This window comes from Cucurbita pepo, chromosome LG04 (assembly GCF_002806865.2).
Source record: "Cucurbita pepo subsp. pepo cultivar mu-cu-16 chromosome LG04, ASM280686v2, whole genome shotgun sequence".
Lineage (NCBI taxonomy): Eukaryota > Viridiplantae > Streptophyta > Magnoliopsida > Cucurbitales > Cucurbitaceae > Cucurbita > Cucurbita pepo.
This window is the reverse complement of record NC_036641.1, coordinates 10,999-136,600: the sequence shown is the minus strand read 5'-3', so window position 1 is coordinate 136,600 and position 125,602 is coordinate 10,999. Positions and strand designations below refer to the sequence as shown.

Genomic DNA, 125,602 nt, shown 5'->3' with positions numbered 1-125,602 from the left:
TTTTAAAGATGTTTTCGAAACACGTAAGTCCATGGCTGTGTTTTTAAGTTAAAGGTTATGTTTTATGGAATTTAAATGAAGTTTTCCGCATTCAATGTTTATGGTATGTATACAGTAGCGACCTTAAATTAAGTAGAAAATTTGGGTCGTTACAAGGTCCACCAACCATAGTAAACAAATAACAGTAGTGGAACGATGCTTAACAATCTCAATTCGTCTCTCGGAAGCAATAAACACAAATAGATTAACGCTAAGCCATCATCAAGGCACCATAAATACACACAATGATCAAATTGACTATAAGTGTACTTGTGCTCCACCCTGAAGTGATCAAACTTCTTGAAATGTTGGCAAAGAGATTGCTTTAACCCAGACAAAGATTTCTTCCATCTGCATACCAAATATTGTTGCCCAACTACTCGAAAACCAACTAGCTATGCCATATATATTTCTTCTTCCAAATATCCATGCAAGAAAGTAGTTTTAACGTTGAGATCTGCAAGCTCAAGATTAAATTGAACAACTAAAACCATCAAAATCCAAATGGAAGATAGCTTTATGCGCATAGCCTTTAGCCACAAGTCGACCGTATAACGTATGTTAGAAGAGTCTTCCTTTTGTGCATATACCCATTTACAACCAATCTATTTTATTAATTTATTGGCAAAAAAAAAAAAAATAATATTTTTGTGAGACCGGGATATACGCATGAGATCATGAACACGTTTTATGTAAAAGTACTCACAATTACCATCTTAAAATAGTCTAATCAATGACTTGGACCCATCCATTCTTCTCTTCATTTAGAACGATCATTTGTATCACAAAGAAATTCAGTATAATGACTCATACCCAAGTTTTGGATCAGGATTCGAAATTCGGATTCAACCTCTGATGGCCTTGACATTCTTCAGCGACATGGTCACGTTACTAAAAACTATGTCTACATACTAATAAGAGTCATCGAAAAAAGGGGCACCAACTTGTTGGTATATGTAGTAACTTTCAATTCTTTATCATCCGATCCTCAAGATCACTTTCATTCGAATATAGTTCTAATTCATTCATATACCTCTTTGTTATTCGGGTGTTAAAAATTAAAGCATTAGCTTTTGTGACTCGGGAATCCATTAAAAGAGAATCCCATATTGTATAGTTCTTTAATTCTCTAATCATATTTGAGCATTTCTTGAGAAACTTCACTGATTTTTGTATAAAAATTCCTTTATTCCTCTCCCAATCCGTCACGGAGTTTTCTTTCATTACTCTTTCACAAGCAAGTCTCTTTCAAAAAAGGGGACAAATACAACAACAAAAATTCGACAACTTTTCATATTTTTTGTCGGAGTCCACTGTCTATTCATATGTTCTAAGTTAACTTTGATTCCTTCAATAATTTTATGAATTCAAATCAACTTTAACTTTTGAGTCACTATTTACATCTTCCAAGCAATCATAAGAGTCGGGAATGAGTCACTATTTTCGAGTTGTCTTATCCATGGATGATGGTCAAGCTAGCACTCACCATGTTGTTCCCACTTGATAGAGATAAATCTTTGAGGTTGTGTCGCAGCATCGAATACCAGTTCGCGTTGCGTAGGCTAAGCTAGCTATCCAAGGCTGTGAATAACAAAAACCCTTCGCCTAGAGTTTAGAGTAAAGCCCGTGGTCTCTTATTAGGTTAAGGATGTGATGAGGGCGTACAAGTGAGTTGTTTACTGTATATATATTTATATACTCACCCTTTTTCTTTGTCAGGAGTTCGTAGGCTACTGGTTGAGGTAGAGAAGCATTTGAGAGCTATGCAGTCATAGAGGGGCTCGTTCCAGAGTGTTAGTATGTCTTTGTATTTGAGTCTTTTGTATTTTATTTTGTAATTGTATCCCAAACCCATTTTTCCCATTTGTAATAAATTTGACATCGAGACTGTGCGACGTGCATATGATAGATTCGCATTTAATTTAGTAGTATAAGTTAGAATAGGTTGAATTGTATTTTCGGTTAGTAGACCTTATAGGTTGGATTTCATTTTCATTTAGTAGTATAGGTTAGTATAAGTTGAATTGTATTTCCATTTAGTCGTATATAGGTCAGTACATGAAGTTTCATTATGTATTGTTTTCGTTTATTTATTTTCTTTATATTAGTTTTATTCCAAAGTAATAAATGAAACATGCAAAATTTAATGTCGACGTTATTATATGTACCATAACGACCTTAGGTAGAAAATTTAGGGTCATTACAAATTATCTCATTCATAACTTGACTAACTCAAATCCCAACAACTTACATCTAACTTGACCAACTCGAACCCCAAAACACGAGATTGCATGGGACTTACACAATTGACGAAACGAAGGGTTACAGAACAAGACTTACTTGAAATATAAATATAAATATTTCCCGTATCTTTATCAACCTCCATATTTTATTCTCGACAATACTAATATTCGTTCTATCTTTTAATTTTAAAAATACAAGCTTTGATAGCAATATAGGGTATCTAATGCTTGTTTTTTGCTATGTTCTTGAAGGATATATGCTTTGTATTTAATTGTTTCCCTAATAAATGAGATATGCTCTATTATTGGTTCATAATCATTATTACCCTTAAACTATGGTTCAAAAAGCAATGTGAAACACTTTATTATACTTCAAGGATTCTTTTTTATTTAGTCGAGGCATAGTGACTTGACTCGAATAATATAAAAATCTTCCCCACGATCTTATAGAAAAACAAAAATAATTTTGTATTTAATCTTTCAGGGTTAGTAAGCGTTTAACGTTTACTATGTCATAATCTAGTCAATTTCCCATATAAGGTTTAGAAAATTTGACGATTTTTATACCGCTTAATCCATTGTTTTGTTCGAGAGTTAGGATTGGTCGTATTCTTGAATTTAGAATGAAAAGAGGAGTCATGCTTCCTCGAGATGCTCACAACGTTAGTTAGTGCTTCTATGGCTGAGATTGAGATTTTTTTTTCTTCGAAACTAGAAGACGAGAAAGGGTTTTGTGTAACTTGTTTTCTAGCCTCACTCGTAGCTCGTAGAATAGATCATTCATACTTCCATTGGGAATAGACACTTTTGCCTCGGATGAAATAACATCCGCTTGCATTGAGTCTCCATTGTGTAGCTTAAAATAAAATTATCCAAAATATTTTCGGATCTTGGACTCGAGGTGTAACGACCCAGATCCACCGCTAGCAGATATTATCCTCTTTGGGTTTTTTCTTTCGGGCTTGCCTTCAAGGCTTTAACACGCATCTGCTAGGGGAAGGTTTCACACCCTTATAAATGGTGGTTTGTTCTCCTCCCCAACCAATGTGGGACATCACGATCCACCCCCCTTCGAGGCCAAGCAATGTGAAACTATGGTTTTCTAAGCATCACGATGTCCCACATTGGTGGGGGAGGAGAACAAACCATCATTTATAAGGGTGTGGAAACCTTCCACTAGTAGACGCGTTTTAAAGCCTTGAGGGGAAGCCTGAAAGAGAAAGCTCAAAGAGGACAATGTCTACTAGCGGTGGATCTGGGCCGTTACACGAGGCGTTAAAATTAAAGTGTTTCAGAGAGCTTCCTTGACAATCAAAGTATTGTTATGACACCAGAGTAAAGGTATATGAATAAACTAATACCGTATTCTATGTCTAATATCTTATATTCTTTGTTTGAAATAAATCCATTGATATCATTCTTGTTCCTTTTGAAATGCTCTAATATCATATAATTTCTTGGAGCACCATATTCGTGGGAAAATCTTCCCATTGACAATTGCCTCCATTTCATATAAATAATTTAAAATATATTCTCTTTAATTTCTCAAGGACGTAAGAGTTTTTTTAATATTTATCACATATGGTTATGTGTGTATATATATATATATATATATATATGTATGTACACACATACAATCATATATATTTATTTATTTATACGTTGTTATTTGAAGATGTATTTTCAATATTCTCCGAATTCTCTATGATTGTACATACTAGAAGTCATATTTTTCATAGCATTCTCTCTCTTGTTCTTCATGTTCTTCATGTTCTTCATTTAGATGAAGCGTGCGAGTTCTGCGATCCTAACAATTGATACCAGAGCTAGAAGACAGATCAATGTCGAGAAGTTTGATGAATTTGATTTTAGTTTGTGAAATATGAAAATTAAATATTATTTCTATTAGAAAAAATTTCATGAACCTTGTTTGGGGTGAAGTTGGATTCTTTATCCAAGATTTGTGGGAATTAATTTTGAATATGAAATTAAACATTGAGTTTGATGTTATCTTTACCCATGTCATGAGATATTGTTGTTGTGATGAGTAGTTACTCAGGGAGAAACTGAAGTTTGATGAAATTTGAGATGTAATTCTCAACGAGAATATTTAGAAACGAAAAATTGGGAATTCATTGGACAGGCTCCAGTGTTGACGGAAGGGAAAGANCTTGAAGGATATATGCTTTGTATTTAATTGTTTCCCTAATAAATGAGATATGCTCTATTATTGGTTCATAATCATTATTACCCTTAAACTATGGTTCAAAAAGCAATGTGAAACACTTTATTATACTTCAAGGATTCTTTTTTATTTAGTCGAGGCATAGTGACTTGACTCGAATAATATAAAAATCTTCCCCACGATCTTATAGAAAAACAAAAATAATTTTGTATTTAATCTTTCAGGGTTAGTAAGCGTTTAACGTTTACTATGTCATAATCTAGTCAATTTCCCATATAAGGTTTAGAAAATTTGACGATTTTTATACCGCTTAATCCATTGTTTTGTTCGAGAGTTAGGATTGGTCGTATTCTTGAATTTAGAATGAAAAGAGGAGTCATGCTTCCTCGAGATGCTCACAACGTTAGTTAGTGCTTCTATGGCTGAGATTGAGATTTTTTTTTCTTCGAAACTAGAAGACGAGAAAGGGTTTTGTGTAACTTGTTTTCTAGCCTCACTCGTAGCTCGTAGAATAGATCATTCATACTTCCATTGGGAATAGACACTTTTGCCTCGGATGAAATAACATCCGCTTGCATTGAGTCTCCATTGTGTAGCTTAAAATAAAATTATCCAAAATATTTTCGGATCTTGGACTCGAGGTGTAACGACCCAGATCCACCGCTAGCAGATATTATCCTCTTTGGGTTTTTTCTTTCGGGCTTGCCTTCAAGGCTTTAACACGCATCTGCTAGGGGAAGGTTTCACACCCTTATAAATGGTGGTTTGTTCTCCTCCCCAACCAATGTGGGACATCACGATCCACCCCCCTTCGAGGCCAAGCAATGTGAAACTATGGTTTTCTAAGCATCACGATGTCCCACATTGGTGGGGGAGGAGAACAAACCATCATTTATAAGGGTGTGGAAACCTTCCACTAGTAGACGCGTTTTAAAGCCTTGAGGGGAAGCCTGAAAGAGAAAGCTCAAAGAGGACAATGTCTACTAGCGGTGGATCTGGGCCGTTACACGAGGCGTTAAAATTAAAGTGTTTCAGAGAGCTTCCTTGACAATCAAAGTATTGTTATGACACCAGAGTAAAGGTATATGAATAAACTAATACCGTATTCTATGTCTAATATCTTATATTCTTTGTTTGAAATAAATCCATTGATATCATTCTTGTTCCTTTTGAAATGCTCTAATATCATATAATTTCTTGGAGCACCATATTCGTGGGAAAATCTTCCCATTGACAATTGCCTCCATTTCATATAAATAATTTAAAATATATTCTCTTTAATTTCTCAAGGACGTAAGAGTTTTTTTAATATTTATCACATATGGTTATGTGTGTATATATATATATATATATATATATGTATGTACACACATACAATCATATATATTTATTTATTTATACGTTGTTATTTGAAGATGTATTTTCAATATTCTCCGAATTCTCTATGATTGTACATACTAGAAGTCATATTTTTCATAGCATTCTCTCTCTTGTTCTTCATGTTCTTCATGTTCTTCATTTAGATGAAGCGTGCGAGTTCTGCGATCCTAACAATTGATACCAGAGCTAGAAGACAGATCAATGTCGAGAAGTTTGATGAATTTGATTTTAGTTTGTGAAATATGAAAATTAAATATTATTTCTATTAGAAAAAATTTCATGAACCTTGTTTGGGGTGAAGTTGGATTCTTTATCCAAGATTTGTGGGAATTAATTTTGAATATGAAATTAAACATTGAGTTTGATGTTATCTTTACCCATGTCATGAGATATTGTTGTTGTGATGAGTAGTTACTCAGGGAGAAACTGAAGTTTGATGAAATTTGAGATGTAATTCTCAACGAGAATATTTAGAAACGAAAAATTGGGAATTCATTGGACAGGCTCCAGTGTTGACGGAAGGGAAAGAATAAATCGAAGAGCTGAAACAAATATTGTAAAAAAAAAAATAAAAAAAAATCGGAGAAAATCTCTAAACAGACCCAATGTAACGTGTTGGAATTGTGGAAAAATAGGACGCTTTCACACAAATTATACAAACCAAAGAAGCAGTAGAATCATTATCAATCACAAATCTTGAGACGATAATAATTCTATAAATTCCATAGAAGATTCTAGGGATGATCTAATCTACAAAACTCGAATGAATCTTGAATTTTGGATTCAAGTGCATTTTTTCATTCATCTCGAAACAAGAAATTGTTTCGAAATTTCAAATATAAAAATTTCGAAAAGGTGTATCTTGGCAACCACAAAGTCTTGAAGATGGAAGGAAAGAAGAATATTTGCATATATACTCTAGTAGTAAATCAGTGGACACGGAAGTATGTTACATATATTCCTAGTCTAAAAAAGAATTTGATCTTTATTAGTCTATTCGACCACCGGTTATGCAACAGGGATTGAAAAGAGTTTGTGGAACATTGTGAATGGTGATAGGACGTGACATAAAATCTTGAACCTTATACACCACTCGAGGGAGTATAAACATGGATACTATTATTGAGAGTGCTTCTAGTTCAAGTATATGACACATTGGAATTAGACATATGAACGTTAAAGAAAGAAGATACTAATTGTAAAAGGAATTTTAGAAAGTTTGGAATATGTTAATACGAGTCTCTCTGAGAGCTGTTTTTTGAGTTAACAAAAACTTGTTAGACTCGTAAAGGTTTCTAGATAATCGAAGAAAGTATGATTGAAAATGGTTTATATAGATGTTTAGGATACCATCTCCAATTTCGTCACTTGGTGGATCCAAGTTTTACGTCACTTTCATTGATGATTTCAGTAGAAATGTATGAATTTATTTCTTAAAACACAAGTCATATGTGTTTGCCACTTTTGAAAAGCTGAAGCTGAAAATCAGATCGGTTTGAAGATTAAATGTCTAATGTCTAACAATCGAGGAGAGTGACAAATGTGGATTAAAAGCATTTTGGGCAATCGAGGGAATCAGATTAGTGAGCATAAGGACCCTACTATGTGCATGACATGACTAATTGCATGGCCTTGAGCTCTGCTTTTCAGTCCACACAGAGTTGGATGTGTGGTATTTCCCTCTCACACGATGCACATGGACCCACCAGACAGGCTCGTATTCGTACTATGTGGGCCTATTTCGTTGAACTAATGCACGTTCATGCCATTGGACATCACAGAGGGAAAGAGCTCACATGATATCATGGAGAACATAAACATCGTAACGTACGCATCTGTACTAATCATAACCGGGAATATCCCCATACACATAGCACACATTAATGCAAGAAGTTTCCATNGTCCCACATTGGTGGGGGAGGAGAACAAACCATCATTTATAAGGGTGTGGAAACCTTCCACTAGTAGACGCGTTTTAAAGCCTTGAGGGGAAGCCTGAAAGAGAAAGCTCAAAGAGGACAATGTCTACTAGCGGTGGATCTGGGCCGTTACACGAGGCGTTAAAATTAAAGTGTTTCAGAGAGCTTCCTTGACAATCAAAGTATTGTTATGACACCAGAGTAAAGGTATATGAATAAACTAATACCGTATTCTATGTCTAATATCTTATATTCTTTGTTTGAAATAAATCCATTGATATCATTCTTGTTCCTTTTGAAATGCTCTAATATCATATAATTTCTTGGAGCACCATATTCGTGGGAAAATCTTCCCATTGACAATTGCCTCCATTTCATATAAATAATTTAAAATATATTCTCTTTAATTTCTCAAGGACGTAAGAGTTTTTTTAATATTTATCACATATGGTTATGTGTGTATATATATATATATATATATATATGTATGTACACACATACAATCATATATATTTATTTATTTATACGTTGTTATTTGAAGATGTATTTTCAATATTCTCCGAATTCTCTATGATTGTACATACTAGAAGTCATATTTTTCATAGCATTCTCTCTCTTGTTCTTCATGTTCTTCATGTTCTTCATTTAGATGAAGCGTGCGAGTTCTGCGATCCTAACAATTGATACCAGAGCTAGAAGACAGATCAATGTCGAGAAGTTTGATGAATTTGATTTTAGTTTGTGAAATATGAAAATTAAATATTATTTCTATTAGAAAAAATTTCATGAACCTTGTTTGGGGTGAAGTTGGATTCTTTATCCAAGATTTGTGGGAATTAATTTTGAATATGAAATTAAACATTGAGTTTGATGTTATCTTTACCCATGTCATGAGATATTGTTGTTGTGATGAGTAGTTACTCAGGGAGAAACTGAAGTTTGATGAAATTTGAGATGTAATTCTCAACGAGAATATTTAGAAACGAAAAATTGGGAATTCATTGGACAGGCTCCAGTGTTGACGGAAGGGAAAGAATAAATCGAAGAGCTGAAACAAATATTGTAAAAAAAAAAATAAAAAAAAATCGGAGAAAATCTCTAAACAGACCCAATGTAACGTGTTGGAATTGTGGAAAAATAGGACGCTTTCACACAAATTATACAAACCAAAGAAGCAGTAGAATCATTATCAATCACAAATCTTGAGACGATAATAATTCTATAAATTCCATAGAAGATTCTAGGGATGATCTAATCTACAAAACTCGAATGAATCTTGAATTTTGGATTCAAGTGCATTTTTTCATTCATCTCGAAACAAGAAATTGTTTCGAAATTTCAAATATAAAAATTTCGAAAAGGTGTATCTTGGCAACCACAAAGTCTTGAAGATGGAAGGAAAGAAGAATATTTGCATATATACTCTAGTAGTAAATCAGTGGACACGGAAGTATGTTACATATATTCCTAGTCTAAAAAAGAATTTGATCTTTATTAGTCTATTCGACCACCGGTTATGCAACAGGGATTGAAAAGAGTTTGTGGAACATTGTGAATGGTGATAGGACGTGACATAAAATCTTGAACCTTATACACCACTCGAGGGAGTATAAACATGGATACTATTATTGAGAGTGCTTCTAGTTCAAGTATATGACACATTGGAATTAGACATATGAACGTTAAAGAAAGAAGATACTAATTGTAAAAGGAATTTTAGAAAGTTTGGAATATGTTAATACGAGTCTCTCTGAGAGCTGTTTTTTGAGTTAACAAAAACTTGTTAGACTCGTAAAGGTTTCTAGATAATCGAAGAAAGTATGATTGAAAATGGTTTATATAGATGTTTAGGATACCATCTCCAATTTCGTCACTTGGTGGATCCAAGTTTTACGTCACTTTCATTGATGATTTCAGTAGAAATGTATGAATTTATTTCTTAAAACACAAGTCATATGTGTTTGCCACTTTTGAAAAGCTGAAGCTGAAAATCAGATCGGTTTGAAGATTAAATGTCTAATGTCTAACAATCGAGGAGAGTGACAAATGTGGATTAAAAGCATTTTGGGCAATCGAGGGAATCAGATTAGTGAGCATAAGGACCCTACTATGTGCATGACATGACTAATTGCATGGCCTTGAGCTCTGCTTTTCAGTCCACACAGAGTTGGATGTGTGGTATTTCCCTCTCACACGATGCACATGGACCCACCAGACAGGCTCGTATTCGTACTATGTGGGCCTATTTCGTTGAACTAATGCACGTTCATGCCATTGGACATCACAGAGGGAAAGAGCTCACATGATATCATGGAGAACATAAACATCGTAACGTACGCATCTGTACTAATCATAACCGGGAATATCCCCATACACATAGCACACATTAATGCAAGAAGTTTCCATAACCTAAATTCATGACATATGTTTAAGATACAAATCTTACCTCCTTTCATTCGTTAGCATTTAAATTATACATGCATAATACTTATCTCATCTTTTATAATTAGCTACATGGTTTCTAGGGCTATTCGTCATATATCATTGATAACATATTATACAAAACCTGGCATAATTATTTCATAGTATAACTTATAACCTGATATAATTATATCATAGCATAACTTATAACATGACATTAGATAACATAGCGTTATGTCAACATAACCTAACATAACATAGCTCCATGACATAGCATAAACATATCGTAAGCGTAAGATAATACATGTCATACAATCATAGAATATGACACATGTAGGGTCACAAGACATGCATCGTTCATACAACAATCAAACATCCAACTAAGCCAACAGTATGATGACTTACCTGGATAACTTAAGCTATTATCGTTAATTTATCCTTAGAGCTAGACTGATCCTATCTCTTAAAGTCCAAGTTAGAACAGGTTGAGTGGCTTAATCTACCTAATGCTCATACTTAAACTCCCTAATTTTAGCTTAGACACCTTAAATTACCCACGATTCTTCGAGGAAACCTCCAACGAAAAATAGACATTATTCCTTCTTTTCTCTCGATCGATCATAACGGCTACCTACATTCTACGAAATTGTGCACCACAAATAGGAGCTAATAAAGAGACCTGCAGTCCCATAGAAAGACATTACAATCCGTGTGGAAAAAAAAAAAATTTGTTGAGATGGAAATAAAGATATCAAGTCCCTACCAAGATAACTTGAAGTTCTAACCAACAAAAACCCTAATGAACCTAAAAAATGGATAAAGGCCAAGTAGAAATTGCTGATTTTTCGAGATAACGTTGAAGTCATCTTAAATGCCTTTGAGAATATCAAAATCGACTATGGGAGGGTTAAAATGGTAGGAAACAAATCCCGAGGCTTTAAAAGGTCAAAGTCGAGCCAAATAAGTTTGCCCAACTCCACTGTAGTTGAGGTTAGTCGAGAAGCAAGCCATGCACATGTGGATGGCTTCAGGTCGACTAGAGTGTTTCGAGTAGGTTAGGGCATGTTGAGTCGAGGTGCGAGTATGGTTGGGTCACGAGTCAATTTGAGTATGGTTGGGTAGGGTCGATTATAGACCTCCGATCGTGGGTTGTGCCGGTATTAGGCTGCAGGCTTGGACCGCGGTTGAGTCATCGATCTAGAAGTGTTAAGGATGTGGGTCGTGAGACCGACAATGAATAAGTAAAAGAGCTAGCTTGAACAAACAAAAAAAAATATTCATTTCAATAAACGTGGAGACAGTTTATTAGTTCTTAATAGGTTGATTCCAAAGAATCAAATAAAGTTAAAAAGTTGATATTACACCACCAATGGATATGAATCGAGTCTCATATTCTTTTTTTGTTTTCTTCAAAATAGATTCCCTTATTCATATTCTTTGAGGACACCCAAAAGCACTTCAAATATCGAACAAGACAAATCCAAATGATCGTGGGAAGCGTGAAGCCTCAGATCTTTTGGTAGTTTCTTACCATACAAATTCATTTCGATTTTTGTTTTTGCTTCTTCATGTTCTTCTATTGTTTCTCTCCTCAAAAGCATATGATAAATGAGTATTTTTGTGTCTTTTTTTTCGATAATATATTGAGAAAAAACTATAAATTTCATTTACAGCTCAATCCAAATCGTGGGTTTCATCCGTTTCGTCGATATCTAAGGTGAGTAAAATTTTTATGTTTTTGTGAGTGACGTAGTTAGTAGATTTGAACCTCCAACTTTTTGGGAGATAATTAATCCAATTGTTTTTTTTGTCCATCTCTTTGACAACATAGTTGGTGAAGATGGTGAGTAGAAAGGTGGACTTACGATCCGACACGGTGACGAAACCGACTGATTCGATGCGAGCTGCAATGGCGATCGCGGAGGTTGATGACGATGTGTTGGGGTACGACCCGATAGCCTTGCAGTTGGAAGAAGAGATGGCAAAGTTGACGGGGAAAGAGGCAGCTTTATTTGTTCCATCAGGTACAATGGGGAATCTCATAAGTGTTCTTGTACATTGTGACATTAGAGGGAGTGAAGTGATTCTTGGAGACAATTCCCATATCCACATATTGGAAAATGGAGGCATTGCTACCATTGGAGGAGTTCATCCAAGAACAGTCAAGAACAATGATGATGGAACAATAGATATTGATTTGATCGAAGCTGCCATTAGAAATCCTAAGGGAGAGCTGTTCTTTCCAACAACAAGGCTTATCTGTTTGGAGAATACTCATGCCAAGTAAGGATGCTAAACTTTTAAGATTAAATTATAGGTTTGGTTTTTTTTAAAAATATCTACCGCTGGTAAATTTGTCTGTTTTGGCTCGTTATGTATCATTGTCAGTTTCGCGGTTTTAAAACATGTCTACTAGGGAGAGAGTTTAGCCCTACTCCGACTAGTGCCTCGTACCATCCAGTGACTGACTCTGATACCATTTCTAACTGTCCAAGCCCAATGTTAGCAGATATTGTCTGCTTTGACTGTTACAAATGGTACTAGAGTCAGTCACTGGACGGTGCGAGACATTGGTTGGAGTAGGGCACCCTCCCCTAGTAGATGTGTTTTAGAATCGTGAGGCTAACAGCTATATGTAGCAGGGCAAAAACGGACAATATCTGTTAGTAGTGAGCTTGAGCTATTACAATATATTATTTAGAACTATATACATATAGAAAATTAAGATGGTAGTGTTACGGTTTGTTTAGACCATAATTTTTTACCCATTTGTCACCATTTTAATTAGGTTAATGATGCTATTAAACGAGGACACGTACGCTCTCTGATTTTATGCATGATTCATAGCGTTACTTTTCATCTTATTTTACGGAAAAAAAAATCTTTAAAGGTATTTTCCGGAACAAATTCAAAATTTATTTGCATAACTTAAACGTACCCAAAAGTTTAAGGGTATTTTAAACTGTTTAGCCAACTTTTAATTGGTTCGGATGAATGAAAATGCAGTTCTGGTGGCAAATGCCTTCCCGTGGAATATATTGATGAAGTTGGAGAGTTAGCTAAGAAACATGGCCTTAAACTTCACATTGACGGAGCTCGTATTTTCAATGCTTCGATTGTAAGTATTCTATAATTATATATATAAACAATGTCCTTGATGCCCCTATAGAATATTCGTATAAAAGTAATTTTTTTTTTTTAATAAAAAGTTAACCTTACAAAAGAGAATTTTAAACATTATTTCCAGGCACTTGGTGTTTCAGTTGATCGATTGGTACAAACGGCTGACTCAGTATCAGTAAGTTCAAGTGTATCGTGTTCTAAATTTTAATATAGGAACAAATTCAACCATCGTAATACATTATTATATCTCACGACTTTTATTTTTAACTCATTAGGTATGTCTATCGAAAGGTTTGGGTGCACCTGTTGGGTCAGTTATCGTTGGCTCCCAAAGCTTCATTGCCAAGGTAACGTTTTGAATTTATAGTCATTGATGGTTTTGATTTTTTCGATTTTTTTAATAACCATTTTTTAATTTTAAAAAGTTAAGAAAAGTGTACCGAAATTAAAATAAAAATTTGAGAAGTTAAATACAATAAAGTTAGAGAAATGGAAATAAAAATATTTAAAGAGAGAATATTAAATAAACTTAACAAAATGTATTAGTCAAAGAAAAAAAAAGTTAGGTTGAAAAAAATAAATTAAATTAAGATCTTTCTTCAAATAAAAAATAATTTGAATTAACATTTTTTTTATAAATAAAACTTGATTAGATAAATTATTCGAAAGTAACTTTTTACAGCATTGGAGCAAATGAAGGTACATGAATGAACTAAGACAATATTGAAAGGAAAACGATCTTGAGAATATGATACTTTAGAAATTATTAAAAGAATTGAAAATTACTAATTATACCAACAACGTGCACTTCTTTTTCGGTGGTTCAATCATAGAAACTCCAAATTTAAGTATATTTTGCTTTGAACAATTTTATATTGAGTGACGTACTAAAATTTTTCTAAGAAATATGTAAGTGGGGACAAAACATGCTGAAATGACCAATTTTTTTAGAAAGTGACCCATTCAAAGAATTTTACTGAATAGTTTTGAAACGACATGTTCAGAGAATTTTCTTTAAAAGTACGTGAGTGATGACAAAATATCCTAAAATGGCTCATGTTATCTGTCGGGTCTATTGATGATCAAATCTAGATTAGAAAAACGTATAATTTAGAAAGTATTTCTTGTTTGATATCGATGGTTGAGCGTATAATATTAGGCTAAAAGGGTAAGAAAAACATTGGGAGGAGGAATGAGGCAGATAGGCATCCTTTGTGCAGCTGCGCTTATTGCTATCAAAGACAATGTCCCAAAACTTGCCACTGATCATCACAATGCCAAGCTCCTAGCTAGTAACATTATATGCTCTTCTTCATTCTTTTCAATTATTTACCTTTCTTTGTTCTCTTATATCTCGTCTCGTCTCCTGGGGTTAATATTATATAGGTGGATTGAACCAAATCAACGGAGTGAAGGTGGATCCAAAATCAGTTGAAACAAACATTGTGAGTATCTTTCGATAAAATTAGTATGATATCACGCAACATTATTATCATCAAACATTTTTAAAATCGGATTAAATTGATTTGTGTGATATGATATTAGATATTCTTTGAGATGGAAGAAGATAGCAAAATTTCAGTGGAAACATTGTGTAAAAGCTTGGAAGAACGTGGGATTTTTATGATGCTAGACGGCAAAACAAGGTGTATCCTAAAATCCTAACCCTTTGATCTTTTTATGTTCTTATATTCTTTAATACTCAATTTTCAGTTTAGGATAGCTTTTGTTGAACATTTGCATATGCCCTTTGGAGGAGCATATAAGTGGTGGGGTTTAGAACAATTGCAAAAAGTGTTTGTAATACTTTTTTGCTTTTGGTTGGGAAACACTCCAAATTACTTTTTAAAAAGCATAGAATTTAGAACAAACTTATAAAAAAAATACCAAACATACCCTTTTAGGGACGTCTATGGAGTGGGGCGGAGATGAGGAACTGTCTTTACCGTCTATTTTATACCAAACATACCCTTTTAGGGACGTCTATGGAGTGGGGCGGAGATGAGGAACTGTCTTTACCGTCTATTTTAATCTCTATTCGTGCGAAGTTTAACATGTTTTTTTTTNGCCCCATCCATCACCCATTAATTGTGAAATTACATGTGGAGTTGTTGTTTTTTTGTAAATTTTTTAATATAATTTTACTTGAAAGTGAGATCCCATATTGATTGAGAGAAGAACGAAACATTATTTATAAAGGTGTGGAAACCTCTCTCTACAAACACATCTTAAAAACCTTAGGAGAAACTCGAAAGGAGAAACATTTTTTTATAAGAGTGTGGAAACCTCTCTCGAGTAGACTCATCTTAGAAACTTTGAGGGAAAGCCTGAAAGGGAAAGCTTCTTGTGGTGTGTTGGGCTTTGAAATAGGTGGATTGTGAGATCCCTTATCGGTCGGGGAAGAAAACGGAGCATTCTTTGTAAGAGTGTTGGGGAAGAGGATAGAGCATTCTTTGTAAGGGTGTTCGGAGGAGAACGGAGCATCCTTTGTAAGGGAGTGAAAACCACTATTCAGTAGACGCGTTTTAAAAACCTTAAGAGGGAGCCTTAGGAAAATCTATAAATTCTATAAGATAATTGTGAGATCCCACATCAATAGGAGAGAGTAAGGAGTGCCATCGAAGACACCGGGCCCTGATGGGGTGGATTGTGAGATCCCACATTTGTTGGGAGGAGAACGAAACATTCTTTACAGTGTGAAAACCTATCTCTAGAAGACGCGTTTTAAAAACTTTGAGAGGAAGCCCAGAAAAGGACGTTGGGCCATGAATGAGGTGGATTGGGAGATCGCACGTTGGTTGGGGAGAAGAACAAAACATTTTTTTACAAAAGTGCCTAAGACGCATTTTAATGAGGGATTATGCCCGAAAGGAGCACGTGTGATGTATGCCTAAAATCTTTGCTACAATCCCCAAGTTTTATTATATTAATCCAAGACCAAAGTAATATTGACAAAATATAGCTCGAGCCATGTAGTTTGTCTCTAAAGTCGCTTAACTTATAGTTACTATTAGGTCTGAATCTTTACCTTATATATTTATAACATAATGTTTTTAAATAAATATATTCAATTCTTTTTTTTTTATTTATATATTAAAAAAATTAAACTTTACTTGCAGGGCTCGAATGGTTCTCCACCATCAAATCTCGACGAGTGACGTGGAGTATACTTTATCTTGTTTTCAGGTGACCATTATCGACTCATTCTTTAAATATTCTAATTATATTTCTCAAACTGTTTAATATCGTGAATTATGTAGTGACAATTTATACTGATAATTACATTTTCGTTCATAATTTTTAAAGAAATCATCTGTTCATAGAACGATTTCGAGAATGAGTTTTCACACCTTTGCCAATTCTTTGGGTTTTGCAGCAAACTCTGAGTGGAATAGCAGCGGTAGATGGCAACTAATCAAGAACTTATGAAGCAATGTTGCTGCTTAATCCTTGTATGCTCAATATATGTATATGCATGTGGGAAATAATGTGCCTATTGTTGGTGTGTAGAACACTTCTAATCCCTACATATCATTCCAATAAATATGGTCTCTCTTGTAAAACTGAATTGGTATCATCACATCGATTGGAGAGGGGAACGAGTGCCTAAGGACGCTAGGCCTCGAAGGAAGATGAATTATAAGATCCTATATCGATTGGAGAGGGGAACGAGTCTCAGCGAGGACGCTAAGCTCTGAAGGAGGGTGAATTGTGAGATCCCACATCAGTTGGAGAGAGAAACGAAACATTCTTTATAAGGGTGTGGAAATCTCTCCCTAGCATATGCGCTTTAAAAATCTTGAGGGGAAACCCGAAAGAGAACAATATTTGCTAGCGGAGGACTTGGGCTCTTAGCAATAAGTATAAGAAGTGACTCGTGTGTTATCTTTTCCTTGTGGTGGGATCAGATCTTAGATTGTCGGATCAAATTTTTCCATTGGGTTTTGAAACCGAGTAGGGCTCAGACTTTGTTAAATAATACTTGTAGGGATCACTAGAACGCGTAAGCATGCGAGCATATCTTGTCTTAGGCAATTAGGATATGCATGTTTAAGACTCTAGAATAGCTATTTGGATGAGAATGCTATATGTGTTAAGAAAAATTACCAAAATGTCCCTAGGATGAGAATTTACAATGCACGGTGATTTCTATGTTTTCCACGGTGTTAGAATGGAGGATAGGATATTGCGATCTGTGCTCTATACGATCGATAGGAATCTCTGCTCTAACAAAGCATGCATGTGTGAACCATGTTAAGACTAGGACGCTAGAGGTAAGGTGATATTTATGTTGACTGAGGACAATACGTTTCTAATAAACCTAGTACATCAGGATCAAGAGTGAGAGTAATCAGAGATTGGATTAGCCCAGAGGAGTTGATCCCGAGCATCACGAGAACACGAGATGAGATTTATATCGCACAGATGACCTAAGAACTTAAGAGACCTCCACGACAAGGATGACTTAAAAAGCCTAACAGGCTTATTAGTAGTAAGAATAATGTTATCACGACCTATTATGTATGCAGAGAAATCAAGGCTGATGTCGCAGTTTCGTAAACTAATCTTGAGGAGAGACTTCGAACCACATGGGTAGCTAGCTCTTCTATTGCATGTAGAAACGAGTCAAGATTAACACCACGATTCTGTAAACCGATCCTGAAGGGGGATTTGGGACTACACAGGTAGTTATTTTAAGTTGAATGTTTCTATTGCGCATAGAAATGAGTCAAGGCTAACATCACAATTCCATAAATCGGTCTTGGAAATAGACTTAGGGCTACACATGTAGTTATCTTAATATGAGTGTCTCTATTGCATGCAGAAATGAGTAAAGGCTAACGTTGCAATTTCGTAAATCAATCCTAAAAAGAGACTTGAGACTACGTAAGTAGATGTTAGGGTGAGTACTTCTATTCCGTGTAGAAACCGGTCAAAGATTGAGGCCACGATTCCGTAAACCGGTCCTAAAGAGGGCCTTGGGACAACACTGGTAGTTGACTTAAAGATGGTTGTTTCTAGAACTTTGAAACCTACATAGAAGCTCATATAGATGTACGATTAGACCCGAACTTTCTTGAGCCTAGAGAAAAGCTCGTGAAAACCTATTAGGGATTGAATGCCATGAAAACCTACAAGTAGATTGTTTACTGAGTATTTTTATACTTACCACTTTCCCTTATTTTTTCTTTCGAGGTGGGAAGTGTTCAAAAGTTGCGTAGTCACGTAGTGGATTGTTTCGTTCTCCGTCTATTTTTAGTGTTAAAAGTTTAAATAGTGTCCATCCAATAAATAAACCGAAATCTTTTAATATTTAAGTGCATGCTTATCTATATAACTTTTCGATAAAATTTTAAAAATAAATATGTCACATTTAACTTTACCCTTATTTGATTGGAAGTTAGTATAAAGTATATAATACGTGATGCACTCATAATGCCCTTAAAAGCCAAACTTTATTGATCCTTATCCTTAGCAATTAACATGTCATATATAAGTATTATACATTAATCTATAATTATTTAACAATAATCTCGAATAATTATGCATAGTATTTCTTTTCTGAAAAGGTTGAATGCATGTACGGTTCGCATACTCGTGCATGGACCCATTAGATGGGCTCGTATACGTACCCTCTAAGCCAGATTATGGGTTAGCGCACTGTATATGTAATCCGTTTACATGACATATGATATACAACATGCATGAGGTCTTGCATTAAAGATCATAATTTAGTGAAACGATACTCATAATACCTCCGGAAGATATTAAAAGAAAAAAAAAAAAAAGAAGAAAATTTGAAATTGTTATGTGGAAAAAGTGGAGCAGCCAGCAAAGTTGGATCAGCTTTTCTCAATATTAGTGTAATATATATTATAATTAAAAATCCCACCCAAATTCCAACACCAAAAGGGCTATTAGTTTCAAACCTTACCTTCAATTTCCTCCAGCTTTGTGGGTGTTTCCTAGGATCAAATACTGGTCGTGTAATTTCCTTATCCAAAAGGTTAGAACAACAAAACCTTCATTTTTTTGTTATGTTTTCTTCCCGACTTGTTGTCTCTATTATCGTTTTGTTGTTAGTTGATGATTGCTCGTCGTTTTACCTGTTATTTTGTATGTAGGCATGTTTCGTTATGCAGCTCGATCATATTGATTTTCTCGTGTTTAAATTCAATAGGTTTCCCCTTTTTATTTTTTCTTTGTTTTTGAAGTTCGCTAGCGTTTTTGCCTTGCTAAGTGCGAGGTTGAAGCGTTATAGGACTAAAGCTTATACTTTCGTGTTCGTGATTGTTTTTATTTGGGTTTTTTTTTCTTTTCATTTCTATTTTTTAAGGTATAAATTTTGGAAAAAAAAAAAAAAAGTTTTCAAGGAACTTTTGCTAGCATCATTTTTTTTTTCAAGGAATTAGTAAAAACATATTTAGTGGACTTATTTTTTGAAAAATATAATTTTTTTTTTTTGAAAAGAAGTTCACTAGTAAGATAACAAGATCATAGCGGTGGTGTACTTGAGCTCTTACAAATGGTATCATAGCTAGTTACTAGACGGTGCGAGACACTAATCGGAGTATGATTAGACCCTCTCCATAGTAGACGCATTTTAAAACAGGGAAGCTGATAATATGTAACGGTCTAAGTGGACAATGTCTATTAAGAATGAAACTTTTTTTGAAATTTCATCCTTTTCAAGTATTTAACTTTTTAATTAAAATACAAAAGTAAAAACAAAATTATAAAAAAGTTTTCATGAGAAAACAAAAGAACCAAATGGTTATCGAAAGAAATTTAAATGTTCGAACTCTATGATGATATAGTTGACGAAGATGGTGAAAAGAAATGTGGATTTACGATCTGACACTGTCACGAAGCCAACCGAAGCAATGCGAGCTGCAATGGCGATTGCGGAGGTAGACGACGATGTGTTGGGCAATGATCCTTTAGCCCTCAAATTAGAAACAGAGATGGCAAAGTTGATGGGGAAAGAGGCAGCTCTATTTGTTCCATCAGGCACAATGGGGAATCTCATAAGTGTTCTTGTACATTGTGACATTAGAGGGAGTGAAGTGATTCTTGGAGACAATTCCCATATCCATGTCTATGAAAATGGAGGCATTGCTACCATTGGAGGAGTCCATTCAAGAACAGTCAAGAACAAAGATGATGGAACAATGGACATTGATTTGATCGAAGCTGCCATTAGAAATCCTGAGGGAGAGCTGTTCTTCCCAACAACAAGGCTCATTTGTTTAGAGAATACACATGCCAAGTAAGAAAAGTGAAAACTTTGATGAGTATCATTTTTTGGTTGAAAGAAAAGTCGATGATTACGAGTGAAAACTTTGATTACGATGCAGTTCTGGTGGCAAATGTCTTCCCGTAGAATATATTGATAAGGTTGGAGAGTTAGCTAAGAAACATGATCTCAAACTTCATATTGATGGAGCTCGTATTTTCAACGCTTCAATTGTGAGTATTTCCTNAAAAAAAAAAAAAAAAGAAAGTTGATGAGCCTTTCTTGAGTTCGAGTATATAATAATTTAGTAATCTATAGATTTGATCTTTGACCCCTTTTTTCTTACATAGTTACGAGATTTTTCAAATGTTATTTTTAGGCACTTGGTGTTTCAGTTGATCGATTGGTACAAGCGGCTGACTCAGTATCAGTAAGTTTAAGTGTAATGTGCTTTAAACTTTGACGTAGGGAGAAAATTCAACTATAACGATACATCATTTCGTCTCATAACTTTTATTTTTGACTCGTTAGGTGTGTCTATCAAAAGGTTTAGGTGCACCTGTTGGGTCAGTTATTGTTGGCTCCAAAAGCTTCGTTGTCAAGGTATTGTTTTGAATTTTTAGTCACTAATGTCAACAGAAGTCACTTTAAATGACCAAATCGTTCATATGTGGTCAAAATTTTTACAAAGGATCTAAGTAAAAGAACTATTTGCTTACATTAAAAGCATTCATATTGAAATAACTCGTGTTGGTTAAATCATACTCAAAGGACCCATATTGAATTTTCCTAAAAAAATACGTGAGTAATGACAAATCATGTTCAAATGACTCAGGTTTGTTTGCAGGGATAGTCTTTATAAGTAACCTAACAATGTCGTAGGACAATATCAGGGCCATAAATGTTGAATCTCAATTCTAAATCCTAATCTAAATTCTGGGCATGGATCGTTACAAGTAATTAATAAGAAAATTTTATAATTTAGAAAGTATTTCTCGTTTGATAATGGTGGTTGAAATGGTCGAGTATTAGGCTAAAACGGTACGAAAAACATTGGGAGGAGGAATGAGGCAGATAGGCATCCTTTGTGCAGCTGCGCTTGTTGCTATCAAGGACAATGTCCCAAAACTTGCAACTGATCATCACAATGCCAAACTCCTAGCTAGTAACATTACATGCTCTTCTTCATTCTTTTCAATTATTCATCTTTTTCTTTTCGTCTTATATCTGGTGGAGTTAATATTATACAGGTGGATTGAACCAAATCAACGGATTAATGGTGGATCCAAAATCAGTTGAAACAAACATCGTGAGTATTTTTATCAAAATTTTATAATTTCTTTGGTTTAGATTTCTTTAAAGAACCTGTCGGAGTATCAACACGAGCATGCCATAAACAATTATTTATTTCTTTATTATTATAAATACCATAATTACATATAAACCTATAATCTCTTAGATAATTAGAGATTAATTTAACGTACAATAACCTACACTTAAATGGAGCGGAAATGGGAGAGCTTGTTAGCTAAACGTGATCGAAGATGAGATTATATTTTTTGTTTGATCTCCCACCCAGTTTCACACCCCGCCTAGCTCTCATTTAACTTCATGTTATTTAATGAAATTTGTAGTAATTGTTTTTGTTGTATGATTAGATATTTCTTGAGATCGAACAAGACTCCAAAATCTCAGTAGAGTCACTGTGTAAGAACTTGGAAGAACATGGAATTCTTTTGATGCAAGAAAGTTCATCAAGGTCTCCTCTAAAACTTCAAACATTTAGTTACAAAATATTTAATTCAATCTTTTATTTATAAAAAAAATTCAAAACCAAAACTTTTGCAGGATTAGAATTGTTGTTCATCATCAAATATCAGCAAGTGATGTTAATTACACCATAAATTGCATTAAGGTGATGATCAAGATTTAATAGTTTAATGATTCTTGTTTAAACTTAATTATATGTCACTAATACACTCTTCACTTGGGACTTTTGCAGCAATTTGTTTGTGGGTATCCACTTCAAAATGGCTACTAATCACACAAAGCTCTCTATCTATTTATGTGGAATTTGCTATCAATTATGAAGCAATAAAATGTTGCTTTTCAATCTTCATGCTCATATCATTTGCTATTGTAAACAACTTATGGCACATTTCTAATCCCCATATTAATTATAAAGTTTGTTCTCCGATCTAAACTACGAATTCTTTTTCAGGTCCAAAATTTAAACCGTACTACACATTATGCTTCAAAATTAGGTTAAACCGGTCACCATGTCATAAGTTATAATATAATAAACTCATTGACATATCAATGATTCAATGAATAAAAGTATGAATGGTAAAAAATGGCACAAAATAAAACAAGAAAAACCTGAGAAGAAGAAAAAAGGGCGAAGATATTGGTTACGAGAGCCAACATACTTCGGGTAAGATAGCTATGAAAGTAAATGGAAACGTTAATGAAGGAACGCTCTAGAGAAGGAAAAATCAATAAAGCGTTGCTCAATTAGGCAAGGCTCGAGTATTTGCATCTACATCTCACTCTTTCAAATTTTGTATGGTTCAAGTAGAATGCAACTCGAATGTGCTTGCAACCTACCATAGTGAACACGTACCACCATAAATCGAGTTCAACACCTATTCAACCATTTTCTAAGTACTTTGAGGTAAATAAAGAACACAATTCTAATGACTTCAAACGTTTTTGTCCTATATCTATGTATAATAATCCTTCTTGTAGATTAATTTTATGAAAATGTGTGATCAACCAATCTTTTTACTTTTTACAGTGTCGAATCTTATGCTAAGCTAAACGATCAAATTAAGTCTTGAAGAATCGTCTTGAAAACATCAATCTCCAAACCTTTGTTCTCAATTACAAGTTTGTAGAGATGAAAACAAAACTATAAGAGAGCAAAACTATACAATCACCTTCAAATTGTGCAAATATCAAGAATAATGTTCTAAACTAAACTAAAATTGCATCACATTCCAGCCTAACCACAGCCAAAGAACATAAAATGGGGATTATTTTCCAACACCAAACCGAAGCCAATAATGCACCATATTTAGAGAAACAACTGAGAGCCTTTTCAGCAGAAATCCTTCAAAGTTTAAATTTGTTCTTACCTGAAACAAGGGCATCAGAAATTGTAGTTCATCTCCTTGCAAGAGTGAAGAGAGCAGCTAGCTGAAGCCTTCTAGTGCTCAATCTTCATAGCAACACTGCCAGCATCTGTTTCTAACTTCTGGCTGAGGATAATTTTGGAGAATGCACCATGACAGAACGAATTATATCAAGATATCAAACTGTCCTCAAAAAACCACGAACATCAATAAGGAAGTTGTGTAAATTTTTCCTAAATCTCTGGGAATTTATACGATCAAGCACAGAAGAAAGCTGGTTTGCACTGGTCAGAGTATGCAAGGCATTTGCAATCCTCGACTTGAATGTTGGATTATCCTGCCTCTCTATTAACTGTGTGGCTAATTTCTGACAAAAAACAATTATTGATTTAACTAAGAGCGTGGCAGAGGAGATCATAAAAGCAGAAACTGATAAATGCCTCTATAAATGGCCTATCCAGCTTCCATATCCACAGATTTGGCCAAATGTTCAAAGCAACCATATGTTAAATCACATATCATAGCCAAAAGAAAAATCAACAGATACTTCAAAGTTCATAGAATGGTATGGGACAACTTTATTAATGCAGATTACCTGGTATATTCCTTGATCACATAGAATTAGAGGAAAGAGAGCGTCGGCTGCATTCCCCACCAGGTCAGGGCTGGTACAACATAGAACAGAATAAAATGTCAGCCTGTGTTCTTTAAATGTGATGGAAGCTTGTATATTGAGAAACTCAGTTTTTTGTAAAACGATTATTATAAGTAAATCTAACATAATCCATCCGCTTAAGCTTTTATTTAATTTGGTATCAGGCTGGAGGTTTTATATTCAATCCCCTCTAATGTCATTTTCTCTCCCGTATGTATACTCTATATTATATATATATATAATATGTGTTGAAAATATATTTATACTAAACTGGGCGGGACGAGAAATATAATTCCGTTCCAGCCCCATTTATCTAACTGAGAAAAAATGTTCCCCACTCCCTCCTCCATTCCTTGTCTAAACGGAGAATCCCCTCCTCGTTCGGGGCGGGTCCGGGTAAAATGGACATTTCTATCTGAACTATACTCGCGGCAACTTGCCAGAGAGATTGCAAAGAAACATGATGGAGAGAGGATTCGAGGGCTTCAATGCGGGAGAAAAGAGAGGAGATGGTAGTATGGTGGACGACTTGGGGAAGTTTTTGCTCACAAAAGCACTTTTGACTTTTGGGGATTGGGGTGTTGAAATTGGTAATGCAATTGAAATTTCTGGGTACGAAGACTTGGGTACTGAGAATAGTGCTGAAATTGGGCAGATTGAAGGATTTGAAAAACAAGAGCTTGAAGAAGAGGGTCAGAGGGAGACAGCAGCTGCGGAGAGGGGTGGTGGGTTTGAAAGCAGGGAGTCGCGAAATCGCCACCGTAGCAACAGGTGGGGGGAAGATGGTTCCGGAGGAGATGGGTTTGATGAGGATAGTGATGAGAGGCCTTATAACTCAACAAATATGATCAGAAAAATGTCTTCAAGATTACATTTAATCACATGAATAATAGGCAAGTTGAGGTGTCTGTTTACCTGTAATCCTCAAAAAGAAGCAACTGCAGAAGAGACTTGAGGAATCCGCTCAGAACACCTTCCTGCACAGCTTCACCTACGTCCTTTCTCGTAATCACTTGAGAGTCCAATCCAAGATTACCCGCAGCGATTTCCTTTAAGTGGTATGAAGCAAGCGATTTCAGAGCCTTGAGACACATATCAACAACTTCTATGTCCTGCCAAATCGGGGAAAGAGTGAGAGAATGAAATATGAACAAGCACTTGAAAATTCAAGAACGTTATGGTGCTAGATTTTGCTCCAACAATTTGTGACATTGAATTTGAGTCCAAACAATAAGAAAATGAAGTTAATTATCTTTTGTCCAACATTTTGTGGTGCTACAATGTACTCCAACTATTGGTGACACTGAATCCAAACAATAGAAAAATGAAAATGAAGTTCATTATCTTTTCCCAGCATTTGCTCACACCGACTCCAATCGAATAACATTCTGGCTAGTACGCAATGGAAGTCTCATTCAGATCATTTTCATTAGTATAACTCTATTTGATTGATTGATGTTAATATCAAAGCTTCTCACGCTATCAAGGTTTCGATGTACGTTCAAGTCCATCAACCGAACACCAACAATATAAGTTCATGTCTTATCTGGAAATCATTGCCAAACATTCATGTACCTGATGATGGAGACCAAAGTCCAGAGTCCTAAGAACTTGAGCAAAAGCTTCATGATTCAGTTTTGCAACAGTTTCAGGATAAACCTCAAGCAAATGCGACAACAAAGAGAAGTACTGCAGAGGAGCAGAGTATAACATCATCCTTATGCACAATGGTGTAGATTGTCGTTATTTCAACAGAATAAGAAGAACTTACATCCCGGCAAAGCTTTGGGTATTTCAACAAATCCAAAGATATCAAAGGACTAATTATGTGGAGACCGAAGTACACGACCTGCAAAAACAGGTGTTGAAAACACGGTACAAGCCTATTATTAATGTATTGATCTGACTCACAGGCTGCAAATCAACTTACCTGAGAAATATCTGGTGCTGGCACGTCCGAATTATCAGATGAAAAATCAACCTACAATAACCAATTTCTGATTGTCAACAAAATCATAACAGATGTAACATAGAATCTACCACAGAAATTTCTTACCAGATCTTTTGAACAAAGATTTGAAAGAAGTTGAAGAAGTGCACGCAAATCCTTGTACTTCTCATTTTTTGCCTCATTAAGTAAGCTGTTTGAAAGGCTTACTGATATCTGTTTACATAAGGTTGAAATATGTAGTATAAGGATCAGCCACTGCTATAATATATGGAAGATGGAAGGATAATAAAGATCTAGAAGCAATGTGACCTTTATGATCATGGAAGGATTATAAAGATCTAGAAGCAATTTGATCGTTATCTCCAAAGATCAAAATGAGTCTTTATTGGTTGTCAATCCACAAGGCTCTTCAACCTTGAAGAACAATTAAAGTCTAGACATGATAATTCTTTATTCATGTGTTTTTTCTAATACAAAAAAAACTAACTAAATCCCTAAATAACAATTCAAAAAAATAAATCTAACTAAATCCTTAAATAATATGTAATAATACATAAAAATATATGTAACTAAATCTCTAGATATTAGGTAACATAATTAATGTTAGGTTTTGCACAGATATAATTAAGGTTATTCATTCAACACTCCCTTCAAGCTGCGGAATAGATATCATCCATTCCCAGCTTGGATGTGAACTCACGAAACATTGAGCTGTGAAGTTTTTTTGTTCGTACAGCATTGAACTGTGAGGGCACATAACTAATGCAGACTATCCCTTTCTCAAATATCTCCTTAATAAAATGTCAATCAATCAATTTCAATATGATTTGACATATCATGTTGGATAGGATTATGTGCAATATTGATTGCATGACTTCGCTGACACGGCTTCAACGTCAAGGCACGACTTCAACAGTACAGACAGTACGACTTAAATGGTGGCTGTGAAGACTCCCAATAAATTTAGTTTAAGTGAAAGATCGGTAACTATGAAAGCTATGCCAATTAATCAGACTTCTCAAAATTGAATGGCTCTAATACCATGTTATAAGTGTAAACTATCTTGCTCACATTTTTCTTAATTTTCAAAGAGGTACACATGTTTTGGAAGTAGAAACATCTTCTGCAAAAGGCCTTGGAAGTAGAAACATCAAAACATCATCACCAACCGAATTGGCCATAGGGTAGGTGATAGAGAAAACACATCGGTCGACTCATGGATTGAAAACACCGTGCTAGCTCTGTGATATCCACTTTTGTAAAGGCTCTCTCATAGCAAAAAAAGCAACGATTAAAGAAACGTGGAATGTTGTCAACAAATTCTAGGACTTGAAACTTGGTAGGAATTTAAAGAATAATGAAGCAACAAAATGGGCCGAATTAAGACTTTACCTTGCCCTAGTGGTATTGACAAACAAAGCAGACTCACTGACTTGGCTCCCTAGCACTGACGAGTCTTCTCGAACATGGGAAAAAAAGAAGTAATAAATCTCACACTAGCCATGTGATGTCCCACATTGGTTGGGGAGGAGAACAAACCACCATTTATAAGGGTGTGGAAACCTTCCCCTAGCAGACGCGTTTTAAAGCTTTGAGGGGAAGCCCGAAAGGGAAAGCCCAAAGAGGACAATATCTGCTAACGGTGGATCTGGGTCGTTACAAATGGTATCAGAGCCAGACACCGGACGATGTGCCAACCTTCTCGCTGTTCCCCGAAGAAGGGTAGACACGAGGCGATGTGCCAGTAAGGACGCTGGGCCCCAAAGGGGGGTGGATTTGGGGGTGGTCCCACATCGATTGGAGGAAGGAAAGAGTGCCAGCGAGGACGCTGGACCCCGAAGGGGGGTGGATTGTGATGTCCCACATGGTTGGGGAGGAGAACAAACCACCATTTATAAGGGGTGGAAACCTTCCCCTAGCAGACGCGTTTTAAAGCTTTGAGGGGAAGCCCGAAAGGGAAAGCCCAAAGAGGACAATATCTGCTAACGGTGGATCTGGGTCATTACAAGCAAAGACAATATGTGAAGGACATTACCCTAGAAAGGTGAAATTCTTCATTTGGGAAATAGCGCACAAAGTCATTAGCACAATGAAAATCTTCAACAAAAAAATAAATAAATAATAATAATAATGTCTTATATTACTCTTTCTCCAAATTGGTGTCCATTATACAAGAAAGGAAACAAATAACAAAGCCACTTATTTATGCAAGGCACATATGCTCAGAATTTTTGGACAACGATTCTCAATATATTTGGATGGCATCTCACATTTCCTAGGGAGGTAAATGATCTATTGGACATGACCTTAACGTACTAATCTTTCAAGAATGCAAAAGCTCTACTATGGAAAAACTTCATCATGACTTTCTTTTGAAATATGTGGAAATAAAGAAATAAAAAAATATTTGCGGAAAAGACACAAAATTATACAAAACTCTTCAATAATGTTGTTTATCAAGCTATATCTGGGTGTAAATCATCTAATATTTTTACTTCCTATAGTTATGCATTCCTTCCCTTTTGTGAACATGAGGGATATTACATCCCTTTTGAAAATTGTGATCATCAATCAAATTGCCTCTTAAAAAACTTCATATTACAAAGTCAAATAAAGTAGCAACTTACTTTGCCAATATTATGTGACGAATACAGCTGGAGCAAACGCATGCAAAAATCAACAACAGTCGCTGTTTCTTGAGCTTCTAAGTAACTAATTTGTCCATCCACCCAGTGAACCACAAATTTCAGTAGCATATAAACAACTGCCGCCTAATAAAACATAATTCATCAGTATATATAAAATCAACACAAAAATCTTTTCAAGGACTCACAAAATAAATAAATAAATGAATAGTATTATCACAAAATAAGCAAAAAGTTCAAAAAAATCTAAATTATTTGACTAAACTGACTATTCAAATTTTCACCACTTATCTAAAATCATTTAACCGGCCACATATAAGTTCAAGAAAACAATTTGAGAACAAATTTAGGATGAAAATGGAACACCTTTCTAAATTTTAGAGGGAAAAAACTATTTTCAAACGGTAGCTCAATAAACCCCTTAACTTCTAAAACTAGAGAATTCAGCAGTGTTTATGCATGCATGAAACCAATATAGATGCACAAATTTGTGTACCTCATCCTTGTAAACTGCAAGAAGAACCAAAACAGGGTTCATGACAGAAAATCCCAACTCATAAATTGCTCTCTGAGTACGGGGTTCTGAAGCACAAGCAGCTCCACGAAGCCGCTCCAACAAAAAACTTATCTGCAAATATAATGTATAATGTTAATGGAGAACTGTTCTTCTCCATCATTAGTCCCATCAAAACTTTAGGAAGAAGAATTCCAAAGTTCTTTGACCAAAAGTTTACCAGTATCCTTTTTTCATAAGAGACTGGAAACTTCCCATACAAAGGACACTAATATTAGAAAAAACTTACCATCATCATAACATCAGGTTGTTGAGCAATACTTGCTAAGTCCTTCCTGCTAGCCATTTCAACAAGATGTGTTGTTGTATGGCCCATAAGATCCCTCACATACCTTATAAAATTTAAATCATGATCATGGGAAGGATCTAAATGAAGAACAAAGCAAATGAGAAAATAGCAAATGATTACAGTGCTCACTGATTTGATGATTCTATATTTCTCACCCCAGAAGCCGAACGCACTAATGTTTGAGCAAGTGAACGCTGAAGAAAAAAGTTAATGACTACCTATTCAAGTGGGAAAGCAACGGTAAGCTGGACTGTCAAAGCATACAAAGCCATATTACCTGGTGAGTGGAATCCAACAAGAACAATTTTTTTTCATTATCAAAAGCATTTGTTAAATTACGCCAGGAATCCTGTAGAATAAACAACATAGACCTCTTAGAAAATAATTTTAAGTTGCATACTGTATCAACAGCTTGAATAGAAAGGGTTTAAATGTCAACTTACAAAATTGATAATTGGACAAAAGATTGCATTGATGAGTCACAGAATAAACTTAAAAAATTTATAATTGGACAAAAGATTGCATTGATGCGATCAATCGATATAGAGTGAAATGCTCTTTCAAAAAGGCTATCAAAATCTGCTATTATGAGATTTCCAAAGAAATTACAGCGAAGTTGCAATTATGTTGCTTATTAAAACAAAGGGAAATCAAAATTTACCCTCTGCAGGTACACCCAATGACTCAACCTTTAATTTAACTAAGAAAACTTATTTTTCTTTTTCGAGGTCCACCTTACAACGTCAAAGCATTATTGTTTCTTTAATAGTATGAGAATTACCCCTACTCAAGCCCTAAGCTTCATTATCACTAGTTGGCAATTTATCTAAATAGTTGAGACCATCAAGGACTCTAACATGGTCAATCATCTTCCCCGAGTCTTGATCCTAAAAGACGCAATGAGTTTCAAGGAAAGTAACATGTCAGTTAGCATCCTTAGAAATTTTACTAACAGGAACAAGATAAGCTAATTTAGGGACGTGGAGGACAGATTGATTGTACTCTTCTCACCTTGCTGGGTATTCCTCCAATTTGAAAGCTTCTCATGGATTTTCCAACAGGTCTCACGTGTGTGTTGGGGTTTATTACAGTAGTCATAACATAATCGAGGTTTGGTGAGCTAAGTAGAAGCCTTATTTGGAGTAGCCTGAACCACCATAGTAGAGGTCTCAATTGTACTAATAGGTTTCTTGCCAAGCATAACAATGTAGTAACTTTCTTCTTTGCAAACTTCAAAATAAACTTCATTAATGGATAGGAGAGGATTCTTACCAAGTTCTCTACTTCTAACCTCATTGAAGTCACCATTGAGGACAACAAGAAACTTGTAGATATGGTCGTCCTCCACAACTTTCTTATAGTGAGTTTGATCTTTAGTAGACTCCCATTCATTAGTATCAAATAAATCTAGGTCTTGCCAATTTTTTTCAGGGAGTGAACGTATTTGGTAACTGTATCTCCTCCTTGACAATGTTTCTCAATTTGAGATTCAGCTCAAACACTTGCGATTGATTGCCCAAGTTGAAATGCATCTCATTCACATTGTCCAATAATTTCTTTACAGTTAAGTAAGGCATATAGTTGCAATTTATCCGCTCAACCATAGAGTTGGCCCACCCATCATAGCGTGGAATACTCAGCACCCCAAGTAGCGCAAACAAAGGATTGTCCTTATTAGGAATTTTTTCTCGTACTCGTTCTACCCTTTTCTACAATTATACATTTGAATACTTTGGGACCAAATATGAAAATTATCCTCATTAAGTTGGACAGTGATAATTTAGATGTGTGTCAAGGACCTTAGTCACCAATGGCTTGTCTTCAAATATATTGTTTATTCAAAGAGAGAACAATCGAACAGACACAAGTGGCTGAATGAACAACACAAATCTTGGATAGAAACGACCAGCAAAGATGTTAAAGTCAACAAGTTTTCTAGTTGGGGTCACAAATTGTGAGATCCTACTTCGATTCGAGAGAGGAACGAGTGCCAGCGAGGACGCTGGGCCCTAAAGGGGGTGGGTTGTGAGATCTCACATCGGTTGGAGAGGGGAACGAAGCATTCTTTATAAGGGTGTGGGAACCTCTCCCTAGCAGACGCATTTTAAAGTCCTTGAGGAGAAGCCCGAAAGAGGAAGCCCCCCAAAGAGGACAATATCTACTAGTGGTGGGCTTGGGCCGTTACAAATGGTATCAGAGCTAGACATCGGGCGGTGTGCTAGGGAGGACGCTGAGCCCCGAAGGGGGTGGACACTAGGAGGTGTGCCAGCGAGAATACTGGGCTAAAGGGGGGTGGATTGTGAAATCTCACTTCGATTTGAGCGAGGAACGAGTGCCAGCGATGACGCTAGGCCCCCAAGGGGTGGATTGTGAGATCTCACATCGGTTGGAAGGGGGAACGAAGCATTCTTTATAAGGGTGTGGAAACCTCTCCCTAGCAGACGCGTTTCAAAATTGTTGAAGAGAAGCCCAAAAAGGAAAGCACAAAGAGAATAATATCTGCTAGCGATGGATTTGGGTTGTTACACAAATCTTCGAAGGGTGCAAGGATTTTTAGTCACACACAAGTATTTGTGAAGTCGCGTGGTTGCTTGGATCTGAGGCAGACAGTGGTTGCAGTTGAAACAATAATTAGGGTTAAGGTAAGGGTTGAATATTTATAAGGCTTTAATGTCTAATCTAATATTATGTCAGATATCAATAATAATATGATTAGAATACTTGCCTATTTCTCATCATCACAATGGCTACAAGAGACCTATCTTAAGTAGGAGAAAACCCTAAAACATAAGAGGAAAAACGTACACACATTATTACATTATAACTACAACAAATAAATAGTGTTAAGGAAAATATCAAAAACATATCCCAAAGTTGTCAGCACTTTAGTAAAAAGCTTCATTTCAGGTTCAAAGATTAAGAATACATGAAAGAAACATTTATGAACTTTCATGAATTATTAAGACCATCTAACTCACCAGTGAAACAAGATGATTGCAAATATGTTTCTGACGAACAAGTGCACGAAGCAGTTGGTTACATGTGAGTGCCTGTTACATTCCAGATTATTACACTACGAACATTCTAAACAATAAATGCAAAGCAATATACGTATTTAATAACTAAAGTTATGTATTCTAGCCCCTCTGATCAACAGAAAGCAGCATTATGCAACATGCTTAACTAAGAAAATAGATTAGATTTGAGAATGACACGCTAGTATGCTTGCTTACAATCTTTCATTCAAAATTATATGATCACTATTCACTGTGATTTCTTCATTTCTCTTTTCAAGTGGAGATATTTGTCTAAACAGCAAATAGCATTTACTGTGGTCATTCCCTTTTTCACCAAAGTTTGACCATTTATGGGATTTCAGATCACCGTTGTTCAGAGGTTGAATATTTTCAAGATGTTGGATGAGGTCATTCTGAGTCACCTTTACAGGAGACGGGGTCAGATTCTTTAACAAATGTTGATTCTTCAACAGTTATCTGGTTTATTTATTTGGAAAGAAATGAGAAGAGACTTTCCACACTATTTAAATGCTTCTTCACAAGCCAACTGAAGAGCATTAGCCTTGCATATTTATCTTGGTATACATGTCTTTGTATGCATCTCTTAATATCTGTTCACGACTATAGGTTGCTGTTATGATTACTTGTCTTGGTATACATTTTGTTGTTAATCAAACTTATCTAGGTATACATGTTTTAATGTCTTCTTATGACTGAAGAGCCCTGCCTTCATATATCATCTCAATACAACACTAATTCAAGATTTTATGCTTGCCTAGTTTGTCTTGTCACAAACCATTGTTAAAAGAATTTTGGAAGACATATTCAGGACAGGGATTCAGAACTTGGTTTGATGATCATCAAGAATGTAACCAAAATCTACTTCAAAAATCTCCTCAAGAGGTAATATTTAAAAATAAATACAATAAGAATTACCACTTATGATGAAATGTTCAATAAAATTTTAGCAGCATTGAAAATTGAAAAGGAAATCCATACATGCAAGTCTTTTTCCCCAGGATATGACAAAAGTGTAGTTGCTGATATGCAAATAATAACGTCAAGTATAGGTATTCCTTGGCCATGTTCTCCAAAAAAGCTGTAACAGACTTTCCTGGTATGCTGTGTCTGGAAATGATCATGTTCTTTACCATAATTGCAGTTGCTAGTGATGATTTCTTCGGGGTGAAGTAAATATGTTGATGACCATCTTGATAGAAACCATACAACTGACTGCACCAATACATTGGCTCAAATAAACGAACTGATACAGCATAAAGCTATTAGAAGTAGAAATAACAGTTATTTGTGTTTAACAATTAGCTTGTGAGGGCCTCTTTTTGGTTTTCTTATGATAAAAAGAAATAACAGTGAACAAACTCTTGAATAGTAGAGCTAGATCCATAAATAGTCTTCTGGACCATATCTTTTTTTATTGGGTTCACATGGCAAAAATTTATGCTCCCTCGAGACCTTACAGCCTATCTTTACACACCTGTTCTTACTCTAGTATTTCTAAGTGGTAGTTTTGAGAGGATTTATAGCTTGGTGTATTATACTTGTACAACACGGTAAGTTCAGTTGGGAGTGTCATATAAACAAAATAAAAAGTGAAGAGATATAGAATGAAGCACTATTATGGCAAAAACAAAGAACTCTACCTCCATAAGTCGAGGGCTGAAAATTGATGCCCTAGTTTGGTGGTCCAAACATTGCTCACAAAACCTAATGACTAAGCTGTACGAGAAGACTTTGCATTAGTTTCATTTTATAAGAAATGGAGTTGTTGCCAATCTAAGTGCAATGATCAAATAGTTAATATATTATGCATCTATTGAATCTCCACCCCATTGAACTATTAAAAGAAAAGGAAAGTCACTAATGAACATAGTATGAACCAAAGTGTAACAAATACAGATAAATAAAGAACATAGACTAATTAAATCGATCCAACTACATTAAAACTTAAACCACCCCCAACATTAAATTGTCAATATTTTGATCTCACAAAGAAAAGCAATGGTAAATTCAACTTCTCCATAATTCTATCATTCCTCTTTCAACCATAATTTTTCAAAAGGAATTCGAAACCTCTACAGCTTGTGTACTTCACAATCTTCCTTTAGTTGGACAATTTTTAGATTCAGCACATGCTACTTTCCCACCATAACTAGAACTCTACTTTCTTCCATCCTTGTCTCAAATTTGACAAATAAACGTATTAACCTTTTTCCCGGTGCCTTCTTTACACCAAGTTTTGGAATCAAAGCACCCAAGAATTTGGGCCTGGAAAACCCACCTAAAGTTCTTTCCTTAAATCGACTACTGAATACTTGCTATCACTGGAAGGTTTATTAGGAGAACCACGATCAAATGTGGCGAAATTCAAAGAAAGATCGGCATGATGGCACAACAATTGGAAAAATTTACGTTGGAACAACAAATTTTCCAACAAAACAGATATCAAGAAAATGGATTGAAGAAAGAAACAGAGATAAGCAGCCTAATCTTCAAAAAAGAATGGCAATTCAACCAAGGAACCCAAACTTTTTCCACAGTGGATCAAAGGAGTGGATATTACCGGATATGATGAATATAACCTTTTTTATGCAACTCCATCCCGTCTACAGCATCTATAATCCTCAATTAGCTTCATTAGCTAGTCAAGAATTTTCCTACTAAGAATAAAAGCACCTTGAGAACTAGAGATTGTCGAAAGGATAACCCTTTTTAATCTATCTGCCAACACCTCCACCATGATCTTATACACGCCTGTAACTAGACTAATAGGCTTGAAGTCTTTCACCCTATTCGCCCTTTCCTTTTTAGGGATGAGACAAACAAAGGTCTCATTCAAAGAACTGTTCAAGATATCCTCTCATAGAACTCCCTGAAAACCTCATCAAAACTGTCCTTCATACCATCCCAATTATCCTGAAGAAAGGCTATAGAACAACCTTCGAGACCAGGGTACTTTTTCTATCAAACTTAAAAACCATCTTTCTGATTTATTCCAAAGAAAGGGGAGAATCGAACTCAACTTTACCGGACACCAATCTAAACCTCACTTGAACTCACAAGTGTAGCCATCATCATATGATTATAAGCATACTTAATATGTAGGATCATTTTGGCTCCAACCTCTCTAGTTCCATTCAACAACCCCATTTTCACCCACGTAGAAGAAACTATACTAACTGAGCCAATCGGGAGAAAGTGTTTCCATTAGATTAAAGAAATCTTCTTTCCACCATAAACATTGAGAAGTTACAAGTTACCAATCTCCTATAACAAGTCTAACAAGGCAGAACCGCCCAAATAAAGATCAATCTTTCTATGAATTTACATAACAAGGTAAACTCCCATACATAATAACAATGCTGACTAACGCCTATTTACAAGAAGGCATTCCACCCAAAAATAATTTTCCATTGTTTTCCTTGTAGCACCTCAGCAAAATACCCCAGAGAACTTTAAACAGAACCACAATAAGTATACTTATTGCAAAAGTAATATAAGCTTCTACCACAGGTTTAAAAATAATAACAATAGCAACAGTAGAACAAATACTTACCTAGATAGTGAAACAACAGGATGCTTCTCTGCTTCCATCACATCACTAAACTGAGACTGTATAGCATTTGGAACCTGTGTTTAGGGTGGCATAAACAAGTTAATCTTCCAGCTTGAACCAGTATTTGTATCATATATAAAATAAGAATAGGAAATGCAAGTACCAAATTAAAAATAAGGAAACAGCTTATTCTATTACAACAGTAACCTCCAAAGAAATTATCAAAACATAAGGAAATGAATTCACTTATAATTCTCCAATCCTTCAATTTTCTCGTTGATTAGTGATGGCATCATTAAATGAATAATGATAAATAGAAATTAAAAGAAACAGAAATCCAATAGTGCTAATATCAAAGTGAATCGAAAAGAATAACTGTCTATTCTCTCAAAATCAATACAAAGGGTCTTTCTTATACACATGATTACCATTTAAATTACAGCTAATAAATATAATTAAGGAAAATATTAAAGTTGTAATGCCCGAGCTTCACGTTAGGGTAAAATTGTAAGTTTTGCTCTCAATTATTGGACTATTTTAATTAATCTTTGGAATTGAAGTCCAATTGACTTTGATGCGATCAATTTAGGTTGAGTGGACACGTTGGACTCATCGAATTGAGGTCGAGGGGAAATTTATACCATGGTTGGATGATGATTAGGAATTTTGACTTGGTCAAAGATTCGGTCAAGGTTAAGGTTTTTTTAAAAAATGAAAAGGGGGAAACACACTAAACAAGCATCTTCGTAAGGTTTCCTCCTGCCATCAACTCAATCCTTGGTTGTCGCTTGCCTTCTTCTCATAGTCGCATCATCATCTGATCGCCTTTGCAGCAACGTCGTCACAACCCGCTTTGCAGACCAACTGTCAAAGCATTCCAGTCACGTTATTTGTCAGACATTCTCAACTTCCTGACGTGACATCAATTGCCACTGCTACTCCAGTAGCCCAGACGTGGATCTTCCTCTCCTCCGTTGTCACCTAATCAGCATTTCACCATCAACTCAGTACCTGACGTTCTCTGGTTTGTTTTTTCCTCTTTCTTTTTTTCCTTTCTTTCATTTTTCTCTAATTTTTCAGTTCATCCCTCATCAATTTTGTTTTCTCCCTTGGGTCTACCCTATCCAGCGAGCAAGCTACGCCACATCACTCCATCAACCGTCGTATGGATTGGCAATATGTATAAATAAAAAAATAGAATTAAAAAAAACAACACAATTAGCTTTTTCTCTCTCATGGCTAATTTTTTCCTCATTTGTGATTTGCTTCTCCTTCATTCCGGTTGAACTTTAACACAGTAACCATTTCCTTGTCAAGTCCAACAACTTCGGGGTGTGACCCTCACGTTGCGACAACACGAGTGCCATGATGCGACTGAGGAGGACAGTGCATCATTTAACCCACCACACAGAGTGGACATTGAAGAGAAAGACGAGACATAAGCAAGATAAGGGCCACAAGTAGACACGAGTGCCAAACATAGGCTTGTTGAAGGGTAAGGTAGGGCCCGGACCTTCACCTCGAAAGTCGGGGTTCCGAAGGGAATTTGGGCATGCGATTTTTTAGTCAAGTCCGTCCATATGAAATATGAATGCTCGCCAAATTTGGTCAACACTGTATGACCATTCACCAAAATGACGTCTACCTGAGGAGGATTGAAAATGCTTCAAAATGTACTATAATTGGGAGCCATGGTATCAGCTCTCCACCATCCCTGCCTTGTGGTCTAAGCGAGCTACCCTGTGGTACATGTATGTATCACAGTGAGGGTGAGCGTTTTGAGACAAGTGTCTTAGGCAACTTCCTTTGAAATGGGTCTTTCAAAGATAGTACTGGGCAGCATGCACGGGTGTGCCGGTATTGTGCCCAAGCCCATGTGTCGGAGGTTAGATCATACATCTACTATCCGGTACGGAGTCCGTAAATGACATGGCATGGGCACGAGATGGCCCATACATGTAGTAACGGCTTAATGTTTAAGTTTATAATTTATGATTTGAGGTTTTCATGGGATCTCAATTAAACATTTGAAATGTCTTGGAATTTTCTATCTTATAGATGCTCAATTGACTAAGTTCTAAAAATAAAAAATTTATGACATACATGTAGTGATCGCTTAGTCTTGATTTAGAAGATGGGTCTTACAAAAGCAAAAACCAACATATAGTTATCACAACATACCCAAGATAACCAAACCTGAAAATTGAAAAGTGAATAACTCCCTTCTTTAATACTTAAAGCTAAACATCTCAAAATAATAAAGATAGGGAATAGCGAAGTACATAAAATGGGGTTCTATGGTAAATATTACGAGGATTACTAACGAATTTCCAATGTAGATCGAGGCAAAAAGAGAAACCATGCAACTAGCATAATAATTAGCCTGAAAAGAGCTTACCGATGGTGTTTCCCCCTCCACTTCATCAGCTAGCACGTGCCCAATTATTAACAGAAGTGAGTAAATTTCTTCCAGTGTTTCAGTTAGATCCATGGTGCCCCTGCCCTACAAACACCATGAACAAAAGTATATAAATCTTCATGCCGTGCAGGCAGTAATAATAGAAGTAAAGAACAAAATAATTAGTTAAGAAATAAGGCTTGTTTTCACAGACGTGGAGGATACCTAAAGAGCTGAATATTTATGGGAGTGAAATAATAGAACTAGAATCACATATAGAATTTCAATAAAATCATTCATCTTCGAGTAGAGCCTCTAACAAGCTCCCTTGGAAAGATATATAGATTGGTACTAAGTTCACCCCGTTTGGAATATTCTTTTCACGGGCATTTAAATGTGTCAGATTGAGAGAGCATTACTAACTATATCAGTTTAAATGAAGATGCTAAACACATGCAGCCAAAGGAAGAGTATACCCAAAAGCAGAAGGGAGACCGACAGGTTAATTAATAGAAGCATCAAGAGCTCAGATAGGTTGATAAATCTTGAAAGTAAACACCTTCCAAATAACTATTTCTTTTGTTCTAATAGGCATTAAGAGTTTATTCTAAGCTTGATCAGGCACTTGGACACTTTTTGTTACTGAGCTATACTGGCTCCAATTTTGGGGATTGTGACCTGTACAACTAGACAACATGTGGCTGCTAAGGTTCTTTAAAAAAAATAAAAATAAACATACATACACATCAAGTATTTACCTAAAAATTGCAATTTTAAAGATGAGAACCTTTTGAATCGTCATTGTACTTCGTCTAATATATATCAATTAGTTTACGCTATAGACTTTATCAGTTACTGACTCTAATGCTTGGGATGATTGTGGCCCTTGAGCTAGATGGGTCAAATGATTGATGAACTCGAACTACTAATCAGATTCAGATTAAATCTAGCAATGTCTAATCCTTTTTTTTTTTTTTTCCACCTTTAAAATGTGAAATCAAATAACAAAATCCCATTATGTCTGATAAGAAGAAGGTGACATCATAGAATGATCCATAAAGATATCCTTGATGCTTGAAAAGGGGAACCTGATTAAGCTTGGAGAGACGCTCTGTAAACAGTCCTATGAGGAAGGGAACTGTGACATTTATTGCTGCCCTTGCAATAAGAGCATAAGCACTTAATCTTTCATCCATGGCTGTAGAATCAAGAAAATACAAATAAGAACTAAAATTATAACAGCTAGACTGTTAAAATTGACAACACTGTTCGGAAAACTAGTTTGCTATAATTCTCTCTTACCAGAAACAGAAGCTTGAAAATATTCAGATTCGACACTGTCATCCAATGCTGAGGCAGATGCGGCTGCAACCTCATCACCATTAGCTAATAATATAAACTATTTTAAAGAAAGGATTTCTCAAACATAGTGGGAAAACTTAACTACCTTTTAGCTCTGACTCCACAATCAGAGCAAACAGGTTAGCAGCAGCGCTGATACCTTCATGTGGAAGCAATGAATTCTGACCAGACCTCTCTATTGGCTGAAGAGAGAAAAGGAAAAGATATCTAAATTTTGGCTACTAATTGCAATCATTAGTTCCAAAATTATTACACAATCTCAGAAATATATAAAATATACAGATAAATGTTTGTCCAATTAAAAACTGCAACTATTCTTCAACTAACTGCAAGCAATAGTGTTTCTGGAAGCCATCAATAAATAAGACCTTTTAGAGGCAAAAAGATAGAGACAACAGTACGTAGACATCTAAAAACTATGACATGAGAATCTAAAGCAACATTTTTAAAGAAGAAACTTTATTCAAGGGAGCATAACTACATTGTTCTCCATAAAGAATAAACTTTAATTAATTACACGATAATTTATTAAACAGTGTTAGCTACATACTACGAGAAGGGCAGCCCAGGAGTCTAGTAATATATCACGGGCTTGCCAACTCCATGTCTCCTCATCACTGTTATGGGTCATAAGAACCTTTACAACTTCACCCATCAAACTAGATAATAGTTGAAGCGTGCCAAATGGCCTGAATATCAATAGAAAAGAATCCAATCAAATTTGATAAACCATATATATTAATATAAATTAAAAAAATGGAAGAATAACCACGCATGACTATAAATGAATTACTGTATCATAATGAGGGTTCCTTTACTCACCTGATTGATTTAAGTAGTTTGTCAAACGCAAAGGGAGTTGTTACAGTTGCGATGGACAGCAATGCACGACAGCCATCAAGCATCTCACTTAACCAAAGAAAAAGATAGTGTACATCAGAAAAGGAAAGTGCATTTAACACTGAAGGATAATCAAGAAATCTGGAGTGCAAGTTAACCTTTCGCATTTTCCACTTTCAATTGCTCTAGAAACAGCATCAGGAGGATTGATCCACTGTATTATCCCCAAAAGAAGCTGTAATAGATGATTTTCATGCATCTGCCCATTATCTGATCATTAAACAACTTTCTTACTAAAACAGGAACTTTTTATCAACAAGAATACTTAGTCAATAAAAGATAAAAAGATAAAAACAAAAAAAAAAGTCAAATAAAACATAATTTTTTAACAGGAATAAAATTTTAATTACAAACAGAGGACATACAACATATAGGAGAGATAAAGATATCCCCACCAAATCCCGCGATTACAAAAAAAAAGATTCCCGAGGGTCAAATCATAAAAACAGTATTTTCAAAGCATGAGGTACACTCCAAGGACAAATGTACCTTGATTGCCTCAAGATGCAGGCTTAAAAAGCCAGCCTGAGCGGAGAGGGGTGCAATTTTTATATATAATATATAGTGTTGCAAGTATAAATGATCTTGCAATTTTCCATATCAACTTTTAGAGAGGCACATGTGCCTTTTGTGATACAAAAAGGTTAAATGAATCCCTAAACACTATGTAACAATACATATAAATTAGGGAGGTTAACTACTTCCCTCATTTAATAGGATTACACAAATATCTCTTAACTAGGCTATGAATTACACAATTATTCCTTAAATCAAGGTCATTCCTTCAACATTCCCCCTCAAGCTGAGGAATAGATATCATCCATTCCCAACTTGAATACTAACTCATGAAGCATTGAGCTGTGAAGTCCTTTCGTTAATATATCTGCTACATGAAGTTGTGAGGGTACATAACTAATGCATACTATCCACTTCTCTAATTTCTCCTTGATAAAATGTCGATCAATATTGTAAGAAAATTTTGTGTAAACCCATTACATAAGAGAAGTGGCCTCCCTAATTTATCAGTATGGTTATCTAGTAACTAAGAATTTATTTAGATTTATTGTTACCTAATATCTAGAGATTTAGTTAGTTTTTTTACACTATAAAATACACATGTACCTCTCTCAAAAGAAATATAAAAAATAGCAAGATAATTTAGATTTGTAATATATGGTACAGAAGCATTTTCTACTTTAAAAATTGGATTAATACCAAACCGTAATCCAATCGGTGAAACCTTCTTAGCTACCGATCATCCTCTGTGATCAAATTTCATTTGAAGCATTCATAGTTGTCGCCATCGTAACCAAGTTTCATTCAACAATGCTTTCATCATATTACCGCTGAGTAAGATCTTCAAGCAGAAGACTACAGAACTTATGCAATAGCTTTCAAGTCCTCTCCCAGAAACACAACGCAAGTCCGGCAACAGAGAGCAACGCAATAGCTTTCAAATCCTGTTGTCTTTCCTCAATAGCAAGCCAAAGACCAGCAACAGCAATACTCTCCCATTTTAATCCCAATTAAGCCCAACAACAGCAATACTATTTCAACGCGATAGCTACCCCAGCAAGACAAGCCCAACAGTTAATCCCAGCAACAAATCCATTTAATTTCTCCTCTGGTATAAGCCAAGCCCATCCCATTTAATTTCTCCTTCCAGCAATTAAGCCCAGCAACGAACCCATCTGATTTCTCCCCTTCCAGCAAGTCCATTCCACAGGCCCAGCAACGCTCGTCTTTACCATCCATTCCACAAGTCCAATCACAACAACTGTTTCAAGTCCAGCAAGACCATTCCGCTTTCACAGAAACATTTTTTTGCTCGTCCATCCCGCAAGTCCAGCTAGCCCACTGTTTCCATCTACTATTTTACTGTAGCCTAGCACGAAGCAAGGAAGGATTCTGTTGTAATCGACTTGGATAAGTTTTCTTTACGACTAAAGTTCCCTCCAAACTAAGACCCACAAGTTCATCATGTCAGGAGAACCGAAATCTTATCACTAGTAAAGGAGGTTCCTATGGACCAAAAGATGGGTAACCTTTTCAACTCATTCAATTGTCATACCGACTCAACAAAGAAACCTTTATCAAATGGTCTCAAATTGAGTAGATGTACCTTAAGGAAAAGAAAACTCTGACACCTTATTGAACTAGGACCAGCAAAGATAGATCATGGATTTAATGTATGGGACGAGGAAGACTCCATGATAATATCATGGCTATGGGACTCTACTGAGTCATCCATCAATAATACATGAATGTTTTTACAGAATACATAAACTATATGGGACTTCATTCATCGCACTTACTCCAAGGCTAGGCATGTTACACAGATCTATGAAATCAAAATAATGACTAGAGCCATGAAAGCAAGGAAGAAAAACTATTATTGAATATGTCATAGTCTTGCAAACATTGTGCCAAGAACTTCAGGTATTCAAGATGAGTTGCATTGCATGCATAATACTGAAGAAATTTATAGAAGCAGATCATGTGTTGTCTATGATTTTTGGTAGGTCCAACCATGAGTTTGACCAAGTTCGTTTACAAAACATCGAAAAAGGGGAAACACCATCCCTAGAAGTAACAATTTTCTTTTTTCAAGCAGAAGAGAGTAGACGGTGCCTTATTCTTGACAAACAACCCAGTTTAGATGCATTGGCTTTAGCTGTAGAGAAAGACAGAAACAACAGAAGAGACAACCATGACAAAAAAGACTATTCCTATGACACGAGTTATATTGTGAGTCTAAATTCATTTGTTATACCTAACTATTAAAAGAATTCTGTAAACTCTAGCCTTAATTATTATAAAAGGCATATGTATCTGTCTAAATTAAGTAAATTAAGTGTAAATTAAGTAAAAATGTCAGCAAGATAATTTGCGCTAAGCAACATGGTATCAAAGCCCTTCTATTTTGGAATGTAGGTTTGATCGGCTAGCCTTCATAGCTACAAATCTTCTATATTGACCAAATTTATTCAAGTCCTTCGTAACAACCGATTTTCCACCTTAACCAAATTTATCCGGAGCTTTCATAGCTACCAATTCTCCACCTTGACCAAATTTATTCAGAGTCTTCATAGCTATAGATCTTCCACCTTGACCAAATCTATTTGAAGTCTTCATAGCTACCGTTAAAGTCATACAATTGAAATCGTGCCTTGACATTGAAGTCATGTTGTCGAAGTCATGCAATCAATATTGCTCATAATCCTCTCCAACATGATATGACAAAGCATATTCAAATTGATCGACATTTTATCAAGGAGAAATGGGAGGATAGGATAGTTTACATTAATTATGTGTCCTCATAGCTCAATGTTTCATTAGTCAATATCAAAGTTGAGAATGGATAATATCTATTACGCAACTGGGGGAGTGTTGAAGGAATTGTATAAACCAATGCCTTAATTATATCTAATTTATTACCTAATATATAAGGATTTGTTATCTAATATCTAGGAATTTAGTNTTTTTTTTTTTTTTTTTTTTTTTTTTTTTTTTTTTTTTTTTTTTTTTTTTTTTTTTTTTTTTTTTTGTATTGTTACCTAGTATCTGGGATTTAGTTAATCTTTATGTATCATAAAAGGCATATGTAGCTTTCTGAAAATTAAGAAGAAATGTGAGTAAGATAATATACACATGCATTAAAACGATTTCTAAATCTTTATCAAAAAGAGAATTGCAAGATGCTATGAGAGAAGAAATGCATGCTTTAGAAAACAATAACACGTGAAAAGTTGTGGATCGGCCAAAAGGAAAAAATATAAATGGGTGTTGGTGGCTTTTCATAGTTTAGTATAAGGTCAATGGAACGTAGGAAAAAAATATGGCAAGGTTAGTAGCCAAGGGATACACTCAAACTTACGATACAAAATACCGAGAGACATTCGCCCTAGTTGCGAAGATGAACACCATAAGAACATTATTATCTTTGGCCGCCAACTGAATTTGGCAACTCTCACAATATGATGTGAGAATGCATTCTTTTACGGCGATCTAGATGAAGAAATCTACCTAAGCATTCCTCCGGGATTTGAAAGCTCAAGAAGAGAAATATGCAACTTGAAAAAAGCCTTATATGGACTAAAACAATGGAGAGCTTAAGAAGAGAAATATGCAACTTGAAAAAAACCTTATATGGAATAAAATAATCACCACAAGCTTGGTTTAGAAGATTCACAAGGTAATGAAAGATGGGTATAAGCAAAGTCGAGAAGATCAAACTCTCCTTATCAAGCACTCAGAATATCAAGAAGCATAGGTAGATGAGATCATAGTCACTGGAGATGATGATGAAGAAGAAAAACTTGAATTTTGAAGGAAATAGATGAAAGATTTTTAGATCAAAGAATTTGAAGGATAAAGTACTTTCTAAATATTGAAGTAGCGCACTCAGCTCGGATCCACATCAAAAATTGGGAGAGTCAAAAAAAGACATGCGGAGAATAGAGAAATACAATAGAGACTATAGGGGGGGCTAATATATCTAACTCACACTCGACCAGATCTAGTCAGCGAGTGTAAATAGTCAATTCATGCATGATCTGCAAGAGTCGCACCTTCAAGCAATATAGAGTGTTACAGTACCTAAAAGGAACTTCAGAAAAAGAACTTTTTGTTCAAATGGAACAATTTCCTTGTATTAGAAGCTTCTATCAATATTGACTATGTTGGATCAGTAAGGGATAGAAGATCTACTATTGTACTTCTCTTGGAAGTAATTTGGCAACATGGAGGAGTAAAATGCAAAATGTGGGTTCTTATGGTGGAAGATAATTTTTGATGACTTATAGATTAAGGGAGAATGTCCAATAGAGTTGTACTGCGACAACAAATCAGCTATCAATATTTCACATAGTCGTATCCCGCATGATAGGACAAAGCATATTGAAATTGATCATTATTTTATCAAGGAGAAATTAGTGAAGAGGATAATATGCATTAGTTATGTCCTTCAAGGCTCCAACAAGCAAATATCCTAACAAAAGGACTTCACAGCTCAATGTTTCATGAGATAGTACCCAAGTTGGGAATGAATGATATCTATTCCTCAGCTTGAGGGGAGTAATTTATATGTTTTGTTATTTAGTATTTAGGAATTTACTTAGATTTATAGTTACCTAGTACCTAAGGATTTAGTTAGCATTTTTGTATTACAAACAGCACATCTACTTTCTTTAAATTAATAAAAAAAAGGAGTTAGTAGGATAATTTACACTTTCAACACATATAGACAAAAAGAATATGCAAAGAATGTCAACAATAAAAAGACCTAAACATGTGGAAACTTATGATATAGATACGCAAGGAGGCAGTTTTTACCAGAGTGAAATATTGTCCCTGCCAAGGAGCAAAATTGTACAATCAGCTTTCGAGCAGATACAGCTATAGGGCAGTCAAGCCAAAAGGCTTGACATGAAAACTTCTGTCGAAGTGCCGCATATAGATTCAAAAGCCATGAAATATGGCCACTTGAAATCAAAACGTCACGCCAAGCAGGACCAGGCTACAAGCACCAAAGAAGAGAATGAAGAGCTGTGAAAAATGATACAGCACAAAGCAATAGTTGTGCCACTGACACCTTTACAAAAATATTTTATGCTAGAAAAACCTAAATAAAAGAACAATGATTAACTTCAATCCAACAAATTTGGTGTCATGTCAAACACCTATTTCAACATAGCTATGATTATTACTGGTCGAACTTCTCAGCAGAACATCTGATGGATGCTTCCACACCGAAGCCAAGCCACTTTCATTGATGGCGATCTTATTATAAACTGCTCCTTGGTTGCCAAAGAGCACTAATGAACATAAAGGCAATAAGAATAACGTTCCTGGGTTTCAAATTGATTGAAAAGGACTTTGATCACATGAGTTGGGATTTTCTAGTTCTTTTCGGATTCTTGAACCTTATATTGGCTCTTTGAATTTTTATTCTTTAGTTAGCTTCTGCATTATTTTGTATTTTCTTTTTTTCTATTTTTCTATAGCGACTCTTTGTAGAGTGAAACTTCTAATTAGTTTGCATTCTACTTTTATTAATATTATCATAAATGTTTCTTTCTCAAAAAAAAAAAAAAAAAGTTGGGATTTTCTACATTATGATCTGATGTCGATGTACTTTGAGTCAAATAGAGGTGTTGGATTCATAAGAGCCCAAAAAGTTCAAAATTTCTAGTTTTTGTCACTATTCTAAAAGGATGTCAAGAGGAATTAGAAATAAGATAAACTTCCTCCTTCCATATTTAAACTGAACAGTTAAGTTGAGAGAACGGTTCATTGGGAAGGATGAAATTTTTTTAAATCAATTGGGACAATAAAGATGTTTGGATAGAACTTTATTCCTTGCTCTTTTCTATCCAAAAATGTTTTGTTTAGATGTGATTTTCTTTCTCCCTTTACATATCCTAGAGGGGTCTTCTTCATTTTTGTTCTTTTCTTTCGATAGTGTGTATTATTCTTTTCTAATAGAATTTCTTATTCAATTCTCATGTAAATACTTCGTCTACAAATGTCCCTTTGATCTCTTTTCTTAAAAATTCCACTTTCATCTCTCAAATACGTTATTCTTGATTATCCATAAACATGACTATACAGAACCAGAAGCAGAAATTTGGTCACCTGCACCAAGTTGTACTCAGATCTCTTGGTTGCATCACCATGATCCTTGACTCCAGCAAAGTAAAAGCTAATATTGGCCTTAGCACCAACCGCATTACGGAAATCCCAGTTCAAGATTTGAAACATCAGACGTAGAGCAGCCGTACAAACTTTAACTTCTGGAACCTCAGTCTGAGAATCAATTATCACGGTGGTAACACTTACGGCAGCATCTATTGCCCAACAGTAGAACGTCTATCATTCAAGTCAAACAAAGAGATAACGGTTGCTAGAATGTCAGATAACGAACAAAAGACATGCATGGCAGAACCAAACATTTAAAAAGTCATATTAATTTAAACGCGGCTTCCAAACAAAAAAAGAAGTAAAATGACTACAAGAACCTTCAGGTAGTTCTGCTCCAACGACCTCCTGCACTGCTCATGGAACTCCCTTGGAAGGCCCATAGCACTTGATGTAGAGGGTGAAAATTCTGATACCTGTTAAAGAGGAAAATAATCAACATTATAAGGCTAAATCAGGACAAAACATTATAAAGCTAGTGTAGGAAAATAATCCTTCCATCAATAAGGACCCCTTTAATAATGAGTTTCCAAATTTGGGTTTCCATTTTTTAAAATTAAGCTTGTGAATGATAATTTCTTTCTTTAGTCTTCCACCTTCTTTTCAAGTACCTTGAAATCAAGGAAAAAGTAAAAAGGGGAAATTTTAGGCTAGGTTCTTCAAAACCAAAAATGGATTCTTTAAAACTTTTTTATAGTTTTAAAATTTAGGCTAGTATTTTCGAAGTAAATTAGAAAAGGGAAAAACTATACCAGCATAATTTTTAAAAAGAAAATAATCATTGACAAAAGGGCCTAAAATGATTTAAGAAAAATATTTCTTACCAATGACTCCAGAAAGTTGACTCCACAAAATTGAACATCAATACCATGAACACCATGGATAGACTGATTTACCTGTAAGGGAAAAACAATTCGTTATTAGACTGATTTACCTGTAAGGGAAAAACAATTCGTTATTAGACTGATTTACCTGTAAGGGAAAAACAATTCGTTATGCCATAAAGAATAGTGGTTTTCAAATTCAAAACCAAGATAAAAACTTTCAGAGGAACTAGCTGGGTGTAAATTATTATAAATGAAAAGTTATTGTATACAAGGGGGCAATTCACTATTTACAGAGAATTGGAAACCAAACTAATTCTAATTCTAACCAACCAAGAAATTGACCAAGATATCTAATTAGTCACTGATCCTACTGCATCGCAATACTTAGAGACCAACCAAGAAATTGACCAAGATATCTAATTAGTCACTGATCCTACTGCATCGCAATACTTAGAGACCAACCAAGAAAATTGTTTATTGAATTAAGTGGTGGTAGTTTGGACACAATGATTGGTAAGTAAGAATGGATGTAGACATCGAGATATTAACAGCATAAAACTGGCGAACAACAAGACATGACCCACCGCCTAAAGCAACACAGATCTAACAGCAAGAAGCAGCAAAAATATTCAACAAATAAATTTAGAGTGTCGAGCTAGATCTGACAAACAGAGATGGAATAAAAGCCGAAGACAGCATTCAAATAAATAAGGTCGAGGTCGAACAAAGATGATGAACAACAAGGCCAGACAAAGAAAACATGAGCACCAAAAAAAATCAAATAAGCACAAACAATACCCTTTGGACTACAGGCACAAACACAAATGTCTGGGAAACAAATACACAATCAATCCATAAAAAAAGTTGCTTCTTGTTCAAAAAATTATTACACAACTAATATGGAACTTTGATGAATACAGCACATATTTAATAAAAAAAATAAAATATCCAACGCTGAGCCATAAAAAAAGATAAAGAATAAAATATTTACAAGATTAACACGGACATTATACCTGAATGAAGAAAGACTCTTTCTCAGAGGCTTCAAAATCGAGCCTACACATTAATATCTCAACATTAGTGATGATTTGAATCACTTCACTTGAAAACTTGAACTTCTCGGAGAGTACCAAGTTGGCTGCATCTCCAAGTTTCTTTAAAATAGTAGAATAATAATTTTTTAAAAAATAAAACACAAAATTATCATTGGTGGATGAAAAGGAACAAAATGTTCTAGAGGTACGAACTCCTATATGGTATGGAAGGGGAGGAAAAAACATAGGAAGGAAGAATTCTAAAAATGGGGGTCCAATTCAAAAAAGGGAATAAAAAAGCATCATGTCAAGTCTTGCAGCTAATAGAGAAAAAGTTGGCTAGTGGGCATCAGTTAGATGTTAGAACTCAGCTAAGCTCAATTCACTATGTATCCCTGTACTTTGAAGGTCCATAATGTACTTTCAAGGCCTTGTTATGGAGAAGGTGCAGAAATGTCTAGGTTCAAAAAGAAAGTCTCAAGAATGGGTAGATGATTGACCCTTTTTCCAACAAACGATCGCATCAAAAGGAACGCAGAAGGGAAATGAGATACCGCCAGAAGGCATGAGTACAAAGAGAATTCTCATAAGGTCAAGATCTATTTCAGCAAAAGTGGAAGAGTTGATGAAGGCTTATTCACGCATGTGGTGGTACGCAGGGGAGGAAAGGCAATCTCCAAGCCAAGAAAAATACAAAAACCTCTTCCAGTTGCAGAGTTGAAGATTCTATTGCTTCTTTCTATCCAAAGAAGCCAAAATGAAGCCCTCACTAGTTGCAGCCACAAAATCTTCTTTTACTTGATGAAAGGAAGTCCCTCCAGCAAACATAAAGTAAGATGGAAACATCATAAAGGATTGCCACCCAGAAGAGACAAGAAGATGGGCAGCTGGGAAGCAAAGAAGCAAGAGCAGAAGAGATGACCTTGGGATTCCATGTTGCTACAACCCATGATGCACCAGCTTCATCCTTGCAAATCAAGAGATAAAGGATGGCAATCCGTAAGTTTTCTGGTCTAGACTAGCATTATTCATGAATGGCCGACTGTTTGTTGCAAATATTGGTCTTTTAAAGTGAAGAGTAAGATATGAGTCAGTGCTATTATTGCAACATGTTGAGTTCTTTGGAAGGAATCATAGGATCTCATTTGTATTATGATACAATAATGCATCTAGTTGTGTTTAGGTCGTGCCATATGGTTAATTGCATTCTATTAAACGGCATGTCCAAGAAATGTGAATCCAAATTTTGTAGGAAACAGAAATATGAGAAAACTTACCAGCCTCTTTTCATCAATTGAGCAGCCACAGCAGAAACCTTTGCTTGAACATATCGCTCTGGTGAGCTTGCATGTTGCATAACATAGCACAGACAAAAACTGCATGTTGAATGCAACATATTTACCCCCAAAATGGTTGATTAAAAGAAGATAAAAGGAATTTCTTATAACTCATGCACAAAATCAAATAGTTGGATGAATTTTTAGGGACAAAACATGAACCCATTATATATATATATATATATAAGAAATGAAACTTTTCATTGAAAAACTTAAAAGAGATTAATGCCCAAAAGATATTGAGTTGAAAAGAACAAGAGATAAAAGAAACCAAGAAACAATTACAAGCGAACAATAAAAGCATGTCAAATAAAACAAATATCTTGAAATGAAAAAATCAACAAAAGGTTTGGAGATAGAGTGACAAGGAATCAACCCAAAGGAAAAGCTCTAATATCAAATGATAAGGAATTAACCCAAGAGAAAGATACCAAATGTAAGGAATCAACTCAAGGGAAAGCTCTAATACCAAATGATAAGGAATCAACCCAAGGAAAGCTCTAATACCAAATTATAAGGAATCACTACAAGAGAAGTAAGATTTAGATTATCTTATTGATCAAATATCTCAAGACAAGAACACTTGTTTGAGATTCGAATCACTCCACAAGCAAGATCGAACATATCAAGCTTGAATGATTCTAAACATGCAACCTAAACTACATATAATTGCAAATAAACTTAGCCCTTGACTAAGAAAAGGTAAGAACACCTAGTCCTAATGATAAATAATCATTCCAAGGGAAAGTAAAATTCAAATTACCTTGTTGATCAAATATCTCAAGGCAAGAACACCTCATTGAGATTTGAATCACTCCACAAGCAAGATCGATCATGTCAAGCTTGAATGATTCTAAACATGCAAACTAAACTACATAGAATTGCAAAGAAACTTAGCCCTTGGCTAAAGGAAAGCACAAATGCTCCTTTTACAACATTTCCCAAGTCTCTTTTACAAAGATAACATACATGGCTTTATATAGCTTCAAAATGAAAACTCTTAACCTTCCCTGGGGCATTTCAAGAGTTGTAACCTTCATACTTTATGACCATAATTAGCCACTATGTAAATGTAACCTTACAATAAATAAGAACTTAAAGTACAATAAAGAAACACCATCACTCTAAATTATCATTCACCCAAGAACAAATGAGGTTTGTGGCATGAATTGCAACATCTTGTGATAATTTGAACAACATTTTCTTCACATCTTCCTTGAAGTTTATGTGCATGATTGATGCATTGGTTCTATCAGAGAGCACCAAGATGAAGTCTTTAAACACGATGATTCGAAACAATCAGACCATGGGAAAAGCTTGTCTTTAAAAATTCTCTAGTTTCTCTCCATCCATAAATCTAATAATAAAGCTTTGATCCCAAGCTAATGAATGAAGGACCAATAATAAATTAAAAACATTTTTCTTCAAGACATTTGAAAACATCCACTCCACGTTGAATATGGAAAAGAACTTGAACCAACAATTCATAGAATAAACATATCCAAAGAAAATGTTTTCATCTCCAGCTTCAAGCCATTGCAATTTACTTTTCTGGATCAAGCTTCTTTCCTCAATCATCTTGCCACAAAATCTCCATTTATCATAAAAAGAAAGGCAGGTGGAGGAGGAACTCCTTGATCATCTCCCTATAACATTATGTCTGGCACACTAAAAACCAAACACCTCATAGAAATATCTAGATTTGAATGGAATAAAATATTGGCATTCCAATAAAACAATTGTAGGATAGATAGCCTTCCTATATAGGAGAAAGGTGCAATATATAAAAGGAAATGATCATAACAAGAATAATATAATATCATTACATATGTACAACCAACACTCCACCTCAAGCTGATTTAAATATATTTTCCATGGTCAGCTTGTCAATCATTCTATCGAATTGTACTTTTGTTAATCCTTTAGTCAACACATCAGCAGTTTGTTCTATACTAAGCTGATTTAAATATATTTTCCAGGGACCTTCCGCAGATACCCACATTCTATCACACCCATTGACACATTTTGATTCCTTTTTAGCCCAGAAAAAGGAGTGCAGTATATCACAGCTTCCTTGGTTTCCTTTTGAAGGGATTCCCCCTTGTTTTTTTTTTTTTTTAATTTTATGATAGTGAAGTATCCAAATCAGCTTACATGCAACTCAACTTATCTCACGGGACAACTATTTTATCCATAAATCTTAATAACCTAGGGAGACGGTCACAATAAGGTTTAAGCTCATCCATAATTGACTCAACGCCAACCCGAGGTGGTTGACTCCCACCTTTTTTTGGTCAAATGATGACAGCTCATGATAGCCCCGCCAAATTTCATTAGCGGGTTGATTCCACAAACTCCTCTCAAATTCAACGAACATTGAGAAGGATTTTAAGCCCCACAAAGGACATCCTCAAATATACAAATGGAGACTCTTCAAACAAACTGACAAAATGAGCATCCTACCTTTTACTGAGCAAGTTCCTTCCCAAATCTTTGAACACAAATTAAAATCTAAAAGTCCATCTTCATCATTCAATTTAACTAGAAATCCAACTGAGAAACGACCATTTCAAAAACTAGTCAAAACCAACAAACTCAGCTCATTCTCCTCCTCTTCCTTCAATAGCTCAATATTTTGCTCTTAAATCCCACACCTCCCAACTGTTCTGCATTTATCTACCACCAAGTACCCCAAAATATTGCCAAAATAGCACAAGTAATTAACAAATCCTTTTACCCTTCGTGTGGACCTAACATTTTTACAAACATATTGCACTACGGAAACAAGCAGTGGAAGAGTATATTAATTCATAAAAGTAAAAATGACCTAATTAAAGTTCTCTTGACATCAGCAGTAAGAAAGCTCCACTCTCTAATAGCAGCATCTCTAATTGCAGCAGCAGCCTGAAATCGTGCATTAGCCACCTGAGAATTTTCTGGATAAAACATGAACGGCATAAATCAGCACAAAAACCAGAAAGGTCATTTTTCACACCATAACAAGAAAGGTTCTTGAATCTATAATTTCTCATAGTGCTTTGATGAACATGCAAAGACACAAAAAGAAATAAAATAGAGGGAGGGAGGGAGATCATAAAAAGAGCAAACATATAAACATGGTCAAGTCAAATATACTTTTTTATGCAAAACCATAAAGAATTGAAAAAATATCCTTTAAAGAAAGGATTCTTTTTGTTGATAAATAATAATAATCACCACTATAATTTACTTGGAAAGTTGATTGCATCTCTAATACTCCAAATGTGTACTTGATAAACCAAGAGGTGCTCGTATATAATAGTTCATTAATTAATCCTTCCAACTGGAAGGGACCACCAGATATTGCATAACTCACTGCCAGGAAGCTACCAAATTTTATACATTAGACTTAACTTATTTTCCGAAACTAACCATTATAGAAGATAGTTTATAAACACCAATTCTAAAATATTTCATATCTATCCCTTCTCTATGCAGCAGCAAGATGCTATCTTCAAAATACTAGGTGGTCAAAAGTTTCAAACGGAATAGCCTAGTGCTATCAGGTATTTGCCAGCTTTTTGAGATTATGGTGCCTATTGTAGTCATGGTAATACGGGTTCTTTTTGGTAAAATTAGAGATCTTTTGGCCAAGGGTTTGGGAAGCCTAGGTTTGTATAACCTTGAGTTAACGAAGCTCAGTCTGTGTTTTAATCGTGTAGAAGAATAGAATAAATTTCTCAAAACTTGTATTTTTTTTAGCCCTATACACTAAGTTTGATTTGTAAAATTTAGCGTAAAAGTTAAGTAGTTCATAGGATTGGAAAACCTTTGGATTTATAGTAATTCAAAATTCTTCAGCAAATCAACTTACCAAGAATGAATTGGCATGTTTGATATGGATGAGGCGATTGCCGAAGTGATAGAATAGTTGCCTCAGCTGCAGATGGATTGATGTGCATCTAAGAGAAAATATGCATGAAAATTGTGTTCCCAAGATAATGTATTGTGTAAACATTCTAACAAAAAAAAAAAAACTTAGAGAATAGCGATAGTGTGGCCATTAATGCATGGTCACAAGGAACATTATAAGTATCACTTTGGAACAAATATAAAATCAAACCAGGTTAAGTCAGTTCAGGACTAAAAAGTGCAGCAAAAGCTTTTCAGAAATGATCGCCCCTTCTGAAATGATCATAAGCTTTCACGCACAAGATTCAAATTATATGAAAATTTCCTACTGGCTATCAAAGGAATTAAAGACTCAATTTTGGCTAAGAACTGTTAAAACAGAGCTACAGTAGCCTGATGCATATTCATAGAGACATCAAAAGCACCGTTTTGGAATTTATAGAATAGCAAACAGGTTAAAGCAATTGAAAAGCCCATAATAAGCTTTTCTGAAACCATCAAAAGTTTTCAAGACATTCATTTGAACAGTAAGGAAATTTCTATGTTACAACCAAAATAATTCAATACTATTTTGGCTAAATAACCGTTGATTCAGCAATGTTAACATATGGAATAATACCAATATTGATCAGATACAAAGAAGTGCAGTTTTTCCTCATTCACCCAGCTATGATTGAATCTAGAATTCATATAAACCAAACCATCAACGCTAGGGCAGGTGGGTTTACTTCAAAAGGTTTTAACTTCCCTTTACAGTTACAAGAGGTTTCATCTAATCAAATCTTCTACGAATAGTCAAATGGTTATAAAATCCCTCTTTTATTTATTCATTACCCAAATCTAATCATTTTCGGAGCTACCAAAGACAGTAGTCAGAATGAGTAGAACCTGAATGGAACTGCAGGCAAGCTCAATGGCTTGCATAGTGGCCTGAAGTTGACCCAAGGTTGGCGGCCCATTGACATCTGGAAAACCTTGCATCTTCTACAGTGGATTCAATACCGAAGGACCTCTGGTTAGAGGTCCGGATTAAAGTTTTGTTGTGATACTCAGTGAATTCGGAGAAATGATTGTTCAAAGACAGAAGAACGGATTGAAGAGAGAAACGGCGGCCGAGAAAAGTTGAGATTAATAGCGAAATCTCTTTGAATTTGACTCAAAGATTGAAAGAGATTGGCAGTACAAGAACATGTGAAGAAGCGACGTGTGGGGTTTTAGGAGAACACGGCAAATTATTTGGTTTTTGAGAAAGATCTGCACAAGATTTAAATACAATTTGGTGATTAAATCATTGCTTCAAATATTCCGTAAAATATATTTAATTCCCCATAAAATTATTTAAAATACCATAAATAATTTTTTATTTTTTTCCTTTCATTTACATTTATGGTAAAAAGTAAGAAAATAAATAAACTTCCTCGATGTCACCAGACAACTAATGCATTCCACTTATTGAACGTCATATGGTCAATCTACGACTCTTAGATATCATAGATGGGTAGTCTCGTAGTTCTTACGGGTGGAGTCGATGGGTGGTTGGTTCTTGGATTTTCCTTCCTTTTGTTTCATTTCGCTCAAAGGGTTGAAGGATCTCGTGCGTAAAGTTGTCTGCAGGGTCGATGTGATCTTCTTCCCCGTTGATCCTAGATCAATTTCACGAGTTTAAGAAGAAATAATTAGCTCATCAAAAGACTTTGTAACCGTTGGCACGTCATAAAAATACCTCTTTTTACATGTTCTCCTTGATTCGAGAGCGAGCTCACTTTTTTTTATAGAAACATTGTAACAGCTCAAGCCCACCGCTAACAGAAAAGGGTTGATTGGGGGGTCCCGCATCGATTGGAGAAGGGAACAAGTGTCAGGGAGTACGCTCGGCTTTGAAGGGGGTGAATTGTGAGATCCCACATTAATTGGGGAGGAGACGAAACATTTTTTTATAAGAGTGTGGAAATCTCTCCCTAGTAGACGCGTTTTAAAACCGTGATGCTAACAGTGATACGTAATGGGTCAAAGCAAACAATATATACTAACAGTGGGGTTGAGCAATTACAAACATCCTTACATTGTATAGAAGGGACATCCAACAAGAGACACGACATAGAATAGAACATTCTCTATTGTGGTCTCCAATTAGTTGATCTTAGTATGTTTGTTGCAACTGAATTTCGTATAGTGACACCCTTTGGTTTACCACTCCTCGAGCAAGGAGCAAAAGAACATAAATCGAACCCGATATCATTAATAGCCTTCACTCGTTATCTCATCATCTTCCCGACATTTCTAATTTATTTCTATTAAGATACTCGAGATCCCACGTCTCTTGACAAAATCCAAAATATACATACTCGAGTCAATCATAGATGAGAACCCAGAAAACTCTCGTGGAAATGCTTATGTTTTACGTTACGAAACTAAGAAATTTATGTCAACCGAGATTATGGGCACTGCACATGGGCCATCACTGTTTGAAAGAGCAATCTATTCCTTCTCTCGATAATCAACATAGCTAAATCATGCTACCGAGGCCTCGAGATGGTTGTATAAAAGAAAACGAGAGTGCCAGTTTCTAATTCAAACAAACCTACCTATCAATAAAATAGTTTTTTTTAATAGAAATATATTTAAAAATAAGTGGCAAAAATAGAATAATTTGAAACAAATTTGAAAACTACCATAATTTCTAGATCTACATTTTATTTTATTTTTTTTTAATGAAAATCATAATCAAACAAAGGTCATGAAATTAAAATATGAATATAAAATTAGGTAATTGAGAGAATAAATAAATAAATAAATAAATAAATAAATAAATAATAAAAATATAAGAAGAGGCAACGACATGAGTCCGGCCACCGCTAATTGAACCTAATCATCGGTGGAAGTAAGACTCGTTTACGATGATGGCGGATTGAGGAAAGGATTATCATCATAATCACAATCATTCGAACTCCCATTTCTCACAAACCCCTCTTCTCTTTTAATTCCAATTCTCGAAGCTCACCCACTTTCGCTCTTCGCGTGATCTTCCTCTTCTAATTGGCGCCACGATCCTTTCTCTCTTTGTTTGATTCCATCGCCCCCAATTCCGTCCTCATAAACAGCGGCGGATTCTTTCTCTTTTTCAAGTCTTGGAGCGACGCCAAGGACTTGAGACAAACTCGCCATTCAACCCCTGCGAGGTGTTTCCAGGTACTAATTGCTTTCTTGTTTCGTGTATCTTTTTGGGGGGCGAGGGGGCGGGGGGATTGGTTTTTTCTCTAGGGATACGTTTGGTTGTGGAGATAGTAGAATCTGTGTCTGGTTTAGTTGTGCTTTTGATTCTGTGGAAGGTGGTGAAAAATGGGGGAAATTAAATGTGTTGATGTTGTTTTTGAGTGGAGATTTTGATTTTCTTGCTTATGGGTACTTCGAAATTTGGCAATGTGGGTTTTGGGGTTGAGAGAATGGTTTTGAATTTTGGAAAGCTGTTTTTCCCTTTCAATTATTGATGTTGTTACTTTACAGATTTTACTCGACTGCTTCACCATGCTGTAATGGAGCTTCACACCAGGATGTTTAAGTTTATGTGCACTTTAATATTTGAGCTCTTAGAATCGTGGAGATTCTATGGCTATGAATGACTTCCCCTGTGAATTAAATAGGACTATGGATTGTGAAAAAGGCATACTTGTAAGGCTTTTAGCATAAAATTGGATAGTAATCTTGAGAAGGAAAACGAATGGAGGACTTTTCTAAATATGCCCATAGTCCTGCTCATTTAGCAGTTGCACGTCGGGACTACGTTGCTCTGAGATTCATTATCTCCACACTACCACGACTGGCCAAGGCAGGTGAGGTCAATACTGAAGCGGAATCCATCGCAGCAGAGCTACAAGCTGATGCTGTGTCTGCTGTTATTGATCGACGTGATGTCCCAGGACGTGAGACTCCTCTTCACCTTGCAGTACGTCTTTGCGACCCAATTTCTGCTGATATTTTGATGGCAGCTGGAGCAGATTGGAGTCTTCAGAATGAGTATGGTTGGAGTGCTCTTCAAGAGGCAGTTTGCAATAGAGATGATTCAATAGCTATGATTATTGCACGGCACTATCAGCCTCTAGCTTGGGCAAAGTGGTGTCGTAGGCTTCCGCGTATTGTTGCCTCTGCTGCTCGTATGCGTGATTTTTATATGGAAATGACTTTTCATTTTGAGAGCTCTGTAATTCCATTTATTGGCCGAATTGCTCCATCAGATACATACAGGATTTGGAAGCGTGGTTCCAATCTCCGTGCAGATATGACCCTTGCTGGTTTTGATGGTTTTCGAATTCAACGTTCTGACCAGACGTTTCTCTTTCTTGGAGAGGGCTACTCTTCTGATGATAACGTCGTTACGTTACCACCTGGCTCTTTGATTGTTCTTACCCACAAAGAGAAGGAAATTACAAATGCTTTGGAAGGAGCTGGTGCACAACCAACTGATGCAGAAGTTGCTCATGAAGTGGATTTAATGTCAAGGACAAATATGTATAGACCAGGCATTGATGTAACCCAAGCTGAGTTGGTTCCTCATGTAAATTGGCGACGACAAGAAAGGATTGAGGTGGTTGGAAATTGGAAAGCAAAAATATACGACATGCTTCATGTAACGGTGAGTGTGAAATCAAGGCGAGTTCCTGGTGCTATGACTGATGAAGAGCTATTTGCTGCAGAAGATGAAGATAGATTAGCCCGTGACGAATATGATGACGTATTAACAGTTGAGGAGAGAAAGCAGTTGGATTCAGCACTTCTTATGGGGAACTCCGATACCCATCTCGAGTATGAGGAACAAGGGGTTATTGACAGTCAGGAAAATGGATCAGTGGGTTCCTGTGACAATTTTGAATCCAATGGTATTGTTAAGGAGAAGAAGAGTTGGTTTGGTTGGAGCAAGAAAAATTCAAGGAGTAACAGTGTTGAGCTAGATGATTCGAAGATGAAGAAATTCTCAAAGTCGGCCCCAGAAGGTAGCAATCATAAAGTCGTCGAGCCTCCAAATTCTTCTGAAGATATGGGGGATAAGACCAAGAAGGGAAAAGATAAGAGTAGCAAGAAAAAGAAGAAGAAAGGAGCCACTAGTGAGTTAAAAAATGAGAGTGAATACAAAAAGAATTTGAGGCCAGTCTTATGGTTAACACAAGATTTCCCTTTGAAAACTGATGAGCTCCTGCCTTTGCTTGACATCCTTGCTAACAAGGTGAAGGCTATTAGGAGATTAAGGGAACTTTTGACTACCAAGTTGCCTATTGGCACCTTTCCTGTGAAGGTAATCCTATTAACTAGACGCTTATCTGATTTTCCTAATACTAACTTGTTCTTATGTTCCTCTTTGTTTAGTGAACTCTTACATTGGTGCTATTTATTTCGTTTCTTCAACGATGTTACATCGGCTAATTTTCATATCCTGTTCAATTGGACTAGTTGTTATTTGTTTCTTTTAGTTAAAAAACGCGGAAGATCATATGATATAGCTTTTTTCTTTTATTATCCTCTCTCTTTCCCTTTGGAAATGAGAGGTTACAAACGACGAAAAAGAACAATGAGCGAAATATAGCCTCAATTGTTTCACATAGAGAGAAATATACCGCCAACAGATCGAAACCTCATACTTTTGGGAAAAGGTGTTGTTTGAAAGCATTCAATGGGGATGTTTTGATAGCCAAAGGAAAAGGAAAAAACAAAGCATGGTTCATCATTCTGTTGTTTGTTTTGTATTGCACGTCTGTGTGCAGTGTCGCTTTTTGTTCGACTACTGGGTCGGAAAGGAATGAAAGGATTTTGAGGAACAGTATGAGGTTTTGAAGATGTTTGGTAAAGATTCTTATTCTTATCGTTGGTAAAAAAAATGTTATCATTTGTATTCTAGATGGAAAGATCTGTAATTTTTGGGGTATGTGATCTGTTTATCTCTCTTATCTTTAATTTGCAAAGAGGGGTCAACAGAAGCCTGAATTCGAAACTGAGGACAAAACAAATATTAATTAGATTTATGTATATCTTGGTTGATTCAATCCAGTGCATTTGATTTTTAAATGATGAGATTATTTTTGGCATTCAGGTCGCCATCCCTATTGTCCCGACAATCAGGGTGCTCGTTACTTTCACGAAGTTTGAAGAGCTTCAGCCAGCGGAAGAGTTTGCAACACCTCCTTCCAGTCCAGACCATTTCCCGGATGCTAAAGTTAAGGAATCAGACGGGTCTTCTTCATCATGGATCACGTGGATGAGAGGAAGTCGTGGTGCGCAATCAAGTGATGGCGACGGTCATAAGGACGAAGCCGATCCCTTCCATATACCCCCAGACTATACATGGGTTGATGCGAACGAGAAGCGACGGCGGATGAAGGCAAAGAAAGTCAAGAGTAAAAAGCATCGAAAACATGCGGCGGCTGCCAAAGGTGGAAGTACGGCAACTCAGGTGTGTGAGGATATGTAAGAATAATTACATTACAATTGCAGTATTCTGATTGAGTTTCTTAAGCAATATGATGGCACAAATGCTGTTTATATGCATCTGAACATATTATTCCTTCTTTCAACTCAATATGTAGTGTATGCTGAAAACTTGCAATGTTTTGTCAAGTTTTCTTGATTAAGGTTGCTGCCTTCGTTTCTTTCTACCTTTCATCATCTTCCTTCTGTTCATACATTTACACTTTAATGTCTACTCGAATAGGGTACCCTTCCAAAATTGACTTCATTCCCCCCCCGCGCGTAGGAAATGGTGTTTTCATTGTAACTACATTGTTTCCTCGATCATCTAAGCACTTATTATTAATAATGGCTCAAGTCCTCAGCCAGCATATATTGTTTCTTTTGGGCTTTCTCTTCTGGACTTTCTCTCAAAGTTTTAAAACGTGTCAATTAGGGAGAGGTTTCCACACCCTTATAAGTTATGTTTTGTTCTCCCCTCCAACCGATGTGGGATCTCACACTTAGCCTATCCCGGATCAAATGGGTGTGGAGGAAATAAACAACAGGTTTGAACCAAGTCGATGTCGGTTTGGTTTCAAGGTAGGGTCAAACCCGATCCAAACCGAACTTCACAAAAAGGGGTTATTCATTAAGATTGGATGTGAATCTCATTCCTTGGAGTTCTTTTCGACCCATCAACCAAAAAAACCATAGTGGTTCGTTCGTGGGACAATTGTTTGGTGGTAATCTCTTGCAAGACCGAAGGGTTTGGGAGTTATTCTTGTTGTTCTTGCCATACATTGTCATTTGATCCAATAGCATTTTGAAAGGATTATAAAAGAAAGTAGGACTCGTGAGTGAAAAGTTAAGTCTTAAAATATTGCTTCTAAGAAAGAAGCAATGCCATTAGATTATTGCATAAAATGGAGAGTTTAAGCCATTCATCTTATACACAATTTGTTGGAAGAGCTCCCAAGTTCAATTGGCAAATGGCTTCCTTAACAAAGCAAGAAGCCAATTGTTTTCAATTGCACTGCAAAGGATTGGAAATACCCTCTCGTAGTCTCCTTAAGCTTTTACAGCGCCATCATTGAACATCTATCTCGACTCCTCGACACACTGCTATAAACCTGTTGCATCTGATTTGGATCGTTTTGCGTCTGGGGAAGAGATATCATCACTTGATAGTATTGCTTCGCTTTCGTGTGCCTTTTGTTTCCTACTTGCAGCAGACAAACCATCTTCATCAGCATTGTCCGTGCTCGTACCAGCTGCCACACGACCTTGTTCTGAATTTTCGGGTTGGTCGTCAGCAAGGGGCATATTCTCTAGGATTGATGAGGAGGTCTTCAGCTTGGTTTCCATCTTTCTTTGTTGCTCGAACATCTCCCGTAGATACTTACCTTGTTCTTCGATCCGTAGCTGCAAATTCCTTTGAATCTGTATTAAGTCATAGAGATGGTCATCTCTAAGTCATTTATTATTTTGATTCGCCTTCATTGACCACTAGGTTAACGTATAATAGTTGAATATAGAATAGTTATGGCGCTCATATAGATAAATAGTGTTGTCGTTCTTATCATCTATCGAAAGAGGGCGAAGAAATGAGTTAATGTGACCAAATTATCAGCCATATCAAGCTAGTACAAGGCTAAAGCATAGTTCCACAATCCATGAAAATTTAGCTCAAGCTACTCTTTTATTTGATAAAAATATAAAGGAACCTTCAGAAACAAACAAAATACACACCTCAAGTTGTTCATGGAGCCGCTTCTGGACATCCATTTGCAGACGCAAGGCTTCAGTTATCCCCATGCTCCTATTTTTTTGATCGATGTAAAGAACAAAAAAAGTTCAACACTAAGCCCACCCTAAAAAATATGAATGTGATAATCACACCGTTTCTCAAAATGGAGATATTGATCTCTTTCAGCTTTTCTTTTTGGGCTTCCCCTCAAGGTTTTAAAACGCGTTTGTCGGGGAGAGTTTTCCACACCCTTACAAGGAATGCTCTGTTCCCCTCTCCAACCAACATGCGATCTCACAATCCACCACCCTTGGGGCCCAATGTCCTCGCTGGTACACAGCCCAGTAACTAGCTCTGATACCATCTGTAACAGCTCAAGCCTACCGCTAGCAAATATTGCTGTCTTTGGGTTTTCCCTTCTAGGATTCCCCTCAAGGTTTTAAAACGCGTCTGTCAGGGAGAGGTTTCCACACCCTTACAAGGAATGCTTTGTTCCCCTCTCCAACCAACATGTGATCTCACAATCCACCATCTTTGGAGGCCCAGTGTCCTCGCTGGCACACAGCCCAGTAATTGGCTCTGATACCATCTATAACAGCCCAAGCCTACTGCTAGCAAATATTGCCGTTTTTGGGTTTTCTCTTAAGTTTCCACACCCTTATAAGAAATGTTTCGTTCCCCTCTCCAACTAACGTGGATCACACAAAATGTTTCAAATTTATGATTTAACTCCTCCCTCCCAAAGTCAAAGACACCCACACATTGGCAAAATATTAAGGCAAAAGACAACTTACGTTTTCAAGTCAAGAGATTTCATTTCCTCAATACGATTCAATTTTTTCCCCGAAGATCCTGAACAGAAAAATTAATTCAGCCACCTCTCAGACTGTTTTTTCATTGAAAGCCATCAGAAAAGGGGATAAAAATAGATTCAAAAGAGGTGCCAAAAGATAGCAAATGGCAGTAAGACTAAAGCTAAACCTTGATATTGACATGGTGCCAAAAGATAGTAATGATGTTCCAGATGATGATAAACAAAGTAACAAAGTAAACACAAAAGCATAAGGGGAACAGTCACCGCTACCTTCTGATGACTCCGGTTTATATCTGGCGGTTCTATATTTCTGGCATTTGAATGAAAATAAATACATTATAAATAAGCATGCCAAGTGAAATCAAGAATGGAAAAATTGCAGAGTACCTGTAGGTGGCTCTTCACATGATAAATGGTGAGACCTTCAACATTCATGAGCTTTAAAACACCCTTAGGAGTGGCATCTGTTAAAGAGAAGTAATTGCAGCTTTTCAGGCATTCTAAAACAACAGTAAGAACATATTAGACAAATTAATATACTTTCGCCGCCGCCAAGTTTATCGACAGCTTCTACAAATGACTCGTGAAGCTCCGGTGTCCATCGCATCCGAGGTCGGGTTGATGACATTGAGAGAGAATTAGAAACAGAATGAAACTCTGCCGTAGGTACAGAGTCTACTTGATTCGTTTGGTTCTGTGGAGCATGGAAATGAGCTGATGATGATTTTAGCACCTGCATCTCAAAAAGTTCAATTATTCTAGCATCCATAACTACAGTGGTTCTGTACTTTAACTAGAGACCAAGTTTGTCTAAGACACTTCGACGACTCGATAGAACTATACATCAGATTTTCACCTCATACGACTCTTAATTCAATTCTTTTAAAGTCATTCATCATTTTCTCCATTTAAGAATATCCGCCCCTCTTCCATTATGTCTCAAAGAATGACCCGAACCAATTTAGTTTATTTTCATTGATAAAGAATCAGCCCAAGAAAAAGCTTTGATACCAAATGATAAGGAATCACTACAAGGGAAGTAAGATTCAGACTACCTTATTGATCGAATATCTCAAGTCAATAACACTTGTTTGAGATTCGAATCACTCCACATGTTAGATCAATCATGTCTAGTTTGATTGATTCTACCTGCAACCTAAACTATATAGAATTGCAAAGAAGCACAAATGCTCGTTTTTCTACATTTTCCAAGTCTACTTTACAAAGATAACATACACGGCTTTTTATAGTCTCAAAATGAAAACTCTTAACCTTCCATGAGGCGTTCCAAGCGTTGTAACTTTCATACTTCATGACTATTGTTAGCCACTATCTATATTTTATGGCCANAAAAAAAAAAAAAAAAAAAACACCATAACTCTATTGAAGCCTTTGTTGCATAAATGAAGCTTGATTTAACGTGACGTTAATATTGCATGACTGAGATGCCTTAGTTCATATGAATCTGAACTATCCCGAAGCCATTTTGACTAACTTATTTTCCCTCTCTTTCTTTTTGAAGAAATTCACTATGTTGAGCAAACACACCCACAAAGTGCAATGCAATTCAGAGGAGGACAATTGAGCACAAAAAGATCTTAATGTTTCATGAAAGAATGAACTAACCTCTACTTTAGCATCTCCAGCGTTAGCATCAGAAAAAATCTCACTCCAATTTGGCTCCATGGTATCATCAACAGAAATGAACTGATCAGCCCAATCAGGCCAATCATTCCTCTTCGCTCGGTCATCCGACATTAGTACACCGGCCAAGCTTTGCGCTTCAACGTTCTGGTCAGCAGCATTCTCAGAAAAATCAAGCAAATCCTGAAGAGCATCAGTACTCCAAGATGAACTGTTTTCATTCAAGTCATTAGTAACCATTGTGGACTGTTCTTCTGAATGGGAAGAACCATGAAGAAGCAACAAAGATCCATCATCATCAGACCGAGAAACGAACGACGAAAACTGGACATTTCTCTCTCGAGACAACGGTTGCATCAATGGAAAATCGTTTCGAAATCCAGAGGAAGATGAAAACAAATGTCCAACAGTGCCACTGTTAGAAACTAATGGAGGAACCTGCCTGGGAATTGGATGTCTCATGGCTTCACTTTCTGGGGAAACCTGAAAAGAAACAGGCAATTTGGGATACTTCTCTTCAAATGGCTTCGGAAGAACTTGATACGATGATGACATAACTTTGGAAGCAACCCTCTTCCAATCACTCTGTAGTATACAAAAACATATCCAAATCACAATATTACAGAGTTCATACAGTCATAGAAAGCTCGTTCAATATCTCCAGAATTCAAAACAAAGATACAAAGAACACAAAACAAATAGAAAACTAATAGAAAACGAAATCAACCAACAAAATTTCAGCCCAGAGTTTGAATGAACAAGAAGAACAGTCCCAAATCACAAAACCATAAAAGGGGCAAACCAGAATCACTTACCCCAGAGCTCGAAACAGTCCCAAATCGCAAGAACTCTTAGAAATCGAAACGGAAATCCGATGCGAAGAGGCAATAGGGTTCCGATGCACCCGATGGCTTTGTCGTTTTGACGTCAACGAAATTACCGACGAACTCTTCTCTCAGAAAGAAACGTATAGAACTGTCTCTCTCTGTTGATCACTAGCATGATGAACAATTCACAAATCCAATTTCGACCGTCTGATCTTCTCCAGGTGTTGATTCAACACAGGCGATTCCTCGAGCAACGTCCCGATGCACAGAAATGATTGGGCAAAACGAATTTCCAAAAATGAAAATCGGCCAATGATACACCTCAAGTTGGCGTAATTCGATTGAACAGCCATAAATTAAAAAAATGGAAAGTGGGTGTCAGTCTTTTCTCTCTCTATTCGAACAAATTTGCATGAATTCTTGAAATCGAATGCCCTAACATTCTCCACTGGCGCTTTCAGTTTCCCTTTTGCTCAATTGGGTCATTGTGAATGTGGGCTGTGATACAGATAACACAAAGCCACAATTAGTTCACAATGTCCTCTGTGCTCTCTAAACGGACCTCTTCTTCTTTCCATGGTGATGAACACATCTTCGGTCGCCCATTACCGTTCTTACTCTCTTTTTGGAAAAAAAAATTCCGCTTTTAATATGAACTTCTCATGTTATTACATTTTTTTGCTTCCATTTATTAATTTCACCAAATGGATCTTACTTAAATATTGCAATTTCCAACTCTTTATTCAATATTTCCTAATTTACCAATAAACATTACCATAACTTCATGAATTTATTTTTTATTAGTACATAAATTAATCATTGAATAAATGGGTCCAAACTCGAAAATTTTATGATTTTATAATTTATTTAAAGCATATGAAAGTTTTTTTTTTTTTAATGACTTGAGTGTTGTATAAATGACACGTGATATGTGTAATCACTCGAAAGGGGTAAGATTTGGGTTAACTTGTTGATTGAATATTCCAAGGCAAGAACATTGTTTGAGATTCGAATCACAAGGAAGATCGATCATGTCTAGCTTGAATGATTCTTGTTGATCAAATATCTCAACGCAAAAATACTTGTTTAAGATTCGAATTACTCCACAAGCAAGATTGATCGAGCTTGAATGATTCTAGATGCAACCTAAACTATATAGAATTGCAAACAAACTTAGTCATGGGCTAAAGAAAGCACAAATGCTCTTTTCACTATATTTTCCAAGTCTACTCACACGTACAACATACATGACTTTGTATAGCCTCAAAATGAAACTATTAAAGGCATAAGAGTGGTAATATTCATAGTTTATAATGTCTTAAATAAAATGTCTTAAAATACATTCATGAAATACAATAACTCTAAATTACTCTAAATTGTAATCCACAAAAAATTTATAACAATGAAACTTCATTCTTCGTAGCATGAATTGAAATATCTTTTGATAATTTCAACAACATTTTGTTCGCATCTTCATTGAAATATATTGTATGATTGATGTTTCTTGGTTCATATCACGTACCTTGTGGCCTATCTACGTGTCCTTCCGAGTATGTAATGATATATTATGTTATGGACGTATGTGATGCATGTACTTCCAGCATCTATGTTATGATACTATATTTATAAACATAAATAAACGTAAACGTTGAGGAAAATAAAATAAACGTCTAGGAAATTTCTAGAGTACATAAATGTAAGATACGAAAAATAAAACAGAGACAATGACTTTGAAGTTGGATATGTATGTCGTCACAACAAATAATTTGCCTGCACACAGTTAGGTAATTGTCCTATGTTCTTGTGCATATAAAAAGGTTCCATAATTCTTGGAAATACGGTTCACAGATAACACAACTCAATCGATGCATACAATATCTATTCGTTATAAAAATAAACATGGTCATCCACTATTAACCCCTTGATCGCTGATTGGATCCATTGACTATTGATTGAGTTGGTGCCGAAATCGAGGGTGTGGCATGTGTACATATGGAAGCCGAGCCACACACATTGTCTAGGCTAACGTTAGAGTTGAGTTGGGTTGAGAGGGAAAGTAGGCTTGGATTTGGTATGGGTTGGATTGGGTTGGGTTGAGCTGGCCTTTCAATTTGTAATACAGGTTGGGTTGAACATGTGTCATCATAGGAATTAGCAGGAACATGTGTATAGCCCCGATAAAGAACAATGTGCAGGTGGTGAAATTTTAAGATATTTTATCTTTGGTGTTGCTTATTGGCTCGTCATCGGCACGGAGCTAATCATAACATACATACAATTCATACTCATCCAAAAAGCTCTTCCGAAGTCTTTAACATGCATTTTCTAACAACACAATCATTTTTTTATCCATAATATTCGGGTTATATCAATAAAAAACGCTAATATAATAATTGTCTCTACATCGTGTAGACCCTCCTCAAAATTTATTTGAAACAGACGATTTAAAATGAATTAGACATTAAAATTCAAAGCATTAATTAATATAAGTTTGCATGTGCATGTGTAAAATAATGTTTATCGAAAGAAATTCAACCAAAGATTATTTGATATAACTATTTTTTTTTATTGCTATCTAGATTCCGAGGTAAAATAAAATATAAAAATGGGGTGAAACTTTAATCGAAATAAAATCCACAAACGAGCTCAAACGAGCTCATCTGTGAGATAATATCCATCAATTTACAGAGCACAAATCACAATAACCGAAGCTCATCTGTGAGATAATATCCATCAATTTACATAGCACACATCACAATAACTCATCCTTCATTTTAATACAGAGGAAAACATTTAAAATAGTGTTCATCATAAATTTATTATAGGGGCATTTTGGTAATTTCTTATATTTTACATAGCTTATTCATCTATATTGCCCAACTAGTATTATATACACGCACATTCTCTTTCTAGTTTTGCGAAGTATATATATATAAAAACATATATCTCGAAATCTTAACCTAGGGGTATAATGGTAATTTTCATTTTATACATACACTGCATTCTTCATTGAAATTGTCGTTTTGTAATTGTAGTCATAAAGATGCATAGTGTAACCACCTAAGGTAAGGAATGCTTGCATGATAACACGTCCTAATAATCCATACAAGTGTTCCTAAAGTCTGTGTGATTACAGGATGACATGTGCCTTACTAAACTAGTTTTTTAGTAGGTTAAGAGATCCAAATTTTTTGAAATTTCTCTGATCGGTCAGAATTGAAAGAAAATTAGAGTTAGTATTGAAACCGAAGTAAAATTAGTGAGTGAAGGTTGAATGGGTGAAACCCACCTTGCACGCTCCCCTATGCATGAGAAGAGCCTTTCACATGTGAGTACTATACGCCTAGCAAGAGGAGAGTTGCGCTGGGTGGGCAATATGTGGTGCTAGTTCAACGATCCAACTCTTGTGGCGCATGTTTGATTGTGATTTACAATGTCGTGACACGTGGTGTATGCGGACTAGCATGTTGTTAGTTGGGTCGAGTCAGGCAAGTGGATTGGGTCGTGCTGTTGAACTAGATCGTGTCTTGGTTCATTGGTCAGATTGCGAGTCAATTCACAAGTGCGGGTTGGATCCAAGTGTTGCGTCACCACTAGATGTTGACGGGTTATACCATGCACAACACATAATGTGTTATGTTCTAGGCCAGCTTAGAGACATGATAGACTCCTCCTAGTAAGATAAACCCTCTCAAAGATGAAGTGTCTCATGTTCTATGACGTTTAGGGTCCAAAGTGTATTTCCATAGCATAGAGACATGAAACACATTATGTACTACGGTAAAGTTGGGTGAAACAAACCCTATCCTCTCTAAGACCTCGAAAGGAACTATGAGCCTCAAATTCAACTTACTTACCATACGGGATGTGTTGGGTTGATCAAATTTTATGAGCTATCAATTTTTTAAACGCTACTGACCTCATATTTGCGATGTAATATTTAAAGAGAAATCCGATGAAATATTTATCAACCTTGTTGACAGATGAAGAACAACTTGGAGTTGAGTTAGGTTGATTGCATTGGAAGAAAATCGATATGTTAGCGCGTACAAACTCATTGTCTAACAACTCTTGAAGCTGCGATTTTTGTATGAAAACTTGTAAATAGGAGTCATTCCTTGTTTGAACTCGATATTTGACTCACCCTCTTTTCCCTTCTCAAGGTAGGCTTATTCTACACATTTGTAGTAGTTCTTCGTGCCATCTTCTTATGTAATACCTTGTCCTCTCTCAAGGTGGGTTTTATTTTTCTCACACTACTCGTTCCTCATGTTATCTACTTTTATACTGTAACGCCCCGTTAGGTTATATATTATAATAATAATAATAATAATAAAATAAAAGAAAAAAAAAACTGACCACCTCTCATCTCTCCACCCCTTCCTAAAATACCTCTCTCATCCGTATCAATAACTCTGTAAACAAAACAGAAAAAAGAAAGAAAAGATTTTGTTGGGAGAAGAAAGGCAGATAAATGGACAGATGGTTAGACAAATAATGGAAGAGAGATGTAATTTGAGAAGGCTAATAGTATGATTTAACTTTTCCTTTTGAATTATAAATTATGATATCGTGCCAAAAGAGTCCATTAAAATTTGGTAGGAGAAAGAGAGGACGATGGTAAAAGAAAATTAGAATGGATTGAACATGATTTCTGTTAATTGCATAGATATTTTTAAGGAAAGAAATGAAAAATTAGATTGAATTGAAAATGGCTAAGTACTGTAAACAGAATTAAAAAAATGATGATTCATGATATTTTTTACTGAAGAAAAGAATCAAAATATAACCGAATAGATAAATAGAGTAAGAGAAGGAAAATGAAAAATATGAGAAATTATTATAATTTATATCTATTAAATATATCCAAGCAACGTGAAGTTTATTACCCAATACAATTTAGAAACAATGAAAAACATGGAATTCGATTTTTACTGAGGTTGTTAAAATGTGAAATACTAACAAAAGATGAGGAACGGTGTGATAGGAAGCGAACCCCAGCAACATTTGGAGTAGATCTCTCGGAACGGGTGCTTACGTAAATTAAATTAGGGAGTACTCCGGCTAATGACAACCAAGTAAGTAGCCTTATTATCAGCTCGGTCGAACGACTTGTCTTATGTATGACGACACATGCCAGTGGACCTTGCACGTGTCATTTATGCTTTATGTTATGTGATAATGTTATGTGATGACGTTAGATGATGATGTCATGATGTTATACGTTGATTATGTTATATGATGACTTGATGACGTTAGATAATGATGTGATGGTGTTATATGAATGACATACTTGGTATGCTTGATTCACTTTATGGCAATATGATTAGTATGATGATTGAGTGAAGTTTACCTTAACATGATGATGTTTTGCATATTGAACATGCTATATGATGATGAGTGCCATATTGCATCATGTCATTAGATCAACATAGGACACAACCATAAGAGCATGATAATGATATTAATATAAATATCCACGAGTATGTGTTACCTAGAGTAATAAAAAGACGAGACTAGAGGGTTGTGTTAGAAGAGACGTTAGGATAGTTAGAGGGACCTCATGCATATTGTATGTTCATAAGCATAGAGCTACTTTCCCTCGAGATGATGAGTGTGGACGTGCACAATACGATGATGAGTGTGAATGTGCACAGATGAGGGTGTTCATGAGGGCATGACACTATGGGGTGCTGACCTCCGGACGTCGCTACAGATTAGCTTGACCAGAGGGTCCAGGGGATGTGCGAGCATCCTGGAGATTCACACTCGCACGTGTGAGTCGTGTGTAAGGAAGTACTATACATCCAATTTGTCCGAGAATGGAGGCCACCCTTATGATGATTAGAGATAGGTCCCTAAATCATGACTATATGTGTTTGCATTTGCATGGCCTCTATAGTGGGGCCACTTATCGAGTATTCTTTGAAATACTCAGGTCGTGCGCCACATCATTTTTCAAGTAAAGGCAATGCGCACTTGTACGGAGGACGGCGACGCAAAGACTGTGGCACGTGCATAGGGTAGACTTATATTTAAATACCTAGTTAAGTTAGAATATGTTGTTTTGCATTTAATTTGTTTTAAATTATTTTGTATTTATTTTTATTTTCTCTCAATTTTAGTATTTCCTAATTAATCACCCAAGACCATGACTGTGTTGGAAGAAGTTATTTTAAACGTTTTTCTAAGTTTACGTTATAAATAATGTTCATGTAAAAGTTATATTTTCGCATTATAGATGAGCATGAGACGTTAGTAGCGACTCGAGTATGTGGAAATTTAGGGTCGTTACATATAGTCTCTCGTTCCTTTTCAATATGGGTTTATTCTACACATAGTAATGACTCCTTAATTTGATCCCGATCATGTTGTTAGCAGTCTCGTAAGATCTCCAAAACTCATTGGGCGTGTTTATTCAACATCGGCTTATAATTTGATTTCATTTTGTATTTAATTTTGATCTTGGGGCTTTTTTTTTTCTTCTAATTTAAAGTTTATCAAATTTTATCTTTTTTTTTTTTTTTTTTTTTTTAAGTTTATCAGATTTTATCTTTTATTTTATTTGTTTTCATTTTTTCGTATTGAATCTCTCCCCATCTCAAAATTGGATCATGACATAACCTAATTCCCAAGAAATCATATAGATCTAAGAAAAAATCAAGACTAAAAGTTAATAAATCTTACATAAATGAATAAATCAAATGAAAACTATTCTCCTCAATCACGGTTCAGTTCAGATGTCAAAATGATGCATTTTGTGTTAGGATCGATACCAGTTGTTAGCTCAGATACCAATTGTTAGGATCACTCAACAATTGATACCAATTGTTAGGATCACTCAACATCACTACACCTGATACCAATTGTTAGGATCAACAACTGATACCAATTCACTCAACAACAAGGGGCACTCGATCAAGATGAACACAAAAGAGAGAAAATACAAGATATAATCTCTTCCAAAATACATTGTGTGGTTTCAATTTATATATATGGTTTCAATTTACTTAAATTTGAGAATTATTGATGAACCAGAGTTTAATTACACGTGAATTTGCTCGTGACGTTGAAGTGGAACAAATTGTAGTAAAAACAATGCTCGATTCTAGGCTAGAACTCCACTAAAGATTGATTTTGAAAATTTCTTCAAAAAATTTCGACTACGTTACATCCGAAGATGATCCTTCTTACGGATCCTTAACTCCATTTTAAAATAAGCCATTATTTGAAACAAAAGACCTAAATTGCTTTCGATATAAACTATGAGTTTGCATACGTGTAAACTAATGTTTTTCAAACATTTGGTATGATTGATTTTTACCCATAAATTAAATTATCTTTAGACGACAATATGAAAAGTCAAACTCTTTATTGAATGACCTCATTTGAACCAGACATTACATATATGATTCATGAAATGTAAGGAGAAACACTCTTTATTCATTTTTCCTTCATATATTAAAGAAGAAAATAATTTGAAGTATCGATTAAAATCATCCTCCTCCTCGACAACGACTGGTAGCAGAGCATCCTCGATCATAGGGATTAGCAGGAACAGGTATAAAGCCCCTATTTCCGATTAAACAATGTGGAGGTGGGACAGGGTGTTGACATTCTGAAAGTTTAAGAAAGTCCGCTGATACTTCTGGACTCGTCATCACCATGCTAATTAAAGCTAAACATATAAGCAAGGACTTCATCGTGTTTCCTTGCTATCTCGATTGTTCCCCCTCCTTTGGTCCCTTTTTATTTGTGACATCTCTTTTCCTTCCCTCTATATTTATAGGTTTCATAAAGGGAACAATCCTTAAAAATGAGGGTAAGATGGCCTATAATTGGTAGGGCCTACAATTAGTTGACCGTTAAAATCGGTACAAACAATGGTAGTTACCGACATAACAGGTAGAAGATGTTATATAATTTTTTACTTTTTAACAACTAGCATTGCATCAAAAAATTTATCTTTTAAGGGCATAACGGTAATTCAATGCATTCTTAATCAAAATTGACCTTTTTGTAATATAAATTTCGTGACTGCATACATGGATGATATATGTCTTCCCTGACTAGCTTTTTAGTGTGTTAGAAGCGGTAGGTCCTAATTCAAACAAAATTAGGGTTAGTATCGAAATTGGAGTGAAAAATAGTCGAGTGAAGGTTGAATGGAACGAAAACCCACCATACACTTGCCCCCAGGCATGAGAAGAGCCTTCCATGCGCGAGTACCATGCACCTAGGTGAGGAGATTCGTCGTGCTTGTTGGGCGGTATATGGTGGCGCTCATTTGGCGATTCGACTCTTGTGGTGCATGTTTGATCCTTGATTGCGTAAGAATTCTTGTGATTTACAATGTTGCGGCATGTGGCGTACGTGGACTGGCACGTTGCGAGTTGGGTTGAGTCAAGCGGATGGATTGGGTGGGTTGTGCTGTTGAATCGGGTCGTGGCTTGATTCATGTGTCAGCCAGTGAGTCAATTTACAGATGTGGGTTGGATCCAAGCGATACGTCACCACTAGACGTTGAAGTGTTGTTCCATCCACAACACAATCGCGCTTTTCACGCTTCTCCTCACTGCCTAACATTGTCCCCTCCCTGTTTATGGCATTCTTGACGTACCACTATCGATTCAACTCCGAATTCTTTCTAGAAGCTCATGCAAAATTTCTCCAAGAATAACATATAAAAAAAAATAAGAACCTAATTCCAATATGTCAGACCATGAGTTAGTTCATAAGCGTGGATTGGATTCAAGTGACCAAACATTGACGTGTTGTACCATCCACAACACGAAATGTGTATCGCCACTCCACCTCTCGCTACCTAACACATGTCCCTTCCTTGTTCGTCTCGTCTCTTTTGTCATTCTTGACATACGTCTCATCGCCACTTTTAATTCAATTCAACTTCTGTTTCTTATATATATATATATATATATTTTTTTTGTTTAAATTTCTAAAATTTTTCTAAGATTTTTTCTCTTCTATATCATCTTGACATTTGGTATTCAAATAAGTAATCCTCCCGTAGAAGTATTATCGAGAGATCATCGAAGAACACATCGATATTGAGTATATATTATTGAGAGATTGGAATTATGAGTTGAATTAATAGAAAAAAAAGGCGAAAAATCTAACCAATTATTTGAAACATAGAATTAATTCTCTATAGAAATTTAAAGCATTAATTAATATAAGTTTGTGTAAAATAATGTGTTGTTAGAAGTTTATATTAGTTTAAATTGATATAATTATTTATTTTATTGTTTATTTACGTTCAAATTTAAGTGGCATAATTTGATTTTTGTCGAAAAATGAATATAAAAATCAAACTCTTTATTGGATGAATTTATTTGAATTAGATATCTATATTCATTTGAACCAAATACCGATTAAAATCATCCCCCTCCTCGACAACGACTGATAGCAGAGCATCCTCGACGATAAGGATTAGCAGGGACAGGTACATAGCCCCTATTTCCGATTAAACAATGTGGAGGCGGATTAGGGTGATGACAGTCTAAAAATTTAAGATATTTCTTCTCTGCTGTTACTTCTTGGCTCGTCATCACCATGCTAATTAAAGCTAAACATATAAGCAAGGACTTCATCGTGTTTCCTTGCTATCTCGATTGTTCCCCTCCTTCTGTCCCTTTTTATTTGTGACATCTCTTTTCCTTCCCTCTGTATTTATAGGTTTCAAAAAAGGGAACAATCCTTAAAAAAGAGGGTAAGATGGCCTATAATTGGTAGGGCCTAAAATTAGTTGATCTTTAAAATCGGTAGAAACAACAAATTCCTACTAAAAAATGAAGAAATCAAACTCCTCGTGGAAGGTCTTCCTTCCATGGTGGGGACAACATGGTGAGTGATAGCGTGCTCGTCATCTATGAGAGGTTAGCTGGCAAACTCCCAATAGACCATGAGGTCATCAAGGTTGGGGATGGGCGCTACCCCCGGTGCGTGATAGCTCCACTGGTTACCCGCATGATCAACGACCTCCCATAGGAAGGATTAACCGTCTAGGGTAACTATTGACTACTTGCATGATCAACGCCCTACCACAAGATGAATCCACCATACATGATAATCTAATGACTACAAGTATGGTCAACGCCCTACCATAGGACGACTCTATTGTGTAGGGTAATCCATCAAACCACCGAGTTATACATCCTTAACCAGCCTCACGCCTAGCTCAATGGTACTGTATCGAAGTGGAAAGGGAAGTGGAGGTCCTCAGACACTATACTGGCTGCTATCGGTCTAGAAGACTACCTTTGTCATTTCTGGATGTCGTAGAGGTTTGCTAGGTTCTTAGAGGCGTCTAGGCGGTTTAAATCTCATCTCTCATTTCTATGACATTCAGGGTTTGCTCCTCGAGCTAAACCAAACTCTAGTTGCACACAGATCTAAACCTCTGATCGCTCACAATCCTGGGGTGAAAGGTTACGAGAAATGTACTGACTTGGACCAACCTGTGAACTGCACTAGTTATAGCATCTTCATTCTAACTAAGCTCTTTCAATCGATCACCTAAGCATGTAATCCATACTTCAAACTTCACCTTAGTTATATCCAAGAACCAAGGAGGTCTATTGGATTTTTGGGGCGGCGAGGTGGTTTAATGCAAACTTTTTACTCCATGTTGCTATGTTCTGACTCCTCGAGTGTTTGTTAGTCTAGGAGCACGAGGGTCTAGACCCTCTAACCGCCGCTCACGATCCTTAGGTTCACAGTCTACTGGAGGCATCCTGTTATAGGTCATCGTCTAGCTAGCCTAACTCTAACGCCCTAGCTTTGTGCAGATAAACACGCTCTACAAGGAGAACACAAGTCAAATACCTAGAGCTAACACATGTCATATCATACACACATATAAGCAAACAAGCTCGATTGGGAGATAACATCCATCAATCACCCGGAGCACACACCACAATAGCTCCATCCTCCTTTCTAATAGTAGAAAACATATAAAACGACATTAATCACAAATTCCATCATATGGGCATTTTGGTAATTTCTGTTATGCATCCATATTACCCAACTCGTATTTTTCTTCTTCCTCGATAAAACTTACTCCTAATTAGGAAAAGAGGGTAAGATTACCATTTTGCCCCTTATATCTCGAAAAATCTAAACCCTCCGTTTCCAAATAAGCAATTATTAATTGATACAATCATTAGTAGTTTTTTATTTACATAACCCTGAAATTTTAGTGATATAGATTGATATTTGTTCGGAAATTAAATTGACTTTGAATTACCATACGAAATATCAAACTCTTTATTGAATAGCCACATTTTAACCAAATACATATATCATTCATAGTAAACATAATATAATTGAATTTTCTCGTATGATCTTATTCATTTTTCCTTCCTATATTGAAGAAAAAAATAATTTCAAATATTGATTAACTTCCTCCTCGACAACGATGGATAGCAGAGCATCCTCGATCATAGGGATTAGCAGGAACATGTTCATAGCCCCTAGCTCGAGATAAAGAACAATGTGCAGGTGGGTTAGGATGATGACATTCTGAAATTTTAAGATAGTTTATCTTTGATGTTGCTTCTTGGTTCGTCATCACTTGTCGGCTTATCATCAGCATCGTAGTTAAAGCTAAACATATTGGTAACGACTTCATTTTCTTTCCTTGCAATCTCAACTTTTGTCCCTCCTTACTTCTCTTTTTCTTTTCCCCCATATTTATAGGTTTCAAAAAGATGGAACAATCCTAAAAAAAGAGGGTAAGATGTCCTAAAATTGGTCGGGCCTAAAAGTAGTTGACCGTTAAATCCGGTAGAAAGAAGTTTGGGAGACATGAGTTGTAGAGGACATTAGAGAACACACCCACAAACTTCTTGCCTATTGATATTGAGTTTATATTAATCTCTATATATCTCATGTCCACGATATCGACACACTCCCATGCTCCGTAGAACATCATCTTCTTCGTCTTTAATGTCGATATCGTTTTGGAGGCTACATTAACCCTTATACCCTTAGACTTGAATCTAGATTGGAGGGTGGTTGACACACAACTTATTTGTAATGATGGTCTAATAATGCATGGTTTTAGCATACCAATCCATTTATTACAAGATTATCGAAGTCTACTATGTCTAGAACAATTAGTGTCACGTTCCTCATTCGATCTGACACTAACCCTGGTGAGATTTTACCTAGTCATTAGTAATTATGCTTATCCTCGCTTAGTGTACCACCTAAGCCCCATCGAGAAATTAAATGTCTTATTTTTTTCATTTTAAACTCAAAATTTTTAAATTTTGTTAACCACCTTAGAGGTCGAATTTTAAGATGTGAGATCTCACGATCAATGTTTCCACACCCTTATAAGAAATGTTTCGTTCTAATCTTCAATCAATGTGAGATCTCACAATCTCGTCCTCTTTGATCCAACAGTGCTTCTTGTGAAGAACTCTTGACCAATCTCGAACTCCAATTGCCAACATTCCTCATAGTATGGTTCGAGTTTCAGGTCGGATTTTATCTGAATTGGCTTAGCGGGTTTTATCTAATTTTTTTATTACCTTCTGACTTTGCACTTTTAGCTCGAGAACATTTGGCAGAGAAGCATTTTAAATATCTAATCTTTTGGTCGAGATGATAATGTATATTTAGGTTATCAAAACTCGAGAGAGCGGGAAAATGGTGAGAAAAGATTTGGTGAATTTTGTTTCCTTAGCCATCAATGTACACAAAAACCAATACACCAAACCAATTGTATTTGTTAGGTGAAATAATAATGAAAAATTAAAACCTTTAGTTTGCTTTAAAGCCAATCACCCTTTGAATTAAATGACTTTGAAGAAATATGTATAGCCTCAAAAAGGAACCAAAAATCCCACCTTTTTCTATCTCATTATTACTATATATATATATATATATATATATATGAACATAATTATTTATTTATGATATATATGTTTTAATCCGCTCAGACACAGGTTTAGGGTTAGGATCAAAATTAGAGTACAAAATAGTCGAGCCAAGGTTGAACGGGACAAAAACCCGCCTTACGCGCATCTCCACGCATGAGAAGATCCTTCCACGCGCGAGTACCATGCGCCTAAGGAAGGAGAGTCCCGCTAGCTAGGTAATATGTGGCGTGCGATGATTCGGCGATTACGACCCTCGACTAAATAAGAATTCTTGTAATTTTACAACATCGCAACACATGGCGCATACAGACTAGCACATTATGGTTGGGGTCGGGTCATGTGGGTCGGGTCGAGCTCGATTTCTTTGCTAAGAAACAATGACTAAAATAAGTATCTAAGTTAAAGCTATGGGTTTTATTCTTGAAATGAAAATTAATTTTGGTTGGTTAGAATTGAAGATATAATAAGACATAAAAGAAGGCTATGATAGCAATAAATTAAGGATGTTGAGCCAACCCATGAGTGGTTTGCATTAATGGCTCCATTTTAATCATATTCTTATTAGAATATTTTTCGATACGATCTTTGGAAAGTTCGACGCTAATATTAATGATTATTGATATCGTAAATAATCATAGAACAAAAGACGCGTCGAGAAATTGACAAGAATTTGTGGTTTGGGGTTTTCTTCAACTATTCAACCTCGACCAATGATATCGAAAATCTTCATTGTCTCTAACGGCTCAAGCCCACCGCGGGCAGATATTGTTCTCTTTGGACTTTCCCTTACGGGCTTCCCCTCAAAAATTTTAAAATGCGTCTGCCAGTGAGAGGTTTTCACACCCTTGTAAAGGATGTTTTGTTCTCCTCCCTAATCGATGTGAGATCTCACAATTCAGCCCCTTCGGTGTCCAGCATCCTCACTGGCACTCGTTCCTTTCTCCTATCGCGATGTGGGACTCCCACCAAATCCATCCTCTTTCGGGGCTCAACGTCCTTGCTGTCACATCGCCTCATGTTCACCCTCTTTCGGGGCTCAACCTCCTCACTGGCACATCGCCTAGTGTTTGACTCTAAGGAATAGGAGGCTCGAGCATTGTGTATTGGAGACTACAGCTCTGTTATTTATAAAGTTGCTCTTCTAGGATCAACTGTAACGACCTAGGCCCACCGCTAGCAAATATTGTCCTCTTTGGGCTTTTCCTTTCGAGCTTCCCCTCAAGGCTTTAAAACGCGTCTGCTAGGGGAAGGTTTCCACACCCTTGATGATTTGTTCTCCTCCCCAACCAATGTGAGACATCACAATCCACCCCCCTTCGGGGCCCAGCGTCCTCGTTGGCCCTCTTTCCTTCCTCTAATCGATGTGGGCCCACCCCCAAATTCATCGGGTTGTTCCTAGGTGAATATTGTGATGTCCCACATTGGTTGGGGAGGAGAACAAACCACAATTTATAAGGGTGTGGAAACCTTCCCCTAGCAGACGCGTTTTAAAGCCTTGAGGGAAAACCCAAAAGGGAAAGCCCAAAGAGGACAATATCTGCTATCAGTGGATCTGGGACGTTACAAATGGTATCAGAGCCAGACACCGGACGATGTGCCAGTCTTCTCGCTGTTCCCCGAAGGGGGGTAGACACGAGGCGGTGTGCCAGTAAGGACGTTGGGCTTCCTGTCCCCTCCTTTCTCATGGACATCTCTATTAACCACTAGATCAAAACTTCGTACAAGTCCAAAAATCTGTTCTATTATAAAAACGTTTGATAACTAAGACTATAGCTACTCGAGATAGTCTTATCGTTAAAGAACGTATACCAATTAACCAGTGTCAACGACTCGTAAATGAACGAAGATGAAGATCCTCTGAGAGTTGGCATAGTGACGGTCGTAAAATTAAGTTTAGGGAGAAGAAAGGGACTAGAGATAGGAGTTTGTTGGGAAATTAAAGTATAGATCTTGACCTTATATTATATCTAAAGCGTTACCCAAATTTTAAGGCTTTGAAGTTAATGAGTGGCTGACTACAAAATTTCTCACACTTTCCGATGTGGGAAAGATTCGAGAATAGAAGCTTACTCTCATTTAATATTTCAACCCACGTGGTCCTTCCATGCCTTTGACTTTAATAATAATTGTTTTTTTTATTTATTGAATTTTTTATAATCTTATAATTTAAAGGCTAAATATAAACTCGCTTTTATTTAAGAGTTTACGTCAAAATAAGATAGAAATTGACACGATAATTGATACAAAAATTGAAAGGTAAGCATGATTTGCAACAATTAGCTGACGTCACCCTTACGTACAAGCTACAATCGTTTTCTTCTTCTTTCTTCTTCTTTGTTCTCATCAACTATAGTCATGTGAGCGTATGTCGTATTACATGTGATAGTACATCCCGACTTTAACAGTAGGTCAATTACCGGGTATTTTTAATATACAAATTTTTTTAAATTTTTTTTTGAAAATAAAGACAATGACGAGAAAAAAAAAAAAACAAGCGACCAAGGTTGTTTGTTGAATGTGTCATGGGGTCACATTTTTTTTTTTTTTTTTTTTGAAAAAATGTCTACTTCCATGCTTTTAAACCATCCAAACCACTATTTTAGAAGTACTTTTAAAATGAGGTAATGGATTGTACGATCCCACGGTCAGAAGAACAAAACATTTTTTATAAGAGTACGAAAACCTCTTCCAGCATACATAACAAGCAAAAGTTCCAGCGATACATAACAAGCAAAAGCAAACAATATCTACTGGCAGTAGCTTGAGTTGTTGTAACGACCCAGATCCACCGCTAGCAGATATTGTCCTCTTTGGGCTTTCCCTTTCGGGCTTCCCCTCAAAGCTTTAAAACATGCTAGGGAAAGGTTTCCACACCCTTATAAATGGTGATTTGTTCTCCTCCCCAACCAATGTGGGACATCACAATCCACCCCCTTCGGGGCTCAGCGTCCTTGCTGGCACTCTTTCCTTCCTCCAATCGATGCGAGACCGCCCCCAAATCCACCCATTTTTTGGGGCCAGTGTCCTTATTGGCACATTGTCTCGTGTCTACCCCCTTCGGGGAACAGCGAGAAGGCTGACACATGTCCCACATTGATTGGAGAGGAGAACAAAACATTATTTATAAGGGTGTGGAAACCTTTCCCTATCAGACACATTTTAAAGCCTTGAGAGGAAGTCCAAAGAAAACAATATCTGCTATGGGCCTAGATCGTTACATATGTATTATAGCATAAAATATAATACATACTATTTTAGTCATTTTGATCAATTATGTATATATAAACAAAGAAAAAAAAAACTAATAAAATACACATGAGAAGGGATTGACTTTAAGTATATACAAAAATGATGAAGATATGGTAACATATCATATTCCTAACCATATATATATTATATTATATAGTTGGATCATTGTATTAAATAAGGAGACAATTCCACGTGGCACCACAAAGGAATTTATAGCATTATAACTCAGTGCAACTTGGGTTGGTTTTCCCACTAAATTTAATAAAATTTTAATATATATAATATTTTATAAATATATATATTTTTTAATTTAACACATTTTTATGACGTAATTAATGGGAAAAGAGATGGGCAGACAATAAAAGGGGGAGGGGAGTGTTTCAGTTTGGTAGGTTTAAGTTTTTATAATATATTTATTATAATATTATACAATATGCCCTTACAAAAGCTTTAATTATATTTCGACCCCTCTTTCTTTTTCTATTTATCTGAATCCAATGCAGGCAATCATGGTCTTGATGCTGAGACCTCTTTAATGGATCTTCTTCTTCGTTTTCAAATTAACCCTCAGAGAATTTGATATTTCGTTTTTGTCCTGTTTTTGGGAGAGGGATTATGGGAAGAACAAGAGGGGTTTCAGTTGCAATGGCATTGTTCTGTGTTCTTCTTGTTGTTCTTCAGAGCTTCTCTTTGGTGTGTGGCCTCACTTATAGCTATCAACATGTTAGTAGCTTGAGATTTTACAGGATTCAAAACCATTTGGACTCCATTAACAAGCCTCCTCTTCTCACCATTCAGGTTCATTCTTATATATATATATATATATATATATATATCTATATATTTGTTGGGTTTTTTTCTGTTTTTCTTTTATATCTTATCTTTGTTCTTATTTGGGTCTCCAAATATTTGAATTTTATGTAATGGGTATGTCAAAGTTCTAAGCTTTCTATATGTTTATGTTGTTTTTTCAAAGATTTTGTGGATTTTTCTTCTTTTTTTCATTTGGGTCTCCTCAAATTTGAATTTTGTGTAATGGGTATGTCAAATTTCTAAGCTTTCTATATGTTTATGTTGTTTTTTCAAAGATTTTGTGGATTTTACTTATTTTTTTCATTTGGGTCTCCAAAAATTTGCATTTTGTGTAATGGGTATGTCAAATTCCTAAGCTTTCTATATGTTTATGTTGTTTTTTTCAAAGATTTTTTGGATTTTTCTTCTTTTTTTTTTCATTTGGGTCTCCAAAAATTTGCATTTTGTGTAATGGGTATGTCAATGTTCTAAGCTTTCTATATGTTTATGTTGTTTTTTTCAAAGATTTTTTGGATTTTTCTTCTTTTTTTTCATTTGGGTCTCCAAAATTTTAAATTTTATGTAATGGGTATGTCAAATTAATGACAGGGTTTTTTTTTCAGCTTTTCTCTTATATTTTCCATTTATTTATTAAATTAAATAAATAAAAAACCATTTATTCATTAATTTTTACTTTTATTTGTTTTTTTTTTTAAAAAAAAAATTCAGAGCCCAGATGGTGATATTATAGATTGTGTTCATAAAAGAAAACAGCCAGCTCTGGATCATCCCCTCTTGAAGAACCACAAAATTCAGGTCCAAAAAAAAATTAATAATTATCTCTATTTATTTTCTAAATATTCATATTAAATTTATTAAAAAATTTAAAATTAAATAATTAAATAATATTATTAATGTATTTGTGCAGAGAGCACCAACAGGGTGGCCGAAAATGAAGAAGAATGAACGGAGGGCAGGATCAGGTGCGGGAGGTCCATTTCAAACTTGGCATGTGAACGCGACACGGTGTCCAAAGGGAACTATTCCGGTGCGGCGCAGCACAGTGAAGGATGTGTTAAGAGCCAAGTCTTTGTTTGACTTTGGGAAGAAGAAACGACCGATTCTGCTTGATCGACAAATGGACGCTCCTGATGTGGTCAGTGGGAATGGTCACGAGGTACGCTATTATCTTTTCTTCAAAGCATTTAATAAATTGAAAAATGGGAGTTTTTATGAATAGATTCTTTTTCTTTACTTCAACTCCATGTTTTAATAATAAATAAATACACTTTTTACCTTTATATTAAATTAAATTAAAAAATAATTTTTAAAAATAAAAAAACTCGGAGTATTTTTTAAAAATTATTTTAAAAGTTTAAAAGTATTTTTGAAACAGTTCTACTGGAATGTCTTTGAACTTTTTTTTAAATTTTAATGATATTTTTTTTAACATTTTTTATTAAAAATTTAATAATATTTTTTAGACCATGTTTATAAATTTATTAAATATAAACTTAAGATTTTAATAACGTATTAAATATTAAATATTTATAATGTAGTACAATTTTAAATATATTTGACGTGAACGATTGCATATAAAATAGCATGCGATCGCATACACTAGATCGCCTGGGGAGATGTACGGAGCGAAGGCGACGATAAACGTGTGGGAACCGTCCATCCAAATGGTCAACGAGTTCAGCCTCTCTCAGATTTGGATCCTCTCTGGATCATTTGACGGCTCAGATCTCAACAGTATAGAGGCTGGTTGGCAGGTACTTTTTCCATTTCCTACATCCTCCCGCAGACAATCCTACCCCTCATCCTAAAAAAAATTAATTGCTATTTTTTTTACTATTTATCATATAATATTAATATTATTAAATTACACTATCATTAGTAAGAATTTATTATAATCAAAATAAAATATTCAAAAATTAAATAATATAATATGAAAGTATATATATATATATATATATATATATATATATATATATATATATATTATAATCAAATTATAATTCTTCTCGACCAAGAATTAATATTTACGCTTGTACTAAAAGAATTAATATTATTTTTTTTAGAGTTTTTTGAGTTTTCTAAAGTTTTGATTATTCTACTAGTCAGGTTAGTCCGGAGCTTTATGGTGACAGCAGACCGAGATTGTTCACATATTGGACGGTCAGATCTCTATTCTATATTTTTAAATTTTGATTTATTTAATTTAAAAAAAAGACTTCACATGTGAGATGAAATAATGAGTTTGAAGTCTACATTACTAATAATTATTTTAATAAGTAATTCATTTTTTTTAATTATAATTTAGCATAAAATAATGGAAATCATAAGAGCATAAATTAATAAACAATAGGGTTTTGGGATATTCCAATAATTAATTACATATATTTAGAAGACTAGGATTTAGAAACAATGCATGTGACATTATTACCTAAATTACAAGCAATATATTGATTGGGATTTAAGTTTAATGTTCGAGATTAGGATTTAAGGGTTGAGTTGGACTCGGTACTGTTTTGGAGGTTAGTCGGTTTGACTCGACAAAAAAAAAGTTCCATACTTGCAAACTAAACCAAATTTTTTGTTTTTAAAAAATTTAATCCAATCTAAAAGAAAAATCTAACCCAATCTAAATTAAGGGTTTTCGTGGGTTGTTTGTGTGAGATCTCACATCGATTGGAGATAGGAACGAGTGTCAGCGAGGACGCTGGGGTTTGAACGGGGGTGGATTGTGAGATCCCACATTGGTTGGAGAGTGGAACGAAACATTCTTTATAAGAGTAAAGAAACCTATCCCTAGCAGTCACGTTTTAAAAACCTTGAGAGGAAACCCAAAAGGGAAAACCCAGAGAGAACAATATCTGCTAGCGGTGAGCTTGGGCTGTTATAAGTGGTATCTGAGCCAGATACCTGGCGATGTGCCAGCAAGGACGTTGGGTCACGAATGGGGTGGACTGTGAGATCTCACATCGATTGGAGAGTGGAACGAAACATTCTTTATAAGGTTATAGAAACATTTCCCTAGCAGACGTGTTTTAAAAATCTTGAGAGGAAGCCCGACACGAATGGGGTGGATTGTGAGATCTCACATCGGTTGAAGAGTGGAATGAAACATTCTTTATAAGGTCATAGAAACCTCTCCCTAACAGACGCGTTTTAAAAACCTTGAGAGGAAGCCCGAAAGGGAAAACCTAGAGAGGACAATATCTACTAGTGGTGGGTTTGGACGGTTACAATTGGTATCTGAGCTAGACACCTGGCAATGTGCCAGCAAGGACGCTAGGTCACGGAGGGGATGGATTGTGAGATCCCACATCGGTTGGAGAGGGGCTTTATAAGGGTGTAGAAACTTTTCCCTAACAGACACGTTTTAAAAACCCTCATCGGATCAAGACCCTTTGTCCCGGCCATTGTAACATGTGTGTCGCCCAAGGCATAAGCGGCATGATGACTTGACGTCATCCTCACCTTCCTCCTACATATCATCGGTAGTCTGCTCAGTGTTCTAATCTCAACAGTTGACAACTAAACACGAGGGTTGCGCTCGTTGCGGGACTTAACCCAACACCTTACGGCACGAGCCGACGACAGTCATGCACCACCTCTCTTTCAAGAGGATTTGCGGCATGTCAAACCTGGTAAAGTTCTTCGCTTTGCATCGAATTACAGAGGAAGCAGGAAAGGGAAAGCACAAAAAGAACTATATCAGTGGGCTTGAGTGGTTAAAGTTCAATCATGAAAAAAATCTACTCGAGCTTTAATTGTTGTCTTTTTTTGGTTGCAGAGTGATGCATATCAAGCAACTGGCTGCTATAACCTTTTATGTGCTGGATTTGTACAAACTAATAGCAGAATCGCCATCGGAGCTGCCATTTCTCCGGTCTCTTCCCTTACCGGCAACCAATATGACATTACCATTCTCATTTGGAAGGTAAGTTTTTTTTTTTTTTTTTTTTTTTTTAAAAAAAAAAAAAAAAAAAAAAAACAGGATCCAAAATTGGGAAACTGGTGGATGGGATTCGGTGACAACACACTGGTGGGTTACTGGCCGGCGGAGCTATTCACTCACCTGGCCGACCATGCCACCATGGTGGAGTGGGGCGGCGAGGTCGTCAACTCAAGGTCCAATGGCCAGCACACTTCCACCCAAATGGGCTCCGGCCACTTCGCCAACGATGGCTTCGGCAAAGCTAGCTACTTTCGAAACCTCGAGATCGTCGACTCTGATAATAACTTAAGTGACGTTCAAGAGATCTCGACATTAGCTGAGAACACCAATTGTTATAACATTATGAGCTCTTACAATGACCAATGGGGCACTCATTTCTACTACGGTGGCCCCGGTAGAAACCCTGAATGTCAATGATCAACAACATCGTTACTGCAACCATGACGACTCCATGCACGAAATGCCACAAGAGAAGCTCGTTCTTATTTCTAAATTCTACTAAGTGGATTAAATTTTATCCTAAACTTTTAACGATAAGTTTGAGATAAAAATTGATTCATTTAAGGTAAAAAATTGATTCTAAAATGTATAAGAGAATTATTTAATTGTGTAACTAATGATCAATGTGGGTAACTATTTTCTCTCTTATTTTTGCTTCACTTTCAAAGAGTAAATATGTGTGGAAATGGCGATATTTAAACGTGTTGAGTAAAAAATCGAGACTCAGATACTAATCAATAAGGTTTGTACAAAAAAACGTTGGGGGAAGTTGTTCACAAAACTTATCATCACACGTTTATGACAAAATATAATGAGTAAAAAAACGAGACTAGATCTATCTCGACTCCTATAGCTCACAGCTCGTACACACCCTCATCTCGGCCGTATAACTTAGTTTTCATATAAAAAGAAAAGTAACATGAATGAGTACAAAAATACTCGATAAGTAGCTCTCTTGTAGGATCTTAGATCTAATGTCGTTCACATACATTATAACATTCACGAGTGCAATTTCATACATCAAAGTCAGTTAGGTCAAACTGACTTTCCCAAGCTCAGTATGGGATTCTAATTTTGCAAATTCATAGTTTCTGATCGAACGTGCTCTTTTCGTTTTCATTGTTTGACTCCTTGAAGCTTTGTAGACAAATTCTCTATTTGGAATTAGTTGGTAACTCTTCAGATAGGCTCCTTAATGTTGTCATCGTTAAGGAGGGAGCTCTTTACCTTATCTTACAAATTCAGGATTAAGGAATAGTTAGAGATCCTGTACTATACAGTGTGAGATCCTACATCGGTTGGGAGGAGAACGAAACATTATTTATAAGAGTGTGAAAACCGCTCCCTAGCAGACGTTTATAAGGGTGTGGAAACCTCTCTCTAATAAACGTTTATAAGGATGTGGAAACCTCTCCCTAACCGACTCATTTTAAAGCCTTAAGGGGAAACTCGGAAGGGTAAGCCTAAAGAGGACAATATCTGCTAGCGGTGGGCTTATCTTTATCAAACTCTTGTAAGGGTGCGGAAACCTCTCTATAACATACACATTTTAAAGCCTCGAGGGAAAGGGAAAACCCAAAGAAGACAATATCGGCTAGCGGTGGGTTTAGGTTAAGGTCAGGAAAAACACAAAGAAGACAATATCGGCTAGTGGTGGGTTTNTAGGGTTTAGGGTTTAGGGTTTTGGGTTTAGGGTTTAGGTTAAGGTCAGGAAAAACACAAAGAAGACAATATCGGCTAGTGGTGGGTTTAGGGTAAGGTCAGGGAAAACTCAAAGAAGACAATATCTGCTAGCAGTGGGCTTAGGGTAAGCTTTGACGAGAAGGGAAAACCCAAAGAATACAATATCTGCTAACGGTGGGCTTAGGGTAAGGTCAGGGAAAGTCCAAAAAAGACAATATCTGCTAACCGTGGGTAGGGTCATTACACAGTATTCTTATGGCACTATAAAAGCCTTGTGGGGAAGGAAAACCCAATGAAGACAATATCAGCTAACAGTAGGCTTAGGGTATGGTCAGGTAAAGCCCAAAAAAGACAATATCGGCTAGTAGTGAGCTTAGGGTAGGGTGAGAAAGCCCAAAGAAAGCTCAAAGAAGAGCCTACGGAAAGCTCAAAGAAGACTGTATCTGCTAGCTCTGGGCTTAGGGTAGGGTCAGGAAAAGCCGACAATATTTGCTAGATGTGGGCTTAGAGTAGGTCACTACACACCGTATTCTTATGGCACTATATAGTTCATACATCTCCGTGCATGACCCTATCCATACCAACTCATAATCAGTGACGGAGACAATTTCATAGAATAATAAACTAAATAAAAGCAAATTTCAAAAAAAAAAAAAAAAAAAATTGAAGGAAATTTTCGGATTTAGGCAATTTCCCCACCTCGTGGGCCGATTTAACCTATTTCAAATGTCCATTTGCATTCGCACGACAATTTTCTGTATAGTTTGAATTGAAACTTATACTACGATAGGGCTTGGTGACGGCGGCAGTACGAGTTGACACAGAGTTTACGAGAATGACAATGAAAGAAGGCGAGGAAGAGACTGAATTCGTGACTCCAGGTGAAGTTCTCGGAAAATTTTCGGACATGAAACCTGGGAAAGGCGCTTATGTAGCTAACAACACTGTTTATGCTTCTCTTTCTGGTTTCCGCCGCATTATTTCCCCTCCAACTGATTCTTCGGACTCGGTACACTCTCTTTCACTTCTCTTTACTGTTGCCTTGATCTTTTGAGATTTGGGATTTTTTGACATGCCTTGTTTGTTCTTGAGATCATAGGAATTGCTTTCTTTGAATCCCATATGAGTTTTGTTCTGGAATTTAAGTGAGCCGATTCAACATCTAATGTGCTTTCCTTCAAACCCTATTGTAGTTTCTTGGTTAGGTGTTAGTTCTGGGTATAATTTTGATGCCTGTTAGAGCTACGTTTAGGTTGATGATTGTGGTTCTTTTTGTGTTGGTTAAGGGAATGCTTGGGATTCTTTCCTTGTCAATGGTTAAAGTGATAGTGTTGGATGAAACTATACCATAAATGTTATGAGATTGTGTGTCTAAGGCTAATGGTGCTAAGTATGTAATGTTGAGTATTGGATCTAGTGGAGATACTCATAAATAGTTTTATCCTTGATTATAAGAGATTATAGTGGAGAGGTGGACAATTAATCCTAAAAGAATAATTGAAAAACTATATCTCTTGGGTGGTTTTGGTGTTGGCTAAGAAACTATTACCTTGCTGTATTGGTGTTTTTTATTGTCATGTTTTATCGTTAACTCAAAGTGAATATGTGAGATCCCACATCGGTTGGGGAGGAGAACGAAACATTCTTATTAGGGTGTGGAAGTCTCTCCCTAGTAGACGCGTTTTAAAAACCTTGAGGGGAAGTTCAAAGAGGACAATATCTGCTAGCGGTGAGCTTGGGCTGTTACAAATGGTATTAGAGACAGACACTGGGCGATTTGTCAGCGAGGAGGTTGAGCCCTAAAGGGGGTGGACATGAGGCGGTGTGCCAACGAAGACATTGAGCTCTAGGTGGATTGGGGTGGGGGGTCCCACATCGATTAGAGAAGGGAACGAGTGTCAGCGAAGACGTTGGGCCCTGAAGGGGGGTGGATGTGATATCCCACATTGGTTGGGGAGGGGAATGAAGCATTCTTTATAAGGGTGTGGAAACATCTCCCTAGCATACGCGCTTTCTAAACCTTGAGGGGAAGCCCGAAAGGGATAGCTCAAAAAGAATATTTGCTAGCGGTTGGTTTGGACTGTTACATAACAATAAAACAGGGGAGAGTTTTAAACTCATTTATTTGGTTTTCATACCCTTGCTTTTAAGCATGTATGAGATTTTAACCTCTACTTAATACGAGTCATTCGAGTCATAGAAGCACGTGGTAATGGTTATTTACAATGTTTATGTCTTAACTGGCCTCGGACGTTGCTTATGTCATTGCTGATTTGCGTTATTAGAGACCAACTGTGGAAGTGACTGGTCATAAGGCCCATGGTGCCGTTCCAGCTCCTGGATCAATCGTCATTGCTCGAGTAAGTTGCTTACTATGTCGTTTTTATGTGCATGAGATATAAAATGCCGTCGTTCTTCAAGTCGCACCTGCTGATTGTAGGTTACAAAAGTAATGCCTAGAATGGCATCAGCTGATATCATGTGTGTTGGTCCAAAGTCTGTGAAGGAGAAGTTTAGTGGAGTTATAAGGTTTGAAACATTCTTCTGCGAAGCTCTTATTTATTCAGTTCATTTTATTGTATAATCCATCATTTAAATATGTTACTTTCTCTGGTATAGAAAGTTCGTCTACCGTATTCATTTTTCGTTTAATATATGCACCCATTTCGTGCCTTGGCTATGTAAAGCACCTCACATTGTTGACCATGTGCTACTGTCTGTTACTCTGTTCGGTTTTTTTCCATCTTAAATCGCTTCTGTAGGCAACAAGATGTCCGAGCAACGGAGATTGATAAAGTAGACATGCATTTGTCCTTTCGACCCGGTGACATCGTCAAAGCTCTTGTTGTATCCTTTATGCTTGAATTTCGTCTTGTTTGATGAACTTTGTTTTGTGGATGAGAGAAAGAAGTCTAGTTGGAGGTTTTGATTTGAGCGTATTTCTTACCTCCATTGTGAGATCCCACATCGATCAGTGAGGACGTTGGATCCTGAAGGAGGGTGGATTGTGAGATCTCATCTCGGTTGGAGAGAGGAACGAAACACCCTTTATAAGGGCGTGAAAACCTCTCCCTTCCCCTCAAGGGAAAGTCTAAAGAGGACAATATCTACTAGCGGTAGGCTTGGACCGTTGCAACCATTTTCCTTAACCAAAGTTCTCCTCGAAAGCTTTCTCTAGGAGATGCAAGGGCCTATCATCTGTCAACTGCAAAAAACGAACTCGGGGTCGTCTCTGCAGAAAGTACAGCAGGTAAAGAGTATGGTACTATTTGTGCTCTATAATGCTCTATAAATCATGCCTCTTAGTTGCTGGTTGTAAAGTGTTGAATGTCTTTATAGGTGCAGTAATGGTTCCCATAAGTTGGACGGAAATGCAGTGTCCATTAACAGGCCAAATTCAGCAAAGAAAAGTTGCCAAAGTTGGAGGATCATGACTTCCTTTTTTACTTTCCTTTCTTTTTCTCCTTATCATCTTATTTTTTGTTCCGTTTTCGATAATAGTTCGTTATTTAGATAATAGTTCGTCATTTAGACGATTGTTATTGTAACGTTTATGTTGTATGAATGAAATTATATGAGTAGCTTAGCTATCCGTGTTCGATGGAGAAGAAGATTTTGCACCCTTGTATTGTTTTATGTTCTTCATTAGTAATCCATCGCTACTGGATTTACCTGAAATTTGATGAGTTCGTGTTAGTTTATGAGTTTAAATAAGTGGATAAATGTGTCTTAATGATACCTCTGAGCGAACTCAAGCGGATAAATGTGTCTTGATGATACCTCTGAGCGAACTCAAGCGAACAGTATATGTAGTCTAGGGTTTACTTCACTAGTATAGAGGTTACTTATAGGCATTGTTCATCGATAGACAAATCTCTCTTTATCATCTCGTGCTAGATGTAACAAAAGAGGATTCTTTTTTCCTTCTTGCAAACCACGGAAGCGCCGGAAGCCCAAAGGAGTAAAGCTCATTTTCTCTTTAGAGTAAAGTGGCACACAAAAAAGGGGTTGGCCTGTCAAAAATCTCGTTCCTTCGCAAATGAAGATCATAAACAACCTATGTTTCGAAGAACCATAAGATCAAAGCACATGCGTGCACCTCCACCATAATGCTTTCAACGTAGAGACGTTAGCTTTTTAATTTTTATTTTCATTTATGTTAAGAAGCACTATCGAGACAATACCCTCAGTATAGCTTTTTAATTTTTATTTTCATTTATGTTAAGAAGCACTATCGAGACAATACCCTCAGTATCTTATACTGTCTCGGATTATCATTTTGTCCAGTCCATTAAATAATTATAATTAAAGCTTTGTTTGATAATTCCAACAATTTTAATTAATTTTCATAATTTTTTATATATTATTATGCCTATGGTATTTCCATTCAAATAATATAATTAATGAAATAATTTAATCAATTTATATATAAAATATTGTCTTAATTTTTATATGGAGATTGAAAATGATGTATTATAATTTAACTTTGATTGACATAATTAAAATTTTATTGAATTTTCATAATATTTTCTTAGATTCTTATTTTGAAAATTGAAAGTCTTTGCAATATTATAATAAAAATAGGAAAATAAAATTATTTATTAATTCTAAATAAAATAAATAAATAAATATAATCNAAAAAAAAAAAAAAAAAAAAAAAAAAAAAAAAAAAAAAAAAAAAAAAAAAAAAAAAAATAATAATAATAATAATAGAGAATTGGTTCAACAAAACTTCCCTCCCTTTTTTCCACATTCTCTCTCTCTGACTCAGAGCCCCCGGAAACCGCCGCCGTCTCTCCTCGTTCATCGCTATAAATACCCTCTTCCCCCCTTCACTTTCCGATGCGCTCGCTGTTCATCTCCAAAATCCCACTCGATATCTCTTCTGTCCTCTCCAATTCTCGATTCCCATTCTCAATAGCCGCCGCCGCCGCCGCCGCCGCCGCCGATCCCTTACTTCCCTCTCCCTTCACCGATCTCCGCCGTTTTTTCCACCAACCTCTGTTCGCCGGCCATGCCTCCCCGTTTGGCCATGCTGTCACAAGTCGACTTTGATGGCCCACTTGCTCGGAGATTGTGGAATAAGTGCCGTAGAGAGTCGACACTCTCGAAGTACACCCCGTTCTGCGTTTGTCTCGCTTGCGGGTGTCTCGATATTGATACATTCCGCTGCTATATTGATCAGGATATTCATTTCCTCGAGGCGTTTGCTCAGGCGTGAGTTGAATTTTTGTTTGTTTTCTGTTGGTGGATTGTGCAGGGAAATAGGGAGTTGTGAAATGAATTGGTTTGAATCGTATTTGAATTGGATTGTTCTTTATTGTTGTGTTCTTGTTTCTTTCTTTTGTGGTTCGTTTTAGTTCTTGAATTGCAGGTGGAATTGGGGTTGTTATGAGAATCCATGATCTTGAATTTCGAATTCTTTATTGTTGTTCTGTTTCTTTTTGGATTATATTGGATTGCAGGGGACATGGGAGTGTTGTAGAACGATATCTTGAGTCCTAATTGAATTGAAATTCTTTTGTCTTTGAGTCATTTATTCCTCTTTGGCCTACAGGGGATGATAATGAATAATATTGAATATGCCCTGTTTCTTTCATTGGCCTTTTGAATTACTGAGTAATCTTGAATCTTAATTGAATTATCCTCCATTGTTTTGCATTAGAATGCGTGTTCTTGGTGCTCTGTCTCTCTTTTTAGTTAATCAAATTCGATATCTATACCAAAACTTGGTTTCTTGTTACAAAGAAAGTTAAGGCAAGCAATGTTATTATTAGAATGAATGATGAGAATCGACCTAAGGGCATTGATCCAGGAATCTAAGAAACATTGGGACATTGGATTTATACGATATTCATGTGGTATAGATGTTATTTGTCTGTGCTCATGATCATTTTTCTCGGAACGAAATGTTAGAATGTTAATGTTCATATTTTGTTGTAATCCAGGTATGAATTAGCTGCAGAATGTGCTGATGATGATGATGCAAAACATTCAATCATTGAGCTGAGAAAGGAAGTGACAGAAGAACTGAAAATGCATGCTTCATTTGTTAAGGTAGAAGATAAACCTCCATGCTTCATATGTGCTTTTCTTTGAAGAATGGAGCCATTGATAGCCTAGTATTTAAGTGAATTCCTGCTATTTTTATGTGTTTTGATCTTTTTACCGTTTTGGGATGTTATACGAACCCGTTTGCTTGGTGCTCAATCTTTAAGGAATGGGGTGGTGAGGACAGAAAAGCAGCTCCTGTCAGCCCTGCTACGGTCAAATACACCGAGTTTTTGTTGGCAACAGCGTCTGGCATGATTGAAGGACTTAATCTTGCAACCCCATTTGAAAGAACAAAGGTTCCTGCTTATGCTCTAGGTGCCATGACACCTTGCATGAGGCTCTACGCCTATTTAGCTTCAGAGTTTAAGGTAGCTATTGGTCCAGTCTATGGTGATCACCTCTACAAGACATGGATCGAAAACTATGCATCGCCCGGTTTTGAGGTTTGTTATTTTGAGCTCTCCTAGTTTTGTAGTAAAAAATGGTTTACTGAAATGGCTAGCTGTTTTTATCTTCAATTCAGAAAGCAGCTGAGAGAATTGAAGACGTGCTTGAGAAAGTCGCTACTACTTTGACTGGTGAAGAGCTTGACACCATTGAGAAGCTTTATAACAAAGCTATGAAACTCGAGCTAGATTTTTTCTGGTCTCAGCCTGTTGGCCAGAAGACTGTTGTTCCGTTGATTAGAAATCACAATCCCGCTGTGGATCGGTTGGTAATCTTTTCGGATTATGATTTGACATGCACTGTTGTTGATTCTTCTGCCATTCTGGCAGAAATTGCAATAGTAAGAGCTCCAAAATCCATTCCAAACCCCGATCCAGATCAACCTGCCGAAGAACAAACTATCCGGATGACATCAGCCGAACTCAAAAATAGATGGGGTGATATTTCCAGGCAGTATACCGACGAGTACGAAGACTGCATCGATAGAATCACAACTTCTAGAACAGGTAGTTACTTAGAACATGGACTTTCTTTTATTCGAGCTAGTTTTGTTTACATGATATCGTGAATATTTGGGCATTGCAGATGAATTTAGGTACGATGATCTTTGTAGAGCTCTTGAGCAACTCTCTGCTTTCGAGAAACGGGCAAATGACAGAGTTATCAAGTCTCGATTGCTTAAGGGCTTGAATTTCGATGATATAAAACGAGCGGGTGAACATCTTATCATTCAAGAAGGGTGTTTCAAATTCTTCTCAACCGCTAGTAGGAATGAAAGATTGAATGTTGGTATAAACATAGTGTCTTATTGTTGGTGTGGGGATCTCATCAGATCATCTTTTAATTCAGCTGGTTTACTAACGCAAGTGAGTATACAATGCAATGAGTTTATGTTTGAAGAAGCAGTTTCTACAGGTGATTTAGTTAGGAAAATAGAATCTCCCATTGATAAAGTCAGGACTTTCAGGAAAATCTTGGGGAATTACAGCACTGATAAAAGCAACTTCAGTTTATACATCGGAGACGCGGTTGGTGACTTGCTTTGCCTACTCGAAGCAGATATAGGAATTGTTATTGGGTCGAGTTCCAGTCTAAGGAGACTGGCGACTCGTTATGGAGTTTCTTTCGTTCCGTTGTACCCGAACGTGGTAAGAAAACAGAAAGTTCTTACCGGAGAGACACCACTCAGCTGGAAAAGATTGTCTGGTGTTCTTTACACCGTCAGTTCTTGGGCTGAAATCCATGCTCTCGTTCTTGGATGCTAGAACCAATATTTTTTTTGTGGTTCTCATTCATCTCAACTCGGTTTGGTTTTGAGTTTAGTCGTATATGCATCATTGATTGTAAAGATACATGTTGATGGCAAGTTTTATAGGGCCAACAACGTCATTTTGCTGTTGTCGTTCGTCCTTCCTCGAACAAGGTATGTTTTGGAGCAGGCAGGTTAGTGTGTGAGGAAGGATGGAGGGCAATTATTTGAAACAAAAAAGAAGATATAAAAGAAATTTGTTCATACAAAACATTTGAAGCTTTTTTTAGTGTATCCATTGATTGTAAGTGATAGGTGCTGTTCTGTATTTTGGGATGAATGGCAGTTTTCTTCCCCTATTATGAAATCAAATGCACAAAATTTTTCTTTCATATTTGCTTTCATTCTCTCTTGTTTTTGCTAAAAACTACGCTCATTTGCACAAATTCATGCACAATTTGTGCAATTGTTCATGAATTGAATATGAAATCTTTCCTTAGCAGACGCGAATATGAAACTTGAATATGAAACTTCTCCCTAGCATATGCCTAGAAAGCAAGGTAAGTCTGGAAGAGAAGGAAGGCACGATAAGCTTGAATATGAAACCTCTCCCTAGCATATGCGTTTTAAAATCTCGAGGGAAAACATCTACCGAGGGAAAATAAGGTAAGCTTGAAAGAGAGTTCGAAGGGAAGTGTTCCCAAACATGTTGTAAATAGAGTGAGGTGGGATATTTTAAAAATAATCTCCATTATTGTTGTCCTTTAATGTTAGGTTATTTCTTGGAAGATTCTCCACTTTCATATTTTAATATATTTCAAGATTCTTCCATTAATTTAACTTCAATTTTAAACAAAATAATAAAATTAATTCGCTTCTCCTTCTCTTTTTAAACCATAATCCTATCTTCATCCCTTTGTCAATAAAAGAACAACAATAAATATTCTCAAACAAGGCATCCAGATTCAGCTTCAGGTGGTCATGGTCGAAGATGGCAATCGAAAGGGCAGAAGGCGGCTCATCGGAAAAACGAGGCGATGTGTTTAACGTCATTTTGATGAAACAAAGAAGGTTTGTCCTGCTTTGAAAACACCTATTAACCTTCATCGGCAAGTCAAAGTTCTTGGCTCTTATTATGAATCTTTTTCTTTCTCCTCTTCGGTTTATGTTTTTGCTGGGTTTGGATGAAAAGACGTTCTTCGTTTTTTGAAGACTGAGAAGTCATATATTTGAATATTTTGAGTTATATATTTGAGTTGGTGAATATATTAACCGTCATAAAATCGAATTATTCTCACTATTTCTATGTTATAAAATAAAATGTCTATAAAATGCAGAATATCTCTGTTTAATGATCGTGTTGGAATGATTATTCATATAAATTGTGTCATTTGTCGGATCGAATTGATATTACGAATCATTTAAAAATAAAGTTTGTAGAGGTGGAATCACCCAATGATGCATAAGCAAAAGGGCACTTCAGTATAATTTGATTCCATGAATCTCATTCTCCCAATCACTAATCCCCAAATCAATCGCTAATTAGGTTTTGATTATAAAATAATAGATATGAAAGTCAAACAAAATCTCTCCCCTTATCAATCAATCTCTCTTTTTCTTCCCTTTTCTTATTCTTCGTCAGTCAAATGAGAAGATAGCATCTAATATCGATTTTTTCATGCGTGCTTCAAATGACCCAATTAGGATTTCAATTTTAAGCTCGTACATACAGTACTATAAACTCATTTTTCTTCAAAACTGAAGTCCTAGTATTGTTCGTGTAGAACTACTAGATTTTTAGAAGGTAGCTTTTCAAAATTATCATTAAACCCGATCGCATCAATGCAATGTCTGAACATATTGATGATATCAACATCATCATAGTTGATAGATACAATACAATGGGTACCACCAGCCACTTACCATATTACATACATCGCAATCGACAAGGGCTCAACGAAGAAGGCCAGTACATGTAGTAGTCTTGATCGTTCTTCCAAATAGTCTTCATACCATATTGTTCGGATCGCCAAGACCCTTCATATATGATACATAAAAATTACTAGGAACTATCAGCCACTGCACTTCAAAAAGAATAATCATGATACAGCAACAGAAGCGATGAACCTTTTGGCTTCATTCCTCCGCTGCTTTGCCTTTTACAACATTTTAAACAACCATACAACAACAATCTAAATCAAATCAAGTCAAAACAAACAAACAAACAAACAAACCTCTGTCTTCTTCTTGATAATGGCGGCAGATGTTCAACTTCCAAGCCAATCCTGTTAAGACTAACGCGACATCGTGGAATACAATGTCAATGTCAATGCCAAGAACCAAACCAACTGGTCGGTTATGGCACAACACAGCTGACTCACAACAAAACTACCAGCAAGGTTTGCAGATACAAAAGAACCGAGTGGCGTGGAATGGCGCTATGCTGCAGCCGAATAACTTCATCACAAATCATTTTAACTTCTCTACAACAACATTCATTTTGATCCACAGATATATTATACCCCCTGATACATATTCTACACATAAATTTTTTTCCCAACTTAAATTTCTCTTGGTTATATACAATCCCGTGTCACCTGCCTCACCTATCTATCAAAGGGATACTCCAAGTTGTTTTCGGTCACTTTGAAATGTTGCGGACGTTGTCCAGAACAATGCAAGTTCCACATTTTGAAGTATGACCTCTCCAGGTTCCTCACCTATTACAACACAAGTTAGGAGTCAGAACTATAAGCACGTTTTAATCCAATTATAAACCTATAATGTTGTACACAATGATCACAGTGTATCGTACCCATCGAGCCGTGTCGAACAGAGGGCAAGTCATCCTCACTGCCTTCAATTTGTTGGTAAGTGCTTGCAGTTTTGGCCGATTCAATGCCAATGACACGGCCTTCTCCTCGTATTCTTTCATGCTAGACAACAATTCAAGCAAAATAAATCAGAAAACTAGCTATAATTTTCCCAGCACATGGAAAGGTAAAAGGCCAGCAGAGCAATAACAAGGAACAAAGAGAAATCTTAACAAAAAGACTAAATTCACACTTCTTCCAAGTAAAATGTCAATGCAAACAGAGGGAAAATCGGGGAAATAAACTGTGAGAAACACCACCCAGTATAAGTACCAAGCTTCCTATGTTTCCAAAACAAACTTGACTGCACCAGTCATATAGAGTGNTGTGATGCCCTAGTTCATTGTATTTCTCTCTACTCAACGTTATAAAACCCCACTAGAGTTTTAGTCCAAGTGGGAGTTTGTTGGGTGAGTTTGTGAGTGGGTTTTACCTGTAGAAAATAATTGACCAATCTATTCCGACTTACCGAGTTGGTACTATCCAGTATTTCCATTTATGAAGAGCATATTCAACACTTAATGACAAACTCACGCACATAATTTACAATATAATAAAAGCAGTCACCTGCTAACAATCATTTCGTCTCCCAGTCCAGTTGCAAGACAGAGAGAACCAGCAACCCTGGTAGCCATTTTCTCCAGAGGCAGGGTAATCATTGGTAAACCTGCCCATAAAATGTCTGTTCCTGTTGTATGTGCATTGCACAAAGGCCTGAACATGCAGATAACGTCACAAACCCAACAAAAGAAGCAATTAGAATAAAGAACTAGAAAGGGGTCATTCATAGAGATAGAAGAAGAAGAGTGACTAACGTATCCAGGAATAAATCTGCTAAGGCACTACGACTGATATGTTCATTTTTCATGGCAACATCTGTGAAAATTATTTGCTCTGGTTGCACTCCTTGCGCAGCAGCATCTGCATGAAAACAAAACTCTCATTCACCAGTGGAAAATCCCGTTTTCAATGCCAATAGCATAAATAACTTATACAAGAATATTTTTATTAAATCAATTTCTCATACATGCTCGAAGTCTCATTTCACCAGCAGCCGGGAATCTGAGAAGCCAAAGTGCACTGTTTGGCACACGTTTAAGAATATTGCACCTGGTACCAATAAGAAAGCACCTGGTGAGGTAAAACTATTAGAAAAAAAAAAAGTGAGTCAGATATGGAGCTATCATTACCAGGTGTTGAAGATCTCTGGATCCATTTTGTACAACTGATTAAAGCAAGCAAAAATGAATTTCCCATCAGGTAATCCATAATCTGAACGTTTGTGCTGGCAATTTGGAGCCAACACATCCAGATTTTTCTGCACGCACAGAAATAATAGGGTAAGGAAGACAGGAAACTAATGAGGAAACTAACTCAGTTCCACAAAATTACAATTTAAACACTAACCTGCTTATAATCATTGACAAAATAACAGTGAGGGAGGTGGACAATCTTCTCAGAGTAAATATGTGCATAACGTAAAGGTGAAACAAACTGAAAGCAGAAAAGCAGGTTCAGAAGATTTAACAAGACCATAAAAATTAGAAAGTATTGAAACCTAGACTAAGCTCACCTCATCAGACACTAAATAATCTATGTAAGTTGCCCCTGTTGTTCCTGGAAACCCCATGTATGAAACCTGAATAGGTGCAGGCTGCATGGCGAATATTTCATTTCTAGCCCCCTGCAAATTGCATCTAGATACATATCATACCTCAAAAATAATAATAAATAATAAACACTAAGAAGAAGACTTAAATAAACAAACATATTAACCCAATAGCTTTAGCTTCTAAAAGCTCATACAACATTTCTAACTCAAAACTCAATTGGCAAAGATGTCACTCCCCTGAAACAAAATATACAAATAACACAGAAATGCATCTCTTCCTAGTTTCCATGTTTTTTAATATAATAATTATTCGAACTGCCAGGACTCAAATTCATGATTATTCAAATTAAAAGGAAAAGAAAACATAAAGAGAGAAAACATTATTTGAACATGCAAAATAATGAGAAAAAAATCTAAGGTAATTCTGGCAAACAAAGTTTGAAGAAAAATAATCATAAAAAGTACTGAATCTTAAATTAAACAAGAGTTGAGCTTCAATAAGAAAAACAGGATAAAATCAAAAACTACATGTACCTTAGTATAACCATTCAAATTTATTAGTATTTGTATTTTGTCTTCATTTATCATTTTTGCAATCACATCAGATGTCATTGCAGAGACATCAACGAAGTGCTCGGCTTCAAATTGAATACGCTGTCTCCACTCTGTATTATCGTTTGGACTCAAAGCATAGCAAAAGACCTAAAAAGGAAGGAGTCAGAAGAAGAGATAGAAGAAACGGACTTCTCAAAAAATGCCTAAACCAAATTTTCCAGACCTCAACATGCTCTCTGTTGTGCATACCAAAAACAGATCCCATAAGATGGGACAAGGGGTGATTACCGAAGTCACTGCTTACATAGCTGCAGGTCAACAGCTTCAGTAAAATGAACAATTCCTAAAGAATAAAAAAGGACATCTTTAGGTAAATACATACCCAACCCTAAGCCTCTCAAATCCACCATTTTTCTTTATAGGAACTGGTGAAGGGTGATTGAAACTTGGAAGTGAAAATCGAGATGCAATTTTCAAGCAGTGTGATGCGTAACTGCGGCTGTAATAACAGAAAAAAATTGAGTGCTGCATTCATTGAGAAGAACATATACAAGGGGGAGCCAACTGTACCTAATTTCAAGTGCAAGCAAAGGGTCAATCGGGTATGCTATTGCATGAAAAGGTTGAACACTTGGTAGAACAGACATCTGAAACAAAGGGTAGCCAGGCACAAAATTACCATGCACAGAAATTGGATAAAGCAGGTTGAAGAAAGGGCCAATGTGAATACTACAAAAGAAAATAGGAGTCATACTAACATTAATTTGCCTCTTGATAATCCCCTCTACCTCAGCAAACATTTTATCACGGTCCTCCCAGTTGCAGACACACTGCAAAATAAATATATATAATTCTTGCTTACAAAACTTCAATGCTCAACTGATTGGCATTAACTTAACACCAAGAACCAAATCTAAGAAGGTCATTGAGTGGGCCCAAAACAAGGAAAAGTTGCACCCGCCGTCAAAGTTGAATTTCTTTCTTTGAACACAGATGCAGAAAACTTGGAAAATCATGGTCCACATACTTCTTAAAAAAACAGGCAATTTCTCATAACACCTATAGACCAAGAGGTTGCAAATAGAAGAAAACATATAGACAACAGCATATAAGCAGAAAATTATTCGACGGAAGCAACAAACATGTGAAACTTATTGCTGCAGCATTATGATGTCAAACGATATATAATGGAAGAAACCAATTCATAGAACCACCCAGTTAGAAATATTTACAAAAAAGGATAAATAGAGACGAATGAAATCTATTTCAACATGCTTATAGGATCATCCTTTAAACATTCCACACAATCAACAAAAAAAAATATATAGTACATACCCTTAATGTATGCAAAAGGTTGCATGTTGCCTCAGGAAACTCAGGCCGCAGAAGCAATGCTTGTTTATAGCTCTTGATAGCTGCCTCCACATGTCCACTATAACCCAAAGAAATGAAATGAAACTAAAATCAACATAAATAGACAGTCACCATTTTTGTCCTCCAAAATTTGGGGGGGGGGGATCTGAGAGATGAATAAAAGCAACAAATCAAGAATGGATGTAAAAGTAAAAAAATTAAGGCCTGAACCAACAACTTGTAACGTTAAATATTTGTGTCCTGTGTATCGACTGCCCAACTAATGTAAAATAATAGCAACCACTTTAAACGTTACAGAAAAGCACAGGTTGCTTGATCTGAAAACTAAAACTCAAAAGACCTTTTTAATTTTCAGAATCCTCCCAGAGACACATCATAAACCAGAGGCCGTACATGCTCTTCTATTGTTTTGGATCAAGGCATTAACAAGCCATGAAACGTCCAGAAAATCCAATTTCTTTTTTTAGGAAACAAACTTCTCATTGATGAAAAGTTATAAGAGCGTTCAAGGTTACATACTGAAGATGCATCTGATGAGAACATTGTCAAATAATTTTGAAAATAAGATACAAATCGCATGGAAATTTTAGGAGCACAACTAAAACTGCCTATATAGGAGAGAGAAAGTACCTGTCCTTATAAGCTGAAGCTAAATTAGCATGCGCTTCAGCCATAGTAGGCCGAATATTGATGGCCCGTATGTAGTCCTGAATTGCTTCACTCACTCTACCAATTTCCTTATAAGTGTTTCCCCTATTGACAAGGCCATCGGCTGCCAATGGATCAATACGAAGAACCTCATTGTAGCACGAAATTGCATCCGCATAATTTCCCTGTAGTAGATCGAGTTAAAGGGCTAGAAATTGAACGCTAAATGGCACATCAAACTATCCCAACAGTCCCCTCAGGCTTACTGTTGTAAGCTTGTTCTTAGAACTTCTCCTCATACATATAGTCCAATTTCTTTAAGGGTTCAAACAATCCAGTACAAACACACTAAAGCCTGGATTTGTTACTACCTGTTGTTTATATATGATGGCGAGATTGTTAAAGGGGGCTGACAATCCAGTAGTTACTCTAAGTGTGGCCTTATAATATGAAGCAGCAGCAGGCACCATATTCCTGTAGGTACACAATCAGCTCTTAAATTTATTGCTGAAAGAAGTTGTGTAATAAAAGCAAATTAGCAACAGCTATGTAGCATCATATAAACAGTGGAAACATGTACCATTCCATATATATATTCCCAAGGTTGGTAAGAGCTTGTGGGTGGCTAGGTTGCAGAGAAAGGCATTGCTACACGCAGCAACATAATGTTAACCACTGAAAACAACGATAGTAAACTGAACAAAGGGTAGAGTGACAACTAACAAAAACATACATTGTAACATTGGATAGCCTCATCCACTCTGCCAAACTCCTTAAGAGCATTACCCTTGGAACAAAACAAAAGTAATTGTTGAGAGATAGAGAAATTAATTTGAAGACAAGATAAAACTCATGTGGTCAATTAAGATGATGAATCATATGGAACCAACCAAATTGTTGTAGGCCTCCAAAAATCTAGGATCACATGTAATAGCTTGCTTGTAATGAAGTATTGCCAGATCAAGTTGACTTTGTTCATAATAAGTACTTGCCAAATTACCTGGAACATTCAACACGTCAACTAGGAAGGCAGATATCAAAATGAGACAGCTAAGAACGATGAAACATGGAGTATATAAACAAAAAGGAAAACCATGGTTGAAGTGCTGTCTAAAGGAATATCAAGAAACACCTCAATCCCACAACAAAAGTAATTAGCTCAAGAAGGATCCATATATCCACAACATAATAATCTAATTCAAAAACCTTATCATAAAGCATCAACATTTACCATATGCTATTGCATAGTTGGGTCGCATCTGAATAGCACGTTGGTAGCACAAAATTGCCTCCTGAGGCATTCCCAAAGCCTGGAAAAAAGAAAAAGAAATCTCTTGTTTTTTGCTCGAATACCAGAGTGGAGGAGACACTCTCCAATGCAAGGACAATCACTTGCATCCATGGACTTGCCCAAACAAGGCATATGATACCTTACCTTATAAACATTTCCCAGATTCAAATAGGCATCTGGAAATTGGGGTTTGAGTTTTACGGCCTCCTAAAATATTAATAAGTACAAGAAAAGATCAGTAAGATAGACATATAGAAAGTGATTTAGGTAACTGAAAAACTTCATGCACAGGTTAATGGAAAGTAGTCACTTTCATTGTGACTAGTGGTATGAATTAAATAAGAACAAGAATACCTTGTAGTATTGAAGTGCTCTGTTAAGGTCACCAGATTCCATGAAAAGACCAGCAAGATTTGACCAGGCAATAGCAAATGTAGGCTGTATACGTAAAGCTTCAAGGTAGCAGCTGTATGCCTGCACAAAATGTTAGTTTCCTTGACAATTTGCAGACTTGGCAAGGAAGTAACAACAAGACCAACCATCATCTGTTCCCTGGCCTGAAGATAACAAATTGAAATATGTATCGAACTGTGGATTCCAACACAGTTCCACCAATGAATTGTTTTAATCAGTAAATTGACTGGAGGAAGAGAGATATTAAGCATGAAAAACTAAATAATAGATGGCCCCTTCCTCCCAACTACACAAAACGTGCATGAGTTACCCATCTAGATAATATTTTTCCTTGTTCACTAATAAATCAGCTAATCAAACTCATGTTTCTATAGTCAATTTGATCCCCCAACTGAATCGGGGGCGAACGCCTACGAAAAGATCGTTTGGATTTAAGGAGGAGTCGCTTGAATTTATCCCTGGTTTGTTTATTCCTTACCCCGAAAACCCTATTTAGATTGAATCTAAAATAATTTAGAATTAAGAAATAGGATTTGGTAATCTACACGTTCCTAGTTCCTTTTGTATCCTCATTAACTTAGATTGGAGGCCTTTTTTGTCCACCTCTTAATTGGGCTTAGGGATTTCTCATCCCTAAAGTCCCTTAGGGTGTTAGTCTTTTGACAATTAATAAACATCTCAGTTTCTTTTTCACAAAAATAAAATAAAATAAAAAATACCCATTGTGTGAAGAACATTAATATTACTTTGGTTTATGTGAAATTACTTTGCTAGGAGAGTTCAAAGGAAGTCTGAACTATGGATGATTTTGTTCCACAGCTCCTTGGAGATTGATATTAAGAGTGCTAAGTTCATAGATAAACGTCAGTTTCAATAGCATATTGGCAATGGGGGACTCAATATCCCAGCTCCCAAATATCCAAAGTTCAGCTACCCATAACACACTCAGAAATCAAAGAGGAGCAGTTCGGAAAATACTTGAAGGTACTTACTTCTTGAACCAGCCCTTGTGTTTTCATGAGATTGCCAAGGTTGCTATGAGCATCAACCTATTTTCCAGTAAACACAGAAGGAAAGTATAAAAATCCTCGTTGTTTTGTGCAAGCATAATTTCACATGATTGCAACCACATCATCACTTGATAGTTGGAGAAAAATAAAAAACAATGGGAACTTGAAAGAGAAATCCAAAACAAGAATCAAGGAAAGACATTGAAAATAGTGATGAATTTCTGACTTCAGTGGGAATGAACAAAAAGGTCAGTCTACTACCCATAGAACATGCACCGTCCGACATATAGAAATTCTATAATGTCAGTGCCATCTTGCTTGGAATCGTAACCGGAATCTTTGTAAAAAAAAAGTAAAAAAATAAAATAAAAGAGAGAGAGAGAGAGAGAAGGTTGCTAAGCAACTGATATAACAAACGAAGTCTATATTTCATCAATCAATCCAACTTGTCACCTTAGGGATTACACTTACACTTAAAAACACTACATAAACATGGTTCCTATATATATCAACACTTTAAAATCTATCCGTAATAACAAACCAATTGGTTTAACTTCATGATTAAAACTATCCAAACTGAACCAACAATATTACCAGCAACACTGTAATAAAGGAAGACCAACAAATAACCATTAGATTGATTAATGTTCATACAAAAAATGATATTTCATACATACGTACGTACATTCATACAAACAAACACATATAGAGAGAGGGGGAGTGGAAAATTACCAGAAGGGGATTCAACGCAAGTGCCTGCCGACAACATTGTGCGGCCTCACCAAGCCTGCCTTTTCGCATGTATGCACTAGCCAAGTTCGACCATGCATCACAAAAATTGGGTCGAAGCTGCAGCATCACATCAAACTAGGTGAGGACCAAACTTGTACAAAGTGAAAAGGAGCAGTGGGAGCCATAAAGATATGCATTTCGAGTATAATAACCCATAAAATCTACACAAGCAACATACACAAATCATGTGAATTATAAAGATTGGAAGAAAATCTCCAAAATCATCTTAAGCAACCCCACCAAATAACCTTCATAAGGATAAACGCAGGTAAAATCATGTTAACACTTCCAGCCAGAAAGAAAAACATAGATCCCAACACGTAATAAATGCCATAATCAACCTCAAGAGCATAAATGAGGGGGGAAACACATCAGACAACAAGCCATCACTGCCTTTTCCCAAGCCTTGCCCATTGTAAAAAGCTATTCAGATCCTCGAATATTATAAATCTTAACTATCATTCCCAAGAAACCTAGGAAGTTGGGTACTATAACCTGCTCAAAATCAAGCTTCAGATGCCTCGTCAAAAGGGCAGAGGGATGACAACAAACCATATTGAGAAAAAATCTGAGTCTCATACAAGGACAGTCTCAATGCATGCAGTTATGAGAGGTTGCACATCATGTGCAACTATGGGCCCAAATCTAATACAAGTTGGTATAGCCACTGTTAATGCCAATTAAATCAACATCACGTTTTTTATGAAAAGGGATCAGAAATCTTCACAAACCTCAATGGCAAGTAGATAGTAACGAATTGCAAGATCAATATTTCCTTTTTCCTGTATTTTGCATGAAGGCGGTAGCATCAGCACTCAAAGAGGATAAGGAACAATTAGAATGCCAAGCACAATAATCACAAGAATTACCTTCCAAGCATTAGCCATGTTTCCATAACACTCAGCAAAGCGTGGCTCTATACGGAGAGCTTCTTCGTTTTTCGCAATACACATATCAAAATCACCCAACTGTAAAGAAAAAACCAAGCATATACTTAAAGATTGGATTATTACAAACTTGATAAATGAGCATAAAGAAACTAAGAAACTGGTAAATTTAAGATATAGATAAATTTATTAACAATAATTAGATACCTGACATCATATACCAAAATTAAAAAATATATATATTTTCGAGATAAAGCTGGTCAATGCCCAAATCAGCAGCAGAGAAAAATACCTGATAGTATATGGCACCCATCAGAAGAAGATTATCTGTGCGCAGGGAATTCCTCTCATAAACTACAGTACTATGCTCCAGCGCCTGCTTATAATCACCATTCTTGTACTTCTTATGTGCAAGAGCCAAATAGGTTTCTTCATCAACTGCAACACAATGGTGTAATTAGAACCAGTGTTACAAAAAATGGAAGTTTAAGAACATTTTTTTGTCATTTTGTTTGAGATAAATCAAGTAAACTGCATAATAAAGAAGGGGGAAAAAGTGAAACTACATGGCTTCTCTCTCCTCCTCGAGTTCTTATTTATCATTTTCTTTAATGCTTGTTAAGATGCAATGAACGCAAATCTAGTTCAAAATATACTTCAATTAATAGCAGAGAAGGTAAGTACACTCAGAAAAATCCTTGCCAAAACAATTTAACAAATGATGTGAACTGCATACAAAAATGATTTTTCGCCCAAACTAGCGCAGACAACAAAAACAGACGAGCATAACATTCCCAATACACCAACGAGTGAAAGGCACACAAAGATATCCACTCCAGAACCACCGATTCAAAACCATCATCAACTATCCACTGCATTAAGTACCTCTACGAGCTAGGCTTCAGCTAAATAACTAAACATTCTTAACAAATGTGCAACTCCCAAATCCCCAAACCCCAACTCACAAAACGAAATCACAAACCTTCAAGAGAATCAGCACTCTCGAACTTAACCAGGCTGAGCGATGGGGGCTCCGCCTTCACTGCAAACGACTCGCCACCACGATCAGAGACAAACCCAGCTCGAGAAACCCCAGTCCCAGTCCCAGTCCCAGTCCCCGCCAGCAGCTGCTGATGGCGAACCTCGCCTTGTACCGAAATCATCACCGCGATCCCTTCAAAGAATCAAACCCAACTCAGATCGGAGCTCCAGCAACAAAACCCCCCCAGAAGAACACAGTAACAACAAATCAAATCAAACCAAACCAAACCAAACCAAACCAAATCAATCAAATCGAAGAAGAAGAAGAAGAAATGAAAGAGCTCGGAAAAAACCAAACCCTATGTCAGTTTGGAATTTTCGAGTACTTCTTCGAATTCCGTGGAAGAAGAACGAGACAAAAGAAGAACAATCTCCCCCTCCAAAAAAAGCAAGGAAGGAAAAAAAAAGGACTGTTTTTTCTAAGGTGAAATCAGATTAAGGCAACGCGTATTAATAGGAGGAAAGAAATAAATTAAAAGGGTCAAAACAGAGAAGACATCTCAACCCTCCACGTGGACGTCCCAGATTGAGCCCTTCTGGGTGGTAATAAATTAGATTCGCTTGCTAACTGACACGTGCGACAAAGAAACAAAGTGGGTGAGAAAAGCGTGTGAACAAATTTTGGCATGACATCCTTTCTTGTCCATTTTAGAATCTTCTTTTTTCAACTCATCCTATGTGCACATTCTTCTTCCTTTTTAAAATTCCCGTTCCGCTCCAATCTCGATACTTATTTCTCCATCACAGATTTAGGGTTTCGTATCACTTATGGAAGCTCGAAATTGCTTTAATAACTTTATCGACGCTGTGGCTCGCTACTAAACAAAATAAAAGGAAAAACATCGAAAGCGAGACGCACCTCAATATTGTGGATATGGTTTTTTGTTCTTAACATCGAGAGGTTGAGAATTTATTTGAATCGAGGTAAGAATCTACGCTTCGAAGAATAATATGAGTCAAATGGGTTTGCTCACCACAAATTTCGTAACTGGTAAAAAGGAAAGTTGCATCTTGAGATAACGATAGTTCAGTTGCAAGTCATTTCGTGGGAAGTAATAGTGAGTTTACGATAAATATTGACTTTAGAAAAAAATAATTAATATAATTATTCGATAAATAAGAACGAAAATTTTAAAAGAATTGACCGAGCACGGTTTCCTAACCTTTAAAAAATTATCTGAAATTACTTAGAAACTTTTTTTATTCATTTATTATCAACTTGAGTATAATTTAATTAGTTAAACTATTATAACAGTATCGGATATACATAAATATCTATAATATAATGTATTACTACATATTTTTTAATTATATGTATATATAACCCAGGTGAAACATAAGTCGGGGCAGGGTTAGATCTATGAAAAGAAAACGTAAACGTTGGACCAATCCTCATACAACAAATACAATCCTTACGACTTTATTAGAGGTTATTTCTTCCTCGTTTGTCTCTTTCTCGTTGTATCACAGGGTGCATTTGCACATCAACGAGAAATATGACAAGAATTAGAACACAGTTTCAAAATTTAAAATTTTGTTATTATAGTTTGACCATAAAAAAGGAACAGTAGGTACAACCAGTTGTGAACAGCAACCATCTCATTATAAAAATATAATAAGTTTTATCGATAGTCATTCGTTCATCTTAAAAGTATCTACTAAATTCGTCGAATTGTTCCAAAGAATCAAAACGGCCAATTATTAATGGAATTTCTTGTCGAAGGCTTAAAAAAAGCATCTTAAGCTAAACTCGTGCAGACGAATAACCAAGTTACAATAAATAGAGAAGGTACAGTTACGTTATAAATGACCGAATAATAACTTGTATGATTCGATAACAGGACGGACAATTATTATAATAGTGGGTAGGTGGTGAAGATAATGATGTATGAATTTAGTGTTTCCACAAAGACAATATGTCTAATCAATGTTCATCATTTCCACTCTCTCATCGACCAAACAACTCATTCCCATGTGATGTGATTATCTTTTTTTTTTAAGGCAATTCTACACTTATTTTTACGCTAAATTACTTATTCCGATCTTTAAAAATATTAAAAAAAAATTGTAACGGATAAGTTTTGAATGAGAAACGAACGTTGCAGTTTTGTTAATACCCTTGAGATTAATTATGGTCGATAGACGTAATTTTGAATGGAAAAAATTATAGTGGATTATTTGATGATATTGTTAATTGTTTTATTCATTGAATTTGTCTCTAAGATGTCCCATTCTAGTCGGTTTCCACTAAACAATCTTGAGTTGATTGGTTTTGGTGATAGTGATTGGGCCATACGTCTACTTTACCCACGGCTTCGATGTTATAGGAACACGCCTCGAACGGAGAGGAGATTCCACGTTTAGACGGGAAATGAGAGAGGGAGTGATGATGTGATATGAACTAAGAGACATCAATCATACAATATAATGAATATGTGAAGAAAACATTGTCAAAATTATCAAAAAGATGTTTCAATTCATGCCTAAATTAGTCTAAATTGTAACCCACCCGAAATTTATAACAATCAAACTTCATTCTTGTTCAATGTAGCATGAATTGAAATGTATTTTGATAATTTTGACAACCTTTTCTTTACATCTTCATAGAAGTATATTGTATGATCGATGTCTTTTGGTTCATATCATGATAGGTGTGTATTAAAAAAATAAATTAAGTATATTGTATGATTGATGTCTTTTGGTTCGTAATAGTAGTATTTAAACTAAAAAAAAATTATATGGTAGATTTTTTTAATTATCAAAATCCATGCTTGTAATATTCAATTTTAAATTTTTAGAAATTAGGTCAGTGAAATATATTATTTTTAAAATATATTATATTATATATATGTGTTTGTTTATGAAATATATTGATTTATTAGGAATTTTTTTTTACAATTTTTTAATAAAGACTATATTATCATATTATTAAAGGGTTTTATCCAAAATTATATATTAAAACTAATTTTTTTTAAGAGAAGGGTAAAGTTAAAAAATATTTTTTTATTAATTAGCCCTTTGAAAATAAAATAAGAAACAAAATTAAGCTCAGATATAAAACCTAACATTATGAAGAGAGTCAATATCAGTGCAAAGAACAATTTGTGAAACGATTAAATGAAGTAAAGCAAGTGATTGATTACACGGATTAACAGATCAAAATTTTTCAACTCCAATGTTCTAGAACTGAACTGTACAAAAGGAAAACAAGAACATGTTTGATGATTATGATTCTTCATCATTGGCTAAACTATGATCATTGAGTGTAATATCAATGGGTGAATCACGCTTGGGCGCAGCATCGTTTGTCTGTCTAGCGGAGATTATCCGATCGAGTGTTTCGTCGGGAACCGAGATTCCTGTGGTTTCCAGATCTGCTACGATGGCAATGGCTGCATCTAGTTCCCCAAGATCAAGACACAGGGTAATAATCTCATCATATAATGGGCTGCAATACAGAGACGTCCCAAGAGTTAAAAACACACATATATATTGCTATTACAGTGATTAGAAGTTTCAGGTTAAGCAAAAATGCATTCACAATTATCTTCCCATTTGAGTATATACTCTCGAGAGAAGGTCGAACGTTCGAAACCCCCGCTCGAAATCTAAAAATCTAAAGGAAAAAGAATTTACAATGGAAGAATGATTATCTGTGTTCTAATTTAATGATAAGAAATATATATACATTCCACACAACCCAAATCAACATGGACCGTTGAGGTAGAATATGAATCAACTAGAGAGATGTTCGTGATGTTTGTAACCTTGACGCCTATCGTGATGATAAACAGCTCACGGAAAGACAAAGTTTTATACTTACCTACAGTTAGGCGTTGTCTATTGGAGACAAACTAGGAAAGTTTTAGAGAATGAGAGACAAAAGTGAAAATGACATAAAATTACTTATCCAGCTTTTGCACAATACCAAATTCCTAGTTCAAACGCGGAGTTTCTTTCTTTAATTCCCTTGTTCTTTTTAAGGTTTAAGAGCTTGATAAATCAAGAAAAATAAGCGTACCTCCCAAATACATAGCCAAGACTATGAGTTGTCTGCAAGATCTTAAAAAAGGCAGACGGAAGAGGAGCCTTGATGGCAGCTCGCAAGATCATGGCACAGTCGCCAATTGTTGGTATCCCACCCAATTCAATCACCTGTAAAGTGGAAGATTGAATGAAAGATTAGACAGAAACAAATTTAAAGATTTCTAATGCTACTGTTGAAGTCAAGAGGTCAATACAGACAATTTCTATGGTAATGATTTCCCATATGAAATTTTGGAAACGGCAAATTCACCAACATTCAGCAACCAATTGTTCTCCTATGCTATGAATTTCATGCAGAAAGAAATCGACTAATTTCACCTAATTTACTCAAATGCGGATGGTAAGTTGAGAGAGAGAGAGAGAGAGAGAGAGAGAGAGAGAGAGAGAGAGAGAGAGAGAGTACAGATAATGAAGACATTCCCAATGCAAAGTAAGAAAAACAAGCGAAAAAGGTAGAGAGAAATTGCCTTGTGCATAATTTTAATGGCCAACTCCACTTCCCATTCCTGTGACCACCTCCTGGGAGGTCTGTTCTTAAGTTCTCTCTCCCAAGTCCAACCCCAAACATCAGCTATTGTGTACATGTCAGATTCATCAAAGACTTTCCTCTTTCGCAACTCTCCAAATGCCTCGAATAAATCTTCAGGAAACCAGTCTTCATCACGATCGTCCTGCATCCACATATTAAAGTAGGAAGACGTAAGCATACCTCAAATTGTTTTAATTTAATGGGTAAAGGGTTTAATGCAAACATAAGTTTCCATCACTAAGAAGCTGATTTTGAAGATTTAGTTCCCAAAATTGTAAAGCAGTTGGCACATCATTATCCTCCTAAAATTTCATTTCCATAATCTATTTCTCCTTACCTTAGTAAATAGGCCTTTGAATATACATGTTTAGATGAACTCAGTTAACTAATACGAGGATATTTCAGCATTGAGAATAGACGTTCAAAAAAGTTGGGCTGTTGACATTTATGAAGTGCGCGATTGTTTTTTAGATTGGTCTTTTCATGCTTGTTTGAGTTCAGAATTTGTGGAATTTTTCCACATTTTTAGTTCACTATATTCGTTGGTATTCTTTTGTAGTTTTTTCATTCCATCAATGAAAAAATATGTTTCCTTTTAAGGAAACTAGAAGTTGACATCTCATACCTCAACTGATGCTCGAGAACGTCTTCTCCTTGACTTTTTGGATGTTGTTGAGGTTTGGTCAATGTCTTTCAACAATTGGACACCTATCATTTGAGGAGGCTTCTTAGCTTCAACTTCCTTCTTAATAACTCTTTCACCATCTTGATTCTCGGTTGGTTCAACCTCCTCTTCCTCCTCGGCTTCTTCTTCATCAATCTCCTTTGCAACGTCTTCTACAATGTCAACATCATCCAAAGAATCAAGAGGTTCTGACTGATCATCTTCAGAAGGTTTAACATTATTACTGTCCAAGCCTTCTCCAAGAAAACGGCGTTTCCAGAACTCTGTGTTTCCTTCGTGTAGCTTTATTCGTGAAATTAGTTCATCCAGCTCTTCATCAACCTGAAGATAAAGGTACTTATTTGTTAATAAAAATTTTAGTGGCTCTTAATAATGTATCTTTAAAATGAATATCAAAGGACTAGTTAAACCTCCTCTTCCTCCTCCTCCACTGGAGGAACCCAAAGGGGCCGACCACGAGACCGATTTATTCTCCTTGCTTTTTGAACACGCTGGTAAAGAACATTTCTAGTTCCATCAATCGGTAAACCTTGTGCTTCCAATTCTTCTTTTAATTCTGATACAAGCATCTTACTTGCAGCCTTTGGCTTTAAAATATTTGGATCAGGACCCTTTATAATTTTCTTCAATCTCTCCTCGACTCTAAGATAATCAGCTTCAGATGCATCCCCAAGGGCTGCAAGTCCTTCATTCTGCAAGGTTTTCAAAATCTTTCGGTGGTACATCTTCCAATCTTCTAGACATCGTTGCTTAAAGGATGTTTCCATAGGATTTGAATAGATGAATCCATCTGCATCAGGATCTAGAGGAGTTTTTCCTCTTCGAGGCACCCATCTCTTGCGTTCTCCAGTGAGTCCACCCTCTTCAATGTATCTGATTCACATGCAGAGCTAGTTATCATCAACTTAAACAAATAGGATTCAAACAAAATGCAACATTAAACTATGAAATTGTTTCATGCCCAAATATTTGTCGTTTGGATTGGCAATTTCATATCCATGCAAACGACAAAAGCTTGTAACCCAAGAGAATCATCCACAAATAGAAAGCAACTTGAGTCATTTCATCGAAAATAATTTAACTCAACGTTTTAACTTAAGTCCAATATTAAATCCCATAACATTTGCTTTTACCTGATAAATAAAGTCAGGAAATGTAAAACTCAAAAGAGAAGGCACAGTGATTTCAAGATACTGGCAGCTCAGAATCAATCTTTAATAAATGAAACAAGTTCAACCAAATTAATAAAAGATTGTAAGGTAAAACCTTACGAAGAGAAAGATATCTACTTTTGGTATTCTTCAGCCCTTTCGAGAGTGCTGCTAAAGAACCATGTTTTCTTGCTAAATTCCAATGCATGCATACTTCCCGCCTGAGGTAGAAACCTAGAAACCTACTTGTGCTGGAATAATATTATGATATTGATTTGATTTTTGTTGGATTGGAGTCCATTTCCATAACTATTTCTAGACCCTTTTAGCTGGGCTTGTTTTTTTGTATATACTTGTTTTCTTTCTTTTTTCTCAATGGAAATTTGGTTTGTTACAAAGACAAAAAAAAAAGGGACTTGTTGCTGATATACTGTTGTTACTTGATCTTGTTTCAATCCACCATGTTTTCATGTTTTACATAAGGCCGTTGCCGGCACTTATGTCATATGTCCCATTCTACCACAAGCGTAATCCAGATATGGTTGTTTGTGTACAACTAGATGAGGTCTTAAGTTCTTAGGCTTTCCAGTCTCATCCTAGTATTATTCGAAGTTCTGAACTATACAAGGATCCAGGAGGTACTGATGCTATGTGAGAACTAATTATTAACTATTATTAAAGTTCCAGATCTTCATCTTGAGAAGAAGCTGGCTTTCTAGGATAACCAATGATATACCCCTATTATTGAAGTGGACAGTAAGAAGCAGATGAGGACTGAGTCTACCTATAGTAGTTTGTGTGATTGTGAAGAGTGAACCCTATTACCACTATTAGTAAAAAGGATAAATTGAGAAAGTATTTAAGGAGTTTTGTTTATTGAGTGGGCACTCTCTTGGGTTAGGAAGCTAAGAATTCAGAAGAGAAAGGGAGCCCCCAAATTCTCTCTTATTCGTTTACAACTTCGCATCTTTAGGAATAAGCCACCGAAGAATCCTATTTTTAAGTAGCAGAATGGAGTGGGACATGTTTCCGGAAGCACAAGCAACATCCAAATCCCAATCTTGAGGTCACACAAAAGTGAAAAAGAACATAAGACATGTAACCGGATGACAAAATAAGATAAAGAAAGAGTCAAATAGAAAGAAAAGACATGTAAGACAATGAAGAAAAAAGGTTCAAACAAATAAGTAAACAGAGAATCATCGTCCAGCAGACCAGGGTGCATTCTCAAGTGGAATTTCTTCCTCCAACACTGAAGGCCATTGCCAAAATCAGGCATGAGACTATTGTTTTAGATATTGCTTTTGGAGTGATGACTAATACCCATGATTTTTTACCCTTTTCCAGAATTAAGAAAATTAATAAACTAATCGTCCAATAAATTTATCAAGATGGTACTGAAAAGAGTACATAAGAGAAGAGACAGAGCCAGAGTTGCGGGAGATTACTCTACAATATTATATACACCTTGCAATGTAGTCTATCTCGAATCCATGTTCAGCTTCTTCCTGTAAAGGTTCAATCCATGAGCTCACAAGTGATCGATACTTTCTGCTCAAGATCATGGCTCTCGAAGGAATCTGTTGGTTGTCTCTAGCCATAGCTTCTAATGCTTCTAAGAGCTCTACAACCCTACCTGCACAAAAGAGGGACACCATTTCAGAAATTTTCTAATGGATATGGGAGTTTATAAGAAAGGATTCTGATTAGAACATTTAACAACCGAAATAGCTGATCAATCAGCAGCTAGTTGTGATAAACACCCAAAACCAAGGAGTATTTTAACTAAAAGAAGACGATTCAAATGAAGTGAATTGGATAACCACTCTGTTTATTATCTTAAAATAATGTCATTATCTTATTGATTGCCAAGTCCAGAGGCTATTAATTAAATACTAGCAAGTGTAAGCAGACGAGCTGAAACTGAAAGCGCTGTAAGCAGTCAAACAGAAACAAGATAAGCAACTTCCTGTAATGATGCAAAAAGATTAGGCTTCCTCAATAATACCTCCACATATGCTTCATTAATACTAATCAAGAAAATCAGCATTTACTCACCATCAATTGATTCGTTGACACGACTATGAAGAGAAAAAAAATTCTTCACTTCTGATAATACATGCCCAATGAAATTACAAGCCATGTACACGATATCTACAAATTGATAGTCCTTTTATGAATAAAATAGGGGGTGTTCATTTTATTTGGTTAGAAGTTCCATGACTATGAATTTACCTTTTGCAAATAAAACATTGAGTGACTCCTCGGGTTGAATTTTAATTGGGAGTTGATTTTAGACTGTACAATATTTGGCATGTCAAACGAGTTATTTAATAATATGAATATACTTCTTTTTTACTTTTTCGTTTTAATGCTCGTGAATGTTCCAACAAGCTTCCATGCACCTAGACTAAACTCACAAGGCAACCTCTTGACCTAATTAAATCATAAATAAGTGTGCCAGTAAAATCCATCGAAGTTCCTCTTCCTGCTCCAAAATCATAATGGCAAGAAAATTAAGAAATTCTTATTACCATTAACAATGATGAATTGTAAAATACCTTCTCTACATAAAGCTCGAAGGTATAAGGAAAGTGGATCACCAAAATTTCCTTCATTATGCAAAGCTTTTGTTCCACCTGGAAAAGTTCTTAGCCCACGAAAATGCCTGATGGCTTCTCGTATAACACAATACTTGGTAAAACACTCTACCAAGAGCCTGAAAAAATACATGATTTTATTATGCACCAATATAAAATACTATAAAAGAAAGAACGTAGAGAGAAATAATAAAAGAGTAGAAGCCTAAAAGACTTTATCTGCTATCCAGGTAGAAAAGCAACTTTTATTACATAATTCTTAAAAGAGAAGTTCCACCGTTAACCATTTCATCAGTAAATGAGACTCGTCAACACTTTGGGTTGCTTCCCGATACATTCTTCTTGTGTTGTTCCCATAATGGTGTATCCTTTGTAGACACCAATCTGAGGATTTGTATCATTTATTGTGGAGTTGCCCATTTGTTCAGCCTCTTTGGGCCCGTTGGTTGGTTTTAATTTATGTTTGGTTTGGAATGGGGACTGCTTTGCGGTGATTGAGGAGGTTCTCCTAGGGCTGCCTTTTTGTGAGAAGAGCAATGTTTTGTGGCTAGCAAGTTTCTTTGCGGTGTTGTGGGGATTTGTCTTGAGAGGAATAACATAATCTTTAGAGAGCTTGAAAGGCTTGGAAGTTGGTGACGTTTAATGCCTCTTTGTGGGTATCGATTACTAGGTCTTTTTGTAATTATGATATTGGTTTCATTTTGTCAGATTGAAGTTCATTTGTGTAGTTTTTGGTACTTTCTTTCGTGTGACTTGGTTTTTTCTATGCCTTTGTACTTTCTTTCATCATTCTTAATGAAAGTACAGTTTCTAACCAAAAATAATAATAAGAAAATACATCTATCACTTCAAACAAAGCAATGGGAGAATAATTTCTTTAATTTCCTGATTAACTAAGGTTCAACTTACGCATAGGTTCTCATGTTAGGCTGTAGACGCTTGTGGTCTTCAACCATCATGCCAAGTAACTCAGCAACATCTTGCACCCTACTCAAAACAATGAAACGATTAGTAGTAAAATAGTAAGAATTACAAGCATCTACATAAACAAGAGAATAAAAACGATACAAGCTTCTGAACAAAAGTAGACATATAACCACAACACAAGTTTTTTTCACTTCCACAGAATAAAAAGTATATCATCTGTCATATAAAATGGTAAAAACAAGGCAGAAAAGACATCACCGAGTATAAGTGAAACTTCTATTCTAAAGTTTTCCCCTGCATTTGGAATCAAGAAGGTTCAAGGTATAATTTTATAATTCATGATTTGAAAATAATGATCTTTTATCTTGTTTGGAATGAGAAAGATTTGGAAGGAACGTGAATAAAATATGTTGTCAGACAAGAAAGACTTGAAATGAAATTATCTAAAATATTTTGTTTCGATGTTCCTTGGAAAGGAAAAGAAAATAAAGCATAACCTTTCAATCCTGTTTTATAGATTAAAAAAGGTTAAAATATGAAAACATTCAATCATAAGTTTCTTCAAATTTGTTATGAAATCCAACAATACCCAACCATTTTAGTTTGGCGTAGGATTTTAAATCATTCTGTTTCAAGAGATAACAAGCATACGAATTCCTTGAAACTCCTTCAGATTTACAATCACGCCAAAATCCTGAGGAAAGAGAGCGTTGGTAAAAAAAAATTGTCACGTCCAAAAGGATGCTTTTTTGGCTAAAAGAACTGCTTTAATCAAGAAAAATAAATAACAGTAAAAAATGACTACACAAAAACATAGGCTGAAACTAAACGGAAGAGCGTACAGAAATAAATTATAAGAGATCCAATAGCATGTGATCAGAAACAAGGAAAAATCTTGAAAAGCTTTGTAACATGGGTCAACAAGATGTATTAAAATGCACTGAGTTCCAAACGTCCACTCATGAAATGGAGGAAATAAGACTAATTTGTTACCACAATAAAGGAAGAAAACACCAGCCCAAAAGAAATAACCATCACCTCAAAGTGGATGCAACATAACAAGAAATTTATGAGCAAGACCATACCTATCATTCATTTTTTTAACAAAGAACATACCTATCATAAGATTCAGCTCTTGTATATGCTTGGATCACCCAATTATATGTCTCAGTGTCGGGCTTCATGTAATCTGTCATATGATTTAGTTGAAAAGTATCAAACTTCAACCATGGAGAATATGAGCAGAGCTCAGTTACAAACTGCACATAAAGCAAAACCAGCTGAAAGTTGGTCCAGACCATATTTATCGAATGATTCATTCTTCTTGTAATATACCAAAAATATTATTACAAGTTAAATAAACCAAAACAAATGGTGATTATTGAAATACTCGAGGACCATTAACACGAGTTGTTCAGTTGAGTTGAGTTTTTTTTTTCCCCCCACTCTTAATTTGAGTCTTGAGCATATCAAGACATTGTGGATGGATGAAAATCAGCTACAAAATCAAACATAAAAAAGCTCTAGCTCTGCATATCTTTTTTAAAGAAAACAAAAATTTCAATGATTGAAGAAAAATTACAAAGAGTCACTAAAACTTACGAAGGAAGAAGTCCAGCCCAGAATCCATAAAATATAAGGTAACCAAAAACCTAGACTAAAGACCAGAAGAGAACAATGCCACCCAAAACTTGAAGATAACAATAGGAGTAGGTCATCACACCGTAGATTGCCCAGAATCCATAATATATATTTACTAGGAAAGATAGATTGCCTATGCATTTTTGAGAATATCAAACAAAACACATGAGCACAGAAAAGATAGTGCAAACCTTCTCCATATTCCATGTTCTCAAATGTTGAGAAAGCAATTTCAGGTATTCCACAAGTAGCCTAAACAAGTAAATAAACCATATTAGTTTGATCTCTCCAACTGCTTCAAGCACAAATGGACGATACTTGTATACTTCATAACTTAATAGCATTGAGGAAATAAATATTATTCATTAAATAGCCATTGCACACATATATACAAGTTTACAAATCCTCCAATGGTGTAAAGTCCTCTAAGGAAGCAAGAGGCANTTTTTTTTTTTTTTTTTTTTTTTTTTTTTTTTTTTATAACAAGGAACAACTTCTCATTGATATAATAAAAATGAAAAAGTGTTCAAGGGATACAACATCTCATTGGGTGTGGTTATACTCTAAATTGTTGGTTCAAGCACTTCCACTAGTTCGACGTCAGTTGGGTGTTCTCCAATCTTTTTAAGTATAATTTTATGCAGCTGATTATTGGTCCTTTGATGAGTTAGAAGGCTTCTCTTCTATGATAAATGCGATGGAGGCCATCTACTTGGAAATTTGGATGAACGAAATCAAAGAAATTTCAAAGATAAGCATTTATCATGGGTTGGTTTTGATTCTGCTCGTCTAAAGGCTTATTCTTGGTGCACTCTTTCCAAGTTTTTCGTGGATTTTTCATTATACATTAACTCGAAATGGCATGCTTTTATTTATCCTATGTAATTGTTTTTATTTTCTTTTCTTTTCACTCCCTTGTGGAGTTTGTATTATTTTAGCATTAGTCTATTTTCATTTCTTCATTGAAAAGTTTGATTTATTGTTAAAAGAAGTATACAATGCATCCATGAACAATTTGTAGATCTATATGTTAGAAACCCCCATTAACCGGGATTTCTCATCATATAGACTAAATCATTACAAATTTTAAGAAGAATTACTAAATTATTATATACAAATTTTAAACTACAATGACTACTTGTTACATATAAAAGAACTTTCATATGCTAAAGCTTATAGGCTAAATAGCTACAATTTTTTTTATTAGAAGATAACTACAAATTTTAAACTGCATCTACATTGTTACATACTAAGTTCAGAACTTAGATATTACTTCAATAAAAGTATATGGACCAAATATAGATATCCAAAAGAGAATGGGTATAAGGTTCAATTTCAAGGTCTCGATTCGAGAAAATCTATTCATAGTTTATCACAAAATTGATCTTTCAACATTTAGTAAAGACTTCGGAGAAACATTCAAAATTTTATACTTTGCAGCCTTCCGAGATGCTTAACAAACACAAATTGACTTGTGCACTAGCAACTTGACAACTGTGAAAGTTAAATGTGCTATAACAGCTTATGAAGCTAGTAGCCTATACATACAGATACCAAAACTAATCCAATAATTCCATCAAATAATAAATTCCCCACTTCTTATAGTGTCCCCCCTCCGCACACAAGTGGAGAGGAAAGAAGGAAGAGGGGTAGAAAAAAAATATAGAGTTAAAAAGAAGAAAAAAAAAATCATCATCCTTATGTTATGCAAACCACAAAGTCCAAGAGAGCAAAGTAACAAATTTGACGGTTAAAAATTCTTACTGCCGGACACCTACCAATGGAAGCTTAATCAGTAAAGTCTAGAAGAACGAACATATAGATATATACACTCACTATCAGAACCATTATTATAAGGGTCACTTTTTACTTTTTTAAATTCAAAACAGAATCCTTAATTAACTATGCCTGTACGAGATCAACTACGCATTCCTAAAAAATTGTACAAAATTATCCAATACTAAGATACATCACCTGGACACTGAGAAGGCAATTGAAATGAAAGGTTGTTGCCATTCGCCCAGCAGCCTCCATTTCATATGAAATCTCCAAGGCATTTGAATGGTCCCCAGCTTTACAGTCTTCCTCAATTAGAAGATCGTAAATCTTGTCTGTGGCTCTGAGGCCCCCTTTGGCACCCTTTAAGAACACTTTATTGGCGTCTTCTAAATATTTGTTCTTTACGAGTTCCTCTAGTCAAAATAACTCAAGCAACTAAAACAAACTATAAACATAACTAAAATATGTACGTTTTAAGCATCATTGTCAGGAAGTTCAAGAGATTACCAATAAGAATGAGCCAAGCTTGGCGAATGTCATAGTTCAATTTCTCCATGGCTGCAAGGATTTCTAAGCCTCTAGTAGCAAGACCCTTGTTACCAAATAACCGAACTAATGCAACAAACGTTTCGTGAACGGGACGAAGTCCAGTACTTAATTCCTTTCTCAGAGATTGCATCTACATTCAACATAACCATAAAATTTAGAAAAAGAAAAATACATATCTGAAAACAAAATTTACAATGGAACCGAAATAAGGTTTATTTTGTCAGGGGAAAAATTGTATTCCACTCCTTCCACCTAAATACATACATGTCTACACGAAAAAGGGGGACAAATCATGGATACACCTGATCAAATTAAATACAGTCTATGTTATACGTTTTCCCGTCTTCTGTTTACCAAGTGAAAAATGCGAAGGTTACATTATATGAGAAAACTTCAACCTCGAATTACGATACCGATTAGATAAGTTTTTGGAACGGGAAAGACAAACCAAGGGTTAAAGTTCCTTTACTTCAAAATATCCGATAATGGAAAAGAAAGAGAGAAAGCTTTTGGTTTCTCACCGCTCCCTCAGCATCAGCATTGAGAACATGTGAAACAACCAAGCCATGGAAGGAGCGAGGACCAGGGCTCAATCCAGCGGCAACCATATCATAAATGACATCAGAAACGCCAAGTGGATCGTGGTTTCTAGCGCGGTCCATGAGTTCCTCCATGAAAGTGAAGCGAAGGGACTTCTCAAGCACAGTAGAATCATCGTCCTTTTGTTGCAATTGTTGCTGCCGCGACTGCCGCTTCTTTCTACCCCGCTTCTCAGTAGAGAGAACTGAGCGGATGGGGGGGAGGAGGAGGCCATTGTGGAGGGAAAAGGAATGGTGTTTGTGAGGAAGGGTGAGAAGGCAGGAGTGAGAGAGCAGGAATTTGGACATTAATGGCTGCGGGAATTTGGATAAGAAACAGAGCCTCCGCGAAGAGAAGAAAGAAGCCGGGCGCTGGGGGAGAGACGATAATGAACTGCTCCAGCTATCGTGGTACTGTAAAAATAAATATCTTCAACGGATAATTTTAAATAATTTTAAATATATTTTAAATATATTTTAATTTTTTAAGGGACAAAATATATATATATATATATATATATATATATACACAAAAGGGCTTCAGCTCCAGAGGTGAATGTCTTGGTGGTGGAAGATATTATTTCTTGAAACTGCTAGAAATTTTCTTACTTGTTCAATTTCTAATGAATCAAAATAACCATTCGTTCCGGTATAAATAGTCATTATTTGTTCTCCTACCGTGAGAGGGGCTGATTGGGATTGTTTGAGCAACTCACGTAATCGTTGACCTCTTGCCAATTGATTTTGAGTAGCTTTATCGAGATAGCGAATTGTGCAAAGGCTTCTAATTCAACAATTTGAGCCTATTCCAATTTTGATTTGCGGGCTATTTGTTTCATGGCTTTAATTTGAGCTACAGATCCTACTCGAGACGTAGATACCCACGTTAATAGCAAGTCTGATTCTAGCATTGAATAGATCCCCCATATAAGAATATTTGTCCATCCCTAATGGAAATTATATTAATAGTAATATGAGATGAAACATCTCTGGATTGAGTCTCAACCATTTGTAAAATAGTCGTACTTCCTTCGCCTGAACTTGATTTAGCGGCTCTTTCTAAAAGGCGTGAATGCAAATAATATATATATTATTTACTATTTCAACGAGAACTATTAATATTTTGTTTAAAAAATACGTTTGATTTTTCATAAATTTCACTAATACCCTTAAAAAAAAATTTAAAAAATGCAAATTTTTTAAAAATTAAAAAAAAAAAATACTCGTAGCATTAGTGTTACGTTTCAAAATTTCTCTTTAACTTTTAAACATAATATTAAAAAATTTGGAGATAATTTATGAGGTGTCAGAGAGACGTTTTTCATCTATATATTAACAGTAAAATTTTATGTATATATTTTAAACATAGCAGTAACAGTAACCATAGTTTTAAACTTCAAAATGTTTTATTAAAAGTACTAACGGTTATATAAAAAAACTAACTATAAAGCAAACGTGTTTTTTAGACTTTGTTGAAATTTTAAAGATATTTTTTATACAAATTACAAAGTTTACAGTATTCTCGTTAATTTATAATTTTTTAAATTGATTAAATATGCGTCTTATTATTTTTAACTGTAATCTTGCGACGGATAAATATAAATCCTTAATTACAAGGGTGAGTTTATTTCGTATCTTAACGTGAGAGACGAAGATTTGGGAGGAGTCGAGGGTGTGAACGAAGAATATAGCTCCGATCTTTGATCCCGTTTAGCTATTATCTCTCGAGTTAAATGAACATTTTTAGGTTTAACAAACCGACATAGATCGAGAGGAGTTTAAAAATTATAAAGAAAAGAAAGAAAAATAATTATATAATAGATTTACTTAATTATTTAATTGGATTTAGATGGGTATAATTTTGTGACGTATAAACATTTAATTATAAGGTAATAAAAAGGAGAAGAAAAATAATTTAATCGAAGAGTTAATTTCGACTTAAAATAGCGTTTTTTTTTTTTTTTTTTTT

General features: G+C 35.9%; 10 protein-coding genes across 22 annotated transcripts; 6 read left to right on the top strand and 4 right to left on the bottom strand.

Annotated features, from left to right (window-relative positions):
- Positions 1-11,641: 11,641 nt before the first annotated feature.
- On the top strand, positions 11,642-16,873 carry LOC111794031 (probable low-specificity L-threonine aldolase 1). The gene is made up of 11 exons (XM_023676137.1): positions 11,642-11,706; positions 11,861-11,904; positions 12,019-12,470; positions 13,194-13,305; positions 13,435-13,485; positions 13,586-13,657; positions 14,470-14,602; positions 14,697-14,755; positions 14,856-14,956; positions 16,430-16,496; positions 16,687-16,873. Exons 3-11 carry the CDS (start codon positions 12,028-12,030, stop codon positions 16,723-16,725), a joined length of 1,077 nt encoding a protein of 358 aa, XP_023531905.1. The 5' UTR covers positions 11,642-11,706; positions 11,861-11,904; positions 12,019-12,027; the 3' UTR covers positions 16,726-16,873.
- Positions 16,874-19,166: 2,293 nt separating this feature from the next.
- On the top strand, positions 19,167-22,750 carry LOC111792612 (probable low-specificity L-threonine aldolase 1). Of its 2 annotated transcripts, XM_023674126.1 has the most exons (10): positions 19,167-19,317; positions 20,129-20,580; positions 20,669-20,780; positions 20,927-20,977; positions 21,079-21,150; positions 21,580-21,712; positions 21,798-21,856; positions 22,206-22,306; positions 22,396-22,462; positions 22,550-22,750. In XM_023674126.1, exons 2-10 carry the CDS (start codon positions 20,138-20,140, stop codon positions 22,586-22,588), a joined length of 1,077 nt encoding a protein of 358 aa, XP_023529894.1. In that variant the 5' UTR covers positions 19,167-19,317; positions 20,129-20,137; the 3' UTR covers positions 22,589-22,750. The 2 variants fall into 2 exon arrangements, with proteins under 2 accessions (XP_023529894.1, XP_023529895.1); XM_023674127.1 differs by lacking the exons at positions 22,206-22,306; positions 22,396-22,462.
- A 628-nt stretch (positions 22,751-23,378) lies between these two features.
- On the bottom strand, positions 23,379-56,095 carry LOC111793081 (exportin-4). 7 transcript variants are annotated; one of them, XM_023674801.1, is made up of 32 exons: positions 55,723-56,089; positions 54,797-54,884; positions 53,771-53,879; positions 50,884-50,982; positions 49,586-49,628; positions 48,570-48,641; positions 48,066-48,161; positions 47,683-47,916; positions 46,381-46,564; positions 41,145-41,256; positions 40,969-41,055; positions 40,697-40,835; positions 40,232-40,328; positions 40,087-40,149; positions 39,873-39,982; positions 38,785-38,889; positions 36,387-36,460; positions 34,474-34,549; positions 33,812-34,045; positions 32,774-32,845; positions 30,073-30,144; positions 29,925-29,989; positions 29,736-29,838; positions 29,429-29,560; positions 28,915-29,058; positions 26,393-26,500; positions 26,267-26,317; positions 26,108-26,185; positions 25,912-26,025; positions 25,252-25,448; positions 24,277-24,346; positions 23,379-24,048 (listed from the first exon to the last, which is right to left on the bottom strand). In XM_023674801.1, exons 1-32 carry the CDS (start codon positions 55,813-55,815, stop codon positions 23,860-23,862), a joined length of 3,510 nt encoding a protein of 1,169 aa, XP_023530569.1. In that variant the 5' UTR covers positions 55,816-56,089; the 3' UTR covers positions 23,379-23,859. The 7 variants fall into 7 exon arrangements, 5 of the variants coding, with proteins under 5 accessions (XP_023530569.1, XP_023530570.1, XP_023530571.1 ...); XR_002814872.1 differs by lacking the exons at positions 23,379-24,048; positions 24,277-24,346; positions 25,252-25,448; ... (1 more) ...; positions 26,108-26,185; positions 26,267-26,317 and adding an exon at positions 26,597-26,701 and having other exon boundaries at positions 26,411-26,500; positions 55,723-56,092; XM_023674802.1 differs by lacking the exons at positions 23,379-24,048; positions 24,277-24,346; positions 25,252-25,448; ... (3 more) ...; positions 26,393-26,500; positions 28,915-29,058 and having other exon boundaries at positions 29,502-29,592; positions 55,723-56,093.
- Positions 56,096-57,674: 1,579 nt separating this feature from the next.
- On the top strand, positions 57,675-61,477 carry LOC111793535. The gene is made up of 3 exons (XM_023675461.1): positions 57,675-58,023; positions 58,339-60,121; positions 60,914-61,477. The coding sequence occupies exons 2-3, from the start codon at positions 58,553-58,555 to the stop codon at positions 61,289-61,291; spliced, it is 1,947 nt and encodes a 648-aa protein (XP_023531229.1). The 5' UTR covers positions 57,675-58,023; positions 58,339-58,552; the 3' UTR covers positions 61,292-61,477.
- Positions 61,478-62,134: 657 nt separating this feature from the next.
- On the bottom strand, positions 62,135-66,916 carry LOC111793263 (protein PHR1-LIKE 1-like). Of its 2 annotated transcripts, none has more exons than XM_023675066.1 (8): positions 66,290-66,916; positions 65,457-65,957; positions 64,371-64,563; positions 64,218-64,294; positions 64,101-64,140; positions 63,811-63,868; positions 63,019-63,088; positions 62,135-62,709 (listed from the first exon to the last, which is right to left on the bottom strand). In XM_023675066.1, exons 2-8 carry the CDS (start codon positions 65,934-65,936, stop codon positions 62,392-62,394), a joined length of 1,236 nt encoding a protein of 411 aa, XP_023530834.1. In that variant the 5' UTR covers positions 65,937-65,957; positions 66,290-66,916; the 3' UTR covers positions 62,135-62,391. The 2 variants fall into 2 exon arrangements, with proteins under 2 accessions (XP_023530834.1, XP_023530833.1); XM_023675065.1 differs by having other exon boundaries at positions 65,457-66,059; positions 66,290-66,915.
- Positions 66,917-82,927: 16,011 nt separating this feature from the next.
- LOC111793262 lies at positions 82,928-87,826 on the top strand. The gene is made up of 7 exons (XM_023675064.1): positions 82,928-83,256; positions 83,980-84,066; positions 84,179-84,427; positions 84,855-85,025; positions 85,378-85,431; positions 87,053-87,199; positions 87,257-87,826. Exons 1-7 carry the CDS (start codon positions 83,074-83,076, stop codon positions 87,632-87,634), a joined length of 1,269 nt encoding a protein of 422 aa, XP_023530832.1. The 5' UTR covers positions 82,928-83,073; the 3' UTR covers positions 87,635-87,826.
- Positions 87,827-89,627: 1,801 nt separating this feature from the next.
- On the top strand, positions 89,628-92,573 carry LOC111793261 (exosome complex component CSL4). The gene is made up of 6 exons (XM_023675063.1): positions 89,628-89,909; positions 91,186-91,260; positions 91,341-91,429; positions 91,663-91,747; positions 92,069-92,150; positions 92,240-92,573. The coding sequence occupies exons 1-6, from the start codon at positions 89,736-89,738 to the stop codon at positions 92,332-92,334; spliced, it is 600 nt and encodes a 199-aa protein (XP_023530831.1). The 5' UTR covers positions 89,628-89,735; the 3' UTR covers positions 92,335-92,573.
- Positions 92,574-93,642: 1,069 nt separating this feature from the next.
- LOC111793260 (bifunctional TH2 protein, mitochondrial-like) lies at positions 93,643-96,944 on the top strand. 2 transcript variants are annotated; one of them, XM_023675062.1, is made up of 6 exons: positions 93,643-94,117; positions 94,849-94,957; positions 95,119-95,397; positions 95,478-95,907; positions 95,987-96,267; positions 96,369-96,487. In XM_023675062.1, the coding sequence occupies exons 1-6, from the start codon at positions 93,915-93,917 to the stop codon at positions 96,393-96,395; spliced, it is 1,329 nt and encodes a 442-aa protein (XP_023530830.1). In that variant the 5' UTR covers positions 93,643-93,914; the 3' UTR covers positions 96,396-96,487. The 2 variants fall into 2 exon arrangements, with proteins under 2 accessions (XP_023530830.1, XP_023530829.1); XM_023675061.1 differs by having other exon boundaries at positions 95,987-96,944.
- Positions 96,945-98,491: 1,547 nt separating this feature from the next.
- On the bottom strand, positions 98,492-109,577 carry LOC111793259 (probable UDP-N-acetylglucosamine--peptide N-acetylglucosaminyltransferase SEC). Of its 3 annotated transcripts, XM_023675059.1 has the most exons (29): positions 109,446-109,577; positions 109,089-109,280; positions 108,399-108,544; positions 108,089-108,187; positions 107,951-108,001; positions 107,160-107,276; positions 106,410-106,466; positions 105,358-105,477; positions 105,148-105,210; positions 104,944-105,022; positions 104,603-104,712; positions 104,446-104,499; positions 104,293-104,360; positions 104,084-104,186; positions 103,695-103,897; positions 103,026-103,122; positions 102,449-102,520; positions 102,261-102,337; positions 102,073-102,189; positions 101,914-101,998; positions 101,670-101,837; positions 101,097-101,207; positions 100,931-101,017; positions 100,714-100,841; positions 100,551-100,633; positions 100,339-100,444; positions 100,091-100,237; positions 99,466-99,586; positions 98,492-99,370 (listed from the first exon to the last, which is right to left on the bottom strand). In XM_023675059.1, exons 2-29 carry the CDS (start codon positions 109,267-109,269, stop codon positions 99,257-99,259), a joined length of 2,964 nt encoding a protein of 987 aa, XP_023530827.1. In that variant the 5' UTR covers positions 109,270-109,280; positions 109,446-109,577; the 3' UTR covers positions 98,492-99,256. The 3 variants fall into 3 exon arrangements, with proteins under 3 accessions (XP_023530827.1, XP_023530826.1, XP_023530828.1); XM_023675058.1 differs by having other exon boundaries at positions 109,089-109,576; XM_023675060.1 differs by lacking the exons at positions 106,410-106,466; positions 107,160-107,276; positions 107,951-108,001; ... (2 more) ...; positions 109,089-109,280; positions 109,446-109,577 and adding an exon at positions 105,543-105,561.
- Positions 109,578-112,232: 2,655 nt separating this feature from the next.
- On the bottom strand, positions 112,233-124,038 carry LOC111793400. Of its 2 annotated transcripts, XM_023675251.1 has the most exons (13): positions 123,577-124,038; positions 123,014-123,185; positions 122,702-122,919; positions 120,919-120,979; positions 120,203-120,275; positions 119,069-119,146; positions 118,121-118,278; positions 117,027-117,195; positions 114,819-115,281; positions 114,349-114,729; positions 113,662-113,865; positions 113,169-113,302; positions 112,233-112,595 (listed from the first exon to the last, which is right to left on the bottom strand). In XM_023675251.1, exons 1-13 carry the CDS (start codon positions 123,940-123,942, stop codon positions 112,373-112,375), a joined length of 2,700 nt encoding a protein of 899 aa, XP_023531019.1. In that variant the 5' UTR covers positions 123,943-124,038; the 3' UTR covers positions 112,233-112,372. The 2 variants fall into 2 exon arrangements, with proteins under 2 accessions (XP_023531019.1, XP_023531020.1); XM_023675252.1 differs by lacking the exon at positions 123,577-124,038 and having other exon boundaries at positions 122,702-122,917; positions 123,014-123,178.
- Between the last annotated feature and the right edge of the window lie 1,564 nt (positions 124,039-125,602).

Coding starts and splice junctions, on each gene's coding strand:
- LOC111793261 (XM_023675063.1), top strand. CDS start 89,736: ATGACAATGAAAGAAGGCGAGGAAGAGACTGAATTCGTGACTCCAGGT. Junction 89,910..91,185: donor CAACTGATTCTTCGGACTCG/GTACACTCTCTT, acceptor TTGCGTTATTAG/AGACCAACTGTGGAAGTGAC. Junction 91,748..92,068: donor ACATCGTCAAAGCTCTTGTT/GTATCCTTTATG, acceptor TCTCCTCGAAAG/CTTTCTCTAGGAGATGCAAG.
- LOC111793400 (XM_023675251.1), bottom strand. CDS start 123,942: ATGTCCAAATTCCTGCTCTCTCACTCCTGCCTTCTCACCCTTCCTCAC. Junction 117,196..118,120: donor TCGAGCTTTATGTAGAGAAG/GTATTTTACAAT, acceptor TCTTTTGTGCAG/GTAGGGTTGTAGAGCTCTTA. Junction 113,303..113,661: donor CCATTAAAATTATGCACAAG/GCAATTTCTCTC, acceptor TCCACTTTACAG/GTGATTGAATTGGGTGGGAT.
- LOC111793262 (XM_023675064.1), top strand. CDS start 83,074: ATGGGAAGAACAAGAGGGGTTTCAGTTGCAATGGCATTGTTCTGTGTT. Junction 85,026..85,377: donor GTATAGAGGCTGGTTGGCAG/GTACTTTTTCCA, acceptor TCTACTAGTCAG/GTTAGTCCGGAGCTTTATGG. Junction 85,432..87,052: donor GATTGTTCACATATTGGACG/GTCAGATCTCTA, acceptor TTTTGGTTGCAG/AGTGATGCATATCAAGCAAC.
- LOC111793535 (XM_023675461.1), top strand. CDS start 58,553: ATGGAGGACTTTTCTAAATATGCCCATAGTCCTGCTCATTTAGCAGTT. Junction 60,122..60,913: donor TTGGCACCTTTCCTGTGAAG/GTAATCCTATTA, acceptor TTTGGCATTCAG/GTCGCCATCCCTATTGTCCC.
- LOC111794031 (XM_023676137.1), top strand. CDS start 12,028: ATGGTGAGTAGAAAGGTGGACTTACGATCCGACACGGTGACGAAACCG. Junction 12,471..13,193: donor TTGGAGAATACTCATGCCAA/GTAAGGATGCTA, acceptor ATGAAAATGCAG/TTCTGGTGGCAAATGCCTTC. Junction 16,497..16,686: donor ATACTTTATCTTGTTTTCAG/GTGACCATTATC, acceptor TGGGTTTTGCAG/CAAACTCTGAGTGGAATAGC.
- LOC111793081 (XM_023674801.1), bottom strand. CDS start 55,815: ATGCAAGGTTTTCCAGATGTCAATGGGCCGCCAACCTTGGGTCAACTT. Junction 49,629..50,883: donor CAATTGATGAAAAGAGGCTG/GTAAGTTTTCTC, acceptor ATTAATGTGTAG/GCTCGATTTTGAAGCCTCTG. Junction 38,890..39,872: donor GTCTCTCCAAGCTTAATCAG/GTTCCCCTTTTC, acceptor TGGTGTTTGTAG/GGCAGGGGCACCATGGATCT.
- LOC111793259 (XM_023675059.1), bottom strand. CDS start 109,269: ATGATTTCGGTACAAGGCGAGGTTCGCCATCAGCAGCTGCTGGCGGGG. Junction 108,002..108,088: donor ACATGGCTAATGCTTGGAAG/GTAATTCTTGTG, acceptor TGCAAAATACAG/GAAAAAGGAAATATTGATCT. Junction 103,898..104,083: donor CCATCATATATAAACAACAG/GTAGTAACAAAT, acceptor GATCTACTACAG/GGAAATTATGCGGATGCAAT.
- LOC111793260 (XM_023675061.1), top strand. CDS start 93,915: ATGCCTCCCCGTTTGGCCATGCTGTCACAAGTCGACTTTGATGGCCCA. Junction 95,398..95,477: donor ATGCATCGCCCGGTTTTGAG/GTTTGTTATTTT, acceptor TCTTCAATTCAG/AAAGCAGCTGAGAGAATTGA. Junction 95,908..95,986: donor AATCACAACTTCTAGAACAG/GTAGTTACTTAG, acceptor TGGGCATTGCAG/ATGAATTTAGGTACGATGAT.
- LOC111792612 (XM_023674126.1), top strand. CDS start 20,138: ATGGTGAAAAGAAATGTGGATTTACGATCTGACACTGTCACGAAGCCA. Junction 21,151..21,579: donor CCAAAAGCTTCGTTGTCAAG/GTATTGTTTTGA, acceptor GTCGAGTATTAG/GCTAAAACGGTACGAAAAAC. Junction 22,463..22,549: donor ACACCATAAATTGCATTAAG/GTGATGATCAAG, acceptor GGACTTTTGCAG/CAATTTGTTTGTGGGTATCC.
- LOC111793263 (XM_023675065.1), bottom strand. CDS start 66,029: ATGTCATCATCGTATCAAGTTCTTCCGAAGCCATTTGAAGAGAAGTAT. Junction 64,564..65,456: donor CTGGAGATGCTAAAGTAGAG/GTTAGTTCATTC, acceptor TTTGAGATGCAG/GTGCTAAAATCATCATCAGC. Junction 62,710..63,018: donor GGCTCCATGAACAACTTGAG/GTGTGTATTTTG, acceptor GACTTAATACAG/ATTCAAAGGAATTTGCAGCT.